Source organism: Vipera ursinii, assembly GCF_947247035.1.
Source record: "Vipera ursinii genome assembly, chromosome: 2".
Taxonomy (NCBI): Eukaryota; Metazoa; Chordata; class Lepidosauria; order Squamata; family Viperidae; genus Vipera; species Vipera ursinii.
In genome coordinates, this window is record NC_139513.1 from 15,120,564 (window position 1) to 15,264,742 (window position 144,179).

The 144,179-nt window shown below is 41.8% G+C and overlaps 3 protein-coding genes across 9 annotated transcripts; all 3 read left to right on the forward strand.

Moving 5' to 3' along the window:
• Positions 1–13,877: 13,877 nt before the first annotated feature.
• On the forward strand, positions 13,878–94,251 carry LOC310635350 (uncharacterized protein). Of its 6 annotated transcripts, XM_083354190.1 has the most exons (4): positions 65,480–65,511; positions 73,775–77,069; positions 77,998–78,566; positions 90,759–94,251. In XM_083354190.1, the coding sequence occupies exon 4, from the start codon at positions 91,149–91,151 to the stop codon at positions 92,904–92,906; it is 1,758 nt and encodes a 585-aa protein (XP_083210316.1). In that variant the 5' UTR covers positions 65,480–65,511; positions 73,775–77,069; positions 77,998–78,566; positions 90,759–91,148; the 3' UTR covers positions 92,907–94,251. The 6 variants fall into 6 exon arrangements, with proteins under 6 accessions (XP_083210319.1, XP_083210320.1, XP_083210321.1 ...); XM_083354193.1 differs by lacking the exons at positions 65,480–65,511; positions 73,775–77,069; positions 77,998–78,566; positions 90,759–94,251 and adding exons at positions 13,878–13,927; positions 44,235–44,348; positions 53,500–59,225; XM_083354194.1 differs by lacking the exons at positions 65,480–65,511; positions 73,775–77,069; positions 77,998–78,566; positions 90,759–94,251 and adding exons at positions 20,469–20,524; positions 44,235–44,348; positions 53,500–59,225.
• On the forward strand, positions 28,691–34,238 carry LOC310635358 (uncharacterized protein). The gene is made up of 2 exons (XM_083354207.1): positions 28,691–33,031; positions 34,168–34,238. The coding sequence occupies exon 1, from the start codon at positions 29,217–29,219 to the stop codon at positions 30,432–30,434; it is 1,218 nt and encodes a 405-aa protein (XP_083210333.1). The 5' UTR covers positions 28,691–29,216; the 3' UTR covers positions 30,435–33,031; positions 34,168–34,238.
• A 41,985-nt stretch (positions 94,252–136,236) lies between the features above and the next one.
• Positions 136,237–140,522, forward strand: LOC310633692 (uncharacterized protein). Of its 2 annotated transcripts, none has more exons than XM_083351547.1 (2): positions 136,237–136,268; positions 138,593–140,522. In XM_083351547.1, the coding sequence occupies exon 2, from the start codon at positions 138,860–138,862 to the stop codon at positions 140,099–140,101; it is 1,242 nt and encodes a 413-aa protein (XP_083207673.1). In that variant the 5' UTR covers positions 136,237–136,268; positions 138,593–138,859; the 3' UTR covers positions 140,102–140,522. The 2 variants fall into 2 exon arrangements, with proteins under 2 accessions (XP_083207673.1, XP_083207672.1); XM_083351546.1 differs by lacking the exon at positions 136,237–136,268 and adding an exon at positions 138,203–138,333.
• The last annotated feature ends 3,657 nt before the right edge of the window (positions 140,523–144,179 follow it).

A 144,179-nucleotide genomic window follows, 5' to 3' on the forward strand; every position in this document is an offset into this window, starting at 1 on the left:
TATTCATCAGGGATATGATTTAGTTCATACCTGAGTGGCGTAGTGCTTTTCCCTACTTTCTTCAGTTTAAGCCTAAATTTTGCAACGAGAAGCTCATGGTCTGAGCCACAGTCAGCTCCTGGTCTTGTTCTTACTGACTGTATAGTGCTTCTCCATTTTTGGCTGCAGAGCACATATTCAGTCTGATTTCTGTGTTGGCCATCTGGTGATGTCCATGTGTAGAGCCGTCTCTTGGGTTTTTGGAACAGAGTGTTTGCTATGACCATCGTATTTTCTTGACAAAATTCTGTCAGCCTGTGCCCTGCTTCATTTTGTATTCCAAGGCCAAAATTGCCTGTTATTCCGGTTATCTTTTGGCTTCCTACTTTAGCATTCCAATCCCCCATGATGATAAGGACTTTTCTGTTCCAGCCTACTACCGGCCCTGCAGAAATGTCAGGGACAACCCCTTTTCAATAGTCAATAGGCTGAAAGTAAGCCAACCAAATTTATTCACGCAAATGAAACGAAACAGATCCAAAACAGAGGAAAACAAATACTAACCACGACTAAATCAGAAGCTGTTCAAACGATTGCCTTCAGCAACCAGCACCTCCCACACATTCCCCTTTTAAACACAGTTTCAAGGCATGGCCTCTCTTTGCCTCCTCCCGAGGTGCCTCATTGCCCTCCTTTGTTCACTCCTGCTTGTCTGCCTCCTGCTTCGAGCATCCTTGAACAAAGCCAGCTGTGAATCATCTTCGTCCAAGCTTTCAGGCTCACACAGCTAGGTCTGAGGAGGAACAAGATGGGAGGGGCCTGGCTGAGAGATCTGTGATGCCTCAGAACTTTCCTCTGCAGGCTCTCCAATCCCCTCCTCCTCCTCCTCCTCAGAATTGTATGATTCAGCTGCCGTACCCACAGGCTGACACTGAATCACAACAAGAACATCGTTTTTTGGTGTTAATTCTATGAAGTGCTGAAGGCTTCATAGAACTGGTCAATTTCATCCTCTTCAGGACTGGTGGTTGGGGCATAGACTTGGACAACTGTGATATTGAATAGTTTGCCTTGGATACAAACTGAGATCATTCTGTCATTTTGGGGATTGTATCCCAGTATTAGGGACGCGGTGGCTCAGTGGGTTAGGATGCTGAGCTTGTCGATCAGATGGTCGGCAGTTTGGTGGGTTGAATCCTGAGTGCCACATAACAGAGTGAGCTTCTGTTACTCGTCCCAGGTTCTGCCAAACTAGCAGTTCGAAAGCACGTAAAAATGCAAGTAGAAAAATAGGCACCACTACAGCGTTCTGTGTGCCTTTGGTGTCTAGTCATGCCAGGCACATGACCACGGAGACGTCCTCGGACAAGAGCTGGCTTTACCTTTTTATCCCAGTATTTCATACTTTTTTATTGACTATGAAGGCTACTCCATTTCTTCTGAGGGATTGTTGCCCACAGTAGTATACCTGATGGTCATCTGAATTAAATTCACCAATTCCTATCCATTTTAGTTCGCTGATTCCTAAGATGTCGATGTTCAGTCTTGTCATCTCTTGTTTGACCATGTCAACTTTCCTTGATTCATAGATCTTACATTCCAGGTTCCTATGGAGAATAAATCTCTACAGCATCGGACTTTCCTTTCACCATTAGATACATCCACAGCTGAGTGTCCTTTCGTCTTTGGCCCAGTCGCTTCATTCTTTCTGGCACTACTAGTACTAGCCCTCTGCTCTTCCCCAGTAGGATATTGGACGCCTTCAGACCTGAGGGGCTCATCTTCCAGTGTCATGTCTTTTTGCCTTTTGGTACTGTCCATGGGGTTTTCATGGCAAAGATACTGGAGTGGGTTACCATTTCCTTCTCCAGTGGATCACATTTTGTCAGACCTGTCTGTCTTCGGTGGCCCTGCACGGCATAGCTGATATATAATTTTATGGCCCCTTCATGGATTACTGCCTTGTCATGGTGAAGGGGCTTGCGTAATTCAATGAACCTATATCAATGGAAAGATAATTTAGTCAAGAATGTAATGCAATACCTTTTACGAAGGATTTGCAATTAGAATTGGAGTTATAAAGAAGAAAAGTGAAACACGTAGAAAAAATGAAATACATAAAAATTATCACTATGTCAGTTAATACTTAGTTGTGTAACATTACAGCCTTACAACGTCTTCCCATGGACTGAACCAAGTCCTTTAGTTCTGCAGCTGTTATAATGTGAAACCAAGATTGAATGATTGCTTCTATTAACTGGGTTTTATTGCTGGGTCGCTTCTGACTAACAGGTTTCTTTAGTTGGCTCCACAGATTTTCAACTGGGTTAAGATCTGGGCTATTCCCAGGCCATTCCAGCAGTGGAATATGATTATCTTGAAACCACCTTTGCACACAGCAGCAACATGATATGGAGCTGAATCCTGTTGAAATATAAATGCTTCATTGTCATAATTATTATTATTATTATTATTAATAATAATAATAATAATAATAATAATAATAATAATAATAATAAGAAGAAGAAGAAGAAGAAGAAGAAGAAGAAGAAGAAGTTGGAAGGGACCTCGGAGGTCATCTAGTCCAACCCTCTGCTCAGGCAGGAAACCCTATACCATTTCAGACAAGTGGCTGGCCAGTCTCTTCTTAAAAACTTCCAGTGTTGGAGCATTCACCACTTCTGGAGGCAGGTTGTTGGAAAAGATCATGTGCGGAAGGCTTCAGTTTGGGCTCAAGTATTTCATTAATGTATTTTGGGCCATTTGTATTCCCATTAATCACACAAATTCTGCCCACACCTTTTGATGTCATACAACCCCAGATCATAACACTGACTGGGGGTTTCATGGTACATGTAATGCAGTCAGGTTGCAAATCATCTCCGATTCTTCTCCTTACGTATTTTATGCCATCAGTATCAAACAGGGAGATCTTGGTCTCATCACTCCAAATAACTCTGTCCAGGTAACTTGAGTTTTAGCCCAATTTAGTCTTTTAAACCTTTGTTTGAGAGATAAAAGTGGCTTTTTTTGTGAAGTTCTAGATTTTAGACCAAATTCCTGCAGTCTGTGCCAAACAGTCCTTGCACTCAACTTCACATTGCATTGCGCCATTTCATCTTGTGTACACCCAGGTGATTTTATTCTGTCAAATAGGCACAGTCTCTTAATTCTTCTATCATCACTTGCTCTTGTGCACCTTTTCCTACCTTTGCCAGTGTGGTTTTGTAGTGACTGAGTCTCCTTATACCTCTTCAGAAACGTAGAAATGCCACCTTTGGTTAAGTTTTCACCAATTTTTCTTCTAATTTGTTTATAACTGTAGCCTTGTTCACTTCATAATACTATTTTACATCACTTTCTGGGCATCCAGTCAACTCTTTGCACCATTACTTTAATTTTATTACGTTTCATAAACTCACTAAATGAAAGAACACAAAAAACCACAAGCAACGTGATAGAAATCACATAACTTTTCATAGAATACAGATAATTGAACAATCTTTGTTGCATTACATTCTTGATTAAATTATCTTTCCATTGATATATAATTTTATGGTACTACTCCCAAAAGAAGTGGTGTTTTTAGCCATCAAACCTCAAATGTACACTTTTCCCAAAAGGTTTCCACAATTTTGGCCACTACTCTATAAAGCATATAAAGAATGGATGCAGGAATGGGTTATGTCTAGTTGAATTAAAAGAAAGACTAGGGATGACATGATAGCAGTGTTCCAATATTTGAGGGTCAGCCACAAAGAGGAGAGGCTCACCCAATTTTGCAAAGCACCTGAAGACAAGACAAGAAGCAATGGCTAGAAATTTATCAAGGACAGGACCAACCTAGAGCTAAGGAGGAATTTCTTGACAGTTAGACAGAATAAATGGATGCTCCATCCCTGGATTTTGTTAAGAAGAGTTTGGACGACCTGTTTTCTGAAATGGTATAGGGTTCCCTCCCTGAGCAGGGATTGGACTAGAAGACCTCTTAGGTCCCTTCCAACTCTATTGAGCACCTGTTACTCGTCCCAGCTTCTGCCAACCTAGCAGTTCGAAAGCACGTAAAAATGCAAGTAGAAAAATAGGGACCACTATGGTGGGAAGGTAACAGCATTCCGTGCGTCTTTGGCGTGTAATCATGCCGGCCACATGACCACGGAGACGTCCTTGGACAAGTGCTGGCTCTTCGACTTTTAAATGGAGATGAGCACCGGCCCCTACAGTTGGAAACGACTAGCACACATATGCGGGGGAACCTTTACTTTTACCTTATCTCTAAAGTTAGCTCAAAAGCTTTGATTTTAACCATTTTGGGACATTTTTCCAGGCTGGAAAGACATAGATATTCTCCATATAGACATTTGTAAGTGTGTGTCTGTATTTTTCTTTGTATGCGTAAATCTGCAATTATAAAATCTATAACCAGCACTTCCAGATATATTTGATAATAACCCTTTGCATTGCTAAGAATTTGTGATTGATCCAAGTCAACAAAAGAATTTCTTGATTGAACAGATATCTGAATTTGGATGTCTGTAGTCTTCCATGTGTCAAATGAATCATAATTAATGTATGAGGTTATTTAGTATTGTGGCATGTTTGCTTTTTCATTGTAATGTATTTTTTCCCCACATCTCTAACCATTTAATTACACTTTTCTTTGAATCTTATAGACAAAGAGGATGGCAATAAAAGGACTCTGGACAGCTAATAATAACAAGCAACATTGAAAAAGAAAAGCAAAGCAAGCCAGAAATCAAATATTTTCCATTTCCTTCAGAAAACCACAAAATTCTCCTCCTCCTGCAGCAGCTGAGGAGAGGGAAAATAAAGAAAGATTTCACACTAGAATAAGTAAGTTATTGAGAACTCAAGGATACTTTACATGAAAAGTCATTGAAGATTATTTTTCATTCAGTAAAAGAGGGAAATATCTGGAAGTCAGTTGGAGGAAAAGGTCAGTAGGAAAGTCTCACAGAGCAGAGAGTAATGCAGGCCTCGCCCTGTGAGGAAGAAAACGGCTTGAACAAAGGCACCACTAAACTAGGGATTGTCCATATGTTTAACCACCTCAAAAATATCAGCTTGGAAAAGCTCCGTAGTTGTGTCTATTGTTGGAAAAGCACAGATAGCAAATCATAGATTAAGCATGATAGCATCCACACTGGACAAAAACGTTAACAATTATCCACATGCGTTGAAAGCTTTAGTCACAACAGCTGGTACATGGAAAGACCCACATAAGAGAGTAACCAGAGGACTCAACACAGGATAAGAAACCCTTTGAATGTTATCTTTGTGGGAAACTTTCAGTAAGAATTCCAGTCTGGAGATACATCAGTGGATTAACTCCAGGGATAAACTGTATGAGTGTCAAAATTGTGGGAAAAGAAATTGCCACATGATGAGAAACCAGACGACACACACAGGAGAGAATCCCTTTGAATGTCCTGATTGTGGGGAAAGTTTCAGTCAGATTTTCAACCTACTGTTATACCATAGGATTCACACAGGAGAGAAACCCTTTGAATGTCCTGATTGTGGGAAAAGTTTCAGTGAGAATTCCAGTCTTGTGAAACACCAGAGGACTCACACAGGAGAGAAACCCTTTGAATGTCCTGATTGTGGGAAACGTTTCAGTCAGATTTTCAACCTAGCATTACACCATAGGATTCATACAGGAGAGAAAGCCTTTGAATATCCTGATTGTGGGAAATGTTTTAGTGAGAAATCCAAGCTGGTGATACATCAGAGGAGTCCCACGGGAGAGAAACCATACCAGTGTCTGGATTGTGGGAGAAATTTCAGTAGCAATTCCTCCCTAGTGAGACACCAGAGGACTCACACAGGAGAGAAACCCTTTGAATGTTCTGATTGTGGGAAAACTTTCAGTCAGAATTCCAACCTTGAGAAACACCAGAGAACTCACACAGGAGAGAAACCTTTTGAATGTCCTGATTGTGGGAAGTGGTTCAGTCAGAATTTCAACCTCGTGATACACCAGAGGACGCACACTGGAGAGAAACCCTTTGAATGTCCTGATTGTGGGAAAAGTTTCAGTCATAATTGCAACCTTGTGAACCACCAGAGGACTCACACAGGAGAGAAACCCTTTAAATGTCCTGATTGTGGGAAACGTTTCAGTCAGATTTTCAACCTAGCATTACACCATAGGATTCATACAGGAGAGAAAGCCTTTGAATATCCTGATTGTGGGAAATGTTTTAGTGAGAAATCCAAGCTGGTGATACATCAGAGGAGTCCCATGGGAGAGAAACCATACCAGTGTCTGGAGTGTGGGAGAAATTTCAGTAGCAATTCCTCCCTAGTGAGACACCAGAGGACTCACACAGGAGAGAAACCCTTTGAATGTTCTGATTGTGGGAAAACTTTCAGTCAGAATTCCAACCTTGAGAAACACCAGAGAACTCACACAGGAGAGAAACCTTTTGAATGTCCTGATTGTGGGAAGTGGTTCAGTCAGAATTTCAACCTCGTGATACACCAGAGGACGCACACTGGAGAGAAACCCTTTGAATGTCCTGATTGTGGGAAAAGTTTCAGTCATAATTGCAACCTTGTGAACCACCAGAGGACTCACACAGGAGAGAAACCCTTTAAATGTCCTGATTGTGGGAAATGTTTCAGTGAGAATTCCAACCTAGTGATACACCAGAGAATTCATTCAGGAGAGAAACAGTTTGAATGTCCTGTTTGTGGGAAAAGTTTCAGTCGGAATTCCAGCCTTGTGAATCACCAGAGGATTCACACAGGAGAGAAACCCTTTGAATGTCCTGATTGTGGGAAAAGTTTCAGTCACAATTTCAACCTATTGATACACCAGAGGATTCACACAGGAGAGAAACCCTTTGAATGTCCTGATTGTGGGAAAAGTTTCAGTCAGAATTCCAGCCTTGTGAAACACCAGAGGACTCACACAGGAGAGAAACCCTTTGAATGTCCTGATTGTGGGAAAAGTTTCAGTCACAATTACAACCTAGTGATACACCAGAGGATTCACACAGGAGAGAAACCCTTTGAATGTCCTGATTGTGGGAAAGGTTTCAGTAAGAATTCCAGCCTTGTGAAACACCAGAAGACTCACAAAGGGGAGAAACCCTTTGAATGTCTTGATTGTGGGAAAAGTTTCAGTCGGAATTCTAGCCTTGTGATACACCAGAGGACTCACAGAGGAGAGAAACCCTTTGAATGTCCTGATTATGGAAAAAGTTCCAGTTAGAATTTCCAGCTCATGAGACACCAGAGGACTGACACAGGGGAGTAATCTTTGAAATGTCCAATCTGTGGACGTTGCTTCAGTTATAAATCATCCTTTATTGCTCACAAGGAAATCCACAGGAGGCAAAAGTTGAATAATTTAGAAAAGGCTTGAATATATCAACTTGGAAATCTATTCGGCAAAATAAGAAGGCTAGAGACACATTCAAGGGATTTGACTCACCCTATCAGAAGGAGTATTACATCAGTAAACACTTGTTTGGATATGGTTAAAAGAATAGAGAACTCTGAACATAAAGGAGCGCTATAACAAGAGGCCTAAGAGATTTAAGTAATATGGTATGTTTTACAATATATGAAATGTAAAAATATTGGGATGATGTAACTTTTATAAATATAAGTTAAATATAAGCTGATCAGAAAGGATATTATACCCAGATGTTATAAGATAGATGAGAAGCACAGTATTTTTTTATAATACATGAAATATGAAAATATTGGGATGGTGCAACTAAATGGAAAAATTTGGATAGCTAGATGATTAACATTGAGAAAACCATGACTGATAAGAACGGATTGAATAAAAGGGGAAATTAAGCTTAAACAAAAATCAGGAAAATAGGATGCATGGTAAACTAATGAGATGATGGTTATAAGAATAATATAAGCTGATAAAAAATGTTACACATAGATGTTATCATACTTTGTATAAATGTGAAAAAATGTCTAATCATTTATATCAGGGGTCTTCAAACTTGGCCCTTTTATGACTTGTGTACTTCAACTCCCAGAATTCCTCAGCCAGTATGCCTGGCTTAGGAATTCTGGGAGTTGAAGTACACAAGTCATAAAAGGGCCAAGTTTGCAGACCCCTGATTTATATATTGAAAATATTAGGAATTATATTTGTTTAAGGTTGAAGAATGAAAATACATGCGAGAAAGGAAGATAAAATAATAATATACTAATTATGGAATTATCAAACAATAATTATTGATTGTTAATTATTATTGCTTTTTTCTTTTTTCTTTCTCATATATATATAAAACAAGACAACATGCTGTACACCAGGCACTAGAGATTGTTATTGTTAAAAACCAATAAAAATGTTTTTTAAAAAAGAAAAGGCTTGAAATTCATTTGTGATCTCCCATTGAGACATTGACTATTTGAATTGTCTGAATCTTTTTACTCAAACATGTCTCGGGATGAGACTTGTAGGTGGAGAGAAAAGGAAAATGGAAAAAGACTACCAATTTCTGGTTATCAGCAGCAGTTGCTGGATATTTCCTTTTGTAGAAGTAGTGGAATTTCTCAAAAAGGCTTCTGGATGGTAGTTTTGGATATTGATTATGTAATTCCCACATGTGGAGTTTCAGTCTACTGTGTTGGTTTCCTTCAGATTTTGAGGCTCAGAATTCCTCAGCCAGCATACAAGTAGTCCTCAGGATACAACTGTCATGGCCTGCCAATTACGGTTGCATGCTGCAACGGCTGTTAAGTGAGACTGCTTTCCTTAAGAACCCTGATCTCCCTGATGCAGCAATTAATGAAATGTGCGAGTCACTAAGGGGAACGCTGGCTACCTCAGGGTTGGGGAAATTTCTTGGAGGCCTAGCGCAAGGCCATGCTTGCCTGCCTCTGGCATCCCTAGGCCTCCACACTCCGAGACACCCTGTGCTCTGTTTCCCAACCTTTGTATCTCCACAGGGTTCCCACAGGCTTTTTTCCGCACTCTCACTAGGGTCCTGCAGTCCTTAGGCCTGACTTCCACCCACCAGGCCTCACAACCTTCTCTTTACCTTTTGAAAATCTCTGAACCTCATGTTGGGGAAGGAGGGGGGGCATGCATCCCTGGCCCTTGGGACTGTGTCCTGGAAGCAACTGTTATTTTCAGTGGGCCCTGGCTTTGTCCCTGGGTCATGGGGTGGACTTGTGGAAGCGGCTGCCATTTGGCCAAACTGTCAGGCAGAAGAGAGACAAACCTCTCTGTTTTGCTACCTAACATGAGGGGGGAAAATGTACAATTGAAAAGGTTTCATTGTTGATAAGGGGAAAAAATGGGTATTGACATTAGGACAGCGAGATGGGCAGTGATTAAGTTTAATAATAAATGAATTTAATAATAAAAAGATAATGTAAAGCTCATTACCCAATTATTGCTCAGTGGTAGATACAGTGGGTTTCTAACATATACAATTATTAACTTGTAATCTGTCTCTTGTGCAATCAGCATCTCTTAACTAATCTGTTTTACTTGGCTTCCCTTCCCTCCTCATTTATAAATTTAAAATTTCAGTTTCAATCATACATGAGTCCTGTCACTCTCTGTCTCTGACAATGTGAGCTGCAGGTAGGCTTCTGCTTCTTAATTTATTGTTGCATTGCTATTCACCCTAGTCCTAAATTCTATAAAAATACGACAATTCATTAGGCACAAATATTAGAATGGCTAAACTGGATTTGTTTTGATTGGCATCCTTCTCAGATTCAGGGATGGTCTTCTACATCAAAGGTCCCCAATCTTTTGGACCCCAGGGACCGATTCTGTGGAGAGAGGTTTTTCTGTGGACCAGAGGGAGTGTGGTTTTGTGTGCTGCCTGCATCCCTTGAATGGAGCTTCACTTGTTTATGCGGCCTGGTTTCTAGCATGCTGCAGACCAGTGCCGGTCCACGGACCAGGGACCCCTGTTCTACATCACTGCCAGTCTGAGAGAGGGAAATTAGGACTTTTCAAACCAGACAACTAAGCTATGGTTTCCCTCTAAAGCAGCTATTTGTTGTGCCAGTGGGTTTGTAGCCTTTGAAAATTAAAGAATCACAGAGGATCTCTCTCATTTCCCTAATGATTCTCCAAATTCTGAACCAGATTTGACAGACATGGAAGTTGAGGTCCCCATGGATGGTGACAATGAGTATGACAATGGAAGGTTGTCAAAGAAAGATGCAATCTAGAAGTAAGGATAATTTTTTTGTCAGTGAGTGCAATTAATCAATGTAATAGCTGTCCTCCTGGCGTTGTGGATGCTCCATCATTGGAGGTTTTCCAGAATAGACCGGACAGTCATTTGACTGGGGTTATATAAGGCTCCTGCTTTGAGCAGCGGGTTGGATTAGAAGACCCCTGATGCTATGATTCTATGAGTTTAGAGGCAGCTTAGAAAGTAGCTGAAAAGAGCAACCCCATAAACTTGCTTCTGGTAAGAGTCCCTTTTTAAAAAATAAATAAATGGAAAATTAAGATAGAATACACACTCCAAAGGGAAAAAAAATAAAATAGCAAAACAAGGATAGCCAAAACATTTTTAAAAACCCTGTATTTAAAAAAACACACAGATTTACATATACTAAATCAGTTGAATGTTGATAAGTATATTGTAACAATATTAGTTTCCTACCCTTCCAAAGCAGGCCCAAAATTTGTGAACTTTTACCTCTAGTTAGAATCAATTTGTCCATCTGTCTACTGTCCTTCTACTGTCTATCTGTCCACATACTGCTGGAGTCTAGCTTGTAGGATTTTAAGCATAACTTTACTAGCATGTGAAATGAGTGCAATGGTGTGCTAGTTTTAAAATTCTTTGGCACTGCCTTTCTTTGGAATTGGAATGTAAACTGATCTTTTCCAATCCTGTGGCCACTGTTGGGTTTTCCAAATTTGCTGGCAAATTGAGTGTAGCACTTTTACTGCATCGTCTTTTAAGATTTTGAATAGCTCAGCTGGAATACTGTCACCTCCACTAGCTTTGTTGTTGCTCAGCTTTTCTAAGGCCCGCTTCACCTCACATTCTAGGATGTCTGGCTCGAGGTCAGTGACCACCTCATTGTGATTATCAGGGACGTTAAGCTCATTCTTCTATAGTTCTTCTGTGTAATTTTGCCACCTCTTCATAATCTCTTCTGCCTCTGTTAGGTCCCTGCCATTTTGGTCCTTTATCATGCCCATTTCTGCATTAAATGTTCCCTTTATCTCTCCAATTTTCTTGAAGAGATCTCTGGTCCTCCCTGTTCTATTGTTTTCTTCTATTTCTTTGCACTGTTCATTTAAGAAGGCATTCTTATCTCTTCTAGCTATTCTCTGGAATTCTGCATTCAATTGGGCGTATCTTTCTTTTTCTCCCTTGCCTTTTGCTTCCCTCCTTTCCTCAGCTATTTGCAAAGCTTCCTCAGACAGCCATTTTGCTTTCTTGCATTTCTTTTGCTTTGGGATGGTTTTGGTTGCTACCTGTTCTACAATGTTGCGAGCCTCTGTCCATAGTTCTTCAGGCACTCTGTCAATCAGATCTAATTCCTTAAATCTATTTGTCACCTCTACTGTATCTTCAACAGGAATATGATTTAATTCATACCTGAGTGGCCTAATGCTTTTCCCTACTTTCTTCAGTTTAAGCCTAAACGTTGCAACGAGAAGCTCATGGTCTGAGCCACAGTCAGCTCCTGGTCTTGTTTTTACTGACTGTATAGAGCTTCTCCATCTTTGGCTGCAGAGCATATAGTCAATCTGATTTCTGTGTTAACCGTCTGGTGATGTCCATGTGTAGAGCCGTCTCTTGGGTTCTTGGAAAAGAGTGTTTGCTATGACCATCGTATTCTCTTCACAAAATTCTATCAGCCGGTGCCCTGCTTCATTTTATTTATTTATTTATTTATTTTATTATATTTGTATACCGCCCTTCTCCCGAAGGACTCAGGGCGGTGAACAGGGCACATATAAAATGCAAATTACAAAAGTTAAAAGAGAATTAAATAAGAGCCCGAGCTAAAAACAATAAATAATAGTATAAAAAACCCACAGTAAAAACCCCAACATATCCCCCATCAAGCCAGGCCGGCTTGTTCAAATAAATAGGTCTTAAGATCGCGTCGGAAGGCCACAAGGCCAAACACAAGGCCAAACTTGCCTGTTATTCTGGTTATCTTTTGGCTTCCTACTTTAGTATTCCAATCCCCCATGATGATAAGGACATCATTTTTGGGTGTTAGTTCTATAAGGTGCTGTAGGGCTTCATAGAACCGGTCAATTTCATCCTCTTCAGCACTGGTGGTTGGGGCATAGACTTGGACTACTGTGATATTGAATGATTTGCCTTGGATTTGAACTGAGATCATTCTGTCATTTTGAGTATTGTATCCCAGTATTGCTTTTCCTATTCTTTTATTGACTATGAAGGCTACTCCATTTCTTCTGAGGGATTCTTTCCCGCAGTAGTATACCTGATGGTCATCTGAATTAAATTAAATTAAATTAAATTCATTCTGTCCATTTTAGTTCGCTGATACCTAAGATGTTGATGTTCAGTCTTGTCATCTCTTGTTTGACCACGTCCAGCTTTCCTTGATTCATGGATCTTACATTCCAGGTTCCTATGGAGAAAAAATCTTTACAGCATCGGACTTTCCTTTCACCACCAGACACATCCACAGCTGAGCGTCTTTCGGCTTTGGCCCAGTCCCTTCATTCTTTCTGGCGCTACTAGTACTAGCCCTCTGCTCTTCCCCAGAAGCATATTGGACGCCTTCCGACCTGAGGGGCTCATCTTCCAGCGTCATATCGTTTTGCCTTTTGGTACTGTCCATAGGGTTTTCATGGCAAAGATACTGGAGTGGGTTGCCATTTCCTTCTCCAGTGGATCACGTTTTGTCAGAACTCTCTGCTATGACCTTTCCGTCTTGGGTGGCCCTGCACGGCATAGCTCATAGCTTCATTGAATTATGCAAGCCTCTTTGCCACGACAAGGCAGTAATCCATGAAGGGAAATAAAATATACCTTGCGGTTATTTTATTCCAGATTCCTCCATGCAACAGAGCTCAGATCCATCCAATAGATGAAATGGCCACTCTCCCCACCCAAAACCTACGAGATGTACATTAAAAACAGCACTGCAGGGTGTTCCGCTAAAAAGGTTAGCTTGGTGATCAGTGGGCCATGTGCTTTGGTGCGATAGTCTATTCTTCCTTTTCATTTTCTTTTAAAAAATGTATTTTAGAAATATTTCTTCTACCATATATTGGCAGACTTAGCCTTAGTCTTAGCCCCGTATTTTCTGGACCCTGCTGCATATTTTCCCCTCTCTGTGACCTAATGATTTCTGTGATTTCTGTGCAAGAAAATTTACAAAAGTTCATGGCATTTAACATTTAGCAGATATACACTGTCCTCCCTCAGGAATGATCTTGGCATGCTGGGTGTCCATGGACGCAGCCCTGGCCAGCAGAGGTGGCCTCCCCTGGAGGATCTGGCCTGAAGGGGCTGCCATAGCCTAAATCCTTGGGAGCCACAGGAAATCGGTCATACAGATTTGGGATGTAGAGAGGATTTGATCACCACTCAGAATCACCCTTTAAAAAGCTTATTCTGTAATTCTGAAAAAAAAACCGTCATGAACTTTTAAGGCTCAGCACACAGCTTGATAGCTTTTAATCAGGGGAAAAAATCTTGCAAATGGCTTAGGTAGAGATAAGCTTGTTTTTTATGCCATCTATCCGTGGTCAAATAGGCAACCTCTGTGTTTAGATAGCTGAAAATGCAGCCGGCCGCATCTGTGTTTGAGTTTAAAGGAGTTAAAACCAACGAGTATTGCATTGCTAGAAAGGATGGGAAGAGATGAGAAGCGCAGAGGAACCTCCTCTTCTTCATCACTCATCGGAGGAAGTTGGTGTGCAAAGTGGCTTTTGTGCTCTTCCCAGTATCGAAGCAGCAGCTGGAAGGTGAGTGGAGGGCAGGTCGGAGGAGAAGCCGTCAGCAAGCGGGGCTGTTTGGTTTCCTCCACGGCCTCCAAGCAGAGAAGCAACTAGGCCAGGGGTAGGCAACCTCGGCTCTTTTATGACTCATGGACTTCAACTCCCAGAATTCCTGAGCCAGCTTGGCTGGCTCAGGAATTCTGGGAGTTGAAGTCCATGAGTTGAAGTCCATGAGTCATAAAAGAGCCGAGGTTGCCTACCCCTGAACTAGGCTGAAGCAGGTCAGCTGCTGCTGCATTTTCCTTCCCTCCCCAACTTTTCAGTCCGCTGGTGCTGCAGGCTGTTAAACTGGGGGCTGCAATTTTTCTGCTGGTGGGAAGATTTAAAAAGTCTCCTTCAAGCGAAGGTTGATTCTTTGCGAATGGCTTCCTTCTCCAGACGTCGTGAGTGCTGCATCACTGGAGGTTTTTAAGAGGAGATCGGACAGCCATTTGTCAGGAATGGTAATAGGGTCTCCTGCCTGAGCAGGGGATAATAATAATAATAATAATAATAATAATAATAATAATAATAATAATAATAATAATAATAATAATAATAATGATAATAATAATGATAATAATGATAATAATAATAATAATAATAATGATAATAATAATAATAATAAGAAGAAGAAGAAGAAGAAGAAGAAGAAGAAGAAGAAGACGAAGAAGAAGAAGAAGAAGACGAAGAAGAAGAAGAAGAAGAAGAAGAAGAAGTTGGAAGGGACCTTGGAGGTCATCTAGTCCAACCCCCTGCTAAGGCAGGAAACCCTATACCATTTCAGACAAATGGATCTCCAGTCTCTTCTTAAAAACTTCCAGTGTTGGAGCATTCACCACTTCTGGAGGCAGGTTGTTCCACTGGTTAGTTGTTCTAACTGTCAGGAAGTTTCTCCTTAGTTCCAGGTTGCTTCTCTCCTTGACTAGTTTCCATCCATTGCTTCTTGTCCTGCTTTCAGGTGCTTTGGAGAATAGCTTGGCTCCCTCTTCTTTGTGGTAGCCCCTGAGATAATGGAACACTGCTATCATGTCACCTCTCACCCTTCTCTTCATTAAACTACACATACCCAATTCTAGCAACCGTTCCTTATATGTTTTAGCCTCCAGTCCCCTAATCATCTTTGTTGCTCTTCTCTGTACTCTTTCTAGAGTCTCAACATCTATTTTACATCGTGGTGACCAAAACTGGATGCAGTATTCCAGGTGTGGCCTTACCAAGGCATTGTAAAGTGGTATTAGTACTTCACGTGATCTTGATTCTATCCCTCTGTTAATGCAGCCTAGCACTGGGTTGGACTAGAAGACCTCCAAGGTCCCTTCCAAGTCTGTAATTCTATTATTCTTTCTGTTTTAATAATAATAATATTCTTGGCAACAAGTGCCACTGATTTTTATGGGATTTTTTTTTACTTCCATGTCTTCCCAATGAACATGGTGGTTCCTACTGGGGACCCATCTATGTATTAACTAGGTTCAACTGTTCTCAACCCAGAACTTTTTAAAAATAGCTACTGAAGAGCTTTTGGGAAGTTCAGTTTGTATAAGTAGTCATCGCTTATCACTTGTTCCCTGAGCCTTCAAAGTTACAATGGCATTGTAAGAGCAGACTTATGCCTGGTAAAACAAATGAGTGGTCATTGTAGCACCTGTTCAGTGACCTGAACCTCAGCAGTTCCTGTCGTTATGAAAGTGCAGGAAAAGGAAATGCACCAATTTGGTTCCTGCCAACCGTTGCACATTTATGATGGTTGCAGTATCTCACACTCATGATCCCCGTTGGAAAAGTTTCAGTCAGATGTCCAACCTGGTGAAACACCGGAGGATTCACACAGGAGAGAAACCCTTTGACTGTCTTGTCTGTGGGAAAAGTTTCAGTCGCAATTCCAACCTGGTGGTACACCAGAGGATTCACACAGGAGAGAAACCCTTTGAATGTCCTGATTGTGGCCAAAGTTTCAGTTACATGTGGGAGAAACTTTTCAAATGTCCAGTCTGTGGACGTTACTTGACTCATAAATCATCCCTTATTGCACATGAGGAAACCCACATGAGGCAAAAGTTGAAGAGTTTAGAAAAGGCTTGAATTTCATTTGTGATCTCCCATTGAAAATGTGTAAGTGTAGGTGAGAAATTGACTGTTTGAATTCTGGCCTGATTCTTTCTAGTGAAACATGTCTCAGAATTAGACTTGTAGGTGGAGAGAAAAGAAAATTGGAAAAAGGCTAACTACCAGTTTCTTGTTCTCAGGAGCAGTTACTCAATATTTCCTTTTGCATAAGTAGTGGAATTCCTCAAAAAGGCTTCTGGGTGGTCATTTTGAATATTTATTATGTAATTCCCACATGTGGAGTTTCAGTCTTCTGCCTTGCTTTCCTCCAGATTTTGAGGCCCAGAATTCCTCAACCAGCATACAAGTAGTCCTCAAGATACAACTGTCATGGCCTGCCAATTACGGTTGCATGCTGCAACGGCCGTTAAGTGAGACTGCTTTCCTTAACTACCCTGATCTCCCTGAGCCTCTATGGCCCTTCCCTCCTCCATAGGGTTCCCCAGTCATTTCCCTCCCCCTCCCCCTAGGGTCACCACAGGCCTCTCCTTCCCCCAGGATCCACTTTATCCTGATTAACAAGTCTCACACCCTCCTCCTCCTTACCTTTTCTGATCCTCATGTTGGGAAAGGAGGGGAGGGCATGCATTCCTGGGCCTCATGACTGCGTCCTGGAAGCGCCCATCATTTTCAGTGGGTCCTGGATTCATCTGTGGGCCATGCGGTGGATTTGTGGAAGCAGCTGCCATTTTATCATACTGTCTGCACTGTCTCACAGAAGAGTGACAAACCTTCCTGTTTTGCCACCTTAACCTGAGGGGAAAGGTGTACAGTAGAAAATGTTTCATTTTTAAAAATGTGTTATGTTGGAATTATCAGTAGCTTTTGACAAGGAAAAAATGGGTATTTTCAGTGTTGCTATGAACATTATGGCAAGGCAAGTGATTCAGAGTTGCCTGAAACTGTGAGATGGGCAGTGATTAAGTTTAATAATAAAGGAATTTAATACTAAATAAATATTAAGTCATTTCCCAACTCTTGCTCAGTGATGAGGATTCCACACATACAGTGGGTTTCTAACACACTACAATTGTTAACTTGTAATCAGTCTCTTGTGCATTCTGCACCTCTGTAACTAATCTGTAACTAATACTCAGCTTCCCTTCCCTCCTGATTATAAATTTAAAATTCAGTTTCAATCGTACATCAGTCGAGCCATTTTCTGCCTCTGATGGTTTGAGCTGCAGCTAGGCCTCTGCCTCTTAATTTATTGTTGCATTGCTATCTGCCCCAGTCCTATCAAAGTACGGCACTCCTTTAGGCATGGTTAAAAAATTCGAGTGGTTAAAATGAATCTGTTTTGATTGACAATCCTTTCGGATTCAGGGATGGTCTTCTCCATTCCTGCCATTCTGAGAGAAGGAAATTATGACATTTGAAACTGGAAAACAAAGCTAGGATTTCCCTCATATTTTTACCACTTCTAAAGCAGCCTTCAGTTGTGCAATATCATTGCTCCCTTGGATCCCATTGGGGTTGTAGCCTTTGAAAACCATAATGATCTGTCTGACTTCCCTGATGATTCTCTGAATGTCAAAGGGAGCACTGTGGAGACCTGAGAATCAAAAGCAGCATTAAAATCCACAGCAAGTCAAGGCAGCAATCAAAATCTTATTAGCTACTCTGGAAAACCAGAAGTTTTCTTCCCCAGCAAGTCAAAGACAAGAAAGAGAAAGGCGGGAAAAGGGTTTTGAGCTGGAAAAAATTGACTATATGGAAGAAATATATTGAAATATCAAAGGAAATCATTTCCTAGTTCAGAAAAAGAGGGAAATATCCGGAAGTCAGTGGGAAGGAAAAGGTCACCTGGACAATCACATAAGGCAGACCTTTTTGGAATAGAACAGAATAGAGCTGGGAGGTTTGTATTTAAATTGTGGTTTATATTACACTATATCTAGAAATGTAAACTAGAAATAAAATACGTACATGGGGTGAAACAGCAAACACCAATACACAGCAATTACAGTGATCAAACGGACGAGAGAGAAAGACTCCAGCAGAAAAATTTCCCTTTTATATTCAGACTCTTAAAGGGATACACACACCTGCTGAGTCATTCCTAGTATTTCATCATCCATGTTACATTACATCTTTACATAAAGCTGTTTAGCCTTTAAATCAGGATCCTGACACAACAAGAAGTGATGGTACCGCTTTACACCGTGCTGGTGATTCCACACTTAGGATACTGCCCCCCATTCTGGTCCCATGGTATGGTATAGATGTTGAGACCCTTCAAAACGTGCAGAGAAGAAAGATGATAAATGGTCTGGATGCTAAATGGCAATCTATTGAGAGAGCTAGTTATACTTAGGCCATGGAAGAAAAGGATTGGGGGGTGCATCATGGCTGTCTTCCACTACTTGAGGGGCTGTCACAAAGAAGAGGAGGTTGAATTATATTGTACAAAAGGCAGAAGAAGAACTAATGCATGGAAGGTTGTCAAAGAAAGATCCAACCTAGAAATTAGGAGAAAATTTCTGTCAGTGACTGCAATTGATCAAGTGAATAGCTCTCCTCCTGGCATTGTGGATGCTCCATCACTGGAGGTTTTCAAGAATAGACCGGACATTCATTTGACGGGTTATATAAGGCTCCTGCCTTGAGCAGCGGGTTGGACTAGAAGACCACTGAAGTGCCTTACAACTCTATGATTCTATGAGTTTAAAGATATCTTAGAAAATATGTACTGAGTGACCCCATAAACGTCGTTCTGGTAAGGGACCTTTTTTAAAAAAGAAATACTAGGCAAATTACAAACTCGAAAAATTTACAACGAAACAAGGATGTGCAAAACATTTTTAAAAAAGAAATATGCATTAAAAAAGAAAAAAAACAGGTTTACATATAGTAAATCAGTTGAATGTTGATAAGTATATTGTAACAATATTAGTTTCTTACCCTTGCAAAACAGGCCCAAAATTTTTGAATTTCTATCTCTAGTTCGAATCAATTTGACCTTCATTTATCTACTGTGTATAAAGGCAAAGTGCTGAACAGATGAACCAACAGTAAAGTTAAACATCAAAGCCCTCTCTTAACCATCTATTGTATTTAACTACAATGGCTTTTATTTACAATAACTCACCCCAATCTTTCTCTCTGATCCGTACAGGATCAAATATCCTCATTTGATTCTTAATAATAAAACTTTTCCTTAAGATTTTGATTGAGGACTTTCCCAACAATTGTGTCTTATTCACAAAAGTTATAAACCTCTGTTGTCAATCCATTTTACCCAAAAGGTTCAGCCAAAATGGTTTTACAGTTTAATAAAATAAGACCATTCCCCAATCTTCTTAAGAAAGTTCAGTTCATAACGCATGAGTCTGTTTAACACTAAATGTTTGGAATCCACATCCTCTTCAGCCTTCTCCAACCAGCCCACAGTTTCCATCCATGGTCAGGCGGCTTCTGAGAAGTGGCTGTGCTCCCAGTTGCAGCTTCTTAGGAAGAGCTGAGCCCACAAAGTCACATGGGTCCATTTGGGCAGAGCCATCCATTCATCTGTGCTCATAGGATCACGTGAAAAAGAGTTCTATGGTTTTTACATACCAGGACATACTACAGTCATCTGGTCCTTAGCAATTCTTAAAAATAGGTAAATAAACCTCAGAGGAAAAACAAGAATACATATTTGTACGCCATCTTGAGTTCTGAATGAAAAAGGAATCAATAAAATATACCTCGTGCTTATTTTATTACCAGATTCCTCCATGCTGCCTATTTTCCCCTCTCTGTGACCTAATGATTTCTGTGACTTCTGTGCAAAATTTTTTACAGAAGTTCATGGCATTTAACGTTCAGCAGATATACATTGTCCTCCCTCAGGAATGATCCTGGCATGCTGGTTGCCCTTGGATGCAGCCCTGGCCAGCAGAAATTGCCTCCCCTGGAGGATCTGGCCTGATGGGGCTGCCATGGCCTAAATGCTTGGGAGCCACAGGAAATCGGTCATAAAGATTTGGGATGTAGAGAAGTTTTGATCACCACTCAGAATCACCCTTTAAAAAGCTTATTGTGTAATTCTGAAAAACTCATGAACTTTTAGGGCTCAACACACAGCTAAGCTTCACAAGCTGAGCAGCATCACATTTCACTATTTCACTTGGATCAGTTGCAAAGATCGGTTGCTAGAAGTCAAAAACGACTTGATAGCTTTCAAGCAGGGGAAAAAATCTTGCAAACGGCTTAGGTAGAGATGAGACAAGAGTGGGGTTTTTTGTTGTTGCTTTTTTGCCACCTATCCGCGGTCAAATAGGCAACCTCTGTGTTTAGAAAGCTGAAAAATGCAGCAAGCGGCATCTGTGTTTGAGTTTAAAGGAGTTAAAACCATCGAGTATTATATTGCTAGAAAGGATGGGAAGAGATGAGAAGCGCCGAGGAACTTCCTCTTACTGCTCATTCATCGGAGGAAGTTGGTGTGCAAAGTGGCTTTTGTGCTCTTTCCAGGGTCGAAGCAGCAGCTGGGAGGTGAGCGGAGGGCAGGTCGGAGGAGAAGCCGGGAGCGAGCGGGGCTGTTTGGTTTCCTCCACGGTGTCCGAGCAGAGAAGCAACTAGGCTGAAGCAGGTCAGCTGCTGCTGCTGCTGCATTTTCCTTCCCTCCCCAACTTTTCAGTCCGCTGGTGCTGCAGGCTGTTAAACTGGGGGCTGCAATTTTCTGCTGGTGGGAAGATTTAAAAAGTCTCCTTCAAGCGAAGGTTAATTCTTTGGGAATGGCTTCCCTCTCCAGACGTCGTGAGTGCTGCATCACTGGAGGTTTTTAAGAGGAGACCGGACAGCCTTTTGTCAGGAATGGTAATCGTGTCTCCTGCCCGAGCAGGGGATTGGACTAGAAGACCTCCAAGGTCCCTTCCAAGTCTGTAATTCTATTATTCTTTTTGTTTTCTTGGCAACAAGATGGGACTGAAGGTGCCACTGATTTTTATGGGATTTTTTTTTACTGCCATGTCTTGCCAATAAACATGGTGGTTCCTACTGGTGACCCATCCATGTATTAACCAGGTTCAATCGTTCTCAACCCAGCACTTTTTAAAAATAGCTACTGAAGAGCTTTTGGGAAGTTCAGTTTGTATAAATAGTCATCGCTTATCACTTGTTCCCTGAGCCTTCAAAGTTACAATGGCATTGTAAGAGCAGACTTATGCCTGGTAAAACAAATGAGTGGTCATTGTAGCACCTGTTCAGTGACCTGAACCTCAGCAGTTCCTGTCGTTATGAAAGTGCAGGAAAAGGAAATGCACCAATTTGGTTTCTGCCAATGTTGCACATTTATGATGGTTGCAGTATCTCACACTCATGATCCCCTTTTGTGACCTTCCTAATTAGATTCTGACCGGCAAAATCACTGGGGGTCCCGGCAGGAAGTTTCAAGTGACAGTCATGTGAAATTGGCTTTAACAACCCACGTGGATTTGCTTTACAACTGCAGAGGAACAGATGTAAGTTGGCACTCTCATATGACATCATGCTTCATGATCGGGCTGCTTATTGACATAAAAGACCGTTCAGTTGCAGTCAGTAAGTGAGGACTGCTTGAATTGGGATGTCACCAGAGTAGTGGTGGGCAGTATTTTCTCCTCTTATTTGCAGTTGAGGACTTCCATGAGCAAAACTGGTGCTTTAATCTTGCAGAGGCTTTAGGCATCATTTCATCAGTTACAGTAGTGGCCAAAATTGTAGAAACCTTTTTGGAAAGGTCTATATTTGAGGTTTGATGGCTAATAACACCACATTTTTTTTGAGTAGTACCATAAAATTATTTTATTGTTAGTTGCGAATTTGTGTCTGACCCATTGCGACCCTATGGACAATGTTCCTCCAGGCCTTCCTGTCCTCTACTGTCTTCTGGAGTCCATTTAAGCTCACACCTACTGCTTCAGTGACTCCATCCAGCCACCTCATTCTCTGTCGTCCCCTTCTTCTATTTCCCTCAATCTTTCCCAGCATTAGGCTCTTCTCCAGTGAGTCCTTCCTTCTCATTAGGTAGCCAAAGTATTTGAGTTTTAGCTTCAGGATCTGCCCTTCTAAAGACCAGTCAGGGTTGATCTCCTCTAGGACTGACCGGTTTGATCGCCTTGCAGTCCAAGGGACTCGCAGGAGTCTTCTCCAGCACCACAGTTCAAAGGCCTCAATTCTTTGGCGCTCGGCCTTTTTTATGGTCCAACTTTCACTGCCATTACATTGCAACTGGGAAGACCGTAGCCTTGACTATACGCACTTTTGTTGACAGGGTGATATCTCTGCTTTTTAGTGTGCTGTCTAGATTTGCCATGGCTTTCCTCCCAAGGAGCAAACATCTTTTAATTTGTTGGCTACAGTCCCCATCTGCGGTGATCTTGGAGCCCAGGAAAATAAAATCTGTCACTACCCCTATTTTCCCCCCATCTATTTGCAGAAATTGAGAGGACCGGATGCCATGATCTTGGTTTTCTTAATGTTAAGTTTCAAGCCAACTTTTGCACTCTCCTTCTTCACCTGCAACAAGAGGCTCTTTAGTTCTTCTTCACTTTCTGCCATTAGAGTGGTGTCATCTGCATATCTTAGGTTGTTGATATTTTTCCCAGCAATCTTAATTCCAACTTTTGATTCATCTAGTCCTGCCTTTCTCATGATGTGCTCTGCATATAAGTTAAATACAGTATACAGCCTTGCCGAACTCCTTTCCCAATTTTGAATCGATCAGTGGTTCCGTGTCCAGTTCTCACTGTTGCTTCTTGACCCGCATATAGGTTTCTCAAGGGACAAATAAGATGGTCTGGTACTCCCATCTCTTTAAGAACTTGCCACAGTTTGTTGTGATCCACACAATCAAAGGCTTTAGCATAATAAATGAAGCAGAAGTAGATGTTTTTCTGGAACTCCCTAGCTTTTTCCATGATCCAGCGTATGTTGGCAATTTGATCTCTAGTTCCTCTCTGCCTCTTCGAAATCCTGCTTGTACTTCTGGTAGTTCTCGATTCACATACTGCTGGAGTCTAGCTTGTAGGATTTTAAGCATAACTTTACTAGCATGTGAAATGAGTGCAATGGTGCAATAGTTTGAACATTCTTTGGCACTGCCTTTCTTTGGAATTGCAATGTAAACTGATCTTTTCCAATCCTGTGGCCACTGTTGAATTTTCCAAATTTGCTGGCAAATTGAGTGTAGCACTTTTACTGCATTGTCTTTTAAGATTTTGAATAGCTCAGCTGGAATACTGTCACCTCCACTAGCTTTGATGTTGCTCAGCTTTCTTAAGGCCCACTTCACTTCACATTCTAGGATGTCTGGCTCGAGGTCAGTGACCACCTCATCGTGGTTATCAGGGATGTTAAGCTCGTTCTTGTATAGTTCTTCTGTGTAATTTTGCCACCGTGTCTTAATCTCTTCTGCCTCTATTAGGTCCCTGCCGTTTTGGTCCTTTATCATGCCAATTTCTGCATGAAACGTTCCCTTCATCTCCAATTTTCTTGAATAGATCTCTGGTCCTCCTTGTTCTATTGTTTTTTCTATTTCTTTGCACTCTTCATTTAAGAAGGCATTCTTATCTGTTCTAGCTATTCTCTGGAATTCGGCATTCATTTGGGTGTATCTTTCTTTTTCTCCCTTGCCTTTTGCTTCCCTCCTGTCCTCAGCTATTTGCAAAGCTTCCTCAGACAGCCATTTTGCTTTCTTGCATTTCTTTTTCTTTGGGATGGTTTTAGTTGCTACCTCTTGTACAATGTTGCAAACCTCTGTCCATAGTTCTTCAGGCATTCTGTCTATCAGATCTAATTCCTTAAATCTTATTTGTCACCTCTACTGTATATTCATCAGGGATATGATTTAGTTCATACCTGAGTGGCGTAGTGCTTTTCCCTACTTTCTTCAGTTTAAGCCTAAATTTTGCAACGAGAAGCTCATGGTCTGAGCCACAGTCAGCTCCTGGTCTTGTTCTTACTGACTGTATAGTGCTTCTCCATTTTTGGCTGCAGAGCACATATTCAGTCTGATTTCTGTGTTGGCCATCTGGTGATGTCCATGTGTAGAGCCGTCTCTTGGGTTTTTGGAACAGAGTGTTTGCTATGACCATCGTATTTTCTTGACAAAATTCTGTCAGCCTGTGCCCTGCTTCATTTTGTATTCCAAGGCCAAAATTGCCTGTTATTCCGGTTATCTTTTGGCTTCCTACTTTAGCATTCCAATCCCCCATGATGATAAGGACTTTTCTGTTCCAGCCTACTACCGGCCCTGCAGAAATGTCAGGGACAACCCCTTTTCAATAGTCAATAGGCTGAAAGTAAGCCAACCAAATTTATTCACGCAAATGAAACGAAACAGATCCAAAACAGAGGAAAACAAATACTAACCACGACTAAATCAGAAGCTGTTCAAACGATTGCCTTCAGCAACCAGCACCTCCCACACATTCCCCTTTTAAACACAGTTTCAAGGCATGGCCTCTCTTTGCCTCCTCCCGAGGTGCCTCATTGCCCTCCTTTGTTCACTCCTGCTTGTCTGCCTCCTGCTTCGAGCATCCTCGAACAAAGCCAGCTGTGAATCATCTTCGTCCAAGCTTTCAGGCTCACACAGCTAGGTCTGAGGAGGAACAAGATGGGAGGGGCCTGGCTGAGAGATCTGTGATGCCTCAGAACTTTCCTCTGCAGGCTCTCCAATCCCCTCCTCCTCCTCCTCCTCAGAATTGTATGATTCAGCTGCCGTACCCACAGGCTGACACTGAATCACAACAAGAACATCGTTTTTTGGTGTTAATTCTATGAAGTGCTGAAGGCTTCATAGAACTGGTCAATTTCATCCTCTTCAGGACTGGTGGTTGGGGCATAGACTTGGACAACTGTGATATTGAATAGTTTGCCTTGGATACAAACTGAGATCATTCTGTCATTTTGGGGATTGTATCCCAGTATTAGGGACGCGGTGGCTCAGTGGGTTAGGATGCTGAGCTTGTTGATCAGATGGTCGGCAGTTTGGTGGGTTGAATCCTGAGTGCCACATAACAGAGTGAGCTTCTGTTACTCGTCCCAGGTTCTGCCAAACTAGCAGTTCGAAAGCACGTAAAAATGCAAGTAGAAAAATAGGCACCACTACAGCGTTCTGTGTGCCTTTGGTGTCTAGTCATGCCAGGCACATGACCACGGAGACGTCCTCGGACAAGAGCTGGCTTTACCTTTTTATCCCAGTATTTCATACTTTTTTATTGACTATGAAGGCTACTCCATTTCTTCTGAGGGATTGTTGCCCACAGTAGTATACCTGATGGTCATCTGAATTAAATTCACCAATTCCTATCCATTTTAGTTCGCTGATTCCTAAGATGTCGATGTTCAGTCTTGTCATCTCTTGTTTGACCACGTCCAGCTTTCCTTGATTCCTTACATTCCAGGTTCCTATGGAGAAAGAATCTTTACAGCATTGGACTTTCCTTTCACCACCAGACACATCCACAGCTGAGCGTCCTTTCGGCTTTGGCCCAGTCGCTTCATTCTGTCTGGCGCTACTAGTACTAGTCCTCTGCTCTTCCCCAGTAGCATATTGGACGCCTTCCGACCTGAGGGGCTCATCTTCCAGTGTCATGTCTTTTTGCCTTTTGGTACTGTCCATGGGGTTTTCATGGCAAAGATACTGGAGTGGGTTACCATTTCCTTCTCCAGTGGATCACATTTTGTCAGACCTGTCTGTCTTCGGTGGCCCTGCACGGCATAGCTGATATATAATTTTATGGCCCCTTCATGGATTACTGCCTTGTCATGGTGAAGGGGCTTGCGTAATTCAATGAACCTATATCAATGGAAAGATAATTTAGTCAAGAATGTAATGCAATAACTTTTACGAAGGATTTGCAATTAGAATTGGAGTTATAAAGAAGAAAAGTGAAACACGTAGAAAAAATGAAATACATAAAAATTATCACTATGTCAGTTAATACTTAGTTGTGTAACATTACAGCCTTACAACGTCTTCCCATGGACTGAACCAAGTCCTTTAGTTCTGCAGCTGTTATAATGTGAAACCAAGATTGAATGATTGCTTCTATTAACTGGGTTTTATTGCTGGGTCGCTTCTGACTAACAGGTTTCTTTAGTCGGCTCCACAGATTTTCAACTGGGTTAAGATCTGGGCTATTCCCAGGCCATTCCAGCAGTGGAATATGATTATCTTGAAACCACCTTTGCACACAGCAGCAACATGATATGGAGCTGAATCCTGTTGAAATATAAATGCTTCATTGTCATAATTATTATTATTATTAATAATAATAATAATAATAATAATAATAATAATAATAATAATAATAATAATAAGAAGAAGAAGAAGAAGAAGAAGAAGAAGAAGTTGGAAGGGACCTCGGAGGTCATCTAGTCCAACCCTCTGCTCAGGCAGGAAACCCTATACCATTTCAGACAAGTGGCTGGCCAGTCTCTTCTTAAAAACTTCCAGTGTTGGAGCATTCACCACTTCTGGAGGCAGGTTGTTGGAAAAGATCATGTGCGGAAGGCTTCAGTTTGGGCTCAAGTATTTCATTAATGTATTTTGGGCCATTTGTATTCCCATTAATCACACAAATTCTGCCCACACCTTTTGATGTCATACAACCCCAGATCATAACACTGACTGGGGGTTTCATGGTACATGTAATGCAGTCAGGTTGCAAATCATCTCCGATTCTTCTCCTTACGTATTTTATGCCATCAGTATCAAACAGGGAGATCTTGGTCTCATCACTCCAAATAACTCTGTCCAGGTAACTTGAGTTTTAGCCCAATTTAGTCTTTTAAACCTTTGTTTGAGAGATAAAAGTGGCTTTTTTTGTGAAGTTCTAGATTTTAGACCAAATTCCTGCAGTCTGTGCCAAACAGTCCTTGCACTCAACTTCACATTGCATTGCGCCATTTCATCTTGTGTACACCCAGGTGATTTTATTCTGTCAAATAGGCACAGTCTCTTAATTCTTCTATCATCACTTGCTCTTGTGCACCTTTTCCTACCTTTGCCAGTGTGGTTTTGTAGTGACTGAGTCTCCTTATACCTCTTCAGAAACGTAGAAATGCCACCTTTGGTTAAGTTTTCACCAATTTTTCTTCTAATTTGTTTATAACTGTAGCCTTGTTCACTTCATAATACTATTTTACATCACTTTCTGGGCATCCAGTCAACTCTTTGCACCATTACTTTAATTTTATTACGTTTCATAAACTCACTAAATGAAAGAACACAAAAAACCACAAGCAACGTGATAGAAATCACATAACTTTTCATAGAATACAGATAATTGAACAATCTTTGTTGCATTACATTCTTGATTAAATTATCTTTCCATTGATATATAATTTTATGGTACTACTCCCAAAAGAAGTGGTGTTTTTAGCCATCAAACCTCAAATGTACACTTTTCCCAAAAGGTTTCCACAATTTTGGCCACTACTCTATAAAGCATATAAAGAATGGATGCAGGAATGGGTTATGTCTAGTTGAATTAAAAGAAAGACTAGGGATGACATGATAGCAGTGTTCCAATATTTGAGGGTCAGCCACAAAGAGGAGAGGCTCACCCAATTTTGCAAAGCACCTGAAGACAAGACAAGAAGCAATGGCTAGATATTTATCAAGGACAGGACCAACCTAGAGCTAAGGAGGAATTTCTTGACAGTTAGACAGAATAAATGGATGCTCCATCCCTGGATTTTGTTAAGAAGAGTTTGGACGACCTGTTTTCTGAAATGGTATAGGGTTCCCTCCCTGAGCAGGGATTGGACTAGAAGACCTCTTAGGTCCCTTCCAACTCTATTGAGCACCTGTTACTCGTCCCAGCTTCTGCCAACCTAGCAGTTCGAAAGCACGTAAAAATGCAAGTAGAAAAATAGGGACCACTATGGTGGGAAGGTAACAGCATTCCGTGCGTCTTTGGCGTGTAATCATGCCGGCCACATGACCACGGAGACGTCCTTGGACAAGTGCTGGCTCTTCGACTTTTAAATGGAGATGAGCACCGGCCCCTACAGTTGGAAACGACTAGCACACATATGCGGGGGAACCTTTACTTTTACCTTATCTCTAAAGTTAGCTCAAAAGCTTTGATTTTAACCATTTTGGGACATTTTTCCAGGCTGGAAAGACATAGATATTCTCCATATAGACATTTGTAAGTGTGTGTCTGTATTTTTCTTTGTATGCGTAAATCTGCAATTATAAAATCTATAACCAGCACTTCCAGATATATTTGATAATAACCCTTTGCATTGCTAAGAATTTGTGATTGATCCAAGTCAACAAAAGAATTTCTTGATTGAACAGATATCTGAATTTGGATGTCTGTAGTCTTCCATGTGTCAAATGAATCATAATTAATGTATGAGGTTATTTAGTATTGTGGCATGTTTGCTTTTTCATTGTAATGTATTTTTTCCCCACATCTCTAACCATTTAATTACACTTTTCTTTGAATCTTATAGACAAAGAGGATGGCAATAAAAGGACTCTGGACAGCTAATAATAACAAGCAACATTGAAAAAGAAAAGCAAAGCAAGCCAGAAATCAAATATTTTCCATTTCCTTCAGAAAACCACAAAATTCTCCTCCTCCTGCAGCAGCTGAGGAGAGGGAAAATAAAGAAAGATTTCACACTAGAATAAGTAAGTTATTGAGAACTCAAGGATACTTTACATGAAAAGACATCGAAGATTATTTTTCATTCAGTAAAAGAGGGAAATATCTGGAAGTCAGTTGGAGGAAAAGGTCAGCAGGAAATTCACATAGAACAGAGAGTAATGCAAGTCTCACCCTGTGAGGAAGAAAACGGTTTGAACGAAAGCACCACTAAACAAGGGATTTTCCATGTTTTTGACGACCTCAAAAATATCAGCTCTGGAAAAGCTCCGTAGTTGTGTCTATTGTTGGAAAAGCACAGACAGCAAATAACAGATTATGCATGATAGCATCCACACTGGACAAAAACATTACCAATTATCCACATGTGTTGAAAGCTTTAGTCACAACAGCTCCCTTGTGGTACATGGAAAGACCCACATAAGAGAGTAACCAGAGGATTCACACAGGATAGAAACCCTTTGAATGTCCTGACTGTGGGAATCGTTTCAGTTACAATTCCAGTCTCGAGATACATCAGCGGATTCACTCCAGGGATAAACTATGAGTGTCCAAATTGTGGGAAAAGAAATTGCCACATGATGAGAAACCAGAGGACTCACACAGGAGAGAAACCCTTTGAATGTTGTCTTTGTGGGAAATGTTTCAGTAAGAATTCCCATTTCATGAGACACCAGAGGACTCACACAGGAGAGAAAGTGTATGAGTGTCCTGTTTGTGGCAAACGTTTCAATCAGAATTACAACCTCATGAGACATCAGAGGACTCACAGAGGAGAGAAACCCTTTGAATGTCCTATCTGTGGGAAAAGTTTCAGTCAGAGGTCCAGCCTGATGACACACCAGAATACTCACATAGGAGAGAAACCGTTTGAATGTCCTGATTGTTGGAAAAGTTTCAGTGAGAAATTCAAGCTGGTGATACACCAGAGGAGTCACACGGGAGAAAAACCATACCAGTGTCTGGATTGTGGGAAAAGTTTCAGTAGCAATTCCTCCCTGGTGAAACACCAGAGGACTCACACAGGAGAGAAACCATATCAGTGTTCGGATTGTGGGAAATGTTTCAGTCAGAATTCCCACATGGTAATACACCAGAGTTCTCACACAGGAGAGAAACCTTTTGAATGTCCTGATTGTGGGAAAACTTTCAGTTATAATTCCAGCCTGGTGATACACCAGAGAACACACACAGGAGAGAAACCCTTTGAATGTCCTGATTGTGGACAAAGTTTCATTCAGAATTCCACACTGGTGGTACACCAGAGGACTCACACAGGAGAGAAACCCTTTGAATGTCCTGATTGTGGGAAAAATTTCAGTTTGAAATCTACCCTGGTGAAACACCAGAGGACTCACACTGGAGAGAAACCTTTTGAATGTCCTGATTGTGGGAAAAAATTCAGTAATAATTCCGACCTCATGAGACACCAGAGGACTCACACAGGAAAGAAACTCTTTGAATGTCCTGATTGTGGGAAAGATTTCAGGGATAATTGCAGCCTGATGATACACCAAAGGATTCACACAAAAGAGAAACCCTTTGAATGTCCTAATTGTGGGAAACGTTTCACTCGGAATTCCAACTTGGTGGTACACCAGAGGATTCACACAGGAGAGAAACCCTTTGAATGTCCCAATTGTGGGGAAGGTTTCAGTCAGAAGTCCACCCTGGTGAATCACCAGAGTACTCACACAGGAGAGAAACCCTTTGAATGTCCTGTCTGTGAGAAAAGTTTCAGTCAGAAGTCCAGCCTGGTGACACACCAGAATACTCATAGGAGAGAAACTGTTTGAATGTCATGATTGTGGGAAAAGTTTCAGTGAGAAATCCAAGCTAGTGATACACCAGAGGAGTCACACGGGAGAGAAACCATTCCAGTGTCTGGATTGTGGGAAAGGTTTCAGTAGCAATTCCTCCCTATTGAGACACCAGAGGTGTCACACAGGAGAGAAACCATATCAGTGTTCAGATTGTGCTAAATGTTTCATTCAGAATTCCAGTCTAGTGATACACCAGAATATTCACACAGGAAAGAGGATTCACACAGGAAAGAAATTGTATCAGATTGTTGGAAAAGTTTCAGTCTGAAAAGTTTCAGTGAGAAATCCAAGCTAGTGATACACCAGAGGAGTCACACGGGAGAGAAACCATTCCAGTGTCTGGATTGTGGGAAAGGTTTCAGTAGCAATTCCTCCCTATTGAGACACCAGAGGTGTCACACAGGAGAGAAACCATATCAGTGTTCAGATTGTGCTAAATGTTTCATTCAGAATTCCAGTCTAGTGATACACCAGAATATTCACACAGGAGAGAAACCCTTTGAATGTCCTGATTGTGGGAAAAGTTTCAGTTATATTTCCAGCCTTGTGAAACACCAGAAGATTCATACAGGAGAGAAACCCTTTGAATGTCCTGATTGTGGCAAATGTTTCAGTCACAGTTCCAGCCTGGTGATACACCAGAGGACTCACACAGGAGAGAAACCCTTTGAATCTCCTGATTGTGGGAAATGTTTCAGTTATAATTCCAGCCTGGTGAAACACCAGAGGATTCACACAGGAAAGAAATTGTATCAGATTGTTGGAAAAGTTTCAGTCTGAATTCAAACCTGCTGAAACAGCAGAGGACTCACACGGGGGAGAAACTTTTCAAATATTCAGTCTGTGGATGTTACTTCACTCATAAATAATCCCTTATTGCACATGAGGAAATCCACTTGATGGAAAAATTGAAGAGTTTAGAAAAGTCTTTTTAATTTGTAATCTCCCATTGAAAATGTAGGTGAGAAATTGAATTTGAATTCTGGCCTGATTCTTTCTATTGAAGCATGTCTCAGAATTAGACTTGTAGGTGGAGAGAAAAGAAAATTGGAAAAAGGCTAACTACCAGTTTCTTGTTATCAGGAGCAGTTATTCAATATTTCCTTTTGCTGAAATAGTGGAATTCCTCAAAAAGGCTTCTGGGTGGTAGTTTTGAATATTGATTATGTAGTTCCCACATGTGAAGTTTCAGTCTTCTGCCTTGGTTTCCTCCAGATTTTGAGGCCCAGAATTCCGCAGCCAACATAGAAAATGTTCTCAAGATATAACTTTCATGGCCTGCCAATTACATAGCCTGCCATTGTATGCTGCAACGGCCATTAAATGAAACTGCTTTTCTTAACTATCCTGATGTCCCTGATGCAGCCATTAATCGAATGTGCAAGTCACTAAGGGGAACAATGGCTACCTCAGGATTGGGGGAAACTCTTGGAGACGTAGCACAGGCCCAGGTTTCCCTACCTCAGGCATCCTAGGCCTGCCCCACCCTCCAAGACACTCTGTGCTCTGTTTCCCATCCTTTGTGTCTCTACGGCCCTCCTCCACAGGGTTTCCCAGTCTTTTCCCTCCCCCCACGGTCACTACAGGCCTCTCGTTCCCCCCAGGATCCACTTTATCTTGACTACCACCCCACCAGGCCTCACACCCTCCCACTCCTTACCTTTTCTGATCCTCATGTTGGGAAAGGAAGTGAGGGCATGCATCCCTTGGCCTCATGACTCAACCTGAAAGCATCCATCATTTTCAGTGGGTCCTGGATTCATCCTTGGGCCATGCAGTCAATTTGTGGAAGTACCTGCCATTTTGTCATTCTCTGTGCACTGTCACACAGAAGAGTGACAAACCTCTCTTTTGCCACCTTAACCTGAGGGGAAAAATGTACAGTAGAAAATGTATTGTTACCTTGCAATCTGCCCCAGTCCTAAATTCTATAAAAGTACAGCATTTCTTTAGGCACAGTTAAAAAATTTGAGTGGTTAAATTGGATCTGTTTTGACCGACATTCTTTTCAGATTCAGGGATGGTCTTCTCCATCCCCGCCACTTTGAGAGAAAGAAATCAGGACATTTTAAACTGGAAAACTAAGCTAGGATTTCCCTTGTAACTTTACAACCACTAAAGCAGCCTTCAATTGTGCAACATCATTGCTCCCTTGGACCCCAGTGGGCTTGTAGCCTTTGAAAATCATAACATTACAGAGGATCAATGTGACTTCCCTGATGATTCTTTGAATGTGAATGGGAGCACTGTGGAGATCTGAGAATCACAAGCAGCATTAAAATACAAAGCAAGTCAAGGCAGCAATCAAGATCTTAGCTCCTCTGGAAAACTACAAAAGTCTTCTTCCCCAAAAGTTTGTCTTCTTGACAGACAAGAAAGAGAAAGGCGGGAAAAGAGTTTTGAGCTGGACAAAATAGACTATGTGGAAGAAATATATCAAACATCAAGGAAGATCATTTCCTAATTCAGAAAAAGAGGGAAATATCTAGGAGTCAATGGGAAGGAAAAGGTCATTTGGACAGTCACATAAGGCAGACCTTTTTACTCAAATATTTCTCGGGATTTTTCTTGTAAGTGAGAAAAGGAAAATGGAAAAAGGCTAACTCCCTGTTTCATGTTATCAGCAGCAGTTACTGGATATTTTTTGGCAGAAGTGGAATTCCTCAAAAATGCTGGGGTAGTAGTTTTGTATATTGATTATATAATTCCCACATGTGGAGTTTCAGTCTTCTGCCCTGGATTCCTCCAGATTTTGAGGCCCAGAATTTCTCAGTCAGCATAGAAAAAGTCCTCAAGATACACCTGTCATGCCCTGCCAATTATGGTTGCATGTTTCAATGGTCGTTAAGTGAAACTGTTTTCCTTAAGTACCCTGATCTCTCTGATGTAGCCATTAATCAAATGTGCGAGTCACTAAGCGGAACACTAGCTATCTCAATGTTGGGGAAAACTCTTGGAGGCCAGCGCAGGGCCAGGCTTGTCTGCCTCAGGCATCTCTAAGCCTCCCGCACCCTCCGAGATGCCCTGTGCTCTGTTTCCCAATGCTTGGGTCTCCCTGGCCCTTTTTTCCCCCACAGCGTCCCCCCAGTCCTTTACCTTCCCCCCTACTGGGTCCCTACATCCTTTTCCCCACTCCCACTGGGTCCCTGCAGTCCTTAAGCCTGACTCCCACCCCACCAGGCCTCACACCACCCTCCTCATCTGTGAACCTCATGTTGGGGAAGGAGGACTGGGCACACATCCCTGGGCCTCAAGACTGTCTCCAGGAAGCAGCCGTCATTTTCAGTGGGCCCTGGATTCGTCTCAGGGCCATGTGGTGGACTTGTGGAAGTGGCTGCCATTTTGCCACACTATCCACAGTGTCACTCAGAAGAGGGACAATCCTCTCTGTTTTGCTACCTTAACATGAGAAAAAAATGCACAGAGGTTGTAAAGTTACAAGGTAAACTCTAGCTTATTTGCCCTGCTTGAAATGTCCTAATATCCATCTCTTAGACTGGCAGTGATGAAGAAGACCATCCCTCAATCTGAGAAAAGCCCCAATGAGAACAGATGAGGTTTAGCCATTTTAATTGCAGTTAGCCGCCTGCCTCTTGCCCTGATATCTGCCCTAGTCCTAAATTCTATGAAAGTACAATATTTCTTTATGTACAGTTAAAAATTAAAATGACTAAACTTGACCTGTTTTAATTTGCATTCTTTTCAGATTCAGTGATGGTCTTCTCCAACACTACCAGTCTTAGACTTTACAAACTCTAAACAGCCTTTGGTTCTGCCAGTGTGTTTGTAGCCTTTGTTAAAAACCAATAAAACATTTTTTTAAAAAAGAAAAGGCTTGAAATTCATTTGTGATCTCCCATTGAAACTGTGGGTGTTGTTGTTAGTAGCGAAGTTGTGTCTGACCCATCACGACCCCATGGATCTTCCTGTCCTCTACCATCTTCTGGAGTCCATTTAGTCTCATGCATACTGCTTTTGTGACTCCATCCATCCACCTCATTCTCTGTCGTCCCCTTCTTCTCTTGCCCTCAACCTTTACCAGCATTAGGCTCTTCTCCAGTGAGTCCTTCCTTCTCATTAGGTGGCCAAAGTATTTGAGTTTTAGCTTCGAGATCTGGCCTTCTAAAGAGCACTCAGGATTGATCTCCACTAGGACTGACCGGTTTGATCGCCTTGCAGTCCAAGTGACTCACAGGAGTCTTCTCCAGCACCATAGTTCAAAGGCCTCAATTCTTTGGCACTCAGCCTTTGTTATGGTCCAACTTTCACAGCCATACATTGCAACTGGAAAGACCATAGCCTTGACTATACGCACTTTTGTTGGCAGGGTAATATCTCTGCTTTTTAGTGTGCTGTCTAGATTTGCCATGGCTTTCCTCCCCAGAAGCAAGCATCTTTTAATTTCTTGGCTGCAGTCCACGTCTGCGGTGATCTTGGAGCCCAGGAAAATAGAATCTGTCACTACCTCCATTTCTTCCCCATCTATTTGCCAGGAATTGAGAGGGCCGGATGCCATGATCTTGGTTTTCTTAATGTTTAGTTTCAACCCAACGTTTGCACACTCCTTCCTCACTCGCAACAAGAGGCTCTTTAGTTCCTCTTCACTTTCTGCCATTAGAGTGGTATCATCTGCATATTTTAGGTTGTTGATATTCCTCCTGGCAATCTTAATTCCAACTTTTGATTCATCTAGCCCTGCCTTTCTCATGACGTGCTCTGCATATAAGTTAAACAGGCAGGGTGACAGTATACAGCCTTGCCAGACTCCTTTCCCAATTTTGAACCAATCAGTGGTTCCGTGTCCAGTTCTCACTGTTGCTTCTTGACCCACATATAGGTTTCTCAGGACACAAATGAGATGGTCTGGTATTCCTATCTCTTTAAGAACTTGCCACAGTTTGTTGGGATCCACACAATCAAATGCTTTAGCATAGTCAATGAAGCAGGTGTTTTTCTGGAATTCCCTAGCTTTCTCCATGATCCAGCGTATGTTGGCAATTTGATCTCTAGTTCCTCTGCCTCTTCGAAATCCTGCTTGTACTTCTGGTAGTTCTCAATCCACATACTGCTGGAGTCTAGCTTATAGGATTTTAAGCATAACTTTACTAGCATGTGAAATGAGGGCAATGGTGCGCTAGTTTTAAAATTCTTTGGCACTGCCTTTCTTTGGAATTGGAATGTAAACTGATCTTTTCCAATCCTGTGGCCACTGTTGAGTTTTCCAAATTTGCTGGCAAATTGAGTGTAGCACTTTTACTGCATCGTCTTTTAAGATTTTGAATAGCTCAGCTGGAATACTGTCACCTCCACTAGCTTTGTTGTTGCTCAGCTTTCCTAAGGCCCATTTCACTTCACATTCTAGGATGTCTGGCTTGAGATCAGTGACCACCTCATCGTGGTTATCAGGGATGTTAAGCTTGTTCTTGTATAGTTTTTCTGTGTAATTTTGCCATCTCTTCTTAATCTCGTCTGCCTCTGTTAGGTCCCTGCCATTTTGGTCCTTTATTATGCCCATTTTTGTATGAAACGTTCCCTTCATCTCTCCAATTTTCTTGAAGAGATCTCTAGTCCTCCCTATTCTATTGTTTTCTTCTATTTCTTTGCACTGTTCATTTAAGAAGGCATTCTTATCTGTTCTAGCTATTCTCTGGAATTCTGCATTCATTTGGGTGTATCTTTCTTTTTCTCCCTTGCCTTTTGCTTCCCTCCTGTCCTCAGCTATTTGCAAAGCTTCCTCAGACAGCCATTTTGCTTTCTTGCATTTCTTTTGCTTTGGGACGGTTTTAGTTGCTACTTCTTGTACAATGTTGTGAACCTCTGTCCATTGTTCTTCAAGCACTCTGTCTATCAGATCTAATTCCTTAAATCTATTTGTCACCTCTAGTGTACATTCGTCAGGGATATGATTTAGTTCATACCTGAGTGGCCTAGTGTTTTTCCCTTCTTTCTTAGTTTAAGCCTAAATTTTGCAACGAGAAGCTCATGGTCTGAGCCACAGTCAGCTCCTGGTCTTGTTTTCACTGACTGTATAGAGCAGTGATAGCGAACCTTTTAGAGACCGAATGCCCAAACTGCAACCCAAAACACACTTATGTATTGTTGGGTGCTGGATGGGTGTGGTCCTTTGGATGAGTGTGGCCAACTGGGTGGGTGTGGCTGCAGTGGTAACGGCAGACTGGGTGGGACTAAAAAGTTCAATCAATCAATTCCAACTTTGCGAGAACTTTTTTTTTCCCTGCGAGAAGTTGAAATTGATTGATTGATTGAAACTTTTTTGTTGCACATGGCAGAGGCCTAAAGTGAAAGGGTTTTATAAAACCCAGCTGAAGGACTAGGCCTGGGGCGATGGTGCGCATGCCCACATAGAGGGCTCTGTGTGCCACCTGTGGCACCCGTGCCATAGGTTTGCCATCACGGGTGTAGACCTTCTCCATCTTTGGCTGCAGAGCACATGGTTTGCCTTGGATTCAAACTGAGAACATTCTGTCATTTTGGGGATTGTATACCAGTATTGCTTTTGCTACTCTTTTATTGACTATGAAGGCTACTTCATTTCTTCTGAGGGATTCTTGCCTACAGTAGTATACCTGATGGTCATCTGAATTAAATTCACCCATTCCTGTTGATTTTAGTTCGGTGATTCTTAAGATGTTGATGTTCAGTCTTGTCATCTCTTGTCACCACGTCCAGCTTTCCTTGATTCATCAATCTTCCATTCCAGGTTCCTATGGAGAAAAAATCTTTACAGCATCGGACTTTCCTTTCACCACCAGATACATCCACAGCTGAGCGTCCTTTCGGCTTTGGCCCAGTCACTTCATACTTTCTGGCACTACTAGTACTAGCCCTCTGCTCTTCCCCAGTAGCATATTGGACGCCTTCTGACCTGAGAGGCTCATCTTCCAGCGTCATATCGTTTTGCCTTTTGGTACTGTCCATAGGGTTTTCATGGCAAAGATACTGGAGTGGGTTGCCATTTCCTTCCCCAGTGGATCACGTTTTGTCAGAACTCTCTGCTATGACCTGTCCGTCTTGGGTGGACCTGCATGGCATAGTTCATAGCTTCATTGAATTACGCAAGCCCCTTCACCACGACAAGGCAGTAATCCATGAAGGGGAAACAGGGTGAGACATTGACTATTTGAATTGTGGTCTGAATCAAACATGTCTCAGGATTAGACTTGTAGGTGGAGAGAAAAGGAAAATGGAAAAAGGCTAACTACCAATTTCTGGTTAGCAGCAGTTGCTGGATATTTCCTTTTGCAGAAGTAGTGGAATTTCTCAAAAAGGTTTCTGGGTGGTAGTTTTGTATATTGATTATGTAATTCCCACATGTAGAGTTTCAGTCTTCTGCCTTGGTTTCCTTCAGATTTTGAGGCCCAGAATTCCTCAGCCAGCATACAAGTAGTCCTCAAGATACAACTGTCATGGCCTGCCCTTTATGGTTGCATGCTGCAACAACCATTAAGTGAGACTGCTTTCCTTAAGTACCCTGATCTCCCTGATGCAGCCATTAATTGAATGTGCAAGTCACTAAGGAGAACGCTGGCTACCTCAGGGTTGGGGAAAACTCTTGGAGGCCTACCACAGGGCCATGCTTGCCTGCCTCCTGCATCCCTAGGCCTCCTCCACCCTCCGAGACACCCTTTGCGATGTTTCCAAACCTTTGTATCTCCACAGGATCCCCACTGGCTTTTTTCTCACTCCCACTGCGTCCCTGCATTCCTTAGGCCTGACTTCCACCCACCAGGCCTCACAACCTTCTCTTTACCTTTTGAAAATCTCTGAACCTCATGTTGGGGAAGGGGGGGGGCATGCATCCCTGGCCCTTGGGACTGTGTCCTGGAAGCAACTGTTATTTTTAGTGGGCCCTGGCTTCTTCCTTGGGCCATGCGGTGGACTTGTGGAAGCCACTGCCATTTGGCCAAACTGTCAGGCAGAAGAGAGACAAACCTCTCTGTTTTGCTACCTAACATGAGGGGGAAAAATGTACAATTGAAAAGGTTTCATTGTTGATAAGGGGGAAAAATGGGTATTGACATTAGGACAAGACAAGTCGCTCAGAGTTGCCTCAAACAGTGAGATGGGCAGTGATTAATAATGAATGAATTTAATAATGAAAAGATAATGTAAAGCTCATTACCCAGCTCTTGCTCAGTGATACATACAGTGGTTTTCTAACATATAAAATTGTTAACTTGTAATCTGTCTCTTGTGCAATCTGCATCTCTAAGTAGTCTGTTTTACTCAGCTTCCCTTCCCTCATTTATAAATTTAAAATTTCAATCATACGTCAGTCCCACCCCTCTTTGCCTCTGATGACGTGAGATGCAGTTATGCTTCTGTCTCTTAATTTATTGTATTGCTATTTGCCCTACTCCTAAATTCTATGAAAATACAGCAATTCCTTAGGCACAATTTAATAATTAGAACGGCTAACTGGATATGTTGATTGGCATCCTTCTCAGATTCAGCGATTGTATTCTTCATCACTACCAGTCTGACAGAGGGAAATTAGGACATTTCAAACCAGACAAGTAAGCTATGGTTTCCCTCTAAAACAGTCATTTGTTTTGCCAGTCGGTTTGGAGCCTTTGAAAATCAAAGAATCACAGAGGATCTCTCTGATTTCCCTGATGATTCTCCAAATTCTGAACCAGATTTGATAGACATCATGGAAGTTCAGGTCCCCGTGGATGGCGACAATGAGTAGACACAAATGTTTGAAAAAACCCAGGAATTAATTCCTTTAACTTAAGAATATGTCGGCTGATCAGTCTGAAAGCTGTTCCTGAGAGTAGCACTCAGGGTGTTTGAAGATGCCTGTGACCCCTCTTGATTCTTCTGGGTCCTGCTCAGATATGTAACGTCTGGCTCAACAGAGGAATCTAGGTTTCCTAGTGGACAAGTAGGAGCTGGGAATCTACTACAACTGCCCCCCCCCCAAAAAAAGCCAATGCACTTTCATCAACAGAGTGATAGTGTCAAGACAACAAGAAGTGATAGTACCACTTTACACCACGCTGGTGAGTCCACACTTAGAATATTGCGCCCCGTTCTGGTCCCATGACTCAACACATGTTGAGGCCCTGGAAAATGTGCAAAGAAGAAAGATGACAAATGGTCTGGACGCTAAATGACAATTGGTTGAGAGAGTTAGGTATGTCTAGACTGTGGAAAAGGATTGGGGGGGCATGATAGCTATCTTCCAGTAGGTTTAGGTTTAGGTTTATTAAATTTTTATACCGCCCTTCTCCCGAAGGACTCAGGGCGGTGAACAGGGCATATCATAAAACTACAAAAATACAAAAGTTAAAAAAGAATTAAATTATTACCCACAGTAAAAACAATAGAATATATATATAAATATTAAAACCCTAAGTAACTCCCCATCAGGCCAGGCCAGCTTGTTCAAATAAATGGGTCTTTAACCCGCGCCGGAAGGAGCGGAGATCCGGTGCCATCCGGAGCTCAACCGGCAGCTGATTCCACAAAGCTGGAGCGCCCACAGAGAAGGCCCTCCCCCTGGGGGCCACCAGCCGACATTCTCTGACTGGAGGCACCCTGAGGAGGCCCTCTCTGTGGGAACGCACAGGGCGGAGGGGAGTCGACGCCGGCAGCAGGTGGTCCCCGAGGTATTCCGGACCCATGCCATGTAAGGACTTAAAAACCATCACTAAGACCTTGAACCTCACCCGGAAGACAACTGGTAACCAATGCAGCTCGCGGAGCAAAGGTGTAACATGGGAGTACCGGGAAACTCCCAAGACAACTCTCGCGGCCGCATTCTGTACCAGTTGGAGCCTCCGAGTGGTCTTCAAGGGAAGCCCCATGTAGAGAGCATTGCAATAGTCAAGACGAGAGGTCACGAGTGCATGAGTGACCGTACACAGGGCATCCCGGTCTAGATAGGGCCGCAACTGACGCACCAGGCGAACCTGTGCGAAAGCCCCCCTAGTCACGGCTACTACATGATCTTCTAAGGTAAGCCGTGCATCTAGGAGGACTCCTAAGTACTTGAGGGGCTGTCACGAAGTGGAGATAAACTTATTCTCTAGGAGAACAGAAGGCAGAACAAGAAGTTCATGGATGAAAGGTTCGCAAATGAATATCCAATGTAGAAGTAAGGAGAAATTTTCTGTGATTGAGTGCAATTCATCCTCCTGGCATTGTGGATGCTCCATCATTGGAGGTTTTCCAGAATAAACCAGACAGTTATTTGACGGGTTATATAAGGCTCCTGCCTTGAGCAGCAGGTTGGACCAGAAGATCCCTGAGGTGCTTTCCCATCCTATGATATTATGATTCTAGATTTAGAGGCAGCTTAGAAAATTGGTACAGAGCAGCCACATGAAATTGCTTCTGGTAAGGGGCCTTTTTAAAGAAAAAATATTAGGCAAATTAAGATAGAATACAAAGTATAAGATAAAAAGACAAAAATTACAACAGCAAAACAAGGATGGGCAAAACATTAAAAAAGAAATGTGCATTAAAAAAGACAAAAACAGATTTACATATAGTAAATCAGTTGAATGTTGATAAACATATTGTAACAATATCACTTTCCTAGCCTTGCAAATTCAAAATTTGTGAATTTCTACCTCTAGTTGAAACTAAACATTAAGAAAACCATGATCATGGCATCCGGCCCTCTCAATTCCTGGCAAATAGATGGGGAAGAAATGGAGGTAGTGACATTTTATTTTCCTGGGCTCCAAGATCACAGCAGATGGGGACTGTAGCCAAGAAATTAAAAGACGCTTGCTCCTGGGGAGGAAAGCCATGGCAAATATAGACAGCACACTAAAAAGCAGAGACATCACCCTGTCAACAAAAGTGTGTATAGTCAACGCTATGGTCTTTCCAGTTGCAATGTATGGCAGTGAAAGTTGAACCATAAGAAAGTCTGAGCACCAAAGAATTGAGGCCTTTGAACTCTGGTGCTGGAGAAGACTCCTGCAAGTCCCTTGGACTGCAAGGCGATCAAACCGGTCAGTCCTAGAGGAGATCAACCCTGGCTGCTCTTTAGAAGGCCAGATCCTGAAGCTAAAACTCAAATACTTTGGCCACCTAATGAGAAGGAAGGACTCACTGGAGAAGAGCCTCATGCTGGGAAAGATTGAGGGCAATAGAAGAAGGGGACGACAGAGAATGAGGTGGCTGGATGGAGTCACTGAAGCAGTAGGCGTGAGCTTAAATGGACTCCAGAAGATGGTAGAGGACAGGAAGGCCTGGAGGAACGTTGTCCATAGGGTCGCGATGGGTCGGACACGACTTCACAACTAACAACAACACCTCTAGTTAGAATCAATTTGACCTTCATTGATCTACTGTGTATAAAGGCAAAGTGCTGAACAGATGAACCAACATTAAAAGTTAAACATCAAAGCCCTCTCTTAACCATTGATTATTGTATTTAACTACAATGGCTTGTTATTTACCGTAAGTCAGCCCAACCATTGTCTCGTTCTTTTATTCCAGGTTCCTCCATGCATCAGAGCTCTGATGCAATAGCTGAAAGGGCCACTATTGTCATCCAAAACCTAGGAGATATACATTAAAACAGCAGTTCAGGGTGTCCCTCTAAACAGGTTAGCCTGGTGATCAGTCAGCCATGTGCTTTGGTGGGCTATTCTATTCTTCCCTTTTGTTTTCTTTTTAAAAATGTATTTTAGAAATATTTCTTCTTCCATATATTCAGAATCACCCGCCTTTCTTAGCCCCCATTTTCAAGGCCCTGCTGCTTATTTTTCTGTGACCTAATGGAGACTTCTGTGCAAGCAAATTTACAGAAGTACATGGTATTTGGCATTCAGCAGATATAGGTGGTCCTCCTTCAGGAATGGTATGCTGGGTGCTATTGGATGCAATCCTGGCCAGCAGGAGTGAAGTTGGCTGCCCTGGAGCATCTGGCCTGATGTTGCTGCTATGTCCTAAAAACTTGGGAGCCACATTAAATAAGTCATAAAGATTTCGGGTGTAGAGAGGTTTTGATCTCCACTGAGTCACCCCTAGGAAAGCTGATTGTGTAATTGTGTAAAACCGTCATGAACATTTGAGGCTCAGCACATAGCTAATCTTCTGATGTAACTAATCTAACTAGCATCATATTTCACTAGGCTCTGTTGCAAAGGTCGGTTGCTAGAAATCAGGAACGACTTGATAGCTTTTAATCAGGGGGAAAACCGTGCAAACGGCTTAAGCAGAGACGAGACAAGCGTGCTTTTCGCCACCTATCCGCGGTCAAACAGGCAACATCTCTGCCTAGAAAGCGGATAATACAGAACACGGCATGTGTGGTTGAGTTTAAAGGAGTTAAAACCATCGAGTAGTATATTGCTAGAAAGGAGGGGAGGAGAGGGGAAGCGCCGAGGAACTTCCTCTTCCTGATCACTCATAGGAGGAAGATGGTGTGCAGAGTGGATCTTTTCCTCTTCCCAGGGTCGAAGCAGCAGCTGGGAGGTGAGCGGAGGGCAGGTCGGAGGAGAAGCCGGGATCAGGCGGGGCTGTTTGGCTTCCTCCACGGCGTCCGAGCAGAGAAGCAACTAGGCTGAAGCAGGTCAGCTGCTGCTGCTGCATTTTCCTTCCCTCCCCAACTTTTCAGTCCGCTGGTGCTGCAGGCTGTTAAACTGGGGGCTGCAATTTTCTGCTGGTGGGAAGATTTAAAAAGTCTCCTTCAAGTGAAGGTTGATTCTTTGGGAATGGCTTCCCTCCAGACGTCGTTTTTAGCTTTTAAATTCCCTTCGGTATCCAAAATATCTTCATATGTCCATTTTTTTTCATATTTCACTTGATTCGGGTGAACAAACGCTTCCATCGTTAAGAGCCATCCTAGGATTCTCCAGTAGATTTTAGCTTTTTATCTTTTCCCACACAAGATGTAGTGTAGTTTTGTATAATGATTTTGAAAATATCTATGAATCTTATTCTTCTGATACCATAGAAATGCATGCCATCTACATTGCGGATCATGTCCTTCTAGATCAGGGGTGTCAAACTCAATTTCATTGGGGGCCGCATCAGCATTGCGGTTGCCCTCAGGGGGCCAGGTGGGTGTGGCCAGGGTGGGTGTGGCCTACTGGCTGGGCATGGGTAGAGTGCGTATGGTCTAGTGGGTGGGCGTGGCCAGCTCTACATCGTTCACATCAAAGGTGCCTATGGGGACCCAGGCAGGAGTGGGACAGATCTGAGGGTCTCTGGCAGGAGGAGGGTCTCTGGGCCAGGGCCAAGGCAGTGGGGGCCGTTCCCTCACTGTTTCCAGGATGGCTTCGCGGGCCGCATAAAACCACTTCGCGGGCCGGATCTGGCCCCCGGGCCTTGTGTTTGACATGTCTGTTCTAGATATAACAGTCTTTTATGTCTGAGAGTTATCCATTCTTTTAGCTATATTAAGACGCATGCTTGATAATATAAGACCCAGTCTGGTAATCCATATCCTCCATTTTCTTTGGATTCTTGTAGCATTTTCAGTTTAATTCTGGCTTTCCTTCCTTGCCAAATAAATTTAAATCATCAAAAAAATTCTGTTTTTATAGGTGCTGTTTGGAATAAGAAGAGTAGTTTTGGTAAACTATTCATTTTCACAGTAGCTATTCCTAACACTGATAGTTGTACGTTTTTCCATTTTTCTAGATCTAATTTTATTTGATTAAGTATTGTCATGTAATTATCTTTTATTATTGCACATCTTGCTGTTAGGTATATTCTCAAATATTTAACTTTCCTAACTATTTGAAAATCCATTTTTTCCTGACAATTCTTCTTTTTACTTAGATGTAAGGTTTTTAGGACTCCAGAAGATGGTAGAGGACAGGAAGGCCTGGAGGAACGTTGTCCATAGGGTCGCGATGGGTCGGACACGACTTCGCAACTAACAACAACAACAAGGTTTTTAACTATAACTTTCATTTTTTTCTCTATTTATCTTCAATCCTGCTACTTCTCCAAATAACTCAATCCTTTTCAATAGTTTAGGGGTTGTCTCCAATGGTTCTCCTGTGATAACTACCAAGTCGTCTGCAAATGCTTGTAAAAGCTTTCATCTTTTATGTCCATTCCTTTAATTTGTGGGTCTTGTCTGATGTTCCTGTTCAAAAATTCTAATGTCAGCATAAATAGTAATGGGGATAATGGACATCCTTGTCTTGTGCTTTTCTTTATGTTAAAATTCTCTGTTAGTCCACTTTTAAAATTGAAAACTTCCAATCTCAATATAAATAGCAATGGGGATAATGGATATCCTTGTCCAGTTCCTTTCTTTATGTTAAAATTCCCTACGTAGTCCCCATTTACAATTACTTTTGCTGTTTGTTTATGATATGTTGTCTGAATTAATGTATCTTCAAAGCATTTATAGAACTCTAAAAGAAGTCTATCCGGTCATGCAGTTTTATCATTTTTTTGTCTTTTTATAACTTCCATCAGTTCTATCATTGTTATTTTTTCATTTAGCATGTTTTTAAATTTTTCTGGAATTTTTGGTAGATTGGCTTTTTCCATATTATATATTATAATATTATATTAATATTATATAATATTATTAATATATATTATTATATTCCATAGTATAGATTACTGCAATGCTCTCTACATGGGGCTGCCCTTGAAGACCACCCGGAGGCTTCAGCTGGTGCAGAGTGCGGCCGCGCGGGTAGTGATGGGAGCACCCCGATACTCCCATATTACACCCCTCCTGCATGAGCTGCATTGGTTACCGGTTGTCCGGGTGAGATTTAAGGTCCTGGTACTTACCTTTAAAGCCCTACATGGCTTAGGCCCGGGATACTTGCAGGACCATCTGCTGCCGGGAACGACTTCCCATCGCCCAGTACGCTCACACAGAGAAGGCCTCCTCAGGGTACCGTCGGCTAGACAATGTCGGCTGGCGACCCCTGGGGGGAGAGCCTTCTCTGTGGGAGCGCCAGCCCTATGGAACCAGCTCCCCCCTGAGCTTCGGATGGCCCCGGATCTCCAGTCCTTTCGCCGCGGCCTCAAAACACTCCTTTTCCACCTGGCTGACCTGGACTGGCAGGGATTTTAATTATGTTTTTAATTTTTAACTCTAATTTTTAATTTATTTTAATTTTAATTTTTATTTATTCTGCAGGGGCCTTTTTGTTAGTCGCCCTGAGTCCTTTGGGAGATAGGGCAGCATATAAGTCCCAATAATAAATAAATAAATATATTGTGTTGTTCTTCCCAGAGAGATTTCTTTTCTACATCATATTTTTTCATAATATTCTTTAGCTATTTTTTATTGCCTCATTTTGGAGTTACACATCTCCCTTCTTACCTTGCAAGTTATTAAATTTTTCTCTTTCTTTTTTCAATTTATAAGCCAGCCATCATCCCAGTTTATCTGTATTTTCCAAAAAAATTTTTTTTTTCCTTTTGATTTGTTGAGCCAATTCTTCTGACTCCAGTAAGTTTAGTTTATGTTTAATTTTCTCCATTTGTTTTTTAAGAGTTTTCTTTTTGTTCTGGCTCCAATTTTTTTAAATTTTCCCTTAGGGTTGTACAATGTGGCTTTTTCTCTTTATTCTTTTCAGCTGTATAAGTTACAGCTAATGCTCTGAAGTATGCTTTGGCTGTATCCCATACGTACTGGAGTGAAGTGTCTTTTTATTTTCTTTGAAAAAGAATACCATTTCCTTTAGTGCTATTTCTGAAATTCTTTCTCTTTTAATAAGAGTTGATTCAATGTCCATCTTGATTTTTTCTTAATTCCTGTCCAACTCAGCTTTATCGGATTATGGTCAGCCCAAATATTGGGTTCTATCTCTGTGCTGCCACCACGTGGCTGGGTGGAGAAATCAGAATGTGGGCAGTCAGACCCTCCTACTATATGATGTATTTCCTTTCCCCTCCCCTTTCTGGGATGGACTTCCTCCTCCCTCTTCCCTAGTGAGCCATGCTTCATTAGCAGAAAACATGGCGTCCCAATATGCAGTCCCTGGGAGCATTATCATCTTCTAACCTTGGAAACACCTCGGGAATATCTTGGAAATACTGTACAACGTCATCTGAATTGCAATGAAGGTATTTCTATATAAAAGGTGTTTCTACGAGTTTAAACTATCTGGAGAGACCTGTTAAAGTTAATTATATCTGCTTACACAGACCATAGAAGTCTTACAAGAGATTAATTAAAGCACAACAGTATCATCGTTCCAGAATAATCTCAACCTCACTTATATTAGTTCTTAATTTAGGGGACATCCATATCATATCAAATCTAGACCATGATTTGTTTATATTTGAATAAAATGTATACTGAGTCTTTTGGGGGGTTCATTTCTCTCCAGACATTCTGTACGCAGATTTCTTCTTCCATTTTAACAAACACTTTAGGTAATCGCTTTCTTCCTTTTATCTCCATTTTACTACTTTTGTAATCTAATTTTTCTTTTTTTTTTTTTCTTTTTTTTTATTAAATTTATTATTTAAAAACATTGGACACAGTACCAGCGAGCTGACAAACCTTTTTGTCTACAATGTTTAAATATATATATATATATACATGTATATATGTACATCAAAAATACACTTAAATACACTTAGATTACAAATCGGTGAAATACCACAATATTTAAAACAGTGAGCTAGTCTGTAAAACCTAATAGAGACCTTTCTTTTTATCCATCCAAAGATACAATTTGTTCCAAATTCTATAATAGTCTGATTGATCTTTATTCTTTAATTCCAAAGTTAATCTGTCCATTTCAGCGCAATCCCAAATTTTCCTAATAACCTCTTTTTGTCCTGGGATCTCATTCTTTTTCCATTTTTGCGCAAATGATATTCTAGCTGCTGTGATAATATGGATCGTTAAGTATAGCACATCTTTAGGATATTTCTCTTTCGTGATTCCCAACAAGAAAAGTTCTGGACTAAACTCCAGATCTTGTTTCAATATTTCTTTCAGCCAAATCCAAATCATTCTCCAAAATTTTTGTGTTTTACTGCAAGACCACCACGTGTGGAAGTATGTGCCTATCTCTTCAGAACACTTCCAACATTTGGGAGATACTGTTGTGTACATTTTTGCTAAGCGGGCTGGGGGGAGATGCCATCGGTAAAACATTTTAAATAAATTTTCTTTATACGATGAGGCCAGTGTTATCCTTTTATTCCTATCCCAAATTGTTTGCCAAGTATCTAGGTCGATGTTATGTCCTAAATTGTTAGCCCAGATCAACATGGGGTCTTTCACTTGCTCTTCAAACAGCTTATATCCCAAAAGTAATTTATAAAAATTCCTTATTTGTTTAGAGTCCGGTCCCAATAATATTTTGTCCAATGCTGTTTCAGAGGTATATATCCCCCATTCATTTTTATCCTTCCTAAATCTCGATTGGATTTGTAAGTAGGCCCACCAATCGAGTTTTATACCTTGTAATTCTAGTTCATTCCTAAGTTTCAATTCCCCCTCCTCATTCAGAATATCCTTGTATGAGATTATGTTACCCAAATCAAACAGATTTGGGTAAACTATCGCTTCAAGGGTGGATAGCCAGACCGGTATTTTGGTGTAATTGTGAGATCTAATTTTTTTCCAAGTATTGAGTAGCGCTTGCCTGATCCGGTGTCTTTGAAAATGCGAGAAAAGACCTTGTTTCTCCGTCCATAGGAAAGCATGCCAGCCATATTGCAAATCGTGACCCTCTAAAGTTAATAGTCTTCTATTTCTCAAGATTACCCATTCTCTAATCCAGCTCAGGGCCGCGGCGTGGTAACATAATTCCCAGTCTGGCAATCCAAAACCCCCATTTTCCTTCGTGTCTTGTAAATATTTCAATTTAATTCTTGGTTTTTTCCCCTGCCAAATAAAATTTAGTGATAATTTATCCAAATTTCGAAAAAATTTAGAGTCGAGTTGAATTGGGATATTCTGAAACAGAAACAGGATTTTAGGCAGAATATTCATCTTAATGACAGCGATTCTTCCCAATAATGAGAGTTTTAGGTTTCCCCATCTTTCCAGGTCACCTTTTATTTGATTCACTACACTATCATAATTATCCTTTTTGAGTGAAGTGCATCTAGCCGTAATGTTAATCCCTAAATATTTTATTTTCTTGACTATTTCTATATCCGTGATTTCGGCCAGATTACCTTTTTGTTTATTGGTCATATTTTTAACAATCATCTTGGTCTTATTTCTATTTATTCGCAGTCCGGCAACCTCACCATATTTAGATAATTCTTCCAATAGCTTTGGTCCCGTCTGACATGGATCCTCCATAATAAAAACTAGATCGTCCGCGAAAGCTTGCAATTTAAAGGTTTCCTTTTTAATGGTTAATCCTTTTATCTTTGGGTCGTTTCTTATAGTTCTCGTTAATACTTCAAGAGTCAATATAAACAGCAACGGTGATAAGGGGCAGCCTTGCCGTGTTCCCTTTTGAATTTGAAACTTGCTAGATGCTTCCCCATTAATAATTATTTTTGCTTCCTGATTGTCATAAATTGCCCTAATTATATTTATAAATTTTTCACCCATATTCATAAAGCTAAGCTGTTGGCACAAAAAAGACCATTTAACATTGTCAAATGCCTTTTGGGCGTCTAAGAAAAGTAATGCCATCTGTTGTTCGCTATGTAATTCATAGTACTCCAATGTATCTAATATTATTCTAATGTTGTGCTTAGTGTGTCTCTTAGCGAGAAAACCATTTTGATCTGCGTGTATGAAATCATTCAGAAATCGTTTCAATCGTTCCGCTATAATTGATGTAAATATCTTGTAGTCCGAGTTAAGAAGTGATATGGGTCTGTAATTTTGGATTAATGTATGGTCTGTGTTATCTTTCGGAATAAGGGTTATGTTTGCCTCTAGCCAAGATTTAGGCGTCCTTGCGCCTTCTAATACTGCGTTAAATACCTCCACTAGGGGTTGAGCTAGGATATTTTGTAATTCTTTATAAATCTCTGATGGAAGACCGTCGGGTCCCGATGCTTTATTATTCTTTTGTGCATTAATAGCTTTTATCACCTCAGATAGTCGAATTTCCTCGTTTAACATATTTCTGGTATCTTCTGTGACCTTAGGTAGTTTGGCTCTTTGAAAATATTCCTCCATTTTCTCCACACTTGCCTGGCTATCTTCTTTATATAAACGTTCATAAAATTCCTGGGCTATAATTTTTTTTTTTTCCTCCTGGTGGAATATTCTCCCTTCCTCATCTCGTAGTTCGTGAATCCAGTTTTTCCCCTTTTGTTTTCCCAATTTGTATGCGAGCCACCGGCCCGGTTTATTTGCATTTTCAAAAAAATTTTGTTTCGTGTTTCTCAATTGTTGTGCCAATTTCTCTTTGTCTAGAATGTTAAGTTTGTGTTTAATCAGATCCATAGATTGCTTGATATTCTCTTTTTGTGGATCTTGTTGGAGTGTAACTTCTAAGCTCTTATATTCCTCTTCTAATCTTTCCCGTTGTTGTCTTTTCCCCTTATTTTTATATACCATATATGCCCTCGCTACCCCTCTCATCACAGCCTTAGCTGTATCCCAATTGTTTTGTACTGAGGTGTCTATAGCTTTATTTTCCTTAAAGAAAAAACTTAGTTCTCTCTCCATCTTAGATTTGAATTCGTCTTCTTTTAAAATTGCTCTTTGAAGCGTCCATCTGGATATTTTTTTGGAACCTTTCCAGATAAGTTTAATAGGATTGTGATCTGCCCAAGTACCTGTCGCTATATGTACCTCATCTATTTCTGAACTAATTTCTTTCGTCATCCACACCATGTCTATTCTAGACCATGAGTTATGTCGGTTGGAGTAATATGTATATTGTCTAGCCTTACGATTTCTTTCCCTCCAGACATCTTGGATATTTAGTTCCTCAGCCAAGTTAAGAAAAGATCTCGGTAGAGTTCTTCTCTTCTTTTTCCTAAGCGTCTTTCCCATATAATCCAAATTTATATCTAGGATAGCATTAAAATCTCCTATTAAACAAATCTCCTCATAATCAATGCTACATATCTTATTGTGAAGTGTTTTGAAAAATTGTTCTTGGTTATGGTTTGGGGCATATATCTCTACCATCATGACCTTCCTGTGATTTATTATAACCTCGACTATCAGTATTCTACCCTCTTTATCGTTATAAATTAGTTTTGCAGTCAATTTTGGGTTTACATATAGTGCCACTCCTCTCTTTTTCTTGTGTCGGTCTAAGGAAACGAATAGGTTCCCTATTCTTGGTTGTACTAACAAATATTTTTGTTGTTCCTTTATATGGACTTCTTGTATTGCCACGATATCCAATTGTTGGTGAATAAGCCTATTAAAAAATTTCCGCCTTTTCACTGGCGAATTCAATCCATTAATATTCACAGACATAATACTACACTCACCTCCCTTCATCTTACTTATTTCTGGTTTTTGTGGATCTCGTGATTCGGGGCTCTCTCTCTTCCTTGTCTCTAGTTCCATGTTTCTCTGTTAACTCACCGGATTTGTTCCTTCTATCCTCTGTAGCTAAGATCTTCCCATCCATTGCCACACGTATTGTATCTCTTTCTCTTACCTCCCTTCCATCTTGATCTTCTAAATCTACTTCCTCTTGGCTATGGAAGTGGCGTTTGTAAAAATCTTCTGCCTTCTCTATCGTGTCCAGTCTATGCCTTCTATCCTGCCACGTAACAAGAATACCCTCTGGAGTTAGCCATCTAAAGTTTACATTTTCTCTTATTAGTTTGGATGTTAAGAATTGATAGCCGCGTCTCAGATCCCTCATCCTTTTAGGTATCTGTTTAAGGATGGTGATTGGTTGGCCCCGAAATTCTAATGGTTCCTCTCTAGATCTATGCAGAAGCTCATCCCGAATTGATTTTTTAACTAACCTTACATGTACTTCTTTTGGGAGGTTGTGCCTTCTCGCATAATTAGTTTGGACCCTGTATGTTTCATCAATTTCCGCCAGCATTTCCTCCTTCCCTACACCGAGTGCCTTTGCCATCAGTTCTGCCATCATGACCAACAGATCTTCCCCTCTTTTTTCTTGAACGTTCTGGAAGCGTAGATAATGAGCAGCCTTTTCTGCTTCCAGAAAAATGACTGTTGTTTCTAATTCCTTATTAGCCTGAAGGAGTGTTTCATTTAAATCATCTACTCTCTTTTCCTCTTTTTCCATTCTAGCTTCCATATCTTGAAGTCTTTGTTCATTTTTGACTAATTGCTGTTGAATCCCTTCAAATTTATCATCTATCGCTTGGATTTTCCCCTTTAATTCACCAGTGTCGTTTCTTATTTGGCCTATTTCTCTCTTCATCTCCTCGTGGTTTTTGGCCATTGCCTCGTGTAGGTTTTGCAAAAGGGCATGTAAATCTTTAAAGGAATTCGAGTTAGATCTTTCCCTTTGCAGCATATCCTCTATAGATTTCTGATTGGAGGGACTTGAGGCCATCCCCTGTCCCTGTGCTGCTGCCTTTTTGCCAGCGCTAGGCTTAGTTGCTCCCGAGATACTTGTCATGTTTCCCCAATTTTAACAGCGTTTTATCAATGTATAATACCCTGAGTCTTATATAAACCTTTTAACTCTATGACAAAAGATATATAAAACAGTTACCACCAGATACTTATTACCAACTAAGCAATTTATATAATAAAATTCTATAGTATGAATATAATCAAAGTCACGTTCTTCTTCTTCCCCCCCCCCCCCGTTTCCGGCGCAGAAATTGGCACCTTTTCCGTCTTCCTCTGCTGTCAAAGACCAGTAGGTGTCCCACTAAACAAACCTCCAGTTACTAAATTGCTATATCAAATGGCCGCCCGTGACAAGTAGAGTAGAATTTCAAAAGTTTCAAAAGTTCACAAATTCAAAATTTACCAGGATAGACCAGACTAGACCAAGCTGATCGCTTTCCACGCCCGACAATCCAGAGTTCAGTCTCTAAGGCTCCAAAGCTCAGACTTTGACTTGTTGTAGCTTTTTTCCAGCTAGAATACAGTCATATAGTCTTCGGCTTTCTTTCCCTTGCTGTTTTTGCCAAACGCCTCCCTCAAGACTTCTATCACCGCTTATTCCCTCTCCGTGAGGCTCCCACTTCGAACCAGTACCTCTTTCACAAGCGCTTCCTATTTAATATTCGGATACACTCTCCGTCAGCTCCGCTCTACCGTTGTCCCGCTGCTTACGTGCTAGCTCCGTCCCTCTGTCAGATCTTCATGTCGGCCATTACTGGCCTCCTTCTCCCCGGTTCGCTCGCATCAGACTTTCTCCGGATCTTCAACACGAACTGCCGCTCATGAAGGTTCTCCGGGCTGCCTGCAACTTCGGATGTCCCTACAGGACCTCCTGAAGCTCCGAAAAGCCCCCGCGAACACTGGGTGAGAGGTTGTGCGAGGAGAGAGCTCCGTTCACACAGCCGCCCGCTCTGACAGTTGGCTCCGCCCCCCCCCGTAATCTAATTTTTCATTCACAATTGCGTTAAAACCTCCTAAACAAATATTTTGAAATTCCATTTCCAATATTTTCCTGTGTCATTTTTGATAAAAAATATTTCTTGTTTATTGTTTGGTGCATATATTGCTATTATCAACATCTTTTTTCCATCATTAAAATTCTTCCTTCAAGGTCCCTTACAACTCTGTTATTCTGTTATCCATCAGTAAAGCCGTCACTATTTTGTGACATTTTTCCAGGCTTGAAAGACATGGATTTTCTTCATATATACTTTTGTAGGATTGTGTATCTGTATTTCTCTCTGTATGCATATATCTGGAATTACATAATCTATCTCCATCACTTCCAGATGTATTTGATGATAACCCTTTGTATTACTTCGGTCAATTTGTGATTGACCGAAGTCATCAAGAAATTTTATCCAAATCAGCAACTGAATTTGATTGATTGGATATTTTAACATGGATGTCGGTAATATTCCATGTATCAGATGAATCATAAACAATGTAAAAGATTATTCTATCATTGTGGCATGTTTGATTTTTCATTGTAATGTATACTTTTTTTCTTTTTCACACCTCTCACCATTTTATAAAAATTAAAGTTACACTTTTCTTTAAATCTTATAGAAAAGAGGATGGGAAGAAGAGCACTCTGGACAGCTAAGAATAAGCAGCAACAATGAAAAGGAAAGCAAATCGAGCCAGAAATCTAAATATTTCTCATTTCCTTCAGAAAAGTACACAATTCTCCTCCAGCAGCTCTTAGAAAAAAAGAAAGAAAAGCAAGAAAGATTTCAAACTGGAATAAGTAGATTATTCAGAACTCAAGGATACCTTACATGAAAAGTCAAGGGAGATTATTTTTCATTCAGTAAAAGAGGGAAATATCGAAATCAGTGGAGGAAAAGGTGACTAGGAAACTCACGTAGAGCAGAGAGTCATGCAGGCGTCGCCCTGTGAGGAAGAAATCAGATTGAATGAAAGCACCACTAAACAAGGGATTGTCCATATTTTTGACTTCCTCAAGAATTTCAGCTGTGGAAAACCTTCGTACTTGTGTCTGTGGTTGGAAAAGCACACATTGCAAATCACAACTGATTATTTACACGAGGAGCCACACAGGAGAAAAACCCTTTGAATGTCCTGATTGTGGGAAATGTTTTACTAAGAATTCCAAATTGATGATACACCAGAGAACTCACACAGGAGAGAAACCCTTTGAATGTCCTGATTGTGGGAAATGTTTTACTAAGAATTCCAAATTGATGATACACCAGAGAACTCACACAGGAGAGAAACCCTTTGAATGTGCTATCTGTGGGAAAAGTTTCAGTCAGAATTCCAACCTTGTGACACACCAGAGGACTCACACAGGAGAAAAACCCTTTGAATGTCCTGATTGTGGGAAATGTTGAATTCCAAATTGATGATACACCAGAGAACTCACACAGGAGAGAAACCCTTTGAATGTCCTGATTGTGGGAAATGTTTTACTAAGAATTCCAAATTGATGATACACCAGAGAACTCACACAGGAGAGAAACCCTTTGAATGTGCTATCTGTGGGAGATGTTTTAGTAAGAATTCCAACCTGGTGGCACACCAGAGAACTCACACAGGAGAGAAACCCTTTGAATGTCCTATCTGTGGGAAAAGTTTCAGTCAGAATTCCAACCTTGTGATACACCAGAGAACTCACACAGGAGAGAAACCCTTTGAATGTCCTGATTGTGGGAAAAGTTTCAGTCAGAATTCCCACCTAGTGGTACACCAGAAGACTCACACAGGAGAAAAACCCTTTGAATGTCCTGATTGTGGGAAAAGTTTCAGTGAGAATTCGAGCCTTGTGAAACACCAGTGGACTCACACAGGAGAGAAACCCTTTGAATGTCCTATCTGTGGGAAAAGTTTCAGTCAGAATTCCCACCTGGTGACACACCAGAGGACTCACACAGGAGAAAAACCCTTTGAATGTCCTGACTGTGGGAAAAGTTTCAATGAGAATTCCATCCTTGTGAAACACCAGTGGACTCACACAAGAGAGAAACCCTTTGAATGTCCTGATTGTGGGAAATGTTTCAGTAAGAATTCGAGCCTTGTGATTCACCAGAGGACTCACACAGGAGAGAAACCCTTTGATTGTCCTCAATGTGGGAAAAGTTTCAGTCACAATTCCAGCCTGGTGAGACACCAGAGGATTCATACAGGAAAGAAACCCTTTGAATGTCCTGAATGTGGGAAACGTTTCACCCGCAATTCCTACCTGGTGATACACCAGAGGACTCACACAGGAGAGAAACCCTTTGAATGTCCTGATTGTGGGAAATGTTTCAATCAGAATTCCCACCTGGTAAAACACCAGAGGTTTCAAACAGGAGAGAAACCCTTTGAATGTGCTATCTGTGGGAGATGTTTTAGTAAGAATTCGAGCCTTCTGAAACACCAGTGGACTCACACAGGAGAGAAACCCTTTGAATGTCCTATCTGTGGGAAAAGTTTCAGTCAGAATTCCAAGCTTGTGACACACCAGAGGACTCACACAGGAGAAAAACCCTTTGAATGTCCTGACTGTGGGAAAAGTTTCAGTGAGAATTCCATCCTTGTGAAACACCAGTGGACTCACACAGGAGAGAAACCCTTTGAATGTCCTGAATGTGGGAAAAGTTTCAGTCGCAATTCCAACCTGGTGACACACCAGAGGACTCACACAGGAGAGAAACCCTTTGAATGTCTTGATTGTGGGAAAAGTTTCAGTGAGAATTCCAACCTTGTGAAACACCAGTGGACTCACACAGGAGAGAAACCCTTTGAATGTCCTGATTGTGGGAAATGTTTCAGTAGGAATTCGAGCCTTGTGATTCACCAGAGGACTCACACAGGAGAGAAACCCTTTGATTGTCCTCAATGTGGGAAAAGTTTCAGTCACAATTCCAGCCTGGTGAGACACCAGAGGATTCATACAGGAAAGAAACCCTTTGAATGTCCTGAATGTGGGAAACGTTTCATCCGCAATTCCAACCTGGTAATACACCAGAGGACTCACACAGGAGAGAAACCCTTTGAATGTCCTGATTGTGGGAAATGTTTCAATCAGAATTCCCACCTGGTAAAACACCAGAGGTTTCACACAGGAGAGAAAGCCTTTTAATGTCCTGATTGTGGGAAACGTTTCAATGATAATTCCAGCCTGGTAAAACATCACACACAATCAGTTGAGAGAGCTAGGTATGTCTCTAGGCCATGGAAGAGAAGGATTGGGGGTGGCCTGATGGCTGTCTTCCACTATTTGAGGGGCTGTCACGAAGAGGAGATCAACTTATTCTCTAGGACGGGTAGGCAACCTCGGCTCTTTTATGACTCATGGACTTCAACTCCATGAGTTGAACTCTGGGATTTGAAATCCATTAGTAATAAAGGAGCCGAGGTTGCCTACCCATGGTCTAGGACAACAGAAAGCAGAACAAGAAGTTCGTGGCTGGAAGGATCCAATTTAGAAGTAAGGAGAAATTTTCTGTCAGTGAGTGCAGTTGATCAATGGAATAGCTGGCCTCCTGGCATTGTGGATGCTCCATCACTGGAAGTTTTCCAGAATAGACCAGCCAGTCATTTGACTGGGGTTATGTAAGGCTCCTGCCTTGTGCAGTGGTTTGTTTTTTTTTAATCCCATTTATATCCCGCCCTTCTCCGAAGATTCAGGGTGGCTTACAATCTAAAGCACAAATCAGTGTGCTTAGCAATAGCCTTCATTCTATGTATATGCCTGCTTATTAGGGCTTTCGCCCCCCCCCCCCCAAGCGGTATTATTAAAAAGGTTATTTCTCCCAACAATCTGGGTCCTCATTTTACCTACCTTGGAAGGATGGAAGGCTGAGTCAACCTTGAGCCTGGTGGGACTCGAACCTGCACTAATTGCAGGCAGCTGGTGTTACTTAAGGAGGCATTAGCCCACTGCTCCACCAAGGTTGGACCTGAAAACTCCTGAGGTGCTTTCCAACCCTATGATGCTATCATTCTATATTTAGAGGCATCTTAGATAATTGGTACAGAGCAGCTACATGAAATTGCTTCTGGTAAGGGGCCTTTTTAAAGAAAAAATATTAGGCAAATTAAGATAGAATACAAACTCAAAAGAAAAAGGAGAAAAATTACAACAAGGATGGGGAAAACATTAAAAAAAAGAAATGTGCATTAAAAAAGACAAAAATGGATTTACATATAATAAATCAGTTGAATGTTGATAAACATATTTTAACAATATTAGTTTCCTAGCCTTGCAAAGCAGGCCAAAAATTTGTGAATTTCTTCCTCTAGTTAGAATCAATTTGTCCTTCACTTATGTATTGTGTATAAAGGCAAAGTGCTGAACACATGAACCACCAACAGTAAACATCAAAGCCCTCTTTTAACTATCTATTGTATTTGCCTACAATGGCTTGTTATTTACGGTAAGTCAGCCCAATCATTGTCTGATCCATCCAGGAACAAACATATTCATTTGATTCTTAATAATAAAGCTTTTCCTTAAGATTTTGATTGAGCTTTCCCAACAATTGTGTCTTATTCCCAAAAATTATAAACCTCTGTTGTCGATCCATTTTACCCAAAACGTTCAGTCAAAATAGTTTTCCAGTTTAATAAAATAAGTCCATTCCCCAATCTTCTTAAGAAAGTCCAGTTCATAACGCATCGAGTCTGTTTAACTCCAAATCTTTGGAATCCACATCCCCTTCAGCCTTCTCCAACCCCACCGCAGTTTCCATCCATGGTCAGGCGGCTTCTGAGAAGTGGCTGTACTCCCAGTTGCAGCTTGTTGGGAAGAGCTCAGCTCACAAAGTCATCTGGGTCCACTTGGGCAGAGCCATCCATTCATCTGTGCTCATAGGATCACATGAAAAAGAGTTCTATGGTTTTTACATATCAAGACATAGTAAAGTCTTCTGGTCCTTAGTAGTTCTTAAAAATAGGTAAATAAACTTCAGAGGAAATACAACAACAAATGACCTATACCATGTCATCATTTTCATTTAAAAGAAAGTCAAATTTTCTTTAAAGATTTCCAAGGAATGCCTACAAGTAAAGAGAAACAATATTTGTAGTGATTAACTGATATTTAAGGTATATGGATGAATGATCCTGAATTTGGAAGAAAGCAAAGAATTGTACATTTGTTCATTTCACTAACAATTCAGAGGACAGGTTACAATTTTTTTCTAGTGGATCACATTGTAGGGAGGTAGGGAGGCTGTCTAGTGGGGAGGACATTTACGCCATAAATTACAGCACGCTACACAGGAAGTTCTTTGCATGCCATCTTTAATTCCTCAATGAAAAGGGAATCAGTAAAATATACCTTGCAGTTCTTTTATTCCAGATTCCTCCATGCAACAGAGCTCACATCCAATAGCTGAAATGGCCACTATCCCCATCTAAAACCTACGTGATGTACATTACAAACAGCACTGCATAGAGTCCCTCTAAAAATGTTAGCCTGGTAATCAGTCGGCCTTGTGCTTTGGTGGGATATTCTATTCTTCCCTTTTGCTTTCTTTTTAAAAATGTATTACAAAAATATTACAAATGTTTCATCTATCATACATTCACAATTGCCCCGTCTTTTTTAGTCCCCATTTTCGAGGCCCTACTACATAGTTTTCTCTCTGTGACCTAACGGAGACTGCTGTGCAAGTAAATTTACAAAAGTACATGGCATTTAGCATTCAGCGGATACAGGAGGTCCTCCTTCAGGCATGGTATGCTGGGTGCTCTTGGATGCAATCCTGGCCAGCAGAAGCGAAGTTGGCCGTCCTGGAGCATCTGGCCTGATGTTGCTGCTATGTCCTACAACCTTGGGAGCCACATTAAATAAGTCATAAAGATTTCGGGTGTAGAGAGCTTTTGATCTCCACTGAGAGTCACCCCTAGGAAAGTTGATTGTGTTGAAGGGATTTTATTATGCTTAAGGTTGATGTTAGTAATATTGATATTAGTAGTGATACTTTGTAATCATCTTTGTTTATTTGTAAGCAGCTTTGTAGGTGCTTTATATTGGGAAATTATATAAAAGCAAATGTTTCATGCATTAGGTACAGGGGATTGCTTACATGAAAAGAGCATGGTGAGGGCAGGGGAAAAAGGAGTTATGGTGGAGCCTAGGTTGTTGTGTGTGAGTCATCATCTTGGAATTATTTTTCTGTACCTTTTCGTTCCTACTACCAAGACCAGATCTCTTTGTTCTGAAGGGGTATAAAAGGTGGAAGACATCTTTCCTGGCTGTTGCCTTCATCTCTCTACCAGCCACGAAGAGAGATCTGGCCACCCAACTCTATTTTGATCAAAATAAAAGTTGTTTGCTTGCTGAAACCTCGGCTCAGGAGTTTCTTTTGGCTCTTTTAAATTCCTGAATAACGCTGGGGCAATTGTGAGGCTAAGTGTGTAATTGTGTAAAACCGTCATGAACATTTGTAGCTCAGCACATAGCTAATCTTCTGATGTAACTAGTGTCACATTTCACTGGGCTCTGTTGCAAAGATCGGTTGCTAGAAGTCAGAAACGTCTTGATAGCTTTTAATCGGGGGGGGGGGAATCATGCAAACGCCTCAGGCAGAGACGAGACAAGCGTGTTTTTCGCCACCTATCACCGGTCAAACAGGCAACATCTCTGCCTAGAAAGCGGACAATACAGTAGGTGGCATGTGTGGTTGAGTTTAAAGGAGTTAAAACCATCGAGTACTATATTGCTAAAAAAGGAGGGGAGGAGAGTGGAAGCGCCGAGGAACTTCCTCTTCCTTGTAACTCATCGGAGGAAGATGGTGTGCAGAGTGGATCTTTTCCTCTTCCCAGGGTCGAAGCAGCAGCTGGAAGCTGAGCGGAGGGCAGGTCGGAGGAGAAGCCGGGAGCGAGCGGGGCTGTTTGGTTTCCTCCACGGCGTCCAAGCAGAGAAGCAACTAGACTGAAGCAGGTCAGCTGCTGCTGCTGCATTTTCCTTCCCTCCCCAACTTTTCAGTCGGCTGTTAAATTGGGGGCTGCAGTTTTTCTGCTGGTGGGCATGTTTAAAAAGTCTCCTTCAAGCGAAGGTTGATTCTTTGTGAATGGCTTCCCTCTCCAGATGTCGTAAGTGCTGCATCACTGGAGGTTTTTAAGAGGAGACCGGTCAGCCATTTTCAGCAATAGCAATAGGGTCTCCCGCCTGAGCAGGGGGTTGGACTAGAACAGGGGTCGGCAACCTAAAAAAGAAAAAGAGCCACTGGGAACCGGTTCCATCACAAATTAAAAAAAGAGGGAGCCGCGTGCGTGTGTCCATGCACGCGCATGCGTAAAAAGGTTTTTTGCGCATGCGCGGACGCACGCGGCTGCCATTTTTTTAAAAATGAGATGGAACCGGTTCCCGGTTGCCCGATGGCGACGGCCCGTCTGCAAAGCTGCCGCTTTCGGCAGCTTTGCAGACGGGCCGTGGCAGCTTCCTCAAAGAGCGGCGCCCCTGCCCATTCCGAGAGGTGCGCGCGCACCTCTCCGAACGACCGGAGTTGCGCGCGCACCTCCCCAAACCTTTGGGGAGGTGCGCGCGTACCTCCGCGCGAACGGGCAGCGGTGCCGCTCTTTCAGGAAGCTGCCGCTTTCGGAATGGGCAGGGGCGCCGCTCTTTGCGGAAGCTGCCGCGGCCCGTCTGCTAAGCTGCCGCTTTCGGCAGCTTCACAGACGGGCCGCGGCGGGCTTCCTGAAAGAGCGGCACCGCTGCCCATTCGCGCGGAGGTACGCGCGCACCTCCGGTCGTTCGGAGAGGTGCGCGCGCACCTCTCAGAATGGGCAGGGGCGCCGCTCTTTGCGGAAGCTGCCGCGGCCCGTCTGCTAAGCTGCCGCTTTCGGCAGCTTCACAGACGGGCCGCGGCGGGCTTCCTGAAAGAGCGGCACCGCTGCGCATTCGCGTGGAGGTACGCGCGCACCTCTCCAAAGGTTTGGGGAGGTGCGCGCGCACCTCCGCCCATTCGGGGAGGTGCGCGTGCACCTCTCCAAACGGGCGGTGCCACTCTCCATTTGGAGAGGTGCGCGCGCACCACTGCCTGTTGGAAGAGGTGCGCGCGCACCGGGCGGCTGGGAGCCGCAAGAGACGGCTCAAAGAGTCGCATGCGGCTCCGGAGCCGCAGGTTGCCGACCTGTGGACTAGAAGATCTCCAAGGTCCCTTCCAAGTGTGTTATTCTTTGTTTTGTTTTTTTTTACAATTTTTTAAAACTAATTTTCTGTTATTACATTTGATTAGTGTTTAATAAACATCATGTTGTCTGGTCCAATTTGTTTGCTTAAGTTACAAGTTACATTCTTAGTGTCTACCCCTTTTCTCCAACATTGATGAAATAATTTCTATTTTTGAAAATAGATTCTGAATCTTCTTTCTCTTTGATCCTCAATGTAAGTCTGTCCATTTCAGCACAGTCCAATATCTTCTTGATTATCTCTGTCTAGTGGTGTTTCTTCATTCTTCCAGTGCTGAGCAAATACAGTCCCTGCTACTGTTAATACATGCAATGTTAAATATACATTAGCTTATTAAATTTTTCTGGTCTTATCCCTAATAATAAAGAGTTCAGGTTTAAAATCTACATGTTTCCCAATTATTGTTATTTTTCCTTTACCACAAGGCCACCACATATGGTAATATGTACCAGGTGTTTGATCACATTTCCAACATTTACTGGACATATTTGAAAACATTTTTGCTAATCTGTTGTTGTTGTTGTTAGCTGCGAAGTCGTGTCCGACCCATCGCGACCCTATGGACAACGTTCCTCCAGGCTTTCCTGTCCTCTACCATCTTCTGGAGTCCCTTTAAGCTCAGGCCTACTGCTTGAGTGACTCCATCCAGCCACCTCATTCTCTGTCGTCCCCTTCTTCTATTTCCCTCAATCTTTCCCAGCATTAGGCTCTTCTCCAGTGAGTCCTTCCTTCTCATTAGGCGGCCAAAGTATTTGAGTTTTAGCTTCAGGATCTGGCCTTCTAAAGAGCAGTCGGGGTTGATCTCTAGGACTGACCGGTTTGATCACCTTGCAGTCCAAGGGACTCGCAGGAGTCTTCTGCAGCACCAGAGTTCAAAGGCCTCAATTCTTTGGCGCTCAGCCTTTCTTATGGTTGAACTTTCACTGCCATACATTGCAACTGGGAAGACCATAGCCTTGACTATATGCACTTTTGTTGACAGGGTGATGTCTCTGCTTTTTAGTGTGCTGTCTAGATTTGCCATGGCTTTCCTCCCCAGGAGCAAGCATCTTTTAATTTCTTGGCTACAGTCCCCATCTGCAGTGATCTTGGAGCCCAGGAAAATAAAATCTGTCACTACCTCCATTTCTTCCCCATCTATTTGCCAGGAATTGAGAGGGCCGGATGCCATGATCTTGGTTTTCTTAATGTTAAGTTTCAACCCAAGTTTTGCACTCTCCTTCTTCACCCGCAACAAGAGGCTCTTTAGTTCTTCTTCACTTTCTGCCATTGCTAATCTAGCAGGTAGTAAATGCCATCTGTAGAACATTTTACATCAGTTTTCTTTATAAGAAGTTGCTATGGTCAATTTATAATTTATTTCCCAAAGATTTTGCCATTTCTCTTATTCTATATTACATCCAAAGTTTTCTACCCACTGTATCATTGTTTCCTTCACATTCATCCTCCATTTTTCAATTTAATAGAAAGTTATATAGTTTCTTAATCAATTTTTTTATCAGAGGTCAACAGTATCTGATCAAGCATTGTCTGTTCTATATAAAAACCATATGTTTTCGCATCTACATTTGCAACTGAAGCCACCATGATAATTCAGTACCCTAGTCTACAAGCTCTTATTTAGATTTTTTTTTATTGAAAAGTTTTAACATACAATTTTTCCCTTAAAAAAATCCCCCCTCCCCCTCCCTTCTCCCTCCCCCCCCTTCCTCTCCCCCCTCCCCCCCTCCCCCTCTCTTATTTAGATTTTAATTTCCCTTCGGTATCCAAAGTATGTTTATATGCCCTTTTTTTCCGGGTGAACAAACGCTTCCATCGTTGAAAGCCATCCTGGGATTCTCAAGTAGATTTTAGCTTTTCGCTTTTCGCACACAAGAAGTAGTGTATTTTTTTATATAATGATTTTGAAAGTATATATGTATCTTATAAAAGGGACATGGTGGCTCCGTGGGTTAGAATGCTGAGCTTGCCGATCAGATGGTCAGCAGTTTGGCGGGTCAAATCCCGAGTGCCGCGTAACAGAGTGAGCTTCTGTTACTCGTCCCAGCTTCTGCCAACCTAGCAGTTCGAAAGCACGTAAAAATGCAAGTAGAAAATTAGTGACCACTACGGTGGGAAGGTAACAGTGTTCCGTGCGCCTTTGGCGTCTTGTCATGCCGGCCACATGACCACGGAGACGTCCTCGGACAAGCGCTGGCTCTTCAGCTTTGAAACGGAGATGAGCACCGGCCCCTAGAGTTGGAAACGACTAGCACGCATGTGCGGGGGAACCTTTACCTATGTACGGTATCTTATTCTTCTCATACCACAGAAATGCATACCATCCTAGTTGCGGATCATGTCCTTCTAGATATAACAGTCTTTTATGTCTGAGAGTTAACCATTCTTTTAGCTATATTAAGACGCATGCTTGATAATATAAGACTCAGCCTGGTAATCCGTATCCTCAATTTTCTTTGGATTCTTGTAGCATTTTCAGTTTAATTCTGGTTTTTTTTCCTTGGAAAATAAATTTCAAAATCAAAGTATTTAAATCATCAAAAAATTTCTTCTCTATTTTTATATGTGCTTTTTGGAACAAAAAGAGCAGTTTTGGTAAACTATTCATTTTCACAGTAGCTATTCTTCCTAATACTGATAGTTGTACATTTTTCCATAGATCTAATTTTATTTTATTATGTAATATTATTTAGTTATCTTTTATCATTGCTCATCTTGCTGTTAGGTATATCCCCAAATATTTAACTTTCCTAACTATTTGAAAATCTATTTTTTCTGACAATTGTTCTTTTTTGCTTAGATGTAAGGTTTTTAACTGTTGCTTTTTCTCTATTTATCTTCAAACCTGCTACTTCTCCAAATAACCGAATCCTTTTCAAATATTTTAGGGAAGACATGTCAAACTCGCAATGTCACGTGACGTTACACGACGTATCGGGATTGTTTTGCCATTTGCCATTCTGAGCTCATAGGATCATATGAAAAAGAGTTCTATAGTTTTTACATATCAGGACATAGTAAAGTCATCTGCTCCTTAGCAGTTGTTAAAAATAGATAAATAAACCTCAGAGGAAAAACAACACATGACTTATTATACCGTTTCATCATTTTCATTTTAAAGAAATTTTCTTTAAGGTTTTCCAAAGAATGCCTACAAGTAAAAGAGAAACAGTGAATGATCCTGGATTTAGAAGAAACCAAAGAATTGCACATTTGTTCATTTCACTAACACAATTCAGAGGGCAAGTTATAATGTTTTTGTACTGGCTCACATTGGTAGGTAGACTGTCTGGGGAGGGGGGGGCACATTTAGACTATAAATTACAGCCTGGTACAAAGGACATTCTTTGTATGCCATCTTGAGTTCCTGAATGAAAAGAGAATCATTAAAATATACTCTGCAGTTCTTTTATTCCACATTCCTCCATGCAACAGAGCTCAGGTGCAATAGCTGAAAGGGCCACTATCGTCATCCAAAACCTACGAGATGTACATTAAAAACAGCAGTGCAGGGTGTCCCTCTAAACAGGTTAGCCTGGTGATCAGTCGGCCATGTGCTTTGGTGGGCTATTCTATTCTTCCCTTTTGTTTCCTTTTAAAAATGTATTTCAGAAATATTTCTTCTACCATATATTCACAATCGCCTTTTCTTTAAGATTTTTTTTCTTAAAAGATTCTACCATTTCTGTAATTCTATATTCTATCCAAAAAATTTTGCCCACTTTATCATTGTTTCTTTCACTTGTTCATCCTCGATTTTTGAATTTAATAGAAAGTTATATAGTTTGGTAATCAGTTTTTTATCAGAGGTCAATAGTGTCTGATCAAACATTGTTCTTTATAAAAAAACCATACATTTTCGCATCTTTATCATAGCTCGATTGCATTTGCAATTGAGACCACCATGATAATTCAGTACCCTGGTCTACAAACTCCTCCTAGATTTTAATTTCCCTTCGGTATCCAAAATATCTTTATATGTCAATTTTTTTTCATATTTCTCTAGAAATCTGAAAGCCATCATTGAAAGCCATCCCGGGATTCTGAAGTAGATTTTTGCTTTTAGCTTTTTCCACACAAGAAGTAGTGTATTTCTTATATAATGATTTTGAAATTATCTATGAATCTTATTCTTCTCATAGAATAGAAATGCATGCCATCCATGTTGCGGATCATGTGCTTCTAGATATAACAGTCTTTTATGTCTGAGAATTATCCATTTTTTAGCGATATTAAGATGCATGCTTGATAATATAAGACCCAGTCTGGTAATCCATATCCTCCATTTTCTTTGGATTCTTGTAGCATTTTCAGTTTAATTCTAGCTTTCTTTATTTGGCAAATAAATTTCAAAATCAAAGTATTTAAATCATCAAAAAATTTCTTCTCTACTTTTATAGGTGCTGTTTGGAACAAGAAGAGCAGTTTTGGTAAACTATTCATTTTCACAGTAGCTATTCTTCCTGATAGTTGTACATTTTTCCATTTTTCTAGATCTAATTTTAATTGATTAATAATTTTATGTAGTTATGTTTTATCGTTGCACATCTTGCTGTTAGCTTAATATATCTTGAAAGCATTTATTTATTATTTGTCTATAATTTTTTACAATATTCTTTAACTATTTTTATTGCCTCATTTTGGAGTTACACATCTCCCTTCTCATCTTGCAATTTGTTTATCAACTTTTTCAATTTTTATAAACCGTCTTCCTGGTTTATTTGCATTTTTAAAAAAACATTGTTTTGCCCTTTTCAATTGTTGAGCCAATTCTTCTGACTCTGTTAGGTTTAGCTTATGTTTAATTATCTCCATTTGTCTTTTAAGAGGTTTTTTGTGGATGGTTTTGAAGCTCTAGCTCCGATTTTTAAAACTCTTTCCTTAGCGTTTTACAATGTGGCTTTTTCTCTGTATTCTTTTCAGCCGCATAAATTATAGCTAATCATCTGAAGTATGCTTTGGGTGTATCCCATGTGTACTGAAGTGTCTTCTTTTTTATTTAATAAGAGTTGATTCAATGTCCACCTTGATTTCTTCTTTACTCCTGTCCAACTCAGCTTCCTCGGATTATGGTCAGCCCAAATATTGGGTTCTATCTCAACCTCACGAATATTAGTTCTTAATTTAGGGGACATCCATATCGTATCAATTCTAGACCATGATTTGTGTCTATTTGAATAAAATGTATACTGAGTCTTTTTGGGGCTCATTTCTTTCCAGACATTCTATACGCAGATTTCTTCTGCCATTTTAACAAACACCTTAAGTAATCTCTTTCTTCCTTTTCCCCCTATTTTACTACTTTTGTAATTTATTTTTAATTCACAATTGCGTTAAAGCCTCCTACTAAACAAATATTTTGATATTCCATTTCCAATATTTTCCTGTTTGGTTTAGATAAAATATTTCTTGTTTATTGTTTGATGCATATATTGCTATTATTAACATCGTTTTTTAATATATCGTCATTTCCACCATTAAAATTCTTCCTTCAAGGTCCCTTCCAACTCTGTTATTCTGTTATTCATCAGTTAAAGCCGCCACATCTCTAAAATTAGGTGAAAAGTTTTTACTGTAAACTATTTTGGGATATTTTTACAGGCTTGAAAGACATAGATTTGCTTCATATGTACTTTTGTAGGAGTGTGTATCTGTATCTGTATTTCTCTCTGTATGCATATATCTGGAATAATAATAATAATAATAATAATAATAATAATAATAATAATAATAATAATAATAGTAATAATAATGATGATGATGATGATGATGTTGGAAGTGATCATGGAGGTCATCTAGTCCAACCTCTTGCTCAGGCAGGAAACCCTATACCATTTCAGACAAATGGCTGTCCAGTCTCTTCTTAAAATCTTCCAGTGTTGCAGCATTCTCCGCTTCTGGGGGCAGGTTGTTCTACTGGTTAATTGTTCTAACTGTCAGGAAGTTTCTCCTTAGTTTTTGGGTTGCTTCTCTCCTTGATTAGTTTCCATCCGTTGCTTCTTGTCCTCCTTTCAGGCGCTTTGGAAAATAGCTTGACTCCCTCCTCTTTATGGCAGCCCCTGAGATATTGGAACACTGCTATCATGTCACCCCTCACCCTTCTCTTCGTTAAACTACACATACCCAATTCCAGCAACCGTTCCCTATATGTTTTAGCCTCCAGCCCCCTAATCATCTTTGTTGCTCTTCTCTGTACTCTTTCTAGTGTCTCAACATCTTTTTTACATCATGGTGACCAAAACTGGATGCATTATTCCAAGTGTGGCCTTACCAAGGCATTGTAAAGTGGTATTAATACTTCACTTGATCTTGATTCTATCCCTCTGTTAATGCAGCCTAGCACTGTGTTGGCTTTTTTGGCAGCTGCAGCACACTGCTGGCTCATATTAAAGTGATTGACTACTAGGACTCCGAGATCACTCTCACAGTTACTACTATTGAGCAAGGTACCCCCTATACCAGGGGTCGGCAACCTGAAAAAGGAAAAGAGCCAGTGGGAACCGGTTCCATCACACATAAAAAAAAGTGGGAGCTGCGTGCGTGCGTACATGCACGCGCATGCACGCGTACATGCACGTGCATGCGCAAAAAACATTTTACGCATGCGCAAAATTGTGGGAACCTGCTGCTTGTGCAGCCGGGTTGAGAAATTAGCTGCTGGTGAAGCTGGGCAGAGGCTGCTCCTGCCCAGGGTTGGCGCCCATGAAAGAAGGACACAGAGATCTCTCGGGGGAAGGGCTCCGCTGCTCCTGGGATGCACTCTCAACCACGAGGAGCAGTGGACCTTGTTTATTTATAGTAAAAGCAACCAATCATATTTTATTATTGTTCAAATAGACCAATCATGGTTACACATGTGTTCTACTAAACCATCCTGAAAGGACATTGGTGTTAATGGTAGATTCAAATACAGTAATGACCAATCACTTGCAGGAGGCGTCAGAATTTGCCTTATATGGAATAGCCAATGGTGTGAAGGAATTCTGTGATTATGCCCTTATCTGGCTGTAGCCAATGACATCTCTCCTAGGTTTCTTTGTTTACTAGGTTTCTTGGTTTACTTCCTTATACATGGTTCACTGAAGACTTTCCATGGTAGAAAAGTACTAGCCAGCTTCATGTATAGGAACAGAGATCATGGTTATTCCAACATCTCCTCAGTTTTTGTTTTAAATGCAGAATCTGTATGTTTCGCTTCAAAGTTGAGGAGGGATGGGTTCTTTAGAGATGCACCCTCGGGAGAGTCAAGAGGCGAACGAGCCCAAAAGGCATTTTTATTTTCCTCTTTAGGAGACAAAGGAGTCTCTAGTTCAAATTGAGCATTTGGCTCTTCTGGATCCTCCTGGGGAAGGGATTGATACTTACTGTGCCATAAAGAATTAATTTGTTTAACAGCTCTCTGTTCAGCTATCAAGGAAATACTGTTAGTAATACTTCTGATAAAATAGGCAAGACACAAGGTAAAATAATGCATCCTAATGCAATCATACCAATTAAGGATGCAATAGCTTGTAAACCAGGTAGTTTGGGAAACCAGGAGCCAGATAATTCCTGAAAGTTGAAACTATTCCAAGTTTGGACAGGAACATGAGCTACCTTAATCATTTTTTCTGTGATCTCCTGAATTACCCTTCCACTGTTACCAATTTCGATGCAGCAATTTGTGAGATTAAATTTTCCACATACCCCCCTTCTTTTGCTAAGAGATAATCCAGGGCCAATCGATTTTGCATGATGTAAGTTCTTGATTTAGCACTTTCTTTTGCTAAATGGGTAATTGAGCAAGAAAAATCAATGTTTTGGTTATTGTTGTACCTAGCTTGGTGGTAACCATACAGAGTTCACATTGTCCCTCAGTCTGAGTATTAGTGGTGACATGGATGATGATGGTAAATGACCATAGACTTGTTGTTAACAACAGGTTGTTCCTTCTGGGTCCATGCGATGGGGCAAAAACAGTGTGAAAAGAGTCATTTTTGACTGGAAGCAATGTCAAAGGTGTGAGCCATTGTAAAGAACGGGATGGGATAGCTGGTGAAGTGGAGGCACAATGGAATACTGCAGGGTGAGTAGGCGGCAAAACTTGACGTCTGGGGTAAGCTTTCAGATGGAATTGTGTTTTAGTGGGATCAGTCAGTGGTGTTAGAACAAAGCTGAGAAAAGTCACAAACCATGCTGTCATCTTTAATGGGTTCTGCAGTTGTGTTTGTGGAGGCATGATACGGACGAACGTGGCGACCTGGGATCCACAGCACTTTGTCTGGCAGCTGGACTGCAGCGTAGCCTCTGCCCCAGGTGAGAAGGTCTGCAGGGCCTTTCCAAGTTAGGTCTGGAAGTTGGCGATACCACACTTTGGGTTTAGGCTGATCTGCAACTGGAGATGAAAAATGCCGCTCTGCAGCCGTGGTTAAGGGTTGGCCAGTCAAGTATGAAAAGTTCAGAGTGTAGAGGCAAAGGTTAAGAGTTTCTTGCACTGCTGGGAGGTTGGGGTTTCGTTTTCCCCCGTTCTGATTTTTATAATGATCTAATGCATGTTTCAAGGTTTGGTTAGCCCTTTCCACCAAGGCTTGGCCTTGGCTATTATATGGAATTCCGAATTTGTGTGTTATTTGCCAATGATGGCAAAATTCTGCCATGGCTTGACTGCTGTAGGCAGGGCCATTATCTGTTTTGAGTTCTTTTGGACATCCCAGCACTGCAAAGGTCCGAATACAATGATTAATTACATGTTTAGTGGCTTCACCCCTTTTTGCAGCGGGGGCACACCGTTTTTGGTTTAGCTAATTGATTGCCAAATTTGGAGGCACCTCCACCGGGGGCTCTACATTGAGATTTGAAATGGCCTGGCTTGCCACAGTTAAAGCAATTTCCGCCCAGGCGGGACCCCTTTTGGAATTCCCCCTGGGTAGAAAAGCCAGTGACCATGGCTGATGCCAGTGCTTCCATGGAGTAGGCGGTGGTGCCGACGATGCGGCATTGCTCCAACATTTCCGCCACATTAACCCCAGCGATAGCCTGAAGTACTTTCTGACAATCTTTGTTTGCATTTTCAAAAGCTAATTTGAGCAGAATTTCATTTTGAGCCTGAACATTGTCAATTTGTCTTTCTATAGCAGTCGTCAAACGACTGATGAAGTCTTGATAACTTTCGTTTGGTCCTTGCTGGATCTTAGAAAATGTCTGGGTGGGTGTTCTGCCAGACTCATCAACTTTCCTGAGTGCAGCCATAGCAGCTTGTGCAATTAAAGGAAAGCCAGCTTGGTCCATTTGAGGTTGATTGTCCAAATTTAGGAATTGGCCTGCCCCCAATAGTTGTTCTCTGGTTATGTTTTGGGGAAGACCTCTCCCTTCTAAAATTTGGATTTGTTTGGCATACTCCGCTGACCAAACAACGTTTTGAGCTGGGGTTAAAATCATATCAAACAGCATACAATAATCAGTGATGGTCATATGAGTGCCAAGGTAATTCAGACCTGTGATCAGGCCGAGAGTGTATTTAGAATGAAGGCCATATTGAGTCACAGCAGCTTTAATGTCCTTAATAGTTTTTGGAGTCAGAGGAGTATAAACAGGTTGTGCGGGTGGAGGTGGTGGGGGGGCAGCAGCAGCTGCCCCCCCAGCAGCAGCAGTGGGAGCTGCAGCAGCCGGAGGAAGTACAAAAGTGACAGGATAGGCAGCACAAGCTTCTAAATCCTCTGGATCTAATATCCCGGAGGCACGAGCTGCAAGCATAGAGTGAACAAAAGGTGCCCCTTGAGTGGGGCGGGGAGGCGGAGGAGGGAGATCTGAAGAAGGAGGAGGGGGGAAGGGAGGAGGAGGTTTAGAAATGGCAACAAACTCAGAGGCTTTTGGAGCAGAAGCTGAAGGAAGTTTTTCCAGAGGGAGATTTGGAGAAGGAGGAGGAGGGAAGGGGGGAGGAGGGGGTTTAGAAATAGTAATGGCAACAACCTCAGAGGCTTTTTCCTCTTTGTTGGGAGCAGAGGGAGGGACAGACACAGCAGGGCAAAGAGAAGAAGTGGGAGGAAGCTTCTCCGGAGGGAGATCTGAGGAAGGAGGAGGACGGAAAGGGGGAGGAGGGGGTTTAGGGAGCCAATTTCCTGCCATTATCAATTAATTCCCTCAACTCCTGCAGATGCGCTGTCTGCTGTTGAGAGAATTTTCCACCCATACTAAAAGTCCTGCGTCTAGCGACGGACGAGGATGAGTCGCGGCCACTGTCGGGCGAATGAGAATGGATGGCTGAAGACGTATTCCGCAGAATCACGTCGGGGTCACCAGTTGCTGGGAACCTGCTGCTTGTGCAGCCGGGTTGAGAAATTAGCTGCTGGTGAAGCTGGGCAGAGGCTGCTCCTGCCCAGGGTTGGCGCCCATGAAAGAAGGACAAAGAGATCTCTCGGGGGGGGAAGGGCTCCGCTGCTCCGCTGCTCTCCGAAAGAGGCAGCTTTGCAGATGAGCCGCGGCAGCTTTACCAAAAAGCAGAACCACTGCCCGTTCGCACGGAGGTACGCGCGCACCTCTCCAAAGGTTTGGGGAGGTGCGTGCGCACCTACGGTCGTTCGGACAGGTGCGCGCGCACCTCTCGGAATGGGTGCCGCTTCTTGGGAAAGCTGCCACGGCCCATCTGCAAAGCTGCTGCTTTCGGCAGCTTTGTAGACGGGCCGCGGCAGCTTTCTCAAAGAGCGGCGCCGCTGCCCGTTCGCGCGGAGGTACGCGCGCACCTCTCCAAAGTTTTGGGGAGATGCGCACGCACCTCCGCCAGTTCGGAGAGGTGCGCGCGCACCGGGCGGCTGGGAGCCGCAGGAGACGGCTCAAAGAGCCTCATGTGGCTCCGGAGCCGCGGGTTGCCGACCCGTGCCCTATACTATACCTGTACATTTCTTTTTTCTTGCGTAAATGTAGAACCTTACTTTTTTCACCATTGAATTTCATTTTGTTAGATAGCGCCCAGTGTAAAGACAGATTCAAAAAAACAAGTTAAATACTTCTGCTTTCTCCGTATTACTTGTCATCTTCTTGCCACTTTCACCCACTAATGGACCAATCACTTCCTTCACTTTTTTCTTGTTTTGTTGAAAGAAGCTTTTTTTGTTATTTTTGACTTTGGTCGCAAGCCTTAGTTCATTATGAGCCTTACCTTTCCTCACTTCATCTTTACAGGCTCGGGCTATTTGCTGATGTTCTGACTTAATTATGTGCCCCTCTTTCCCCTTTCTATACTTGTACCTTTTATCTTTCAGTTTGTCAGAGTTTTTTATGCAGCCATGCTGGTTTCTTTTGAGAGCTGTTATTTGTCCTCTTTGTTGGTATTGTGCTAGACTGGGCTTTTATTATCTCACTTTTCAAAATTTCCCAAGCTTCTTGAGTTGTTTTCCCCTTGAGGATTCTCATCCATGGAATCCTTCCCAAGCCTTCTCAATATTTATTGAAATTAGCTCTCTTGAAGTCCAAGATTCTAGTTTGACCCTGTTCTATTGCTTGTGCTTCCATAATGTTGAATTCCAATATTTCATGATCACTTCCTCCCAAGGTTCCTGTGGCTTCAATACCTTCTATCATTTCATCTCTGTTAGTGAGAATTAGATCCAAGATGGCTAATCCTCTAGTTCCCTTCTCTACTTTTTGGGAGACACAAGTTGTCTGCTAGGTTTGTCAGGAATCTGTTTGATCTTCCACTTGGTGCAGAGTTTGTCTCCTAGTTGATGTCAGGGTAGTTAAAGTCCCCCATTACTATTGTGATGTGCTTCCTACATACCTTAGCTGACTAGCAAAAACTTCATCTATTTCCTCTGTTTGGTTGGGTGGCCTATAGTATACACCTATGGCAATGTCATTTTTTCTCCCTTTTATATTGACCCAAATGCATTCAAGATTACAGTTTTCATCATTGTTGTGCTCTATTTCTGTAGACATGTAGTTATTTCTTATACAGAGAGCAACTCCACTTCCTCTTTTATTTGGTCTGTTTCTTTTAAATAATTTAAATCTTTCTAGCTGTGTGTTCCTTTTGTGGGTTTCATCCCACCATGTTTCCGTAACGGCGTCAATATCATATCTGCCCTCATTAACCTGAATTTCTAGTTCACCCTGTTTGCTGTTCATACTCTGTGCATTGGTGTATAGACATTTGAGTCTTTTATGACTGACGCTGTGTTTGTTTTCTACATAACCTTTGTGGTACCTGAGTTCCCCTATTGTCTTACCACCTATTTGGTTAGCGCACTTTGTGTGGCACTTGCTATTAAAAGCTTCATTTTGCTTGGCAGCAAGGTTGATATTCTTCTCCACAAACACATCTATGTTACATGCACTGATAGCCCTATAGTTTTTAGATTGCTGGATGCAGGGATGTTCTGTATCAATTAATTCACTATCCCCGCTGTTTATATAATCTATCCCCATCACTTCCAGATGTATTTGATAATAACCCTTTGCATTGCTAAGAATTTGTAATTGACTGAGAAATTTTATCTAAAACAAATTTTATCCAAACCAACAACTGAATTTGATTGAATGGATATTTGAACATGGATGTCGGTAGTATTCCATGTATCACATGAATCATAAGCAACGTAAGAGATTATTCTATCATTCTGGCATGTTTGCTTTTCCATTGTAATGTATACTTGTTTTCTTTTTTCACAACTCTCATCATTTTATAAAAATTAAAGTTATGCTTTTCTTTAAATCTTATAGAAAGGAAGAATGGAAGAAGAGCACTCTGGACAGATAGGAATAACAAGCAAGGTTGAAAAGAAAAGCACATCAAGCCAGAAATCAAAATATTTTTCATTTCCTTTAGAAAAACACACAATTCTCCTCCTCCTCCAGCAGCTCTTAGAAAAAAAGAGAGAAAATCAAGAAAGATTTCAAACTGGAATAAGTAGATTATTCAGAATTCAAGAATACCTTACATGAAAAGTCAAGGGAGATTATTTTTCATTCAGTAAAAGAGGGAAATATCTGGAAGTCAGTGGAGAAAAAAGTGAGTAGAAAAGTAACGTAGAGCAGAGAGTCATGCAGGCCTCGCCCTGTGAGGAAGAAAACGGATTGAATGAAAGCACCACTAAACAAGGGATTGTCCATATTTTTGACTTCCTCAAGAATATCAACTGTGGAACATCTCCGTACTTGTGTCTACTGTTGGAAAAGCACAGATTGCAAATCACAACTGATTATGCACAAGAGGAGCCACCCAGAAGAAAAGCCATACAAATCATTTGATTGTGGCAAAAGCTTTAGTCAGAACAGCTCCCTTGTGGTTCATAGAAGGACCCACACGAGAGCGAAGCCATAAAAGCACTTCTAGTGCAGTAAATGCTTTAGCGAGCATGGCAATTTGGTGATATATCAGAGGATTCACAGGAGGGAGAAAACCTATGACTATACTGATTGTGTGACAGTTTCATTAGGAATTTCCATATCATGAGACACCAGAGCACTCACACAGGAGAGAAACCCTTTGAATGTCATGACTGTGGGAAAACTTTCAGTCATAATTCCCACCTAGTAATACACCAGAGAACTCACACAGGAGAGAAACCCTTTGAATGTCCTGACTGTGGAGAAAGTTTCGCTCTCAATTCCAACTTGATGATACACCAGAGGATTCACACAGGAGAGAAACCGTTTGAATGTCCTATCTGTGGGAAAGGTTTCAGTCAGAAGTCCAACTTGGTGATACACCAGAGGACTCACACAGGAGAGAAACCCTTTGAATGTCCTGATTGTGGGAAAAGTTTCAGTCACAATTCCTGCCTCTTGACACACCAGAGGACTCACACAGGAGAGAAACCCTTTGAATGTCCTGAATGTGGGAAAAGTTTCAGTGACAATTCTTGCCTCTGGAGACACCAGAGGACTCACACAGGAGAGAAACCCTTTGAATGTCCTGATTGTGGGAAATGTTTCAGTCAGAATTCCCACCTGGTGATACACCAGAGGAATCACACAGGAGAGAAACCCTTTGAATGTCCTGATTGTGGAAAAAGTTTCAATCACAACTCCAGCTTGCTGACACACCAGAGGATTCATACAGGAGAGAAACCCTTTGAATGTCTTGATTGTGGGAAAAGTTTCCGTAAGAATACCAGCCTTGTGAAACACCAGAGGACTCACACAGGAGAGAAACCCTTTGAATGTCCTGATTGTGGGAAAAGTTTCAGTGACAATTCTTGCCTCTGGAGACACCAGAGGACTCACACAGGAGAGAAATCCTTTGAATGTCCTGATTGTGGGAAAAGTTTCAGTCAGAATTCCTACCTCTTGAGACACCAGAGGACTCACACAGGAGAGAAACCCTTTGAATGTTCTCATTGTGGTGAATGTTTCAGTCAGAATTCCCACCTCGTGATACACCAGAGGACTCACACAGGAGAAAAACCATTTGAATGTCCTGAATGTGGGAAAACTTTCAGTCGGAATTCGTGCCTTGTGAAACACCAGAGGAATCACACAGGAGAGAAACCCTTTGAATGTCCTGATTGTGGGAAATGTTTTAGTAAGAATTCCCAGCTGCTGACACACCAGAGAACTCACACAAGAGAGAAACCCTTTGGATGTCCTGAATGTGGGAAAAGTTTCAGTCACAATTCCCACCTGGTGATACACCAGAGGACTCACACAGGAGAGAAACCTTTTGAATGTCCTATCTGTGGAAAAAGTTTCAATCACAAATCCAACCTAGTGACACACCAGAGGACTCACACAGGAGAGAAACCATTTGAATGTCCTGATTGTGGGAAACGTTTCAGTGAGAAGTCCAGCCTTGTGAATCACCAGAGTACTCACACTGGAGAGAAACCCTTTGAATGTCCTGATTGTGGGAAAAGTTTCAGTGAGAATTCCAGCCTCGTGAATCACCAGAGGACTCACACAGGAGAGAAACCCTTTGAATGTCCTGACTGTGGGAAAAGTTTTACTCTCAATTCCAACCTTCTGAGACACCAGAGGACTCACACAGGAGAGAAACCCTTTGAATGTCCTGATTGTGGGAAATGTTTCAGTCAGAATTCCCACCTGGAGAGTCACCAGAGGTTTCACACAGGAGAAAAAGCCTTTTAATGTCTTGATTGTGGCAAAAGTTTCAATGATAATTCCAGTCTGGTAAAACATCACACACAATCAGTTGAGAGTGGTAGGTAAGCCATGGAAGACAAGGATTGGGGGTGGCGTGATGGCTGTCTTCCACTATTTGAGGGACTGTCACGAAGAGGACATCAACTTTTTCTCTAGGATGGGTAGGCAACCTCGGCTCTTTTATGACCCATGGACGCTGACTCAGGAATTCTGGGAGTTGAAATCCATGAGTCATAAAAGAGCCGAGATTGCCTACCTGTACTCTAGGACAACAAAAGGCAGAACAAGAAGTTCGTGGCTGGAAGGATCCAATGTAGAAGTAAGGAGAAATTTTCTGACATTGAGTGCAATTGATCAATGGAATAGCTGGCCTCCTGGCATTGTGGATGCTCCATCACTGGAAGTTTTTCATAATAGACCGGACAGTCATTTGACTGGGTTTATATAAGGCACCTGCCTTGAGCAGTAGGTTGAACCTGAAAACCCCTGAGGTGCTTTCCAACCCTATGAGGCTATCATTCTAGATTTAGAGGCAGCTTAGAAAATTGGTACAGAGCAGACACATGAAATTGTTTCTGGTAAGGGGACTTTTTAAAGGAAAAATATTGGGCAAATTAAGACAGAATACAAGAATACGGAAAACAAAGAAGAAAATTTTTTTTATTAAAAAGACATAATTTACATATGGTAAATCAGTTGAATGTTGATAAATATATTGTAAAAATATTAGTTTCCTACCCTTGCAAAGCAGGCTCAAAATTTGTGAATTTCTACCTATATTTACACTTAATTTGTCTTTTATCTATTGTGTGTAAAGGCAAAGTGCTGAACAGATGAACCAACAGTAAAGTTATACATGAAAGCCCTCTCTTAAACATCTATTGTATTTAACTATAATGGCTTGTTATTTACGGTAAGTCACCCCAATCATTGTCTCTGATCCATCCAGAATCAAATATCCTGATTTGATTCTTAATAATAAAACTTTTCCTTAGGATTTTAATTGAGGACTTTTCCAACAATTGTGCCTTATTCCCAAAAATTATAAACCTCTGTTGTCGATCCATTTTATCAAAAAAGTTCAGTCAAAATGGTTTTCCAGTTAAACAAAATAAGTCCATTCCCCAATCTTCTTAAGAAAGTCCACTTCATCACACATAGAGTCTGTTTAACTCCAAATCTTTGGAATCCACATCCCCTTCAGCCTTCTCCAACCAGTCTGCAGTTTCCATCCATGGTCAGGCGGCTTCTGAGAAGTGGCTGTGCTCCCAGTCGCAGCTTCTTCGGAAGAGCTCAGCTCACAAAGTCACCTGGGTCCATTTGGGCAGAGCCATCCATTTATCTGCGCTCATAGGATCATATCAAAAAAGAGTTCTTTGGTTTTTACATATCAGGACACAGTAAAATCATCTGGTCCTTAGCAGTTCTTAAAAATAAATAAATAAACCTCAGAGGAAAAACAACAACACATGACATACCATGTCATCATTTAAAAGAAAGGCAGGTTTTCTTTAAGGTTTTCCAAGGAATCCCTACAAGTAAAGAGACAAACAATATTTGGAGCAATGAACTGATATTTAAAGTCTGCAGATGAATGATCCTGAATTTAAAAGAAACCAAAGAATTGTACATTTATTCATTTCACTAGGACAATTCAGAAGACTGGTTACAATTTTCTTGTACTTGATCACATTGTAGATAGGTAGGTAGACTGTCCAGTGGGGGGGACATTTACGCCATAAATTACAGCACGCTACGCAGGAAGTTCTTTGTGTGGCCATCTTTAATTCCTGAATGAAAAGGGAATCAGTAAAATATATCTTGCAGTTCTTTTATTCCAGATTCCTCCATGCAACAGAGCTCAGATCCAACAGTTGAAATGGCCACTATCCCCATCCAAAACCTACCAGATGTGCACGAAAAACAGCAGTGCAAGGGTGTCCCTCTAAACAAGTTAGCCTGGTGATCAGTTGGCCATGTGCTTTGGTGGGATATTCTATTCCCTTTTGTTTTCTTTTTAAAAATTTATTTTAGAAATATTACTTCTACCATATATTCAAAATTTCTTTCTTAGCCCCCATTTTCGAGGCCCTGCTGCATATTTTTCTCTCTGTGACCTAATGGAGAAATCGGGAAATCGTGCAAACGCCTCAGGCAGAGTCGAGACGAGCCTGCTTTTCGCCACCTATTTGCAAACAGGCAACATCTGTGCCTAGAAAGTGGACAGTACCGTAGGCGGCATCTGTGTTTGAGTTTAAAGGAGTTAAAACCATCGAGTACTGTATTGCTAGAAAGGATGGGAAGAGGTGAGAAGCGCAGAAGAACCTCCTCTTCCTGCTCACTCATCGGAGGAAGTTGGCGTGCAAAGTGGCTTTTGTGCTCTTTCCAGGGTCGAAGCAGCAGCGGGAAGGTGAGTGGAGGGCAGGTCCCTTCCAGCTCTATTCTGATAGATCGAATAGGCAACATCTATCTCTAGAAAGCGGATACTGTAATTCAGCAGACAGCCACAGGTTGAATTTAAAGGAGTTAAAAACATAGAGTACTCCATTCCTAGAAAGAATGAGAGGAGGAGAAGGGCAAAGGAACTTCCTCTTCCGAATAACTCACGGGAGGAAGGTGGTGTGCAGAGCGGCTTTTCTGCTCTTCCAAGGATGGAAGCAGCAGCTGGGAGGTGAGTGGAGGGCAGGTCGGAGGAGAAGCCGGGAGCAAGCGGGGCTGTCCAAGCAGAGAAGCAACTAGGCCATGGGTAGGCAACCTCGGCTCTTTTATGACTCATGGACTTCAACTCCCAGAATTCCTGAGCCAGCCGTGCTGGCTCAGGAATTCTGGGAGTTGAAGTCCATGAGTCATAAAAGAGCCGAGGTTGCCTACCCCTGAACTAGGCTGAAGCAGGTCAGCTGCTGCGGCTGCTGCATTTTCCTTCCCTCCCCAACTTTTCAGTCGGCTGTTAAATTGGGGGCTGCAATTTTTCTGCTGGTGGGAAGATTTCAAAAGTCTCCTTCAAGCGAAGGTTGATTCTTTGGGAATGGCTTCCCTCCAGAAGTTGTGGGTGCTGCATCACTGGAGGTTTTTAAGAGGAGACTGGACAGCCATTTGCCAGGAATGGAAACCGTGTCTCCTGCCCGAGCAGGGGATTGGACTAGAAGACCTCCAAGGTCCCTTCCAAGTGTTATTCTTTGTTTTGTTTTTTTACAATTTTTAAAAACTAGTTTTCTATTAGGACGTTTGATTCGTGCTTAATAAACATCATGTTGTCTGGTCCAATTTGTTTGCTTAATAATTAATACAAGTTACATTCTTAGTGTCTGCCTCTTTTCTCCAACCATTGATGAAATAATTTCCATGTTTGAAAATATTCTGAATCTTCTTTCTCTTTGATCCTCAATGTAAGTCTGTCCATTTCAGCACAGTCCAATATCTTCTTGATTATCTCTTTGTCTAATGGTCTTTCTTCATTCTTCCAGTGCTGAGCAAATACAGTCCCTGCTGCTGTTAATACATGCAATGTTAAATATACATTTGCTTATTAATTTTTTCTGCTCTTATCCCTAATTAAAAAAGAGTTTAAAATCTACATGTTTCCCAATTAATTTTTTTTGCTTTAACACAAGGCCACCACATAGGGTAATATGTGCCAGGTGTTTGATTGATTACATTTCCAACAATTACTGGACATATTTTAAAACATTTTTGCTAATCTAGCAGATAGTAAATGCCATCTGTAGAACATTTTATATCAGTTTTTTTTATAAGAAGTTGCCATGGTCAATTTATAATTTCTTTCCCAAAGATTTTGCCATTTCTCTTATTCTATATTATATTTGTGCTTAGATTGTAAGGCGCCCTGAGTCTTCGGAGAAGGGCGGGATATAAATGGGATTAAAATAAAAATATCCAAAGTTTTTTGCCCACTGTATCGTTTCTTTCACTTGTTCATCCTCCATTTTTGATTTACAAGCTCTTATTTAGATTTTTTTTTAATCCCATTTATATCCCACCCTTCTCCGAAGACTCAGGGCAGCTTACAATCTAAAGCACAAATCAATGTGCTTAGCAATAGCCTTCATTCTATGTATATGCCTTCTTATTAGGGCTTTCGCCCTCCCCCCCAAGCGGCATTATTACAAAGTCAGCTTATTGCCCCCAACAATCTGGGTCCTCATTTTACCTACCTCGGAAGGATGGAAGGCTGAGTCAACCTTGAGCCTGGTGGGACGCGAACCTGCACTAATTGCAGGCAGCTGGTGTTACTTAAGGAGTCATTAGCCCACTGCTCCACCAAGGCTCTTTCCCTTCTGTATCCAAAGTATGTTTATATGCCCATTTTTTTTGGGTGAACAAACGCTTCCATCATTGAAAGCCATCCTGAGATTCTCAAGTAGATTTTAGCTTTTAGCTTTTCGTACACAAAAAATAGTATAATTTTTATATAGTGATTTTGAAAGTATATATTATTATTATTCTCATACCATAGAAATGCATACCATCCTAGTTGTGGATCATGTCCTTCTAGATATAAGAGTCTTTTATGTCTGAGAGTTAACCAATCTTTTAGCCATATTAAGCCGTATGCTTGATAATGGCTAGGTATGGATTGGGGTCTCCGGTTTATTGTTAGGAAGAGACCCCTGATCTGTTTCTTAGGGGTTATTTTTTCAGGGGTTAAGGGGGAGGGTTGGGTTGCGGTTTGGGTTGGAATCTGGGGGTCTTCCACCAACCGAATTTCAGTCCAGGCTTGTGACAGGTCGCGGTGGGACTGGGCTTGGGTTGGGCGCCTCCAGGTCTCCGGAAGGAGGGGTGGGGTTGCGGATCCCCACGACGATTGGGAATGGCAACAGGTGGTTGTACGGGGGGCCGCATCAACATTCGGGAGCACGCCCCCGCTATCTTCAAGAGGTGGTGCGCTCCAACCCCCCGGTTTTACCCTGTATTCCCGGGAGCGGGGATGAGCAGGCCCCTGAGCTCAGGCTGATGTACCTTAATGCCAGATTGGTAGTTAATAAGGCTCCCCTTATCCGCGAGTTGGTTGAGGAGGAGCATGCCTATCTGGCTTGCATTACTGAGACCTGGTTGGGCCCAGAGGGAGGTGTCCCTCTGACTGAACTTTGCCCACCAGGTTTCCGTGTGCTTCACCAGCCTCAGGCTCAGGGAAGGTGTGGGGGTGTTGCTGTGGTTGTAAGGGAGACCTTGTGTCTGCGGGAGGCTACCATTACTCAGATAGTTGGGTGTGAGTCGCTCCTCCTCAGATTTGGCCCTGGGGTTCTGTTGGGCTTGTTGCTGGCGTATCTTTCGCCTACCTGTGTAGCAGCAGCCCTGCCCAAGCTCCTCGACACCCTCTAAGGGTTGGTGGTTGAGTTCCCCAGACTTATGGTTCTGGGGGACTTTAACCTGCCATTCCTGGGAGGTTCGTCAGGGTTGGCTCGGGAGTTCATGACCTCCATGACGGCCATGGACCTGACCCAGGTAATTCAGGGCCCGACTCATGGGGGGGGTCACACGATCTTATTTTTCTATCTGGATGGTGGCTTGATGATCTGGGAGGGGGATCTCCATTTATTACTCCCCTGTCATGGACCGATCATCACCTCCTGCGGCTGGCCTTCCGCTTCGCCCCCCCCCCCTGTCGCGGGGTTATGGAACCGACCAGGTGGTTCCGTCCCAGGCGCCTAATGGACCCTGAACGGTTCCAGGAGGCGCTTGGATCTGTGCCTGCCATCTTTGCTCACAGCCTGGTCGATGCCTTAGTGGAAGCCTGGGAAAGGGCGGCCACGGAGGCACTCGACCGTGTTGTTCCCATGTGGCCCCTGACCCGGCACAGATCCCGGCGGGCACCATGGTTCTCCATGGAGCTTCAGGAGATGAAGCATCGGAGACGGAGCCTAGAGAGCTGTTGGAGGTCCAGCCGGTCTGAGTCTGATCAATTGCGACTAAGAACCTTCACGAGGTCTTATCTCGCAGCGATGGAGGCAGTGAAGTCCAAATACTTCGCTGCCCTCATCGCGTCCGCAGATAATCGCCCGGCCAAGGAATTTAGTCAATATCTGGCGGATAAAATCGCTCAGATTCGGGCCGGATAATTCTAGCTTTCCTTACTTGGCAAATAAATTTCAAAATCAAAGTATTTAAATCATCAAAAAATTTCTTCTCTACTTTTATAGGTGCTGTTTGGAACAAGAAGAGCAGTTTTGGTAAACTATTCATTTTCACAGTAGCTATTCTTCCTGATAATTGTACATTTTTCCATTTTTCTAGATCTAATTTTAATTGATTAATAATTTTATGTAGTTATCTTTTATCGTTGCACATCTTGCTGTTAGGTTAATATAGCTTGAAAGCGTTTATTTATGATTTGTGGATTTTTCACAATATTCTTTAACTATTTTTTATTGCCTTATTTTGGAGTTACACATCTCCCTTCTCATCTTGCAATTTCTTTATCAACTTTTTCAATTTTTATAAACCGTCTTGCTGGTTTATTTGCATTTTTTAAAAACATTATTTTGCCCTTTTCATTTGTTGAGCAAATTCTTCTGACTCTGTTAGGTTTAGCTTATGTTTAATTATCTCCATTTGTCTCTTAAGAGATTTTTTGTGGATCGTTTTGAAGCTCTAGCTCCGATTTTTAAAACTCTTTCCTTAGCGTTTTACAATGTAGCTTTTTCTCTGTATTCTTTTCAGCCGCATAAATTATAGCTAATCCTCTGAAGTATGCTTTGGCTGTATCCCATGTGTACTGGAGTGAAGTGTCTTCTTTTTTATTTAATAAGAGTTGATTCAATGTTCACCTTGATTTCTTCTTTACTCCTGTCCAACTCAGCTTCCTCGGATTATGGTCAGCCCAAATATTGGGTTCTATCTCAACCTCATGTATATTGGTTCTTAATTTAGGGGACATCCATATCGTATCAATTCTAGACCAGGATTTGTGTCTATTTGAATAAAATGTATACTGAGTCTTTTGGGCTCATTTCTTTCCAGACATTCTATACGCAGATTTCTTCTGCCATTTTAACAAACACCTTTAATTCACAATTGCGTTAAAGCCTCCTACTAAACAAATATTTTGATATTCCATTTCCAATATTTCCCTGTTTGGTTTAGATAAAATATTTCTTGTTTATTGTTTGGTGCATATATTGCTATTATTAACATCGTTTTTTGATATATCGTCATTTCCACCATTAAAATTCTTCCTTCAAGGTCCCTTCCACCTCTGTTATTCTGTTATCCATCAGTTAAAGCCGCCACATCGCTAAACTATCTTAGGACATTTTTCCAGGCTTGAAAGACAGATTTTCTTCATATGTACTTTTATAGGAGTCTGTATCTTTAATCTGTATTTCTCTCTGTATGCATATATCTGGAATAATAATAATAATAATAATAATAATAATAATAATAATAATAATAATAATAATAATAATAATGGAAGGGATCATGGAGGTCCTCTAGTCCAACCCCTTGCTCAGGGAGGAAACCCGTATAACATTTCAGACAAATGGCTGTCTAGTCTCTTCTTAGAAACGTCCACTGTTGTAGCATTCTCCGCTTCTGGAGGCAGATTGTTCCACTGGTTAATTGTTCTAACTGTCAGGAAGTTTCTCCTTAGTTCTAGGTTGCTTCTCTCCTTGATTAGTTTCCATCTGTTGCTTCTTGTCCTCCTTTCAGGCGCTTTGGAAAATAGCTTGTCTCCCTCCTCTTTGTGGCAGCCCGTGAGATATTGGAACACTGCTGTTATCATGTCACCCCTTCGTTCTTCTCTTCATTAGATCAGACATTCCCAATTCCAGTGACCGTTCCTTTTATGTTTTAGCCTCCAGTCCCCTAATCATCTTTGTTGCTTTTCTCTGTACTCTTTCTAGTGTCTCAACATCTTTTTTACATCATGGTGACCAAAACTGGATGCAGTATTCCAAGTGTGGCCTTACCAAGGCATTGTAAAGTGGTATTAATACTTCACTTGATCTTGATTCTGTCCCTCTGTTAATGCAGCCTAGCACTGTGTTGGCTTTTTTGGCAGCTGCAGCACACTGCTGGCTCATATTGAAGTGATTGTCTACTAGGACTCCGAGATCACTCTCACAGTTACTACTATTGAGCAAGGTACCCCCTATACTATACCTGTACATTTCTTTTTTCTTGCGTAAATGTAGAACCTTACTTTTTTCATCATTGAATTTCATTTTGTTAGATAGCGCCCAGTGTAAAGACAGATGCAAAAAATGAGTTAAATAGTTCTGCTTTCTCCGTATTACCTGTCATCTTTTTTTTATTGAAAAGTTTTACAATACATTTTATCTTTAACAATCCCCCCTCCCTCCACCCACCCCTACCTAACCCTCCCTATCCCTCCCCCCATTCCCCCTCCCCCCCGACTTCCCAGAGCTAAGTACAAGGTATAAAAACAAAGAACAATCATAAACATCCATATGCTAACAACAATAAACTGTTAAATCTATCGCACTCTAGCTCATATGAAATGACTACAAGCAATACTAATATTACATAAAAAAGGGGAAAAAAGAAAAGAAAACTTATTCAAATGCTAGGTGAAACTTTTTAGTCCCATATTTGTTCTGGATATAATCAATCCACTTTTTCCACTTCATAATATAACGTTCTTGCGAATGATCTTTCAAATAAGCCGAAATCTTTGCCATTTCCGCCAGGTCAGAAACTTTTAGAGTCCATTCTTCTATAGTCGGCAGTTCCTCCTTCTTCCAATATTGACCTATTAAGAGTCTTGCTGCTGTGATTAAATTCAACATCAACTTAATGTCCACAACAGTAGCATCTGTAATTATGCCCAATAAAAACAATTGCGGACAAAACTTTATCCTTTGCTTGAAGATCTTCTGCATATTCCACCAAATTTTTATCCAAAAAGCCTTAACCTTTTTGCAGGTCCACCATATATGAAAATACGTTGCATCTTCGCCACCACATCTCCAACATTTAGGTTGATAGTTCGGATACATACTTGCAAGTTTTTTAGGATCTAAATGCCATCTATAAAACATTTTATAAAAGTTCTCTCTTAGGTTTTGGGCTTGCGTAAATTTTACGTTCCTCACCCAGATCTTTTCCCACGTGTCCATTGTAATAACTTCTTGAATATTCTGAGCCCATTTTATCATACAGTCTTTAACAAGTTCTGTTTCTGAGTCAATTTTTATCAATGCAAGATAAATCCGTTTGATATGTGCTGGACCCTGGTTTCTAATTTGCTTTACCAAATTTTCATCAGTCATTGAGAAACCAATTTTCTGGTCTTCTTTCCACCTGGCACGTAATTGACCATATTGAAACCAAGTTTGAACGATCTTCTCATCTCGCAAAAGATTATACGGCTTCAAACACCAGACGTTCCTCTCCAAGCTTAAGATCTCCTTGTACGTAGTCACATCATGTTTGAAGCCAACATTTATGTTTTCTATTGCATGTTTCGGGATTGCCCACAACGGCATCTTGTAGTCTAACTTATGTCTATACTTCTTCCAAACTCTCAACAATGCCCGTCTTAAAATATGCACTTTAAACACATTATCTACCTTCTTATCATACAACAAATATGCATGCCAGCCAAATAACAAGTCGTGGCCCTCAAGATTTAATAATCTCCCTTGTGTCAAATTAATCCAATCACTTATTCCTGACAACGCAGCAGCTTCATAATATAATTTAAGATTGGGCATTTTAAGACCACCTCTTTCACGCGTGTCCTGCATAATCTTACGTTTAACTCGTGGCCTTTTCCCTGCCCACACAAATTTATTGATACCCCGTTGCCATTCTTCCAGATTAGAGTCTTTTTTAAGAATCGGTATCATTTGAAATAAAAATAAAAATTTAGGCAGGACATTCATTTTCACTGCTGCAGTTCTTCCCAGTAAAGACAATTGCAATTTTTCCCAGCTCTCCAATTCTTTTTGAATTTTTCCCCATAACTTTTCATAATTATTTTTATATAACTTTGCATTTGAGGGTGATACACCCCCAAATATTTAACCCTTTTAACAATCTCAAATCCAGTTAATCCTTCTAAAAGGGCCTTTTGCGATACTGTCATGTTTTTGGCTAAAATTTTTGTTTTTTGTACATTAACCTTAAATCCAGAAACCTTCCCATATTGCATTATTATCTCCATCAGGTCCACAACAGAGTTTTCTGGCTGGGTCACCGTAACAACCAGATCGTCTGCAAACGCCCTCAATCTATAATCCTGATCTCTAATTTGAATACCCTTAATTTTTTCCGAATTCCGTATTTTTATCAATAATATCTCCAATGTTAAAACAAATAATAGAGGTGATAACGGACACCCTTGTCTTGTGCCCTTCTCAATATTGCATACTTCAGTCGGGCTATTATTTATTATTATTTACTATTATTCGGGCAGTTTGCTTTTGATATAATGCCCTAATTGGTTGTAAAAATTTATCCCCAAAATTCATTTTATCTAGAACAATTGCCAATCCAGTTGATCAAAAGCTTTTTCAACATCTAGAAAGATTAACGCCGCAGGGATCTGGTTGTTCCTTTCCAAAAACTCCACCACATCAACTATATGCCTCACATTATTTTTCATTTGTCTACCACTAATAAACCCAGTTTGATCCCCATGAATCATCTGTTGCAAAACACTCATCAATCTATTAGCTAAAACCTTAGCAAATATCTTGTAGTCTGTATTTAAAAGTGATATTGGTCTGTAGTTTCTTACTTGAGTAACATCCTGATCTTCCTTCGGAATCAAAGAAATAAAAGCAGTTCTCCAAGACGGAGGCACCCTTCCTCCCCTTTGAATTGTCTGAAACAATTCCCTTAATGGCTTTATCATCTCCGATTGTAAATTTTTGTAATAGACCGCAGTCAGTCCATCCGTACCTGGCGCTTTATCCACCTTCAGTTGCTTAATTGCTAAAAGAATTTCTTCTTCTGTTATCAACTGATTAATCTCTGCCTTTTGTTCTTGTGTAAGAACCGGGATGTTAGCATTCTTCAGATATACGTCAATGTCTGTTTCATTAATCTTATCTTTAGCATATAATTTGGAATAAAAGTCCACAAAGGCTTCCTTAATAAGATCCTGTTGAAACACAACCTTGCCTTTATGTTCAATTTTATCTATGTTAGAAGCCCTTTGTTTTTTCCTTAACCTGTAAGCTAACCACCTACCTGGTTTATTGGCATTGCAAAAAGTATTATGCCTAGCAAACCGTAAGTTAGTTGCCACCTGATCAGCCATCAACTTATCAAATTGTCCTCTTAGCAAGTTAATAACCTCTTTAATCTTCACATCCAATGGATTCAAAGTTAGGGCCTTTTCTTTTTCCCTAATTTCATTCTCCAGTTCTTTCCTCCTAACTTCCAAATTACGTCTGTATTTATTATTCATATATATTAACACCCCTCTCATAAAGGCTTTGCTAGCATCCCAAACCATGTCCATAGAAGTATCCTTGTTCATATTAATTTCAAAAAAGTCCATCTGCTTTTTGCATTCTTCCACATTTCTCTGATTTCTAAACAAATTCTCATTTACACGCCAGGAGCGCCTATCTCTATTGTCCTTGTTGATCTCTGACCAGACTGGACTATGGTCAGATATAGTTCTTGCACAAATCTTTATCTTCTTAATCCTAGAAAAAATCATTAGTCAGTAATATAAAATCAATCCTAGAAAAAGATTGGTGTCTATCAGAAAAAAAAGTATAATCCTTTTCATGTAAATGTGTTTCTCGCCAAACGTCTCGCAATTCCAGATCATCCTTCATTTCAAAAAAAGATTTAGGCAATCTAGCATGACTCGGGGCATGTTTAAAAAAAACAGATTTGTCCAGCTGTACATCCAAGACACCATTCCAATCTCCCATAAAAATAAAAGATTTATAATCCAACTGGGTAATCTTTGTATGTAGTGAACTATAAAAGTCAGCTTGTTGTTGATTAGGAGCATACAGTCCAACTAAAAGCGTTTTTTTTGCCTTCTAACAGCAAATCTATCATAACATATCTTCCTTGTTTATCTACTTCAATTAGTTCCGCTGTCAGAGTATTCTTAACATAAATAACCACTCCATTTTTCTTATTCATTGCAGAAGCAATAAATTGCGTACCCAACCTTGAATTCAACAAGTACTTTTGGTCCATAACCCTAATATGCGTTTCTTGCAAGCAGATAACGTCAGTCTTAAATTGTTTAAAATATTGAAAAACTTTCTTTCTCTTCTGTGGTGAGTTTAATCCATTAACATTCCAGGTTAGGAACTTAGTTGCCATTCTTGGCATCCCGAAGCTTCTGGAGCACGACTGCCAGGACCCCTTTCACTTCCTTAGGCCGCGCCCCTCCCACAGCTTCGCTATAAGTACGCTTTGGAGGTTCCATAACTTTCTGCTGATCTTGCTCTTGTCTCACTTGTCTTAAGGCGGCACGCGTCATCCTCTGCTCTCTAGCAGCTGCCGATGAAACTGTAATTTGATCCCCTCCAGTACCATTCTCCTCTGTCTGTATTCCTTCAGCATCTTGAGGCTTTCCCTCGCCATTTCCCTTTACAGATTCCAAAAGTGGTGGAGGGGTTGCTTTTAAAACTTTACTGTAAAAATCACGTGCCTGAGTCACTGTGACCAAACGGTGTCTCTTGCCTTCATGCATCACCACCATGCCCACTGGAATCTCCCATCTAAACTTGATGTCACATTTCTTAAGTTCCTGTGCCAAAAAGGCAAAATCTTTCCTTCTCCTTAAGATGTTTGGAGGAATCTCTTTTAAAACCAAAACTTCTTGCTCAGCAACCACAAGCTTAGTATCATAAGCAACTTGGATAACTTCATCCCTAATTGCTCTCTTTGTAAAGTAAACCACCACATCTCTAGGTAACTTCCTAAAAAACAAGTTAAAATAGTTCTGCTTTCTCCGTATTACTTGTCATCTTCTTGCCACTTTCACCCACTAATGGACCAATCATTTCCTTCACTTTTTTCTTGTTTTTTACATGTTGAAAGAAGCTTTTTTGTTATTTTTGACTTTGGTCGCAAGCCTTAGTTCATTATGAGCCTTAGCTTTCCTCACTTCATCTTTGCAGGCTCGGGCTATTTGCTGATGTTCTGACTTAATTATGTGCCCCTCTTTCCCCTTTCTATACTTGTACCTTTTATCTTTCAGTTTGTCAGAGTTTTTTATGCAGCCATGCTGGTTTCTTTTGAGAGCTGTTATTTATCCTCTTTGTTGGTATTGTGCTAGACTGGGCTTTTATTATCTCACTTTTCAAAATTTCCCAAGCTTCTTGAGTTGTTTTCCCCTTGAGGATTCTCATCCATGGAATCCTTCCCAAGCCTTCTAATGTTTATTGAAATTAGCTCTCTTGAAGTCCAAGATTCTAGTTTGACCATGTTCTATTGCTTGTGCTTCCATGTTGAATTCCAATATTTCATGATCACTTCCTCCCAAGGTTCCTGTGGCTTCAACACCTTCTATCATTTCATCTCTGTTTGTGAGAATTAGATCCAAGATGGCTAAACCTCTAGTTCCCTTCTCTACTTTTTGTGAGACGCAAGTTGTCTGCTAGGTTTGTCAGGAATCTGTTTGATCTTCCACTTGGTGCAGAGTTTGTCTCCTAGTTGATGTCAGGCTAGTTAACGTCCCCCATTACTATTGTGATGTGCTTCCTACATACCTTAGTTAGCTGACTAGCAAAAAGTTCATCTATTTCCTCTGTTTGGTTGGGTGGCCTATAGTATACACCTATGGCAATGTCATTTTTTCTCCCTTTTATATTGACCCAAATGCATTCAAGATTACAGTTTTCATCATTGTTGTGCTCTATTTCTGTAGACATGTAGTTATTTCTTATACAGAGAGCAACTCCACTTCCTCTTTTATTTGGTCTGTTTCTTTTAAATAATTTAAATCCCTCTAGCTGTGTGTTCCATTTGTGGGTTTCATCCCACCATGTTTCCGTAACGGCGTCAATATCATATCTGCCCTCATTAACCTGAATTTCTAGTTCACCCTGTTTGCTGTTCATACTCTGTGCATTGGTGTATAGACATTTGAGTCCTTTATGACTGACGCTGTGTTTGTTTTCTACATAACCTTTGTGGTACCTGAGTTCCCCTATTGTCTTACCACCTATTTGGTTAGCGCACTTTGTGTGGCACTTGCTATTAAAAGCTTCATTTTGCTTGGCAGCAAGGTTGATATTCTTCTCCACAAACACATCTATGTTACATGCACTGATAGCCCTATAGTTTTTAGATTGCTAGATGCAGGGATGTTCTGTATCAATTAATTCACTATCCCCGCTGTTTATATAATCTATCCCCATCACTTCCAGATGTATTTGATAATAACCCTTTGCATTGCTAAGAATTTGTGATTGACCGAGAAATTTTATCTAAAACAAATTTTATCCAAACCAACAACTGAATTTGATTGGATATTTGAACATGGATGTCGGTAGTATTCCATGTATCACATGAATCATAAGCAACGTAAGAGATTATTCTATCATTCTGGCATGTTTGCTTTTCCATTGTAATGTATACTTGTTTTCTTTTTTCACACCTCTCACCATTTTACGCTTTTCTTTAAATCTTATAGAAAGGAGGAATAGAAGAAGAGCACTCTGGACAGCTAAGAATAACAAGCAAGGTTGAAAAGCAAAGCAAATCAAGCCAGAAATCAAAATATTTTCCATTTCCTTCAGAAAAATACACAATTCTCCTCCTCCAGCAGCTCTTAGAAAAAAAGAGAGAAAATCAAGAAAGATTTCAAACTGGAATAAGTAGATTATTCAGAACTCAAGGATATCTTACATGAAAATTCAAGGATACTTTACATGAAAAGTCAAGAGCAAAGCCATAAAAGCACTTCTAGTGTAGTAAATACTTTAGTGAGCATGGCAACGTGGTAATACATCAGGATTCACAGCAGGGAGAAAACCTATGACTGTACTCATTGTGTGACAGTTTCATTAGAAATTTCCATGTCATGAGACGCCATAGGACTCACACAGGAGAGAAACCCTTTGAATGTCCTGACTGTGGGAGAACTTTCAGTTATAATTCCCACCTAGTAATACACCAGAGAACTCACACAGGAGAGAAACCCTTTGAATGTCCTGACTGTGGAGAAAGTTTCGCTCTCAATTCCGACCTGATGATACACCAGAGGATTCACACAGGAGAAAAACCCTTTGAATGTCCTATCTGTGGTAAAGGTTTCAGTCAAAAGTCCAACTTGGTGATACACCAGAGGACTCACACAGGAGAGAAACCCTTTGAATGTCTTGATTGTGGGAAAAGTTTCAGTCAGAATATTAGCCTTGTGAATCACCAGAGAACTCACACAGGAGAAAAACCATTTGAATGTCCTCAATGTGGGAAAACTTTCAGTCAGAATTCCTGCCTCTTGAGTCACCAGAGGACTCACACAGGTGAGAAACCCTTTGATTGTCCTGATTGTGGGAAATGTTTCAGTAAGAATTCCAAGCTGGTGAGTCACCAGAGAACTCACACAGGAGAGAAACCGTTTCAATGTCCTATCTGTAGGAAAAGTTTCAGTCAAAAGTCCAACTTGGTGATACACCAAAGGAGTCACACAGGAGACAAACCCTTTGAATGTCCTATCTGTGGGAAACGTTTCAGTCAGAATTCCAGCCTTCTGACACACCAGAGGACTCACAGAGGAGATAAACCCTTTGAATGTCCTGACTGTGGGAAAAGTTTCAGTGAGAATTCCTACCTCTTGAGTCACCAGAGGACTCACACAGGAGAGAAACCCTTTGAATGTCCTGATTGTGGGAAAGGTTTCAGTAAGAATTCCAACCTGGTGAGTCACCAGAGGACTCACACAGGAGAGAAACCCTTTGAATGTCCTATCTGTAGGAAAAGTTTCAGTCAAAAGTCCAACTTGGTGATACACCAGAGGAGTCACACAGGAGAGAAACCTTTTGAATGTCTTCATTGTGGGAAAAGTTTCAGTCAGAATATCAGTCTTGTGAAACACCAGAGGACTCATACAGGAGAGAAACCCTTTGAATGTCCTGATTGTGGGAAAAGGTTCAGTGACAATTCCTCCATCTTGAGACACCAGAGGACTCACACAGGAGAGAAACCCTTTGAATGTCCTGATTGTGGGAAAAGGTTCAGTTGCAATTCCCACTTGCTGATACACCACAGGACTCACACAGGAGGAAAACCATTTGAATGTCCTGATTGTGGAAAAAGTTTCAATTACAAATCCAGCTTGGTGACAAACCAGAGGACTCACACAGGAGAGAAACCGTGTGAATGTCCAAATTGTGGGAAAAGTTTCAGTCGCTTTTCCCACCTGGTGATACACCAGAGGACTCACACAGGAGAGAAACCTTTTGAATGTCCAATATGTGGAAAATGTTTCAATCACAAATCCAGCCTGGTAACACACCAGAGGACTCACACAGGAGAGAAACCCTTTGAATGTCCTGATTGTGGGAAAAGTTTCAGTGACAATTCCTGCCTCTTGAGACACCAGAGGACTCACACAGGACAAAAACCATTTGAATGTTCTGAATGTGGGAAAACTTTCAGTCAAAATTCCTGCCTTGTGACACACCAGAGGACTCACACAGGAGAGAAACCCTTTGAATGTCCTGATTGTGGAAAAAGTTTCAATCACAAAACCAGCCTGGTAACACACCAGAGGACTCACACAGCAGACAAACCCTTTGAATGTCCTGATTGTGAGAAAAGAATTCCAGCCTTGTGAGACACCAGTGGATTCATACAGGAAAGAAACCCTTTGAATGTCCTGAAAGTGGGAAAAGGTTCAGAGGCAATTCCCACCTGGTGATACACCAGAGGACTCACACAGGAGAGAAACCCTTTGAATGTCCTGATTGTAGGAAATTTTTCAGTCAGAATTCACATCTGGTGAGTCACCAGAGGTTTCACACAGGAGAGAAAGCCTTTTAATGTCTTGATTGAGACAAAAGTTTCAATGATAATTCCAGCCTGGTAAAACATCACATACAATCAGTTCAGAGAGCTAGGTATGTCTAGGCCATGGAAGACAAGGTTTGGGGGTGGCGTGATGGCTGTCTTCCACTATTTGAGGGGCTGTCACCAAGAGGAGATCAACTTATTCTCTAGGATAGGTAGGAAACCTCGGCTCTAACCCATCGACACTGACTCAGGAATTCTGGGAGTTGCAATCCATGCGTCATAAAAGAGACGAGGTTGCCTACCCATTCTCTAGGACAACAGAAGGCAGAACAAGAAGTTCGTGGCTGGAAGCATCCAATCTAGAAGTAAGGAGAAATTTTCTGTCAGTGAGTGCAATTGATCAATGGAATAGCTGGCCTCCTGGCATTGTGGATGCTCCATCACTGGAGGGTTTCCAGAAAAAACCGGATAGTCATTTGACTGGGGTTATATAAGGCTCCTGCCTTGAGCAGTGGGTTTGACCTGAAGACCCCTGAGGTGCTTTCCAACCCTATGATGCTGTCATTCTAGATTTAGAGGCAGCTTAGAAAATTGATACAGAGCAGCTACATGAAATTACTTCTGGTAAGGGGCCTTTTTAAAGAAAAAATATTAAGCAAATTAAGATAGAATACAAACTCAAAAGAAAAAGGACAAAAATTACAACAAGGATGGGGAAAACATTAAAAAAATGTGCATTAAAAAGACAAAAATGGATTTACATACAGTAAATCAGTTGAATGTTGATAAACATATTGTAACAATATTAGTTTCCTACCCTTGCAAAGCAGCCCCAAAATTTGTGAATTTCTTCCTCTAGTTAGAATCAATTTCTCCTTCATTTATCTATTGTGTATAAAGGCAAAGTGCTGAACACATGAGTTAAACATCAAAGCCCTCTTTTAACCATCTATTGTATTTCCCTACAATGGCTTGTTATTTATGTTAAGTCAGCCCAATCATTGTCTGATCCATCCAGGAACAAATATATTCATTTGATTCTTAATAATAAAGCTTTTCCATAAGATTTTGATTGAGCTTTCCCAACAATTGTGTCTTATTCCCAAAAATTATAAACCTCTGTTGTCGATCCATTTTACCCAAAATGTTCAGTCGAAATAGTTTTCCAGTTTAATTTATTTATTGATGGGATTTATATCCTGCCCTATCTCCTGAAGGACTCAGGGCGGCTAACAGCAAAACATATAATAAGTACAGAGATCAAGATAGAAATAAAATTGAGAACATCTGTGCAATAAATTAAATTAGAGAATTTAAGAGATAAATTAAAAATACTAAATATAAATTAAATAAAATGCCTGTCAGTCTAGGTCGGCCTGGTGGAACAGGAGTGTTTTGAGGCCGCGGCGAAAGGATTGGAGGTTTTGGGCCATCCGAAGCTCAGGGGGGAGCTGATTCCATAGGGCTGGCGCTCCCACAGAGAAGGCCCTTCCCCTGGGGGTCGCCAGTCGACATTGCCTAGCTGACGATACCCTGAGGAGGCCTTCTCTGTGTGAGCGTACTGGACGATGGGGATTTGTTCCCGGCAGCAGATGGTCCTGCAAGTATCCCGGACCTAAGCCATGTAGGGCTTTAAAGGTAAGTACCAGCACCTTAAATCTCATCCGGAGGGCAACTGGTAGCCAAAGCAGCTCACGCAGGAGGGGTGTAATATGGGAGTATCGGGGAGCTCCCATCACAACCCGTACAGTTGCATTCTGCACCAGCTGAAGCCTCCGGGTGGTCTTCAAGGGCAGCCCCATGTAGAGAGCATTACAGTAATCAATACGGGAGGTAACGAGTGCGTGGGTGACTGTACGTAGGGCATCTCGGTCCAAAAGGGGGCGCAATTGGTATATAAGACGAATCTGTGCAAATGCCCCCCTAGCCACAGCTCCAATATGATCTTCAAAACTGAGTCGTGAATCTAGGAGGACGCCCAGATTGCGTGCTCTATCAATGGGAGGTAACATCTCTCCTCCAATAGTCAGAGATGGAACCTTTTGGAATAAACGAGATGACGGTATGTACAGCCACTCAGTCTTGGCCGGGTTAAGTCGAAGCCTGTTTTCTCCCATCCAAATCTGTACCGCTTCCAGGCAACGGGACATCACATCGAGGGCATCACTGGGTTGATTCGGGGTGGAGATGAATAGCTGGGTATCATCAGCATATTGATGATATTTCACCCCGAAGCTACGGATGATCTCTCCCAGCGGCTTCATATAGATGTTGAACAGGAGGGGCGAGAGCACCGAACCCTGAGGCACTCCACACTTAAGAGGCCTAGGGCTTGACCTCTGCCCTCCTGCCAACACCGTCTGCGAACGGTCCGAGAGGTAGGAGGAGAACCACCGCAAAACGGTGCCTCCCACTCCCAGCCCCTCAAGACGACGCAGTAAGATACCATGGTCGATGGTATCAAAAGCTGCTGATAGATCTAATAGGACCAGGACAGAGGAATAACCTCTATCTCGGGCCCGCCAGAGATCATTCACCAGCGCGACCAATGCCGTCTCCGTGCTGTGCCCGGGTCTGAAACCCGATTGGTACGGATCTAGATATTCAGCTTACTCCAGGTTCAAAGGGAGCTCTCGTGCCACCATGCTCTCAATGACCTTCGCAAGGAAGCGAAGGTTAGAGACAGGACGGAAGTTGTTTAAAACAGCTGGGTCCAGTGCCGGCTTCTTGAGGAGGGGCCTTACCACCGCCTCTTTCAAGGCAGCAGGGAAGTACCCTTCACTCAATGAGGCATTGATAACTGCTAGGAGCCAGCCTCGTGTAACCTCCCGAGCTGCATAGACTAGCCAGGAGGGACACGGGTCCAACAAACATGTGGCGGCACTTAGTTTCCCCATGATCTTGTCCACTTCATCCGGAGTCACAGGATCGAACTCTTCCCAAATGTACTCGGCCAACTTCATCGCTTTCCTCTCGTTAGATACTGCCCAGTCAGAGTCCAGACCAGCCCGAATCTGAGCAATTTTGCCCACCAGATATTTACTAAATTCCTCAGCCCGTCCATGTAGGGGGTCCTCTCCCGTCTCTTGACTTATAAGGGAGCGGACCACTCTAAATAGGGCGGCCGGGCGATTATCTGCGGACGCAATGAGGGCGGTGAAGTAGGCGCGCTTTGCCACCCTCATTGCCACGAGATAAGATCTAGAAAAGGATCTTAACTGTGTTCGGTCAGACTCAGACCGACTGGTTCTCCAAATGCTCTCTAGGCCTCTTCTCTGGCGCTTCATCTCCCGCAGGTCCTTGGAGAACCAAGGAGCGAGTCGGGACTTGCGCCGGGTCAGTGGCCGCAAAGGGACAACGCGGTTGAGTGCCTCCGAAGCAGCCTGCTGCCAGGCATTAACTAAGGACTCGACCGGGTTGTGGGAGAGGGAGGTGGCAATCGGTCCAAGCGCCATCTGGAATTTATCTGGGTCCATCAGGCGCCTGGGGCGGAACCACCTGGTCGGTTCCGCCTCCTGACGGCGGGGGGTGACGTGACGGAGGCCCAACCGCAGGAGGTAATGGTCTGTCCATGAAAGGGGTTGTGATGTTGGGGTAACCCCACCCAGTCCATTTAGCCACTGCCCAGAGACAAAAATAAGATCAGGCATTTTTCCTCCCTCGTGAGTTGGGTCCTGAGTAATTTGTGTCAGGTCCATGGCCGTCATGGAGGCCATGAACTCTCGGGCCACTTCTGATGCACTGCCCAGGGAAGGTAGATTACAGTCTCCCAGTACCATAAGTTTTGGAAATTCGACCGCCAATCCCGAGATGGCGTCAGGTAGCTTGGGTAGAACCGTTGCTGTGCAGCTTGGAGAGAGGTATACCAGAAGTAGGCCCAACTGACCACCAGGACCCCATCTTAAGAGGAGGGATTCACATCCGTCTATCTGAGGGGCAGTGGCCTCCCGCGGATGGAGGGTCTCTCTGATAACGACCGCCACGCCACCTCCCCTACCCTGAGCTCGAGGTTGATGTAGCACACGGAAACCTGGAGGGATAAATCAGTCAGAGGGACCCCTCCCTCTGGGCCCAACCAGGTTTCCGTGATGCACGCCAGGTCTGCATCTTCCTCCTCGATCAAGTCATGGATGAGGGGAGCTTTATTCACAACAGACCTGGCATTAAAATAGATCATCCTGAGCTCAGGAGTCTGTCCTCCCTCTTCCCCCGAACAGCAGGTGAGAGCCAGAGGGCCAGAGCGCGCCACATCAAGAAGATAGCGTGGGCGTGATCTCAGATTACGATATGGCCCTCTGCTCCTCCATCTGCTGCCATTCCCAATTACTGTGGGGATCGGTATCCCTGTCCCATCCCCCTGGGTTACAAGACTGTCCTCGGCCCTCATATTGCCGCAACCATTGGCCAACCTGGACTGAGACAGGTCCGGTAGGATCTTCCCCTCATTCTGCCGGGCCTGACCCTCCCCCCTCCCTAACCCTTCAAAAAAATTTAAAAGAAAACCCAAGAGCCTCTTCTTGGCGCCATGCCACCTCTCGGGGTCCCAGGACCCGTGATTAAGGAAACGGCAGCGTAGGTCTGATGGCCACTTCTGAGAGAGGGGGGAAGCTCTCAGGGCAAGTAGCTCACTTCTGATGTAAGCCATCAGAGGTGGAAATAGGAGTAAAGGACGAGCTGGTTGGAACAACTGCATATCAAGACCACAGAGCTGAAGTAGTGGCTCCTGAGAACATGGTCACCCTCTCACAGTGATTAGGATCTCAGGGGACCACCATCCAGCCCTGGGTAGGTCGCAGGAGGAGAGAGAGTCCGGTGAATGCTAAAATAGTCTGTTGGTGGATAACTTCGTAGCTCCGGCGATGAGCGTTGGTAGTTCATCTATCTCCATGCCTTAGATGTCATCGCGACCGAGGGGCGGTAGTCAGTCTCCGGTGAAAAAAAATGAAGGGGGATTATCTAGATTTAAAGTATGATCCCGAGGGGATAACTGCTATCTCGGGGGCCTTTCGGCACATCCCACCTCCAAATAAAGCTTCAGGTGGTCCCTGGTGAATTCCGCCCTCCAGACCAGATACAGGAGGGTTTTAAATGGCACTCCAGCCTACCGACGGTGGCCATCATCCCACAGACCTCCGTCGGGGAGGGGGGAAGCTCGATGATCTTATAGATGGCCAGATGGGGGGCAGCAGCCACCAATTCTGGAGCCTTGCCGTCCGGGCTACCTTACTAGGCAGCCCCAGGTCGTTACAGCTCCTCCGCAGGTGGCTGCAGGACCGGACCGTTTGTCTGTCGAAGGGAGATCGATCAGGTAGTTGTAGGTCCATTACAGGCTTCTGCACGTCGCGCATCCAAGCAGGCCGTTTAACAGCTGATCTGGAGGCCGCCGCAAGATCCCACCAGCAGCTGCCGGCTAGTATAAGCTCTCTGTCGGTCTGAACGAGCCAGAAAAGGCTGCAAACTGCGCGCTGCAGCCCGCCCATCATCGGCCGCTTTACAGGCTGCCGCAGGGTGCCGCCGGTTACTCACTTCCAAGCAGGCCGCTTAACAGCTGATTTGGGGGCCGTCGCAAGGTCCCGACTGCAGCTGTCTGCTAGTTTATGTTCTCTGCCGGTCTGAACTAGCCAGAAAAGGTTGCAAACTGCGCGTTGCAGCCCGCCCATCATCGGCCGTTTTACAGGCTGCCGCGGGGTGCCGCCGGTTATTGTCCGCCGTTGTAATTCGACCGTCTGCCTGATCGGGCCGTTCCGCTTGGCCCCTTCGAGTCCGGGAGCCTTGCCTCCTCGCCGCCTCGCCGTCCTTTCTAACACCGCCCCGTTGTTATTGCTGGCGCTCATTGCGGGCTCCACTGAAGCCTCGGAGGGTCCTGTCACCCATCCGGGCTAGGGAACAACAGCCCCCTGCAGGGCTCCATGCCAAACCCGCATCCTTTGATCTCTGCGATCAGCTGCGAGCGGCCATCTTCCAGGAGGTGTGGCAAAAAATAAAATAAAAAAAATAAGTTCTCCAATCTTCTTAAGAAAGTCCAGTTCATAACACATCGAGTCTGTTTAACTCCAAATCTTTGGAATCCACATCCTCTTCAGCCTTCTCCAACCAGCCCGCAGTTTCCATCCATGGTCAGGCGGCTTCTGAGAAGTGGCTGTACTCCCAGTTGCAGCTTGTTGGGAAGAGGTCAGCTCACAAAGTCACCTGGGTCCACTTGGGCAGAGCCATCCATTTCTCTGCGCTCATAGGATCACATGAAAAAGAGTTCTATGGTTTTTACATATCAGGACATAGTAAAGTCATCTGGTCCTTAGCAGTTCTTAAAAATAGGTAAATAAACCTCAGAGGAAAAACAACAACAAATGACATATACCATGTCATCATTTTCATTTAAAAGAAAGTCAATTTTTCTTTAAGGATTTCCAAGGAATGGCTACAAGTAAACAGAGAAACAATATTGTTGTGATTCAGGGTCAGCCTGTGGGTTCAGCAGTTGGGTCGGACGACTCAGAGGAGAAGGAGGGGGGTGTTGAAGACCTTGCTGAGGGGGTTGAAGATCTTGCTGATGAGAGCCCTCAGCCAGGCCCCTCCCACTTGGTCACCACGGAGACCCAGCTGTGTGAGCCTGACAGCGTGGATGAAGATGACCCACAGCTGGCCCTGTTCAAGGACGCCCGACGCAGGAGGCAGTCAATTAGGAGTAAACAGAGGAAGGCAATGGGGCTTCTCGGAAGGAGGCAGAGAGAAGCCACGCCCTGAACTCTATATAAGGGGAATGTGTGGGGAGGGCTGGTTTGCTGAAGGCAACCGCTTGGATAGTTCGTGTTTCTTAAAGCTCCTGTTTCTTGGTTCGTGTCTTGTTTGTTTTTGTAGCTATAAATTTGGCAGGCGTAATTCCAGCCTCTTGCCGTTTGTAAAGGGGTTGTCCCTGCCTTTTCTGCAGGGCCGGTAGCAGGCTGGTACAGAACAAATATTTGCAGTGATGAACTGATATTTAAGGTATATAGATGAATGATCCTGAATTTAGAAGAAAGCAAAGAATTGTTCATTTGTTCATTTCACTAACAATTCAGAGGACAGGTTACAATTTTTTTGTAGTGGATCACATTGTAGATAGTAGACAGGCTGTCTAGAGGGGGACATTGTCGCCATAAATTACAGCACGCTACGCAGGAAGTTCTTTGCATGCCATCTTTAATTCCTCAATGAAAAGGGAATCAGTAAAATATACCTTGCGGTTCTTTTATTCCAGATTCCTCCATGCAACAGAGCTCAGATCCAATAGCTGAAGTTGCCACTATCCCCATCTAAAACCTACGAGATGTACATTACAAACAGCACTGCATAGAGTCCCTCTAAAAATGTTAGCCTGGTAATCAGTCAGCCTCGGGGATCACCTGCTGCTAGCGTCAACTTCCCTCCGCCCTGTGCGTTCCCACAGAGGGCTTCCTCAGGGTGCCACCGGTCAGAGAATGTCGGCTGGTGGCCCCCAGGGGGAGGGCCTTCTCTGTGGGCGCCCCGGCTTTATGGAATCAGCTGCCGGTTGAGCTCCGGATGGCACCTGACCTTCACTCCTTCCGACGCGGTCTGAAGACCTATCTATTTGAACAAGCCGGCCTGGCATTTGGCAAATAGAGTGTAGTACTAGTAGTAGTACTACACTCAATTTTCCAGCAAATTTAGAAAACTCAACAGTGGCCACAGGATTGGAAAAGATCAGTGTACATTCCAATTCCAAAGAAAGGCAGTGCCAAAGAATGTTCAAACTATCGCACCATTGCACTCATTTCTCATGCTTGTAAAGTTATGCTTAAAATCCTACAAGCTAGACTCCACCAGTATGTGGATCGAGAACTACCAGAAGTACAGGCAGGATTTCGAAGAGTCAGAGGAACTAGAGATCAAATTGCCAACATACATTGGATCATGGAGAAAGCTAGGGAGTTCCAGAAAAACATCTATTTCTGCTTCATTGACTATGCTAAAGCCTTTAATTGTGTGGATCATAACAAACTGTGGCAAATTCTTAAAGAAATGGGTGTACCAGACCATCTTATTTGTCTCTTGAGAAACCTATATGCGGGTCAAGAAGCAACAGTGAGAACTGGACACGGAACCACCGATTGGTTCAAAAATAGGAAAGGAGTCCGGCAAGGCTGTATACTGTCGCCCTGCCTATTTAACTTATATGCAGAGCACATCATGAGAAAGGCAGGGCTAGATGAATCAAAAGTTGGAATTAAGATTGCCGGAAGAAATATCAACGACCTAAGATATGCAGATGATACCACTCTAATGGCAGAAAGTGAAGAAGAACTAAAGAGCCTCTTGTTGCGGGTGAAGAAGGAGAGTGCAAAAGTTGGGTTGAAACTAAACATTAAGAAAACCAAGATCATGGCATCCGGCCCTCTGAATTCCTGGCAAATAGATGGGGAAGAAATGGAGGTAGTGACAGATTTTATTTTCCTGGTCTCCAAGATCACTGCAGATGGGGACTGTAGCTGAGAAATTAAAAGATGCTTTCTCTTTGGGAGGAAAGCCATGACAAATCTAGACAGCACACTAAAAAGCAGAGACATCACCCTGTCAACAAAAGTGTGTATAGTCAACGCTATGGTCTTTCCATTTGCAATGTATGGCAGTGAAAGTTGAACCATAAGAAAGTCTGAGCGCCAAAGAATTGAGGCCTTTGAACTATGGTGCTGGAGAAGACTCCTGCGAGTCCCTTGGACTGCAAGGCGATCAAACCGGTCAGTCCTAGAGGAGATCAACCCTGACTGCTCTTTAGAAGGCCAGATCCTGAAGCTAAAACTCAAATACTTTGGCCGCCTAATGAGAAGGAAGGACTCACTGGAGAAGAGCCTAATGCTGGGAAAGATTGAGGGCAATAGAAGAAGGGGACGACAGACAATGAGGCAGCTGGATGGAGTCACTGAAGCAGTAGGCGTGAGCTTAAATGGACTCCAGAAGATGGTAGAGGTCAGGAAGGCCTGGAGGAACGTTGTCCATAGGGTCGCGATGGGTCGGACACAACTTCGCAGCTAACAACAACAACACATGGCATTTAGCATTCAGCAGATATAGGTGGTCCTCCTTCAGGAATGGTATGCTGGGTGCTCTTGGATGCAATCCTGGCCACCAGGAGCGAAGTTGGCTGTCCTGGAGCATCTGGCCTGATGTTGCTGCTATGTCCTACAACCTTGGGAGCCACATTAAATAAGTCATAAAGATTTCGGGTGTAGAGAGGTTTTGATCTCCACTGAGAGTCACCCCTAGGAAAGCTGATTGTGTTGAAGAGATTTTATTATGCTTAAGGTTGATGTTAGTAATATTGATATTAGTAGTGATACTTTGTAATCATCTTTGTTTATGTGTAAGCATCTTTGTAGGTGCTTTATATTGGGAAATTAGTTATATAAAAGCTAATGTTTCATGCATTAGGTACAGGGGATTGCTTACATGAAAAGAGCATGGTGAGGGCAGGGGGAAAAGGAGTTATGGTGGAGCCTAGGTTGTTGTGTATGAGTTGCCATCTTGGAATTATTTTTCTGTACCTTTTGGTTCCTACTACCAAGACCAGATCTCTTTGTTCTGAAGGGGTATAAAAGGTGGAAGACATCTTTCCTGGCTGTTGCCTTCATCTCTCTACCAGCCACGAAGAGAGATGCGGCCACCCAACTCTATTTCGATCAAAATAAAAGTTGTTTGCTTGCTGAAACCTCACTCAGGAGTTTCTTTTGGCTCTTTTAAATTCCTGAATAATGCTGGGGCAATTGTGAGGCTAAGTGTGTAATTGTGTAAAACATTTGTAGCTCAGCACATAGCTAATCTTCTGATGTAACTAATGTAACTAGTATCACATTTCACTAGGCTCTGTTGCAAAGATCGGTTGCTAGAAGTCAGAAACGACTTGATAGCTTTTAATCAGGGGGGAAATCGTGCAAACGCCTCAGGCAAAGATGAGAGAAGCCTGTTTTTCGCCACCTATCCGAGTTCAAACAGGCAACATCTCTGCCTAGAAAGCGGACAATACAGTATGTGTGGTTGAGTTTAAAGGAGTTAAAACCATCGAGTACTATATTGCTAAAAAGGAGGGGAGGAGAGTGGAAGCGCCCAGGAACTTCCTCTTCCTTGTAACTCATCGGAGGAAGGTGGTGTGCAGAGTGGCTTTTGTGCTCTTCCCAGGCTCGAAGCAGCAGCGGGAAGGTGAGCGGAGGGCAGGTCGGAGGAGAAGCCGGGAGCGAGCGGGGCTGTTGGGCTTCCTCCACGGCGTCCGAGCAGAGAAGCAACTAGGCTGAAGCAGGTCAGCTGCTGCTGCTGCATTTTCCTTCCCTCCCCAACTTTTCAGTCCGCTGGTGCTGCAGGCTGTTAAACTGGGGGCTGCAATTTCCTGCTGGTGGGAAGATTTAAAAAGTCTCCTTCAAGCGAAGGTTGATTCTTTGGGAATGGCTTCCCTCCAGACGTCGTGAGTGCTGCATCACTGGAGGTTTTTAAGAGGAGACCGGACAGCCATTTGTCAGGAATAGCAATAGGGTCTCCTGCCTGAGCAGAGGGTTGGACTAGAAGATCTCCAAGGTCCCTTCCAAATCTGTTGTTCTTTGCTTTGTTTTTTTTTACAATTTTTTAAAACTATTTTTCTATTATTACATTTGATTAGCGCTTAATAAACATCGTGTTGTCTAGTCCAATTTGTTTGCTTAATAATACAAGTTACATTCTTAGTGTCTACTCGTTTTTTCCAACCATTGATGAAATAAATTCCATGTTTGAAAATATCTTCTTTCTCTTTGATCCTCAATGTAAGTCTGTCCATTTCAGCACAGTCCAATATCTTCTTGATTATCTCTTTGTCTAGCGGTCTTTCTTCATTCTTCCAGTGCTGACCAAATACAATCCCTGCTGCTGTTAATACATGCAATGTTAAATATGCACTTTGTTTATTAAATTTTTCTGATATTATACCTCATAAAGCATTGTCTGTTTTTTATAAAAACAATACTTTTTCGCATTTTTATCATAGCTCGATTTCATTTCCAAATGAGGCCACCATGATAATTCAGTACCCTCGTCTACAAGCTCTTGTTTAGGTTTTAATTTCCCTTCGGTATCCAAAATATCTTTATATGTCCATTTTTTCCCCATATTTCACTAGAAATATGAAAGTCATCGTTGAAAGCCATCCTGGGATTCTCAAGTAGATTTTAGCTTTTAGCTTTTCACACACAAGAAGTAGCATATTTCTTATATAATGATTTTGAAAGTATCTTTGAATTTTATTCTTCTCATACCATAGAAATGCATGCCATCCACATTGCGGATTATGTCCTTCTAGATATAAGAGTCTTTTATGTCTGAGATTTATCCATTCTTTTAGCCATATTAAGACGCATGCTTGATAATATAAGACCCAGTCTGGTAATCCATATCCTCCATTTTCTTTGGATTCTTGCAGCATTTTTAGCTTAATTCCGGCTTTCCTTCCTTGCCAAATCAATTTCAAAATCAAAGTATTTAAATCATCAAAAATTTGTTCTCTATTTTTATTGGTGCTGTTTGGAATAAGAAGAGCAGTTTTGGTAAACTATTCATTTTCACAGTAGCTATTCTTTGTAACGTTGATACTTGTAAGTTTTTCCATTTTTCTAGATCTAAGTTTATTTCATTAAATAATTTTATGTAGTTATCTTTTAGCATCGCACATCTTGCTGTTAGGTATATTCTCAAATATTTAACTTTCCTAGCTATTTCAAAATCCATTTTTTTCTGACGATTATTCTTGTCAGGACCCACCTCAATCCACATCTTAGGAAATAAGAACTCTTGGATGCAAGTTTAGTCCCAAAGGAAAATGTTTACTAGGATGGAATCGATTGTGGCAATACAAGACGGAATCTAACAAAGTTACATTTCAATCCTATATAAAGCATTCCCATTTCAGCCCCCTCCCCTCATCCATTTGGTCAGGCTCCCATCATTTACTTAGGTGTCAGGCCCTTCCTTGGGAAAGGGAACTCTCCTTGTTTTTATTGTTATTGCTTCTTCCTTTTCAGTTGTAAATGAAGATGCGATCCAGATCTGTCTCTCCCCCTCCCTCCCCCAGATCAAACGTTTCCCTGTTGTTGGAAGATCGCCTATTTCAATCTAAGTAACCATCCTCTCCCCCCCTCGGAGAGATGGTAGAATCCCCAGAATAAGCACAATGTTCTACCTATACATTTATGAAATGTGATATAAATGGATTCTGACAATTCTCTTTGTTTAGATGTAAGGTTTTTAATTATCACTTTTGTTTTTTCTCTATTTACCTTCAATCCTGCTATTCTCCAAATTTCTCAATCATTTTCAATAGTTTAGGGGTTGTTTCCAATGGTTCTTTTGTGATAAATACCAAGTCATCTGCAAATGCTTGTAATTTATAGCTTTCATCTTTCATCCCTATTCTTTTAATTAGTCTTGTCTGATGTTCCTGTTCAAAACTTCCAATGCCTATATAAATAGTAATGGGGATAATGGACATCCTTGTCTTGTGCTTTTCTTTATGTTAAAATTCTCTTATTAGTCCACATTTAAAATTCTTTTTGCTGTTTCTTTATATTGCCTTAATTACATTTATAAACCTTTTTCCAAAATCCATGCAGTTTAATTGTTGTGTCATAAATTGCCAGCTTAGATTATCAAAGACATTTTGAGGATCTAAAAAAATTAGTGCCGTTTGTTTTCCTGGGTGCATTTCATAGTATTCTAATAATGCATCTAAAATAATCCTTAAGTTGTGTTTTATTTGGGGGTTTTTTTGTGCTAAAAATGCATTTTGATTTGGATGAATAAATTCAACCCAAAATCTTTTCAATCTTTCTGCTATTTTTGAAGCAAAAATTTTGTAATCCACATTCAATAGTGATATTGGTCTATATTTTTTATCAATAATAAATCTGAGTCCTCTTGGTATTAAGGTAATATTTGCTTCCCTCCATGTATGTATGTATGTATGTATGTATGTATGTATGTATGTATGTATTAATTATTGGGATTTATATGCCGCCCTATCTCCCAAAGGACTCAGAGCGGCTAACAACAATAAAATACAATAATACAGAAGTTAAAAGAAAATTAAATTAGAATAAGTTAAAATTAAAATAATTTAAAAATTAAAAACATAATTAAAATCCAGGTCAGTCCAGGTCAGCCTGATGGAAAAGGAGTGTTTTGAGGCCGCGGCGAAAGGACCAGAGATTTGGGGCCATCCGAAGCTCAGGGGGGAGCTGGTTCCATAAGGCTGGTGCTCCTACAGAGAAGGACCCTGGGGGTCGCCAGCCGGCATTGTCTAGCCGATGGTACCCTGAGGAGGCCCTCTCTATGTGTGGTAATTTAGCCTCTAATAGTACCTCATTACAGGCTTCTTTCATTGGAGAGCTTAATATATCTTGAAAGCATTTATACTATTCTCCAGGTAGCCCATCCAGTCCTGCAGTTTTATTATTTTTTGTGTGTTTTTATACCCTCCACCAGTTCCATTGTTATTTTTTCATTTAGCATGTTTTTAAAGTTTTCTGGGATTTTTGGTAGATTGGCTTTTTCCATATATTCTGTTGTTTTTTTCAGAGAGATTTTTTTCTATATCATATAGTTTTTCATAATATTCTTTAACTATTTTTTTATTGCCTCATTTTGGAGTTGTGCATCTCCCTTCTCATCTTGCAATTTGTTTATCAACTTTCTCTCTCTTTTTTTTCCCACTTTATAAGCCAGCCATCTTTCCAGGTTATTTGCATTTTTGAAAAAAAATGCTTTCCCTTTTTGATTTGTTGATGCAATTCTTCTGACTCTGTAAGGATTAGTTTATGTTTAACTATCTCTGCTGTCTTTTAAAGTTGTTTTTATGTGGATCTTTTTGAGGTTTTAGCACCATTTTTTTAAAGTCTTCCCTTAGCGTTGTACAATGTGGCTTTTTCTCTTTATTCTTTTCAGCCGTATAAGTTATAGCTAATCCTCTGAAGTATGCTTTGGCTGTATCCCATATGTACTGGAGTGAAGTGTCTTTTTTATTTTCTTTGAAAACGAATTCCATTTCCTTTACTGCTATTTCTGAAATTCATTCTCCTTTAATAAGAGTTGATTCAATGTCCACCTTGATTTCTTCCTTACTCCTGTATACTGAGTCTTTTTTGGGTTCATTCTGTATGCAGATTTCTCCTGCCATTTTAACAAACCCCTTAGGTAATCTCTTTCTTCCTTTTCCCCCCTATTTTACAACTTTTGTAATCTAATTTTTCATTCACAATTGCATTAAACCCTCCTACTAAACAAATATTTTGATATTGCACTTCCAATATTTTCCTGTGTAATTTTTGATAAAATAATTCTTGTTTATTGTTTGGTGCATATATTGCTATTATCAACTTTTTTTTAATTTATCGTCATTTCCACCATTAAAATTCTTCCTTCTAGATCCCTTCCAACTCTGTTATTTTGTTATCCATCAGTTAAAGCCGCCACATCTCTAAAATTAGGTGAAAAGCTTTGACTGTAAACTATTTTGGGACATTTTTCGAGGCTTGAAAGACATAGATTTTCTCCATATACACATTTTTAGGTGTGTGCTTATATTTCTCTCTGTTTGCATATATCTGGACTTATATAATCTATCCCCATCACTTCGAGATGTATTTGATGATAACCCTTTCTGTTGCTAAGGATTTGTGATTGACCAAAGTCAACAAGAAATTTTACGCAAATCAACAACTCAATTTGATTGAATGAATATTTGAACATGGATGTCGCTAGTATTCCATGTATCAGATGAATCATAAACAATGTAAAAGATTTTTCTATCATTGTGGCATGTTTGCTTTTTCATTGTAATATACACTTTTTTTCTTTTTTCACAACTCTCACCAATTTTATAAAAATTAAAGTTACGCTTTTCTTTAAACCTTGTAGACAAAGAAAATGGCAATAAAAGGACTCTGGACAGCTAAGAATAACAAGTAACATTCAAAAGGAAAGCAAATCGAGCCAGAAATCAAAATATTTTCCTTTTCCGTCAGACAACCACACAATTCTCCTCCTCCTCCAGCAGCTCTTAGAAAAAAAGAGAAAATCAAGAAAGATTTCAAACTGGAATAAGTAGATTATTCAGAACTCCGGGATACATTACATGAAAAGTGAAGGGAGATGAAGTCAGTGGAGGAAAAGGTGACTAGGAAAGTCACATAGAGCAAAGAGTCATGCAGGCGTCGCCCTGTGAGGAAGAAAATGGACTGAATTAGAGCACCACTACACAAGGGATTGTTCATATTTTTGACCTCAAAAATATCAGCTCTGGAAAAGCTCTGTAGTTGTGTCTATTGTTGGAAAAGCACATATTTCAAATCACAACTGATTATGCACAAGAAAAGCCATACAAATCATCTGATTGTGGCAAAAGCTTTAGTCAGAACAGCTCCCTTGTCATTCATGGAAGGACCCACACAAGAGACAAGCCATAAAAGCACTCCTAGTGCAGTAAATGTTTTAGTGAGCATGGCAACGTGGTGATACATCAGAGGATTCACAGCAGGGAGAAAACCTATGACTGTACTGATCATGTGAAATTTTCATTAGAAATTCCGATGTCATGAGACACCGTACAACTCACACAGGAGAGAAACCCTTTGAATGTCCTGATTATGGGAAACAGTCACAAGTCCAACCTAGTGATACACCAAAGGACTTACACAGGATAGAAACGCTTTGAATGTCCTGACTATCGGAAACGTTTCAGTCACATGTCCAACCTATTGATACAGCAGAGGATTCAAACAGGAGAGAAAACTTTTTTCTGATTGTCGAAAAACATTCAGTGAGAATTCCAGCCTTGTGAAACACCAGAGGAGTCGCACATGAGAAAAACCCTTTGATTGTCCTGATTGTGGGAAACGTTTCAGTGAGAATTCCAGCCTGATGATACACCACAGGATTCACACAGGAGAGCAACCCTTTGAATGTCCGGAGTGTGGGAAAAGCTACGCTCTTAATATCCACCTGGTGATACATCTGAAGACTCACACAGGAGAAAAACCCTTTGAATATCCTGATTCTGTGAAAAGTTTCATTGAGAATTCTAGACTTGTGAGACACCAGAGGACTCACACACCAGAGAAACCCTTTGTATGTCCTCATTGTGGGGAAAGTTTCAGTCAGAAGTGCAGCCTTGTGAATCACCAGAGGACTCACACAAGAGAGAAGCCCTTTCAGTGTCCTGATTGTGGAAAAACCTTCCGTGACAATTCCAGCCTTGTGAAACACCAGAGAACTCACACAGGAGAGAAACCCTTTGAATGCCCTGATTGTAGGAAAAGTTTCAGTCAGAATTCCACCCTTGTGAAACACCAGAGGACTCACACAGGAGAGAAACCCTTTGAATGTCCTATCTGTGGTAAACGGTTCAGTCAGAATTCCCACCTGGTGATACACCAGAGGACTCACACAGGAGAGAAACCCTTTGAATGTCCTGATTGTGGGGAAAGTTTCAGTCAGAAGTCCAGCCTTGTGAATCACCAGAGGACTCACACAGGAGAGAAACCCTTTGAATGTCTTATCTGTCAAAAATGTTTCAGTCACAAATACAGCCTGGTGATACACCAGAGGACTCACACAGGAGAGAAACCTTTTCAATGTCCTGATTGTGGGGAAAGTTATAGTCAGAAGTCCAGCCTTGTGAAACACCAGAGGACTCACACAGGAGAAAAATCCTTTGAATGTCCTGATTGTGGGGAAAGTTTCAGTCAGAGGTCCAGCCTTGTGAATCACCAGAGGACTCAGACAGGAGAGAAACCTTTTGAATGTCTTATCTGTGGCAAATGTTTCAGTCGCAAATACAGCCTGGTGATACACCAGAGGACTCACACAGGAGGGAAACCTTTTCAATGTCCTGATTGTGGAAAAACTTTCAGTAAGAATTGCCACCTTGTGACACACCAGAGGATTCACACAGGAGAGAAACCCTTTGAATGTCCGATCTGTGGAAAAAGTTTCAATCACAAATCAAACCTGGTGACACACCAGAGGACTCACACTGGAGAGAAACCCTTTGAATGTCCTATCTGTGGAAAAAGTTTCAGTGAAAATTCCCACCTTGTGATACACCAGAGGACTCACACAGGAGAGAAACCTTTTCATTGTCCTGATTGTGGAAAAAGTTTCTGTCAGAATTCCAGCCTTGTGACACACCAGAGGACCCATACAGGAGAGAAACCCTTTGAATGTCCTGATTGTGGGAAACGTTTCAGTGAGAATTCAAGCCTTGTGAGGCACCAGAGGACTCACACAGGAGAGAAACCCTTTGAATGTCCTGATTGTAGGAAATGTTTCAGTCAGAATTCCCAACTGGTGTGTCACCAGAAGATTCACACCGGAAATGAAATGGTTTGAATGTCTTGATTGTGGCAAATGTTTCAATGATAATTCCAGCCTGGTAAAACATCAGAGGATTTGCACAAGAGAGAAACCCTTTGAATGTCCTGATTGTGGAAAAGGTTTTAGTGAGAATTCCAACACCAGAGGACGCAGAGAAGGGAGAAATTTTTTCAAATGTCCAGTAAGTGGACCTTAGTACACTCATAAATCATCCCTTATTGCACACGAGGAAATCCACGAGGCAAAAGTTGAAGAGTTTATGAAAGGCTTGAAATTCATTTGTGATCTCCCATTCAAACTGTAGTTGAGAAATCGACTATTTGAATTGTGGTCTAAATCTTTTTACTCAAACATGTCTCAGGACTACACTTGTAGGTAGAGAAAAAAAGAAAATGGAAAAAGGCTAACTACCAATTTACCCCCGTCTTTACCCCCTGTAGATAGGGCTCGCAACTTGGGAGTCCTCCTTGATGCACGGCTCACCTTAGAAGATCATGTAGTAGCCGTGACCAGGGGGGCTTTCGCACAGGTTCGCCTGGTGCGGCAGTTGCAGCCCTATCTAGACCGGGATGCCCTGTGTACGGTCACTCATGCGCTCGTGACCTCTCGTCTTGACTATTGCAATGCTCTCTACATGGGGCTTCCCTTGAAGACCACTCGGAGGCTCCAACTGGTACAGAATGCGGCCGCGAGAGTTGTCTTGGGAGTTTCCCGGTACTCCCATGTTACACCTTTGCTCCGCAAGCTGCATTGGTTACCAGTTGTCTTCCGGGTGAGGTTCAAGGTCTTAGTGATGGTTTTTAAGTCCTTACATGGCATGGGTCCGGAATACCTCGGGGACCACCTGCTGCCGGCGTCAACTCCCCTCCGCCCCGTGCGTTCCCACAGAGAGGGCCTCCTCAGGGTGCCTCCGGTCAGGGAATGTCGGCTGGTGGCCCCCAGGGGGAGGGCCTTCTCTGTGGGCGCTCCGGCTTTGTGGAACCAGCTGCTGGTTGAGCTCCGGATGGCACCGGATCTCCGCTCCTTCCGTCGCGGGTTAAAGACCCATTTATTTGAACAAGCTGGCCTGGCCTGATGGGGAATTACTTAGGGTTTTAATATTTATATATATTTTATTGTTTTTATTGTGGGCAATAATTTAATTCTTTTTAATTTTTGTAGTTTTAAGATATGCCCTGTTCACCGCCCTGAGTCCTTCGGGAGAAGGGCGGTATAAAAATTTAATAAATACAAATACAAATACAAATACAATTTCTGGTTAGCAGTAGCAGCTACTGGATACTTCCTTTCGCAGAAGTTGTGGATTTCCTCAAAAAGGCTTCTGGCTGGTAGTTTTGTATATTGATTATATAATTCCCACATGTGGAGTTTCAGGTCTTCTACCTTGATTTCCTCCAGATTTTGAGGCCCTGAATTCCTTAGCCAGGGTAGAAAAGCTCCTCAAGATATACCTGTCATGGGCTTTGCAATTATGGTTGCATGTTGCAAGGCCGTTAAGTAAGACTTCTTTCCTAAACTACTCTGCTATTACTGATGCAGCCATTAATTGAATGTGTCAGTCACTATTTGGAACACTGGCTACCTCAGGGTTGGGGAAAACTCTTGCAGGCCTAGTGCAGGCCCAGGTTTGCCTGTTGTAGGCATCTCTAGGCCTCCTCCATCCTCCGAGACACCCTGTGCTCTGTTTCCCAACCCTTTTGCCCCCCTATTCTTTCCCATTCCAGGGTCTCCACAGGCTTTTTCTCCTTCCCACTGGGTCCCTGCACGCCTCACACCCTCCTCTTTTTAAGATTTCTGATCCTCATGTTGGGGAAGGAGGGGAGGGCATGCATCCCTGGCCCTCGGGACTGTGTCGTGGAAGCAGCCCTTATTTTCAGTGGGGCCTGGCTTCTTCCCTGGGCCATGCGGTGGACTTGTGGAAGCGGCTGCCATTTGGCCATACTGTCATGCAGAAGAGAGACTAACCTCTCTGTGTTGCTACCTAACATGAGAAAAAAAATGTATAGTTGAAAAGGTTTCATTGTTGATAAGTGGAAACAATGGGTATTTTCACTGTTGCTATGGACATTAGGTCAAGGGAAATCGCTCAGAGTTGCCTCAAACAGCGAGATGGGCAGTGATTAAGTTTAATAATGATCAATTTAATAATGAAAAGATAATGTAAAGCTCATTACCCAACTCTTGCTCAGTGATACATACAGTGGGTTTCTAACATATACAGTTGTTAACTTGTAATCTGTTACTTGTGCAATCTGCATCTCTAATCTGTGTTACTCCTTTTCCCTTCCCTCATTTATAAAATTAAAATTTCAGTTTCAATCATACATCATTCCCATCACTCTTTGCCTCTGATGACGTGAGCTGCAGTTATGCTTCTGCCTCTTAATTTATTTCTTCCCACAAAGTATCCCCAATAGTATTTGGAGTCTTTTTCAAATCTCAAACTAAAATCTTGTCCACTTTTAAGTTCCTTTTTGCAAATAAAACAAAGTGACAGATTCCAATAAGAATAGGAATTTTTTTGGGTTGCCAAGTTCCAGACAGAAAATAAATATCCAGTTGTATTAAGTGGATTTTTTCCAAAGCTTTGTTTCCTCTAGGTCACAGGTCGGCAACCTGCGGCTCCGGAGCCGCATGCGGCTCTTTGAGCCGTCTCTTGCGGCTCCCAGCCGCCCGGTGCGCGCGCACCTCTTCCAACGGGCAGTGGTGCGCGCGCACCTCTCCAAATGGAGAGTGGCACCGCCCGTTTGGAGAGGTGCACGCGCACCTCCCCGAATGGGCGGAGGTGCGCGCGCACCTCCCCAAACCTTTGGAGAGGTGCGCGCGTACCTCTGCGCGAATGGGCAGCGGTGCCGCTCTTTCAGGAAGCCCGCCGCGGCCCGTCTGTGAAGCTGCCGAAAGCGGCAGCTTAGCAGAAGGGCCGCGGCAGCTTCCGCAAAGAGCGGCGCCCCTGCCCATTCCGAGAGGTGCGCGCGCACCTCTCCGAACGACCGGAGGTGCGCGCGCAACTCCGGTCGTTCGGAGAGGTGCGCACGCACCTCTCGGAATGGGCAGGGGCGCCGCTCTTTGCGGAAGCTGCCGCGGCCCGTCTGCTAAGCTGCCGCTTTCGGCAGCTTCACAGACGGGCCGCGGCGGGCTTCCTGAAAGAGCGGCACCGCTGCCCATTCGCGCGGAGGTACGCGCGCACCTCCGGTCGTTCGGAGAGGTGCGCGCGCACCTCTCGGAATGGGCAGGGGCGCCGCTCTTTGCGGAAGCTGCCACGGCCCGTCTGCAAAGCTGCCGAAAGCGGCAGCTTTGCAGACGGGCCGTCGCCATCAGGCAACCGGGAACCGGTTCCATCTCATTTTTTAAAAAATGGCAGCCGCGTGCGTCCGCGCATGCGCAAAAAACCTTTTTGCGCATGCGCGTGCATGGACACACGCACGCGGCTCCCTCTTTTTTTAATTTGTGATGGAACCGGTTCCCAGTGGCTCTTTTTCTTTTTTAGGTTGCCGACCCCTGCTCTAGGTAATCAAATGCTGCCATTTTAGAGGGTGGGGAAAAAATTCCCTTCCCTTTCTCCTCATTAGGAAATAAATTTTCAAGAAGCTTTTAACAGGAAAAATACTTGGGATGCAGAGAAGATAAAATCTCACCCAATTTCTTCATGTTGCTTTCAAGTGCTTGTTAGTAAGTTTAGCTCGGCTGTCAGCAGCTTAATGATGGGCCATAAACGGCCGATCTTTTCCCTGTCAGTTCGAAGAGCTGCCCGGAATCAAATGGGAGGGATGCCGCCCTTCCTCTATCACTCAGGGGTCCTCTTCACGCTCGTCGCCCCTCCAAGGTGACTTTCGACCCTTTTCAGGGTCCCTCGGTGGGAGAAAACCAAACGGTGGAGGGAACGATCTCCTTACACGTCTCCAGCACTGCAATCGAAAACTGGAAGGTCTGTCCTCCCTGATTTTATTCCTTTTTTTAAAAGTTTGAGAATTTCACAAGTTATTTAAGTAAACTGTTTCCACTAATGCTTCTGGAAAAACAAAAATGATGGGCAGCTGTAACAAGCCAGAATGGGTTTGCTAAGAATGTGATGCCACACAAAAAATTGCCAATTTTCATGAAGTAACTTAATTAGTGGATTTGCAAAATGTTTTTGGAGATAGTATGGTTGGATGTCAGCAAGACATTTGACAAGGTAGAGCACAAGTTAACTTTTTGGTAAGATAGAACAACATGGGATAGACAGAAGCAGCGCTAGGTGGATTCGCAATTGACTAACCAACCACACTCAGTGGGTATTCCTCAATGGAACTACATTTACATAGCGAGAAGCATGCAGTGGGGTACCTCAAGGTTCGGTCTTGGGCCCAGGACTCTTCAACATCTTCATAAATGATCTAGAGGAGGGAATAGAAGGGGAACCTATGAAATTTGCAGATGACACCAAGTTGGGGGGAAGAGCCAATACTTTAGAAGATGGGCTCAAGATCCAGAAGTATCTTGACACATCTGAGCATTGGGCCAAGAAAATGCAGCTCAGTAGTGAATAAAATAATGTCCTACACTTAGGAAAAACGAAAAGAACAGGAATAGAATATGTAATATCTGGCTCAACAGAGGAATCTAGGTGTCCTAGTGGACAAGTAGGAGCAAGGAATCTCAAGACGAGAAGTGATAGTACTACTTTACACCACGCTGATGAGTCCACACTTTGAATATTGCGCCCCATTCTGGTCCCATGATTCAACACACATGTTGAGGCCCTGGAAAATGTGTAAAGAAGAAAGATGATAAATGGTCTGTATGCTAAATGATGGTTGAGAGAGTTAGGTATGTCTAGGCCAGGGGTGTCAAACTCAATTTCATTGAGGGCCGCATCAGCATTGCGGTTGCCCTCAGGGGTGTGTGTGGGTGTGGCCTGGGAGGGCGTGGCCTACTGGGTGGGCGTGGCTAGAGTGTGTATGGCCTACTGGGTGGGCGTGGCCAGCTCTACATCGTTCGCATCAAGGGTGCCTATGGGGGCCTGGGGAGGAGTGGGACAGATCTGAGGGTCTCTGGCAGAAGCAGGGTCTCTGGGCCAGGGCCAAGGCAGTGGGAGCCGTTCCCTCACTGTTTCCTGGATGGCTTCGCGGGCCGCATGAAACCACTTCACGGGCCGGATCCGGCCCCCGGGCCTTGTGTTTGACATGTCTGGTCTAGGCCGTGGAATAGGATTGGGGGCGGGCATGGTAGCTGTCTTCCAGTACTTGAGGGGCTATCACGAAGAGGAGATCTACTTATTCTCTAGGAGAACAGAAGGCAGAACAAGAAGTTCATGGATGGAAGGTTCTCAAAGGAATATCCAATCTAGAAGGAAGGAGAAATTTTCTGTCAGTGAGTGCAATTGATCAATGGAATAGCTCTACTCCTGGCATTGTGGATGCTCCATCATTGGAGGTTTCCCAGAATAAACCAGACAGTCATTTGACGGGTTATATAAGGCATCTGCCTTGAGCAGCAGGTTGGACCTGAAGAACCCTGAGGTGCTTTCCAACCCTATGATGCTATCATTCTAGATTTAGAGGCAGCTTAGAAAATTGGTACAGAGCAGCCACATGAAATTGCTTCTGGTAAGGGGCCTTTTTAAAGAAAAAATATTAGGCAAATTAAGATAGAATACAAAGTATAAGATAAAAAGACAAAAATTACAACAGCAAAACAAGGATGGGCAAAACATTAAAAAAGAAATGTGCATTAAAAAAGACAAAAACAGATTTACATATAGTAAATCAGTTGAATGTTGATAAACATATTGTAACAATATTAGTTTCCTAGCCTTGCAAATTCAAAATTTGAGAATTTCTATCTCTAGTTGAAACTAAACATTAAGAAAACCAAGATCATGGCATCCGGCCCTCTCAATTCCTGGCAAATAGATGGGGAAGAAATGGAGGTAGTGACATTTTATTTTCCTGGGCTCCAAGATCACAGCAGATGGGGACTGTAGCCAAGAAATTAAAAGATGCTTGCTCCTCGGGAGGAAAGCCATGGCAAATCTAGACAGCACACTAAAAAGCAGAGACATCACCCTGTCAACAAAAGTGCGTATAGTCAAGGCTATGGTCTTCCCAGTTGCAATGTATGGCAGTGAAAGTTGGCCCATAAAAAAGGCTGAGCACCAAAGAATTGAGGCCTTTGAACTCTGGTGCTGGAGAACACTCCTGCGAGTCACTTGGACTGCAAGGCGATCAAACCGGTCAGTCCTAGAGGAGATCAACCCTGACTGCTCTTTAGAAGGCCAGATCCTGAAGCTAAAACTCAAATACTTTGGCCACCTAATGAGAAGGAAGGACTCACTGGAGAAGAGCCTAATGCTGGGAAAGATTGAGGGCAATAGAAGAAGGGGACGACAGAAAATGAGGTGGCTGGATGGAGTCACTGAAGCAGTAGGTGTGAGCTTAAATGGACTCCAGAAGATGGTAGAGGACAGGAAGGCCTGGAGGAACATTGTCCATAGGGTCGCGATGGGTCGGACACGACTTTGCAACTAACAACAACACCTCTAGTTAGAATCAATTTGACCTTCATTGATCTACTGTGTATAAAGGCAAAGTGCTGAACAGATGAACCAACATTAAAAGTTAAACATCAAAGCCCTCTCTTAACCATTGATTATTGTATTTAACTACAATGGCTTGTTATTTACCGTAAGTCAGCCCAACCATTGTCTTGTTCTTTTATTCCAGATTCCTCCATGCATCAGAGCTCTGATGCAATAGCTGAAAGGGCCACTATTGTCATCCAAAACCTAGGAGATATACATTAAAAACAGAAGTGCAGGGTGTCCCTCTAAACAGGTTAGGCTGGTGATCAGTCGGCCATGTGCTTTGGTGGGCTATTCTATTCACTTTTGTTTTCTTTTTAAAAATGTATTTTAGAAATATTTCTTCTTCCATATATTCACAATCACCTGCCTCTACAAAGTATCTATGAATCTTATTCTTCTGATACCATAGAAATGCATGCCATCCACGTTGTGGATCATGTCCTTCTAGATATAACAGTCTTTTATGTCTGAGAGTTATCCATTCTTTTAGCTATATTAAGACGCATGCTTGATAATATAAGAACCAGTCTGGTAATCCATATCCTCCATTTTCTTTGGATTCTTGTAGCATTTTCAGTTTAATTCTGGCTTTCCTTCCTTGCCAAATAAATTTAAATCATCAAAAAAATTCTTCTCTGTTTTTATAGGTGCTGTTTGGAATAAGAAGAGTAGTTTTGGTAAACTATTCATTTTCACAGTAGCTATTCCTAACACTGATAGTTGTATGTTCTAGATCTAATTTTATTTGATTAAGTAATGTTATGAAATTATCTTTTATTACTGCACGTCTTGCTGTTAGGTATATTCTCAAATATTTAACTTTCCTAACTATTTGAAAATCCATTTTTTCTGACAATTCTTGCTTTTGCTTAGATGTAAGGTTTTTAACTATAACTTTCATTTTTCTCTCTATTTATCTTCAATCCTGCTACTTCTCCAAATAACTCAATCCTTTTCAATAGTTTAGGGGTTGTCTCCAATGATTCTTCTCTGATAACTACCAAGTTGTCTGCAAATGCTTGTAAAAGCTTTCATGTTTTATCTCCATTCCTTTAATTTCCCTTTTCATTTGTTGAGCCAATTCTTCTGACCCCAGTAAATTTAGTTTATGTTTAATTTTCTCCATTTGTTTTTTAAGAGTTTTCTTTTTGTTCTGGCTCCAATTTTTTAAATTCTTCCCTTAGCGTTGTACAATGTGGCTTTTTCTCTTTATTCTTTTCAGCCGTATAAGTTATAGCTAATCCTCTGAAGTATGCTTTGGCTGTATCCGATATGTACTGGAGTGAAGTGGCTTTTTTATTTTCTTTGAAAACGAATTCCATTTCCTTTACTGCTATTTCTGAAATTCATTCTCCTTTAATAAGAGTTGATTCAATGTCCACCTTGATTTCTTCCTTACTCCTGTCCAACTGAGATTTATTGGATGATGGTCCGCCCAAATATTGGGTTCTTTCTCAACCTCATGTATACTAGTTCTTAATTTAGGGGACATCCATATCATATCAATTCTAGACTATGATTTGTTTCTGTTTGAATAAATTGTATACTGAGTCTTTTTTGGGTTCATTCTGTATGCAGATTTCTCCTGCCATTTTAACAAAACTCTTAGGTAATCTCTTTCTTCCTTTTTCCCTATTTTACAACTCTTGTAATCTAATTTTTCATTCACAATTGCGTTAAAGCCTCCTACTAAACAAATATTTTGAAATTCCATTTCCAATATTTTCCTGTGTCGTTTTTGATAAAGCATTTCTTGTTTATTGTTTGGTGCATATATTGCTATTATCAACATCTTTTTTCCATCATTAAAATTCTTCCTTCAAGGTCCCTTCCAAACTCTGTTATTCTGTTATCCATCAGTAAAGCCGTCACTATTTTGTGACATTTTTCCAGGTTTGAAAGACATGGATTTTCTTCATATATACTTTTGTAGGATTGTGTATCTGTATTTCTCTCTGTATGCATATATCTGGAATTACATAATCTATCCCCATCACTTCCAGATGTATTTGATGATAACCCTTTGTATTGCTAAGGATTTGTGATTGACCGAAGTCAACAAGAAATTTTACGCAAATCAGCAACTAAATTTGATTGAATGGATATTTGAACATGGATGTCGGTAATATTCCATGTATCAGATGAATCATAAACTATGTAAAAGATTATTCTATCATTGTGGCATGTTTGCTTTTTCATTGTAATGTATACTTTTTTTCTTTTTCACACCTCTCACCATTTTATAAAAATTAAAGTTACACTTTTCTTTAAATCTAATAGAAAAGAGGATGGGAAGAAGAGTACTCTGGACAGCTAAGAATAACAAGCAACAATGAAAAGGAAAGCAATTCGAGCCAGAAATCAGAATATTTCCCATTTCCTTCAGAAAAATACACAATTCTCCTCCGCCTCCAGCAACTCTTAGAAAAAAAAGAGAGAAAATCAAGAAACATTTCAAACTGGAATAAGTATATTATTCAGAACTCAAGGATACCTTACATGAAAAGTCAAGGGAGATTATTTTTCATTCAGTAAAAGAGGGAAATATCTAGAAGTCAGTGGACTAAAAGGTGACTAAGGAAGTCACGTAGAGCAGAGAGTCATGCAGGCGTCGCCCTGTGAGGAAGAAAACAGATTGAATGAAAGGTCCACTAAACAAGGGATTTTCCATATTTTTGACTTCCTCAAGAATATCAGCTGTGGAAAAGCTCCGTACTTGTATCTATGGTTGGAAAAGCACAGGTTGCAAATGAGAACTGATTATTCACAAGAGGAGCCACACAGGACAAAAGCCATACAAATCATCTGGTTGTGACAAAAGCTTTAGTCAGAACAGCTCCCTTGTGGTTCATGGAAGGACCCACAGAAGAGATAAGCCATAAAAGCACTCCTAGTGCAGTAAATGCTTTAGTGAGCATGGCAACTTGGTGATACATGAGAGGATTGACAGCTGGGAGAAAACCTACTACTGTACTGATTGTACGAAACTTTCATTAGAAATTCCCATGTCAGGAGACACCAGAGGAGTCACACAGGAGAGAAACCATATGAGTGTCCACCTTGTCGGGAAAGTTCCAATGCAAATTCTGACCTGATGAAAAACCAGAAGACTCACTCAGGACAGAAACCCTTTGAATGTCCTGATTGTGGGAAATGTTTTACTAAGAATTCCCACCTGGTGACACACCAGAGAACTCACACAGGAGAGAAACCCTTTGAATGTCCTATTTGTGGGAAAAGTTTCAGTCAGAATTCCAACCTTGTGACACACCAGAGGACTCACACAGGAGAGAAACCCTTTGAATGTCATGACTGTGGGAAAAGTTTCAGTGAGAATTCCATCCTTGTGAAACACCAGAGGACTCACACAGGAGAGAAACCCTTTGAATGTCCTGATTGTGGGAAAAGTTTCAGTGAGAATTCGAGCCTTGTGATTCACCAGAGGACTCACACAGGAGAGAAAAACTTTGAATGTCCTGATTGTGGGAAAGGTTTCTGTCAGAATTCCCATCTCATGAGACACCAGAGGACTCACACAGGAGAGAAACCTTTTGAATGTCCTGAATGTGGGAAAAGTTTCAGTCGCAATTCCAACCTGGTGAGACACCAGAGGATTCATACAGGAAAGAAACCCTTTGAATGTCCTGAATGTGGGAAAAGTTTCAGTCGCAATTCCCACCTGGTGGTACACCAGAGGACTCACACAGGAGAAAAACCCTTTGAATGTCCTGATTGTGGGAAATGTTTCAATCAGAATTCCCACCTGGTGACACACCAGAGAACTCACATAGCAGAGAAACCCTTTGAATGTCCTATTTGTGGGAAAAGTTTCAGTCAGAATTCCAACCTTGTGACACACCAGAGGACTCACACAGGAGAGAAACCCTTTGAATGTCCTGACTCTGGGAAAAGTTTCAGTGAGAATTCCCATCTGGTGAGTCACCAGAGGTTTCACACAGGAGAGAAAGCCTTTTAATGTCCTGATTGTGGCAAAAGTTTCAATGATAATTCCAGTCTGGTAAAACATCACACACAATCAGTTGAGAGTGCTAGGTAGGCCATGGAAGACAAGGATTGGGGGTGGCGTGATGGCTGTCTTCCACTATTTGAGGGGCTGTCACAAAGAGGACATCAACGTATTCTCTAGGATGGGTAGGCAACCTCGGCTCTTTTATGACCCATGGACGCTGACTCAGGAATTCTGGGAGTTGAAATCCATGAGTCATAAAGGAGCCGAGGTTGCCTACCCGTGCTTTAGGACAACAGAAGGCAGAACAAGAAGTTCGTGGCTGGAAGGATCCAATCTAGAAGTAAGGAGAAATTTTCTGTCAGTGAGTGCAGTTGATCAATGGAATAGCTGGCCTCCTGGCATTGTGGATGCTCCATGACTGGATGTTTTCCAGAATAGACCAGACAGTCATTTGACTGGGGTTATATAAGGCTCCTGCCTTGAGCAGTGGTTTTGGTTTTTTTTAAATCCCATTTATATCCTGCCCTTCTCCGAAGATTCAGGGCGGCTTACAATCTAAAGCACAAATCAATGTGCTTAGCAATAGCTTTCATTCTATGTATATTATTAGGGCTTTCGCCCCACCCCCAAGCGGCATTATTACAAAGTCAGCTTATTGGCCCCAACAATCTGGGTCCTCATTTAACCTACCTCGGAAGGATGGAAGGCTGAGTCAACCTTGAGCCTGGTGGGACTCGAACCTGCACTAATTGCAGGCAGCTGGTGTTACTTAAGGAGGCATTAGCTCACTGCTCCACCAAGGTTGGATTTGAAAACGCCTGAGGTGCTTTCCAACCCTATGATGCTATCATTCTAGATTTAGAGGCAGCTTAGAAAATTGGTACAGAGCAGCTACATGAAATTGCTTCTGGTAAGGGGCCTTTTTAAAGAAAAAATATTAGGCAAATTAAGATAGAATACAAACTCAAAAGAAAAAGGACACAAATTTCAACAACAAGGATGGGGAAATCATAAAAAAAGAAATGTGCATTAAAAAAGACAAAAACGGATTTACATATAGTAAATCAGTTGAATGTTGATAAACATATTGCAAAATTTTTAGTTTCCTACCCTTGAAAGCAGGGCAAAAATTTGTGAATTTCTTCCTCTAGTTAGAATCAATTTTCCTTCATTTATCTATTGTATATAAAGGCCAAGTGCTGAACAGATGAACAAACAGTAAAGTTAAACATCAAAGCCCTCTCTTAACCATCTATTGTATTTAACTACAATGGCTTGTTATTTACGGTAAGTCAGCCCAATCATTGTCTGATCCATCCAGGAACAAATATATTCGTTTGATTCTTAATAATAAAGCTTTTCCTTAAGATTTTGATTGAGCTTTCCCAACAATTGTGTCTTATTCCCAAAAATTATAAACCTCTGTTGTCGATCCATTTTACCCAAAACGTTCAGTCGAAATAGTTTTCCAGTTTAATAAAATAAGTCCATTCCCCAGTCTTCTTAAGAAAGTCCGGTTCATAACGCATCAAGTCTGTTTAACTCCAAATCTTTGGAATCCACATCCCCTTCAGCCTTCTCCAACCATCCCGCAGAGGAAAAACAACAACAAATGACATATACCATGTCATCATTTTCATTTAAAAGAAAGTCAAATTTTCTTTAAGGATTTCCAAGGAATGCCTACAAGTAAAGAGAAACAATATTTGCAGTGATGAACTGATATTTAAGGTATATAGATGAATGATCCTGAATTTAGAAGAAAGCAAAGAATTGTACGTTTGTTCATTTCACTAACAATTCAAAGGACAGGTTACAATTTTTTTCTAGTGGATCACATTGAAGGTAGGTAGGCAGGCTGTCTTGGGGGGGACATTTACGCCATAAATTACAGCACGCTACTCAGGAAGTTCTTTGCATGCCATCTTTAATTCCTCAATGAAACGGGAATCAGTAAAATATAACTTGCAGTTCTTTTATTCCAGATTCCTCCATGCAACAGAGCTCAGATCCAATAGCTGAAATGGCCACTATCCCCATCTAAAACCTACGAGATGTACATTACAAACAGCACTGCATAGAGTCCCTCTAAAAATGTTAGCCTGGTAATCAGTCAGCCATGTGCTTTGGTGGGATATTCTATTCTTCCCTTTTGCTTTCTTTTTAAAAATGTATTTTAGAAATATTACTTCTACCATATATTCAAAATTGCCCCCTCTTTCTTTGCCCCCATTTTCGAGGCCCTGCTGCATATTTTTCTCTTTGTGACCTAATGGAGATTGCTGTGCAAGCAAATTTACAGAAGTACATGGCATTTGGCATTCAGCAGATATAGGAGGTCCTCCTTAGGAATGGTATGCTGGGTGCTCTTGGATTCAGCCCTTGCCAGCAGGAGCGAAGTTGGCTGTCCTGGAGCATCTGGCCTGATGTTGCTGCTATGTCCTAAAACCTTGGGAGCCACATTAAATAAAGATTTCGGGTGTAGAGAGGTTTTGATCTCCACTGAGAGTCACCCCTAGGAAAGCTGATTGTGTAATTGTGTAAAATCATCATGAACATTTGAGGCTCAGCACATAGCTAATCTTCTGATGTAACTAATCTAACTAGCATCACATTTCACTAGGCTCTGTCGCAAAGGTCGGTTGCTAGAAGACAGAATAAGTTTTAATCAGGGGGGAAATCGTGCAAACGCCTTAGGCAGAGACGAGACAAGCGTCTTTTTCGCCACCTATCCACAAACAGGCAACATCTGTGCCTTGAAAAGTGGAAAATACAGAACACGGCATCTGTGTTTGAGTTTAAAGGAGTTAAAACCATCGAGTATTATATTGCTAGAAAGGATGGGAAGAGATGAGAAGCGCAGAGGAACCTCCTCTTCCTGATCACTCTTGGGAGGAAGGTGGTGTGCAGAGTGGCTTTTGTGCTCTTCCCAGGGTCGAAGCAGCAGCTGGGAGGTGAGCGGAGGACTGGTCGGAGGAGAAGCCGGGATCAGGAGGGGCTGTTGGGCTTCCTCCACGGCGTCCGAGCAGAGAAGCAACTAGGCTGAAGCAGGTCAGCTGCTGCTGCTGCATTTTCCTTCCCTCCCCAACTTTTCAGTCCGCTGGTGCTGCAGGCTGTTAAACTGGGGGCTGCAATTTTCTGCTGGTGGGAAGATTTAAAAAGTCTCCTTCAAGCGAAGGTTAATTCTTTGGAATGGCTTCCCTCCAGAGATTGTGGGTGCTGCATCACTGGAGGTTTTTAAGAGGAGATCGGACAGCCATTTGTCAGGAATGGAAACCGTGTCTCCTGCCCGAGCAGGGGATTGGACTAGAAGACCTCCAAGGTCCCTTCCAAATCTGTTGTTCTTTGCTTTGTTTTTTTACAATTTTTTAAAACTAGTTTTCTATTATTACATTTGATTAGTGCTTAATAAACATCGTGTTGTCTAGTCCAATTTGTTTGCTTAATAATACAAGTTACATTCTTAGTGTCTACCCATTTAATAGTAATAATAATAATAATAATAATAATAATAATAATAATAATAATATAATAATAATAATAATAATAATAATAATAATAATAATAATAATAATAATAATAATAATTTGGAAGGGACCTTGGAGGTCATCTAGTCCAACCCCTTGCTAAGGCAGGAAACCCTATAACATTTCAGACAAATGGCTGTCCAGTCTCTTCTTAAAAACTTCCAGTGTTGGAGCATTCACCACTTCTGGAGGCAGGTTCTTTCACTGGTTAATTGTTCTAACTGTCAGGAAGTTTCTCCTTAGTTCTAGGTTGCTTCTCTCCTTGACTAGTTTCCATCCGTTGCTTCTTGTCCTGCTTTCAGGTGCTTTGGAGAATAGCTTGACTCCCTCTTCTTTGTGGCAGCCCCTGAGATAATGGAACACTGCTATCATGTCACCCCTCACCCTTCTCTTCATTAAACTACACATACCCAATTCTAGCAACCGTTCCTTATATGTTTTAGCCTCCAGTCCCCCAATCATCTTTGTTGCCCTTCTCTGTACCCTTTGTAGAGTCTTAAGATCTTTTTTACATCATGGTGACCAAAACTGGATGCAGTATTCCAGGTGTGGCCTTACCAAGGCATTGTAAAGTGGTATTAGTACTTCACTTGATCTTGATTCTATCCCTCTGTTAATGCAGCCTAGCACTGTGTTGGCTTTTTTGGCAGCTGCAGCACACTGCTGGCTCATATTTAAGTGATTGTCCACTAGGACTCCAAGATCTCTCTCACAGTTACTACTATCGAGCAAGGTACCACCTATACTATACCTGTGCATTTGATTTTTCCTGCCTAAATGTAGAACCTTACTTTTTTTCACCATTGAATTTCATTTTGTTAGATAGTGCCCAGTGTTCGAGTCTGTCCAGATCCTCCTGCATCTTAAGCCTATCTTCTGGAGTATTGGCTATTCCTGCCAGTTTGGTGTCATCTGCAAATTTGATGAGTTCCCAACCATTGATGAATTTTTCCAACCATTGATGAATTAAATTCCATGTTTGAAAATATTCTTTATCTTCTTTCTCTTTGACCCTCAATGTAAGGCTGTCCATTTCAGCACAGTCCAATATCTTCTTGGTCTTTCTTCATTCTTCTAGTGCTGAGCAAATACAATCCCTGCTGCTGTTAATACATGCAGTGTTAAATAATACCCTTTGCTTATTAAATTTTTCTGATATTATACCTCATAAAAAGAGTTCAGTTTTAAAATCTACATGTTTCTCTAACATGTTCTTGTGTCTTTTGGCCCATTTTTTTTCTTTAACACAAGGCCATCACATATGGTAATATAGGCCAGGTGTTTAATTACATTTCCAACATTTACTGGATAGAGATCGGACAGCCTTTTGTCAGGAATGGTAATCGTGTCTCCTGCCTGAGCAGGGGATTGGACTAGAAGATCTCCAAGGTCCCTTCCAAATCTGTTGTTCTTTGCTTTGTTTTTTTTACAATTTTTTAAAACTATTTTTCTATTATTACATTTGATTAGTGCTTAATAAACATCGTGTTGTCTAGTCCAATTTGCTTAATAATACAAGTTACATTCTTAGGGTCTACCCGTTTTTTCCAACCATTGATGAAATAAATTCCATGTTTGAAAATATCTTCTTTCTCTTTGATCCACAATGTAAGTCTGTCCATTTCAGCACAGTCCAATATCTTCTTGATTATCTCTTTGTCTAGTGGTCTTTCTTCATTCTTCCAGTGCTGACCAAATACAATCCCTGCTGCTGTTAATACATGCAATGTTACGGTAAATATGCACTTTGCTTATTAAATTTTTGTGATATGATACCTCATAAAAAGAGTTCACGTTTAAAATCTACATGTTTCTCTAACATGTTCTTGTGTCTTTTGGCCCAATTTTTTTTTCTTTAACACAAGGCCATCACATATGGTAATACAGGCCAGGTGTTTAATTACATTTCCAACATTTACTGGATATATTTTTAAACATATGTTTAAAACATGTTTGGAATAAGAAGAGCAGTTTTGGTAAACTATTCATTTTCACAGTAGCTATTCTTCGTAACGTTGATACTTGTAAGTTTTTTCATTTTTCTAGATCTAATTTTATTTCATTAAATAATTTTATGTAGTTATCTTTTATCATTGCAAATCTTGCTGTTAGGTATATTCTCAAATATTTAACTTTCCTAGCTATTTCAAAATCCATATTTTCTGACAACTATTCCCTTTGCTTAGATGTAAGATGTCTAACTATAACTTTTGTTTTTTCTCTATTTACCTTCAATCCTGCTATTCTCCAAATTTCTCAATCATTTTCAATAGTTTAGGGGTTGTTTCCAATGGTTCTTTTGTGATAAATACCAAGTCATCTGCAAATGCTTGTAATTTATAGCTTTCATCTTTTATCACTATTCTTTTAATTTCTGGGTCTTGTCTGATGTTCCTGTTCAAAAATTCCAATGTCTGTATAAATAGTAATGGGGATAATGGACATCCTTGTCTTGTGCTTTTCTTTATGTTAAAATTCTCTGTTAGTCCACATTTAAAATTCTTTTTGCTGTATCTTTATGATATATTGCCTTAATTACATTTATAAACTTTTTTCCAAAATCCATGCAGTTTAATTGTTGTGTCATAAATTGCCAGCTTAGATTATCAAAGACATTTTGAGCATATAAAAAAATTTGTGCCGTTTGTTTTCCTGGGTGCATTTCATAGCATTCTAATCATGTATCTAAAATGATCCTTAAGTTGTGTTTTATTTCGGGTTTTTTTGTTGTTGTTTTTTTTGCTAAAAATGCATTTTGATTTGGATGAATAAATTCAACCAAAAATCTTTTCAATCTTTCTGCTATTATTGAAGCAAAAAGTTTGTAATCCACATTCAATAGTGAAATTGGTCTATTTTTTATCAATAATAAAGCTAAGTCCTCTTGGTATTAAGGTAATATTTGCTTCCCTCCATGTATGTATGTATGTATTTATTTATTTATTTATTAATTATTGGGACTTATATGCCGCCCTATCTCCCGAAGGACTCAGAGCGGCTAACAACAATAAAATACAATAATACAGAAGTTAAAAGAAAACTAAATTAGAATAAATTAAAATTAAAATAAGTTAAAAATTAAAAACATAATTAAAATCCCTGTCAGTCCAGGTCAGCCTGATGGAAAAGGAGTGTTTTGAGGCCGCGGCGAAAGGACCAGAGATCTGGGGCCATCCGAAGCTCAGGGGGGAGCTGGTTCCATAAGAAGGCCCTCCCCCTGGGGGTCGCCAGCCGACATTGTCTAGCCGACGGTACCCTGAGGAGGCCTTCTCTATGTGTGGTAATTTAGCCTATAATAGTACCTCATTACAGGCTTCTTTCATTGGAGAGCTTAATATATCTTGAACGCATTTATACAATTCTCCAGGTAGCCCATCCAGTCCTGCAGTTTTATTATTTTTTGTGTGTTTTTATACCCTCCACCAGTTCCATCGTTATTTTTTCATTTAGCATGTTTTTAAAGTTTTCTGGAATTTTTGGTAGATTGGCTTTTTCCATATATTCTGTTGTTTTTTCAGAGAGATTTTTTTTCTATATCATACAGTTTTTCATAACGTTCTTTTAACTATTTTTTATTGCCTCATTTTGGAGTTGTGCATCTCCCTTCTCATCTTGCAATTTGTTTATCAACTTTCTCTCTCTCTCTTTTTTTTTCACTTTATAAGCCAGCCATCTTTCCAGGTTATTTGCATTTTGGGGAAAAAATGCTTTTCCTTTTTGACTTATTGATCCAATTCTTCTGACTCTATAAGGATTAGTTTGTGTTTAACTATCACCATTGTCTTAAAGGGTTTTTTTGTGGATCTTTTTGAAGTTCTAGCACCATTTTTATAAACTCTTTCCTTTGTTGTTGTTGTTAGTTGCGAAATCATGTCCGACCCAAACTCTTCCCTTAGCGTTGTACATTGTTGCTTTTTCTCTTTATTCTTTTCAGCCCTATAAGTTATAGCTAATCCTCTGAACTATGCTTTGGCTGTATCCCATATGAGCTGAAGTGTCTTTTTTATTTTCTTTGAAAAAGAATTCCATTTCCTTTACTGCTATTTCTGAAACTCATTCTCCTTTAATAAGAGTTGATTCAATGTCCACCTTGATTTCTTCCTTACTCCTGTCCAACTGAGATTTTTTTTTTTAATTCCATTTATATCCCGCCCTTCTCCGAAGACTCAGGGCGGCTTACAAGCTTAGCAGTAGCCTTCATTCAATGTATATGCCTGCTTATTAGGGCTTTCACACACACACCCCAAGCGGCATTATTACAAAGTCAGCTTAATTGCCCCCAACAATCTGGGTCCTCATTTTACCTACCTGGGAAGGATGGAAGGCTGAGTCAACCTTGAGCCTGGTGGGATGCGAACCTGCACTAATTGCAGGCAGCTGGTGTTACTTAAGGAGGCATTAGCCCACTGCTCCACCAAGATTTATTGGATGATGGTCCGCCCAAATATTGGGTTCTATCTCAACCTCATGTATACTGGTTCTTAATTTAGGGGACATCCATATCATATCAATTCTAGACTATGACTTGTGTCTGTTTGAATAAATTGTATACTGAGTCTTTTTTGGGTTTATTCTGTATGCAGATTTCTCTTTCCATTTTAACAAACCCCTTAGGTAATCTCTTTCTTCCTTTTTTCCCTATTTTACTCCTTTTGTAATTAATTTTTCATACACAATTGCATTAAAGCCTCCTACTAAACAAATATTTTGATATTCCACTTCCAATATTTTCCTGTGTAGTTTTTGATAAAATAATTCTTGTTTATTGTTTGGTGCATATATTGCTATTATCAACTTTTTTTATTTATCGTCATTTCCACCATTAAAATTCTTCCTTCTAGATCCCTTCCAACTCTGTTATTCTGTTATCCATCAGTTAAAGCCGCCACATCTCTAAAATTAGGTGAAAAGCTTTGACTGTAAACTATTTTGGGACATTTTTCGAGGCTTGAAAGACATAGATACTTTTGTAGGATTGTGTATCTGTATTTCTCTCTGTATGCATATATCTGGAATTATATAATCTATCTCCATCACTTCCAGATGCATTTGATAATAACCCTTTCTGTTGCTAAGGATTTGTGATTGACCGAAGTGAACAAGAAATTTTATCCAAATCAACAATTAAATTTGATTGAATGGATATTTGAACATGGATGTCGGTAATATTCCATGTATCAGATGAATCATAAACAATGTAAAAGATTATTCTATCATTGTGGCATGTTTGCTTTTCCATTGTAATGTATACTTTTTTCTTTTTTCACACCTCTCACCATATTATAAAAATTAAAGTTACACTTTTCTTTAAATTTTATAGAAAAAAGGATGGGAAGGAGAGTACTCTGGACAGCTAAGAATAACAAACAACAATGAAAAGGAAAGCAATTCGAGCCAGAAATAAAAAAATATTTCCCATTTCCATCGGAAAACCACACAATTCTCCTCCTCCAGCAGCTCTTAGAAAAAAAGAGAGAAAATCAAGAATGATTTCAAACTGGAATAAGTAGATTATTCAGAATTCAAGGATACCTTACATGAAAAATCAAAGGAGATTATTTTTCAATCAGTAAAAGAGGGAAATATCTGGATGTCAGTGGAGGAAAAGGTGACTAGGAAAGTCACGTAGAGCAGAGAGTAATCCAGGCCTCGCCCTGTGAGAAAGAAAAGGGATTGAATGAAAGCACCACTAAACAAGGGATTGTCCATATTTTTGACCTCCTCAAAAATATCAGCTCTGGAAAAGCTCTGTAGTTGTGTCTATTGTTGGAAAAGCACAGATTGAAAATCACAACCGATTATGCACAAGAGGAGCCACTCAGGATAAAAGCCATACAAATCATCTGATTGTGTTAAAAGCTTTAGTCAGAACAGCTCCGTTGTGGTTCATGGAAGGACCCACACAAGAGAAAAGCCATAAAAGCACTTCTAGTGCAGTAAATGCATTAGTGAGCATGGCAACGTGGTGATACATCAGAGGATTCACAGCAGGGAGAAAACCTACGACTATACTGATTGTACGAAACTTTCATTAAAATTCCCATGTCATGAGACACCAGAGGACTCTCACAGAACAGAAACCCTTTGAATGTCTTATCTGTGGAAAATGTTTCAGTCACATTTACAGCCTGGTGATACACCAGAGGACTCACACAGGAGAGAAACTTTTTCAATGTCCTAATTGTGGAAAACCTTTCAGTAAGAATAGCCACCTTGTGACACACCAGAGGATTCACACAGGAGAGAAACCCTTTGAATGTCCTATCTGTGGAAAAAGTTTCAATCACAAATCAAACCTGGTGACACACCAGAGGACTCACACTGGAGAGAAACCCTTTGAATGTCCTATCTGTGGAAAAAGTTTCAATCACAAATCCAGCCTGGTGAAACACCAGAGGACTCACACAGGAGAGAAACCTTTTGAATGTCCTGATTGTGGGAAAACTTTCTGTCATCATTCCAGCCTTGTGACACACCAGAGGACTCACACAGGAGAGAAACCCTTTGAATGTCCTGATTGTGGGAAATGTTTCAATGAGAATTCCAGCCTTGTGAAACACAAGAGGACTCACACAGGAGAGAAACCGTGTGAATGTCTGTATTGTGGGAAAAGTTTCAGTGAGAATTCCACCCTTGTGAAACACCAGAGGACTCACACAGGAGAGAAACCTTTTGAATGTCCTATCTGTGGAAAAAGTTTCAATCACAAATCCAGCCTGGTGACACACCAGAGGACTCACACAGGAGAGAAACCTTTTGAATGTCTTGATTGTGGGAAACGTTTCAGTGAGAATATCAGCCTTGTGAAACACAAGAGGACTCACACCGGAGAGAAACCGTTTGAATGTCCTGATTGTGGGAAAGGTTTCAGTGACAATTCCTGCCTCTTGAGACACCAGAGGACTCACATGGGAGAGAAACCCTTTGAATGTCCTGATTGTGGGAAACGTTTCACTCTCAATTCCAACCTGATGATACACAAGAGGATTCACACAGGAGAGAAACCCTTTGAATGTCCTATCTGTGGGAAAAGTTTCAGTCACAATTCCAACCTTGTGAAACACCAGAGGACTCACACGGGAGAGAAACCCTTTGAATGTCCTGACTGTGGGAAAAGTTTCACTCTCAATTCCATCCTTGTAAAACACCAGAGGACTCACACAGGAGAGAAAACCTTTGAATGTCCTGATTGTGGGAAACGTTTCAGTGAGAATTCAAGCCTTGTGAGTCACCTGAGGACTCACACAGGAGAGAAAACCTTTGAATGTTCTGATTGTGGGAAAAGTTTCTGTCATAATTCCCATCTCATGAGACACCGGATGACTCACACAGGAGAGAAACCCTTTGAATGTCTTGTATGTGGGAAACGTTTCAGTCGCAATTCCAACCTGGTGATACACCAGAGGACTCACACAGGAGAGAAACCCTTTGAACGTCCTGATTGTGGGAAATGTTTCAGTCAGAATTCCCACCTGGTGAGTCACCAGAGGTTTCACACAGGAGAGAAAGCCTTTTAATGTCTTGATTGTGGCAAAAGTTTCAATGATAATTCCAGCCTGATAAAACATCACACACAATCAGTTGAGAGAGCTAGGTATGTCTAGGCCATGGAAGACAAGGATTGGGGGTGGCGTGATGGCTCTGTTCCACTATTTGAGGGGCTGTCACCAAGAGGAGATCAACTTATTCCCTAGGATGGGTAGGCAACCTCGGCTCTTTTATGACCCATGGACGCTGACTCAGGAATTCTGGGAGTTGAAATCCATGAGTCATAAAGGAGCCGAGGTTGCCTATCCGTGCTCTAGGACAACAGAAGGCAGAACAAGAAGTTCATGGCTGGAAGCATCCAATCTAGAAGTAAGGAGAAATTTTCTGTCAGTGAGTGCAATTGATCAATGGAATAGCTGGCCTCCTGGCATTGTGGATGCTCCATCACTGGAGGTTTTCCAGAAAAAACCGGATAGTCATTTGACTGGGGTTATATAAGGCTCCTGCCTTGAGCAGTGGGTTGGACCTGAAAACCCCTGAGGTGCTTTCCAACCCTATGATGCTGTCATTCTAGATTTAGTGGCAGCTTAGAAAATTGGTACAGAGCAGCTACATGAAATTGCTTCTGGTAAGGGGCCTTTTTAAAGAAATATATTAGGCAAATTAAGATAAAATACAAACTCAAAAAAAGGACAAAAATTACAACAAGAAGGATGGAAACTTTAAAAAAATGTGCATTAAAAAGACAAAAATGGATTTACATAAAGTAGATCAGTTGAATGTTGATAAACATATTGTAACAATATTAGTTTCCTAGCCTTGCAAAGCAGGCCCAAAATTTGTGAATTTCTTCCTCTAGTTAGAATCAATTTCTCCTTCATTTATCTATTGTGTATAAAGGCAAAGTGCTGAACACATGAACCAACAGTAAAGTTAAACATCAAAGCCCTCTCTTAACCATTTATTGTATTTGCCTACAATGGCTAGTTATTTACGGTAAGTCAGCCCAATCATTGTCTGATCCATCCAGGAACAAATATATTCGTTTGATTCTTAATAATAAAGCTTTTCCTTTGATTGAGCTTTCCCAACAATTGTGTCTTATTCCCAAAAATTATAAACCTCTGTTGTCGATCCATTTTACCCAAAACGTTCAGTCGAAATAGTTTTCCAGTTTAATAAAATAAGTCCATTCCCCAATCTTCTTAAGAAAGTCCAGTTCTTAATGCATTGAGTCTGTTTAACTCCAAATCTTTGGAATCCACATCCCCTTCAGCCTTCTCCAACCAGCCCGCAGTTTCCATCCATGGTCAGGCGGCTTCTGAGAAGTGGCTGTACTCCCAGTTGCAGCTTCTTGGGAAGAACTCAGCTCACAAAGTCACCTGGGTCCACTTGGGCAGAGCCATCCATTCATCTGCGCATAGGATCACATGAAAAAGAGTTCTATGGTTTTTACATATCAGGACATAGTAAAATCATCTGGTCCTTAGCGGTTCTTAAAAATAGGTAAATAAACCACAGAGGAAAAACAACAACAAATGACCTGTACCATGTCATCATTTTCATTTAAAAGAAAGTCAAATTTTCTTTAAGGATTTCCAAGGAATGCCTACAAGTAAAGAGAGGAACAATATTTGCAGTGATGAACTGATATTTAAGGTGTGAGATTTAAAAGCCCCAAATCTGATACAACTCAAAGACAAGTCTGGTTAACAAAACCAAAGATTTATTGAAAAGAAATTGAAAATAATAAAGAAAGTGTTTGCAAACGCGGCCTCTTAGACCTTTCCCAAGTTGGATTGGGTTCAAAGAGCGCGCTGAGCAAGTTTCAAAGCAGGCATTTATACTTTCTTTTCTCGATACATGCCCCCCCCCCCGAAACTTAAGTTAGTCTTTGAAGTCTTTTACATTTCTAAAAGGTCTTCTTTGAACTTTTACATCCAAAAGATTTATTGTAACAACTTCCTTACATCCCTTACTACATTATCTTGTTTTACTCACCACCTTGAGATGTTCCTATCCTTTTTAACATTTCAAAAGAACTTTGTTGATTACCATGTGTGAATTCTCTGTCTAAGCAGGAAATAGATGGCCCCACATCTTAGTGTTACATTTGATACAATACATTGGTGTTACATTTGGTACCATTTATAAAAGAATAACCTTTATTTATTTTCCTTTAAAGGTATATAGAATGATCCTGAATTTAGAAGAAAGCAAAGAATTGTACATTTGTTCATTTCACTAACAATTCAGAGCACAGGTTACAATCCCCACTATCCCCATCTAAAACCTAGGAGATGTACATTACAAACAGCACTGCATGGAGTCTCTCTAAAAATGTTAGCCTGGTAATCAGTCGGCCATGTGCTTTGGTGGGAAATTCTATTCTTCCCTTTTGCTTTCTTTTAAAAAATGTATTTTACAAATATTTCTTCTATCATACATTCACAATTGCCCCATCTTTTTTAGCCCACATTTTCGAGGCCCTGCTACATATTTTTCTCTCTGTGACCTAACGGAGACTTCTGTGCAAGCAAATTTACAGAAGTACATGGCATTTAGCATTCAGCGGATACAGGAGGTCCTCCTTCAGGAATGGTATGCTGGGTGCTCTTGGATGCAACCCTGGCCAGCAGGAGCGAATTTGGACGTCCTGGAGCATCTGGCCTGATGTTGCTGCTATATCCTACAACCTTGGGAGCCACATTAAATAAGTCATAAAGATTTCGGGTGTAGAGAGGTTTTTGATCTCCACTAAGAGTCACCCCTAGGAAAGCTGATCGTGTTAAAGGGATTTTATTATGCTTAAGGTTGATGTTAGTAATATTGATATTAGTAGTGATACTTTGTAATCATCTTTGTTTATGTGTAAGCATCTTTGTAGGTGCTTTATATTGGGAAATTAGTTATATAAAAGCAAATCTTTCATGCATTAGGTACAGGGGATTGCTTACATGAAAAGAGCATGGTGAGGGGAGGGGGAAAGGGGTTATGGTGGAACCTGGGTTGTTGTGTAGGAGTCATCATCTTGGAATTATTTTTCTGTACCTTTTGGTTCCTACTACCAAGACCAGATCTCTTTGTTCTGAAGGGGTATAAAAGGTGGAAGACATCTTTCCTGGCTGTTGCCTTCATCTCTCTACCAGCCACGAAGAGAGATCTGGCCACCCAACTCTATTTTGATCAAAATAAAAGTTGTTTGCTTGCTGAAACCTCACTCAGGAGTTTCTTTTGGCTCTTTTAAATTCCTGAATAACGCTGGGGCAATTGCGAGGCTAAGTGTGTAATTGTGTAAAACCGTCATGAACATTTGTAGCTCAGCACATAGCTAATCTTCTGATGTAACTAGTGTCACATTTCACTGGGCTCTGTTGCAAAGATCGGTTGCTAGAAGTCAGAAACGTCTTGATAGCTTTTAATCGGGGGGGGGGGGAATCATGCAAACGCCTCAGGCAGAGACGAGACAAGCGTCTTTTTCGCCACCTATCCGCGGTCAAACAGGCAACATCTCTGCCTAGAAAGCGGACAATAAATACAGTAGGTGGCATGTGTGCTTGAGTTTAAAGGAGTTAAAACCATCGAGTACTATATTGCTAAAAAGGAGGGGAGGAGAGTGGAAGCGCCGAGGAACTTCCTCTTCCTGATCACTCTTGGGAGGAAGATGGGTGTGCAGAGAGGATTTTGTGCTCTTCCCAGGGTCGAAGCAGCAGCTGGGAGGTGAGCGGAGGGCAGGTCGGAGGAGAAGCCGGGAGCGAGCGGGGCTGTTGGGCTTCCTCCACGGCGTCCGAGCAGAGAAGCAACTAGGCTGAAGCAGGTCAGCTGCTGCTGCTGCATTTTCTTTCCCTCCCCAACTTTTCAGTCCGCTGGTGCTGCAGGCTGTTAAACTGGGGACTGCAATTTTCTGCTGGTGGGAAGATTTCAAAAGTCTCCTTCAAGGGATGGTTGATTCTTTGGGAATGGCTTCCCTCCAGACGTCGTGAGTGCTGCATCACTGGAGGTTTTTAACAGGAGACCAGACAGCCTTTTGTCAGGAATGGTAATCGTGTCTCCTGCCCGAGCAGAGGGTTGGACTAGAAGACCTCCGGTCTGATAATCCATATCCTCCATTTTCTTTGGTTTCTTGTAGCATTTTCAGTTTAATTCCTGCTTTCTTTCCTTGCCAAATAAATTTCAAAATTAAAGTATTTAAATCATCAAAAAATTTCTTCTCTATTTTTATAGGTGCTGTTTGGAACAAGAAGAGCACTTTGGGTAAGCTCTTCATTTTCACAGTAGCTGTGCTTCCTAACACTGATAGTTGTACGTTTTTCCATTTTTCTAGATCTAATTTTATTTGATTAGGTAATTTTATGTAGCTATCTTTTATCATTGCAAATCTTGCTGTTACGTATGTTTTCCGAAATATATAACTTTCCTAACTATTTGAAAATTCATTTTTTCTGACAATTGTTCTTTTTGATTAGATGTAAGGTTTTTAACTATAACTTTTGTTTTTTCTCTATTTATCTTCAATCCAGCTACTTCTCCAGATTCCTCAATCCTTTTCATTAGTTTAGGGCAGACATGTCAAACTCACAGCGTCACATGACTTTGCGTGACGTATCGGGACTGTTTGCCATTACCAGCAATGGGGCGGGCCTGGCTTCCAGGTGACGCGTCCGTTCCATGGACTGGCAGAGTGACACCCCTGGTTTAGGGGTTGTCTCCATGTTTCTTCTGTGATAAATACCAAGTCATCTGCAAATGCTTGTAATTTACAGCTTTTGTCTTTTACCTCCATTCCTTTAATTTCTGGGGCTTGTCTGATGTGCCTGTTCAAAACTTCCAGTATCAAAATAAATAGCAATTGGGATAACGGATATCATGTTAAAATTGGGATAACGGATATTATGTTAAAATTCCCTGTGTAAACCCCATTTACCATTACTTTGGCTGTTTTTTATGGTATATAGCCATTAATTAATTTATAGCCATCTTCCCTTTTTATTTGCATTTTCGGGGGGAAAATGTTGCCCTTCTGATTTGTTGAGCCAATTCTTCTGACTCTATTAGATTTAGTTTATGTTTAATTATCTCTATTTGTCTTTTAAGAGGGTTCTTGGGGATTTTTTTGAAGTTCTAGCTCCAATTTTTAAAATTCTTCCCTTTGCGTTGTACACTGTTGCTTTTTCTCTTTACTCTTTTCACTCGTATAAGTTATAGCTAATCTTCTGAAGTATGCTTTGGCTGTATCCCATACATAGTGGAGTGAAGTGTCTTCTTTTTTATTTTCTTTGAAAAAGAATTCCGTTTCCTTTAGTGCTGAAAGATTTTTCTGAAATTCTTTCTCTTTTAATAATGTCCACCTTGATTTCTTCTTTACTCCTGTCCAACTCAGCTTTATCGGATTGTGGTCAGCCCAAATATTGGGTTCTACCTCAACCTCATGTATAAACGTAAAGGTAAAGGTTCCCCCACGTATGCGCGTTAGTCGTTTCTGACTCTAGGGGCTGGTGCTCATCTCCGTTTCAAAGCCGAAAAGCCAGTATTTGTCCGAGGACATCTCCATAGTAATGTGGCCGGCATGACTAGACACCAAAGGTGCACGGAACGCTGTTACCTTCCCACCGTAGTGGTCCCTATTTTTCTACTTGCATTTTTACGTGCTTTCGAACTGCTAGGTTGGCAGAAGCTGGAACGAGTAACAGGCGCTCAGTCTGCTACGCAGCATTCAGGATTCGACCCACCAAACTGCCAACCTTCTGATCGACAACCTCAGCGTCCTAACCCACTGAGCCACCGCCTCATGTATATTAGTTCTGAATTTAGGGGACATCCATATCATATCACATAATTTGTGTCTATTTGAATAAAATGTATACTAAGTCTTTTTTGGGTTCATTTCTCTCCAGACATTCTATACGCAGATTTCTTCTGCCATCTTAACATCTTAGGTAAACTCAGTCTTCCTTTTCCCCCTATTTTACTACTTTTGTAATCTAATTTTTCATTCACAGTTGTGTTAAAGCCTCCTACTAAACAAATATTTTGAAATTCCATTTCCAATATTTTCCTGTGTTCTTTTTGATAAAATATTTCTTGTTAATTGTTTGGTGCATATATTGCTATTATCAACATTTTTTTTTACGTATTGTCATTTCCACCATTAAAATTCTTCCTTCTTCCTTCAAGGTCCCATCCAACTCTGTTATTCTGTTATTCATCAGTTAAATCCTCCACATCTCTGAAATTAGCTCAAAAGCTTACACTGTAAACCATTTTGGGACATTTTTCCAGGCTTGAAAGACATAGATTTTCTCCATATACACATTTTTAGGTGTGTTTATATTTCTCTCTGTATGAATATATCTGCAATTATATAATCTATCCTCATCACTTAGAGATGTATTTGATGATAACCATTTGCATTACTAATAATTTCTGATTGACCAAAGTTAACAAGAGAATTTCATGACTGATTGGATATCTCAACTTGGACGTAGGTAGTTTTCCATGTAATGAATCATAATTAATGTATGAGATTATTCTAGTATTGTGGCGTGTCTGCTTTTTAATTGTAATGTATTTTTTCACAGATTGCAAATCACAACTGATTATGCACAAGAGGAGCCACACAGGAGAAAAGCCATACAAATCATCTGATTGTGGCAAAAGCTTTGGTCAGAACAGCTCCCTTGTGGTTCATGGAAGGACCCACACAAGAGAAAAGCCATAAAAGCACTTCTAGTGCAGTAAATGGTTTAGTAAGCATGACAATGTGATGATACATCAGAGGATTTACAGCAGGGAGATAACGTATGACTGTACTGATTGTACGAAACTTTTATTAAAATTCCCGTGGTATGAGACACCAGAGGACTCATACAGGAGAGAAACCCTGTGAATATCCTGACTGTGGAGAAAGTTTCACTCTCAATTCCAACCTAATGATACACCAGAGGATTCACAAAGGAGATAAACCCTTTGAATGTCCTGATTGTGGGAAACTTTTCAGTAAGAATTCCAACCTGGTGATACATCAGAGGATTCACACAGGAGAGAAACCCTTTGAATGTCCTATCTGTGGGAAAAGTTTCAGTCACAGGTCCAACTTAGTGATACACCAGAGGACTCATGCAGGAGAGAAACCATGTCAATGTCCATATTGTGGGAAAACTTTCAATCAGAATTCCAGCCTTGTGAAACACCAGAGGACTCACACAGGAGAGAAACCCTTTGAATGCCCTATCTGTGGAAAAAGTTTCAATCACAAATCCAGCCTGGTGACACACCAGAGGACTCACACAGGAGAGAAACCCTTTGAATGTCCTCATTGTGGCAAAGGTTTCCATGAGAATTCCAACCTTGTGAAACACCAGAGGACTCACACAGGAGAGAAACCCTTTGAATGTCCTGATTGTGGGAAAAGTTTCAGTCAGAACTCCAACTTAGTGATACACCAGAGGATTCACACAGGAGAGAAACCTTTTGAATGTCCTGATTGTGGGCAAAGTTTCAGTAAGAACTCCAGCCTTGTGAAACACCAGAGGACACACACAGGAGAGAAACCCTTTGAATGTCCTGATTGTGGGAAATGTTTCAGTGAGAATTCAGACTTGGTGATACACCAGAGGATTCACACAGGAGAAAAACCCTTTGAATGCCCTGACTGTGGGAAAAGCTTCAGTCAGAATTCCAACCTTACCAAACACCAGAGAACTCACACAGGAGAGAAACCCTTTGAATGTCCTGATTGTGGGAAATGTTTCAGTCGGAAATTCAGCCTAGTGCTACACCAGAGGATTCACACAGGAGAAAAACCCTTTGAATGTCCTGATTGTGGGAAATGTTTCATTCGGAATTCCAACCTAGTGGTACACCAGAGGATTCACACAGGAGAGAAACCCTTTGAGTGTCCTGATTGTGGGAAAAGTTTCAGTCAGAATTCCCACCTGGTGAGTCATCAGAGGACTCACACAGGGGAGAAACCCTTTGAATGTCCTCATTGTGGCAAATGTTTCAGTGATAATTCCAGCCTGGTGAAACACCAGAGGACTCACAAGGGAGAGAAATTGTATCATATTGTTGGAACAGTTTCAGTCTGAATTCAAACCTGGTGAAATACCAGAGGCCTTACACAGGGGAGAAATCTTTCAAATATCCAATCTGTGGATATTACTTCACTCATAAATCATCACTTATTGCACATGAGGCAAAAGTTGAAGAGTTTAGAAAAGGCTTAATTTAATTTGTGATCACCCATTGAAAATGTAGGTGAGAAAATTACTATTTGAATTCTGGCCTGATTCTTTGTAGTGAAACATCTCTCAGAATTAGACTTGTAGGTGGAGAGAAAAGAAAATTGGAAAAAAATGCTACTATTTTCTTGTTATCAGCAACAGTTGCTGGATATTTCCTTTTGCAGAAGTAGTGGAATTCCTTCAAAAGGCTTCTGAGTGGTAGTTTTCAATATTGATTATGTAATTCCACATTTGAAATTATATCAATAAAATATACCTTGTGGTTCTTTTATTCCAGATTCCTCCATGCATCAGAGCTCAGATGCAATAGCTGAAAGGGCCACTATTGTCATCCAAAACCTATGAGATGTACTTTAAAAACAGCAGTGCAGGGTGTCCCTCTAAAAAGGTTAGCCTGGTGATCAGTCGGCCATGAGCTTTGGTGGAATATTCTATTCTTCCCTTTTTTTCTTTTTAAAAATGTATTTTAGAAATATTTCTTCTACCATATATTCACAATTGCCCCCCTCTTTCTTAGCCCCCATTTTCGAGGCCCTGCTGCCTACTTTTCTCTCTGTGACCTAATGGAGACTTCTGTGCAAGCAAATTTACATGGCATTTAGCATTCAGCAGATATAGGAGGTCCTCCTTCAGGAATGGTATGCTGGGTGCTCTTGGATGCAGCTCTGGCCACCAGGAGCGAAGTTGGCTGTCCTGGAGCATCTGGCCTGATGTTGCTGCTATGTCCTACAACCTTGGGAGCCACATTAACTAAGTCATAGAGATTTCGGGTGTAGAGAGGTTTTGATCTCCACTGAGAGTCACCCCTAGGAAAGCTGATTGTGTTGAAGGGATTTTATTATGCTTAAGGTTGATGTTTTATTTATTTATTTATTTATTATTTTATTAAACTTATATACCGCCCTTCTCCCGTAGGACTCAGGGCGGTTCACAAGGTTTTTTAAAACAATATAACAAATTACATAGATTAAAAACAAAATGATTAACCTTGAAACTAAAAACCCCAATAACAATTAAAATACAATTAAAACCCCAGTTAATATTCTCAGTCCAGGCCAGAAAGCTCGAAGAGCCAGGTCTTCAGGTCCCGGCGGAATAAGCGAAGGTCAGGGGAAGTCCTAAGCTCTACAGGTAGCTGGTTCCAAAGGGCCGGCGCACCCTCAGAGAAGGCCCTCCCCCTGGGTATTGTCCGCCAGCAATCTTTTACTGGCAGTACCCTGAGAAGACCCTCCCTGTGGGAGCGCACAGGACGAAGGGAGCTTGATGCCGGCAGCAGGTGTTCCCTCAGATATCCTGGACCCAAGCCATTTAGGGCTTTATAGGTCATCACCAGCACCTTGAATCTCACCCGGAGGGCAACTGGAAGCCAATGCAGCTCGCCGAGTAGAGGTGTTACATGGGAGTATCGGGAAACCCCCATCACAACCCGCGCGGCTGCATTCTGCACCAGCTGAAGCCTCCGAGTGGTTCTCAAGGGCAGCCCCATGTAGAGAGCATTGCAGTAGTTCAATCGGGAGGTCACGAGCGCATGAGTGACTGCGCAGGGCATCTCGGTCCAGGTAGGGCTGCAACTGCCGTACCAGGCGAACCTGGGCAAAGGCCCCCCCTGGTCACGGCTCCTATATGGTCTTCAAAACTGAGTCGCGAATCCAGGAGGATGCCCAAGTTGCGAGCCCTATCAACAGGGGGTAACACCTCACCCCCCATCATTAAAGATGGAATGGACTGGTTACTCCGAGATGCCGGTATGCACAGCCACTCAGTCTTGGCCGGATTGAGACGAAGCCTGTTTCTCCCCATCCAGACCTGGACCGCCTCCAGGCAACAAGACATCACGGTGAGGGCATCACTGGGTTGGTTCAGGGTGGAGAAAAAAAGTTGGGTATCATCAGCATACTGATGATACCCCACCCCGAAACCAAGAATGATCCAAACGAGAGGCCTCGGGGCAGATCTCTGCCCTCCCGTCAACACCGATTGCGAGCAGCCCAGGAGATAGGAGGAGAACCACTGCAAGAGAGTGCCTCCCACTCCCAACCCCCTGAGACGCTGCAATTGGATACCATGGTCGATGGTATCAAAAGCCGCTGAGAGATCTAATAGAACTAGGACAGAGGAGCAACCCCTGTCTCAAGCCCGCCAGAGACCATTCACCAGTGCGACCAATGCTGTCTCCGTGCTGTACCCGAGCCTGAAACCCGATTGGTATGGGTCCAGATAATCAGTTTCCTCCAGGAACAGAGGAAGCTGGTGCGCCACCACACTCTCAACAACCTTCGCCAGAAAGTGAAGGTTGGAGACAGGATGATAGTTGTTTAAAATCGCTGGGTCCAGGGCAGGCTTCTTGAGAAGGGGCCTCACCACCGCCTCCTTCAAAGTGGCGGGGAAGACACCCTCACTCAAAGAGGCAGATATTACTGCCTGGAACCAGCTTCATGTCTCCTCCCGAGCCGCATATATTAGCCAAGAGGGACACGGGTCCAATAAACAGGTGGTGGAACTCAGCCTCCCCATAATCCTGTCTACATCATCGGGGGAAACAGGATCGAACTCAGTCCAGATAATATGCTCAAGACAGTCCGATTCCTCCATATCAGACTCTGCCCAGTTAGAGTCCAAACCGGCCCGGATCTGAGCAATTTTGTCCGTCAGATGATGACTAAACTCCGCCCGCCCCTGCAAAGGCTCTTCTCTCACCTCCTGATTAAGGAGGGAGCGAGTCATCCTAAACAGGGCGGCCGGGCGATTATCTGTGGATGCGATGAGGGCAGCGAAGTAATTAGCCTTCGCTGTCCTCATCTCAGCAAGATAAGACCTTATGAAGGTTCTTAATTGCAATCGGTCAGATTTGGAATGGCTGGACCTCCAACTGCTCTCTAGACACCGTCTCTGACGCTTCATCTCCTGGAGCTCCACAGAAAACCAAGGAGCCCAACGGGATCTGTGCCGGGTCAGGGGTCGCAAGGGTACAACACAGTTGAGTGCCTTAGTGGCCGCCCTTTCCCAGGCATCAACCAAGGCATCAACTGGGCTGTGAGTGAGGGCGATGGGTATAGACCCAAGCGCCATCTGGAACCGTTCTGGGTCCATTAGGCACCTGGGGCGGAACCACCTGGTCGGTTCCGCAGCCCAGCGGCGGGGGGTAGCATAATGGAAGACCAGCCGCAGGAGATAATGGTCAGACCATGACAGGGGAACAATGACTGGTGAACCCCCTCCCAGATCATCCAACCACTGTCTGGACAGGAATACCAGGTCGAGAGTGTGACCCCCCACATGAGTCGGGCCTTGAATTACCTGGGTCCGGTCCATTTATTTATTTTATTTTATTTAGATTTATATACCGCCCCTCTCCAAGGACTCAGGGCGGTGTAAAGGGCAATTAAAATGCTATAAACCACACACAGTGTATAAAAATTAAAATAAGATTAAATAAAACTAGCCCTGAACAATAAATACATTCTAAATTTTTAAAATTTTAAAATTTTTAAAATCCCAATCCCTCAGTCCAGGCCGGCCTGTTCAAACAACCAAGTCTTCAGGTCGCAGTGAAACAAGCAAAGGTCGGGAGCCATCTGGAGCTCAACTGGAAGCTGATTCCAGAGGGCAGGCGCGCCCACAGAGAATGCTTTCCCCCTGGGAGCTGCCAGTCGAGATTCCCTGACCGACGGCACCCTGAGGAGGCCCTCTCTGTGGCAGCGCACAGGGCGATGGGAAGTTAACGCCGGCAAGAGGTGCTCCCGTAAATGGAAGCCATGAACTCCCGGGCTAACTCCAACGACCCTCCCAGGGAAGGCAGGTTGAAGTCACCCAGCACTATAAGCCTGGGGAACTCTACCACCAACCCTGAGAGGGTGTCGAGCAGCTCGGGCAGGGCTGTTGCCACACAGCTGTGCGCCAGGTATGTAAGCAACAAGCCCAT

Coding starts and splice junctions, on each gene's coding strand:
- LOC310635358 (XM_083354207.1), top strand. CDS start 29,217: ATGATGAGAAACCAGAGGACTCACACAGGAGAGAAACCCTTTGAATGT.
- LOC310635350 (XM_083354190.1), top strand. CDS start 91,149: ATGAGACGCCATAGGACTCACACAGGAGAGAAACCCTTTGAATGTCCT.
- LOC310633692 (XM_083351547.1), top strand. CDS start 138,860: ATGAGACACCAGAGGACTCATACAGGAGAGAAACCCTGTGAATATCCT.